This window comes from Lampetra planeri, chromosome 23 (assembly GCF_965212315.1).
Source record: "Lampetra planeri chromosome 23, kcLamPlan1.2.h2, whole genome shotgun sequence".
Classification (NCBI taxonomy): Eukaryota; Metazoa; Chordata; class Hyperoartia; order Petromyzontiformes; family Petromyzontidae; genus Lampetra; species Lampetra planeri.
Genome location: NC_136129.1, coordinates 6,693,554 through 6,816,164, shown reverse-complemented (window position 1 = coordinate 6,816,164; position 122,611 = coordinate 6,693,554). Strand labels below are relative to the sequence as shown.

The following is a 122,611-nucleotide window of genomic DNA, read 5'->3' as shown; positions in this document are numbered from 1 at the left end:
GTAGAACGTGTTGTATATATATATTTAAAGTTGCGCATTTTATGTGACGTCACATTTCTCAACCCCCCCCCCCCCTCGTCACACATCGTCACAAATGTCAGACCCCCCCCCCCCCCCAGGTGCGTGACGTCATTTATGGACGGCCCCTTGCACCTTAACCTATTTATACTGTGCATGCTCGTGACGGCATGTGCCATCTGCACACAATTATTGTCAGTGGGATTCTTGTAGACGTATATTTAACTTTATACACTTTTTACAATTTTTCGTATCTCATAATTTAATAATGTAATGCTATGTTTGCCATGTGAAGCGTTCTGCGACGATTTTCTTTGTGAAGGGTGCTAAATTAAATAGAGTTTGATTGATCGATTGTTTTTGGAGGCCCTTTCTAGAAAGAGGTCAAAGAACAATTTTCTTTCTGTAAGGAAGTGTAGCACTTCTGAGTTCCACAAAAAGGTTTACATAATAGAACAATATGATTCAAGTTTCCTGTTTACTGAGAAATGCTGCGCCGATTGCTGGCTATAGCTTGCGTAATACAATGAGATGGCTGCCTTGTGCATTACTAAACGATTCTCTGCACGACTATCCATTACAAAGTGGATGAAAATGTCGCCAGTAAGCGAAATGTAAAACAAGCTTCATACACTGTTGCAGCGTTAAACAATCACTTTAATTGTAACACGTAGATGTTATAAGGTGCCATGCACTCTTATCAGAGCCGGCCCAGCCACTAAGCGACCCTTGCAATTGCAAAGGGCCCCGTGGCCAGCAGAGGGCCCCCTAGAGTCACTGCTAGCGAGTGGGTGAAAAAAATCATACATCAAAGGGGCCTCCAACCAAATTTTGCTTAGGGCCCCCAAAGGTCTAGGGCCGGTTCTGACTCTTATGTATGAAGCCGGGCGATCTAAGTTTGATTCCAGGCCACGGCTAAAAGGTTTAGCGACGGTCTGAATCGGCCTTGGCGCCTCCTTCCTCCCCACCCTCCTTCACCAATTCGCACATACCAGAAGGGTGAAGTATGGCCAAAACATCCCCACGATCGACATTTCGCGTGTTTAATCCGGCGGGTGAAGGTACAAACAAAAATATACTTCACCACGCTGGTCAGTAAGGTCTGAGCAAGGCGATGGATTTTTTGCAGCACCGTCCTCTGCTGATGTATGGTGGTAGCCCATCTAAGCCACTATCCAGGCTAATACCTGCTTAGCTTCCGAGACCTGACAAGATCATCGGACGCATACATTTCAGGTGGTATGATACCACGCGGGTGGTGACAGCTGTCTGTTCGTTATTGTTGGGCTACCCGTATTGTTTAGAGCTGAGACGGATACATCATAATTAATTCTATTGACTAAAATTGTTGGAGATTACTTTTGCTGTGGTCGATTACTCGGGCCCTTTTGGAAACGACGACCGCCATTACAACCTGCCTCCTGAAGGTGGGAAACCCCCCCCCCCTACAAACCACGCCCAGCGTGACGCGGCTGGCGATGTAAATTCCGTCACAAAGCCTCCGTCCATCACCTCCCATTCGTGGGACCCGAAATTAGGATAACCCGAAGTGTAAACTTTTGGCTCAAATATTTACGTTTTGTCTGATTAGTTGAGTCATCAAACCGATAACCGGTAGGGCATGACATTGATTAAGCAATCGGATGTCTCAGCTGTAGTTCTGATTGTTGTATGCTTGGCAAATTCGTTTTTATCGCTGAAGTCACAACTTCACGCAAACTAGCTGTCATTAGTTCCGTATTCTGATTACAAGATGCTCCGTATTATAAGACGCACCCACCCCCCCAAATATTTTTAATAAACTTTATCTTTAAATTACCATGCAGGTGAAATAGTGTGTGGTGTAGTCGTGATAATACGGTAACACCCTATTCTTTGGCTCTCATTATCATCATGTGCACGGGAATCGTTATGTAAGCGAGCGAATGCACGTACACACGTACTCTTTGATGTGTAACCACGTGTCAATGCTGACAACCACGGGACGTGTCGCACCTCGTCTCCTGGCGTGGATAGGTGTAACATTTCAAAAACACAACATGCAGGCCGGGTGGCCAATACAAATCAAATTTCGTGTGAAGGTTTCAGCATTTAAAAACCCCGAGGGCAGGGCGTGGGTTTATCCAATTATAAGCCCTTGGTCTCCTCCAATCTTGGATTTAGTAAAAATAAATTTATATATTTCTCTGAGATACCTGCCAATGTTTGCGTGAGAGTAAAAACTGTCGTTAGTTCACGTAATACATCATCGCGAGCTGAAATGTAAGGTTGGTTGGATATAAAAAAATAAAACTATAAAACAATGCAGTCTATTTGGGGTAATACGTCACATGTAAGAAAATGAGCACTCATTTGCTTTGTCACATTCTGGCCCACAAAATCATATGAAGGAACATTCAGTTTAACGTACAAAACAAGGTCGCCAGTGGTCAGTTTGTTACATCATCACTTGAGAAAAAGAAGTGTGCATCTACTTTCAGTTCAAGCAAGTTAACTTACACTTTAAATCGTATAATACAAGGATGTTTCACATCAACATGCAACGTGAAGGTAGATTTTCACAACGTGAGCGAATTAAAGTTTTAGCCATTTTTTCGGGTAAATTTTTGAAATCCATACATTGCAGTTATTAAGACTTGAATCGGACTTTATGATGAACGGATCATGTTCATACAATGAGCTCCCTTCCGCTCCACTGCAGATTATTTCTACTTTCATTGTGCAAATTAGGATAATAATCTTTTCAACTTCAGATTAATTTACATCAAACTCATTGATTAACAGAATGTGTATCAGTATTGACATTGTGTGAGAGTTACGTTACATCTGCATAATATGCAAAATAAGAATGGGATTATCGTGGGAGTCACTCATAACTACAGAGGCCCTCATTCATAGGGACTTCAAATGTACTTGTGGTATTGATGAAAGTACAGAGGCCCTCATTCATAGGGACTTCAAATGTACTTGTGGTATTGATGAAAGTACAGAGGCCCTCATTCATAGGGACATCAAATGTACTTGTGGTATTGATGACAGTACAGAGGCCCTCATTCATTGGGACTTCAAATGTACTTGTGGTATTGATGAAAGTACAGAGGCCCTCATTCATAGGGACATCAAATGTACTTGTGGTATTGATGAAAGTACAGAGGCCCTCATTCATAGGGACTTCCAATGTACTTGTGGTATTGATGAAAGTTCCTCTACCACATCTCTTGGATCCCACATAACTTGTATTTACCATTGAATTATGAACAGAATGTAAACATTAAAAGCTTCTGAAATATAAAATAGTAAATTATGACATCATACATATGTAGCGGCATAGCGCTGGCTGCTGGCAGAAAAGGGTAACTGCGGTGCATGAGAGTGCCTACGTCTGCAGGCCACGATAGACACGAGTGGGGGACATCTTGGGGAAAGGTCACAGAGGAGGGCCCATCGGGAAGCCTCTGAAACCCGCTGGTAGGTTCCACAGAGGGGGCGTTGCCGGGGTGGAGCGAGGTCACGCTGGGAGTATAAGAGGGGCCCCTGTGGGGGACCTCGGGGCTGTCGCTGGGAGTGGGATCCCGGGTTTTGATGTTCAAGATCTTCGTCGTTACCATCTCGTCGTCGCCATCGTCGCTGTCGTCTCGCCGCTGCCGCCTTCACTCGATATTGTGCTGCGAGATAGTTGTTGGCCGTCTCCGTTCAGCGCCGTCAGTGTTGTGTATAGGCAAGCAACAGTAATGTTGTGTATCCACGTAGGGTGTGTATTATCCCGATGGTGCTCGTTAAATAAAAGAAGTGCCTCCAATTCTTATCGTCGTCTCCGAGTTAGTCACTAAACACATTAGAATGTTGTTATATCCTTAATTACGTAATAAGTGTGTTGACAATCGTGGGAGAAGTGTCGAGGATTTTAAATAAAATGTACCTCTGTCTATAATAATGTCTCCCTAAACTGTTTTTTTAATTTTAGCAGGTAAGGCCTACTGAGCCATAGAGATCTTTTTCAGAAGCGACCTGGTCGCACATGATTGTTCAACGACGTGGATGATCATATGGAAACGTATAGCAGTCAAACACTCAAAACTCATGTTTCTAAATATGGAGGGAAAACCGGAGGACCCGGAGAAAAATTCACACGACCACGGGGAGAATATGCAGACTCCAAATATACAGCAGGTGTCAGGATAGGGGTTCAACCCACTACCTCCTTCATGCCAGGCGGTGGCCGTATATCTGCAGTATGCAAAATTGTGGACCCTTTATGATGCCTACAGAAGATACAGAGGGGTTTGTGCAGCTCGATCGAAGGTGAATTCGTTTAACAAGATGATAACTAAATAGACCAGATCATAGTCTAATTTTCAAGAGAGACTTGGATGAGTTTAGGTCTTCATTGAAAGAGCTCTAAGTTAAACGTATCGAATGAGCAATGTCGCTTTGTTGTTATTTAACCGCATTGCTATATGTGAGAGCATGTTGGGTAAGAGATATATTTTCCACCGACTTTACACAGCTGAATGTACGCAAAGTTGACTCGCGCGATCTGGGAAAATGATTGATCTCGTGTAAACTTTGTATTGTACAACTCTGAAATCCTCGTCAGCACAGTCGTACAGCATTAATCGTTTGCAGGGTGGCGCCAATCCAAGTGTGCCGCCTGCCAAGAGATTAGTAATTTGCCACATGATTGAAATATTATGTAATTACCTACCCGCCCTTTGAACCTTCACTGAAGATGTTGGTAAATGTTTAATTCGAATTTAACCTCATTATTTCTGCTCAGTTGGAGGATCGTTATATTGGTACGCAACTGGCGTAGGCAGGTTCTATCCAGGTGAATTTGTTCTGCACTTCTCACATCGAAAATTGACAATCGAGAGCCCGATCTCGCTTGAATAATAAAATGTATTTACGTTTTGGGTTGCTAAGCACAGGTCCAATGGCCAACAACAACAAAAAACGCCAAGCGGACAGTTGCAAAGATAAGCAACCGATGTGTACGTTTCGATTTAAAGCTTTCGTGACTGCAGGGATTCATCTTCTTGGTTCTTTCGGTAAAGTCACGTAGAAGGGAAATAATAAAATAATAAAAATAAAACTGAACTTTTTTTTTCCCTTCTACGTGACTTTACCGAAAGAACCAAGAAGATGATGTGTACGTTATTTATCCATCCGAGGGCAGGGCCGTGAATAGGGAGGGGGGAGGGGGGGGCGAGATAGGGTGCGGGGCCCGGGGCAAACGCCCCGATTCGCCGTCTGTTACCCCCTCTGTTCAAGGGCGACAATTGAGCGCTCACGATTTGACGTTTGAGTGTCGCTGTTCACTGACCGGTGCCGATGGCCAGACGGCAGATCGGCTGTGATGCCCCATGCTTCACAGTCGCAGAGGGAATCTGTCTCTCGTATTAATAGTTCATCATGACAATTTAGTGCATTTGGTATCGGGACCATTGCCGGTTTTGTTAGACGACTGAAGAGAGGCGCTGTATTTCACAGACTTAAGTCTTTTTTTTTCTTTCTAGATTGGAAGTTTTCGTGACTGCAAGGACCCATACTCTTTGTTTTTTTCGGTAAAGTCACGTAGGTTAAAAAAGAAAACAAATAAATTAAAGCACGACGTTTCGGAGGCAACACAAGCTTCCGTCTGCAGTAGTTTCAGAGTATCTGGGGCGTGCGATGTCGATATGTGTAATAGCAATTGATCAAATCGATTTTTTTTTCGAAATACAGTAAATATTTTGCGGCACACAATCAATGAGCCACTCGTTTTGAATGACGTCAGGGGATGTTTGATGTCCACTATGAAGCCGATGGGATATGGCGCGTATTACTGTCCTCTATATTAGGAAGCCACTGGAGCTCTGCACTTTTAAATTGAAAAACAAATTTCTATACGACGGATTTTTGTGTTGAGCTTTGTCGTCCTTCCCCCGCACCTCCGATCACGTACGGTGCGAAAGAAGTGCAACATACATACGCATGTATATATGGTTAACAAGAGGGCGGCCTGCCCGATTCGAACCGCAAACAAGCTGGGCCATGGTGTCACCACCAGCTCGCGTAGGAGACGAACCCATCATCGGTCCTAGGGATGTCCGAATGCGATCCACCGCGGCCGATATGCACGTGCCGTACGAACGTGTGTGGGTGGGTAAGAATTCATGTAATAAAGTCAGCTTGCGTTTTCTTTTAGGGAGGTATACGGGGTAGAGAGAGAGAGGATGCAGATGAACCCAGGGGCGCCGCGGTTGTGAGACGTCATCTCCCTCGCCTAGGATACAGGAGGTCGTGGGTTCGATCCCGATCCTGACGCCTGCTGTATATTTGGAGTTTGGGGCCGTCCATAAATGACGTCACGCACCTAGGGGGGGGGGGGATCAGACATTTGTGACGATGTGTAACGAGGGGGGGGGGGGGGTTGAGAAATGTGACGTCACATCAAAATGCGCAACTTTAAATAAATATAGAATTGTTATAACAACACTAATTGTTATAACAACACTCCTACAATATCCGAGTGCAGCGCCACATTAAATACGCATTACAATGACAATAGTTTAAAGCGATTTGAAGCATGTTTTATTTTAAAAATAGAAATATGGTTTTGGGGGGGGGGGGGGAGCAGAGCTTTGCGACGTCATATTTGAGAGGGGTCTGACTTTTTGTGACGCCGTGTGACGAGGGGGGGGGGGGGTAAAAAATCGTCCAAAATCGCGTGACGTCATTTATGGACGGCCCCTTTGCGTGTCTCTCTCCCCCGGCGGTCGCGTGGATTGTTCTCCGGGTTCATTCGAGGTTTCCCCTCCACGTTTAGAATCAGCGCTGCGTTTCGAGTTTTTGTGTCTGCAATACAGTTCCACGCGATAAGCCAGCCACTTCGTTGAGCTATCGTTCGTGGCCAGAGATACTTTTACCTGCTGTAGATAAACCAGTTTTGTCTTAGTTAGTTTAAAGGGTCAGTGAGTCTGGGGCATCACAGCAGCATGTGGGCCACGATGACCACACGTGGTTGTTCGAGGCAGCTGGGCTTTGTTTCCGAGGACAGCTCAGCTTGGGCTTCAACCCCCCTCCCTCCACTCTTCTCTTCTCGTGACTTGGCAAATTCGTGAGCAGCGTGGCTCACACACACACATGGCGTGGTGGGGGTGGAGGGAGGCGGGGGAGGGGAGGGGCACGGGGGATGAGGAAATCACGTGCGCACTTGTTGTTGGGACTCTGCGAAAGGGAAGTGAGAGGGGGAGGGGGGCTGGTGGGGGGTCCGGTGGGGGTAGGGGCGGGGGAGGGTCCGTGGGGGCGGGGGGCTGTGGGGGAGGGGGAGGGCAGGAGGGTTCAGTGGAGGGAAGGGGGACTGGGCCAGGGTGGGTAACGCACAAAAGTTCGACTGGGAGTCTTTTTTTTTGAGCGCTTCTTTCAATAGTAATGGCACTCACCCGCACAATTGGGAGTATGAGTCGCGCGTGAACTGACCGCAGCACTGCTCTGCAGTATGTGTCGCTATCATGTCGGCAGATCTCGGAAGCTCAGCAGAGCCTGAGCCATAGAATTAGGCTGCCGTAACCTTGCAGTGCGGAGAAGCAGAGCAGCGATAGCATGCGTTGATGCACTTTACGTGTATTGTTCTACGCTCCAGCGTCTACGTTGTCCGTCTACAATCGTCCAAACTTGATAGCGCGACGATGAACAGGCTCTGTCATTATGGTGCTGTACATGTGCATGTATGTGCGTAGAACATCTTTCGCACCGTCCGTACGTAGCCAACCGTTCTAGTCGGAGTTGCGGGGTGAAGGACAACGAACTAAAACGCCAAAAGCAGTTCTCAAGAAATGAGTTTTCCATCGAGATGACTTAAAAGTGCATGTAGCTCCAGTAGCTTCCTAATCTCGACAAAGGAAGGAGCGTTCCAGACGGCCGCAGAAGCGCATCTGAAAGCGCCGCGCGATGCGGTGACGGCCGTCCGTCTTTGTTCGACGGCGAGCAGCCAAAAAGGGGCCGAGACATGTGGGGCGTCAGACCGCTCCACCCGGTCTGACATTTCCTGCTTAAATGAGCACAATACCGTGCTGCAGACCGTGTCAACCCATACGGTTTACCCCGTATTTGTATATATAAAGATGTGTCGTTAAAACCCGCCACCACCCGACACAGCCAACTAGTAAGAGTTGTCACGTGAACAGAACGTGGCCAATTCGTCACTAGCACAGCACCACCCGGTGCATTGGAGAGCCAAGCCACAACATTTACAATCTGAGTACGACCGAAAGAACCAATAATCTGCGTACGACGTTTCGCCAGTCATTACAACTAGCTTCATCGGGCGACAGCCAGATTCGTGGAGACGTCCACCGGTTCCGTATTCATGTACAGGGAAATTGAGTTTTCAGGTCCATACGACGTACAGCTGTTTCAATACAGGCAATACATTTTTAAATCCTTTATATTAAGTTCGCTTGCTTGCTTACGACTGTGCAAATATTTCGGTCGTTTTTTAACCCACTTCCCGTGATCCAATCGAGCTGATATTTTGCACACAGACTCGTTGTGCGTGATAATTTATTTTCGTGAATTTTTTTTTCCAAAATGTAACACTTTTTAGGATTTTTTAAAATATTTAATTACCAATTGCTTAATGGTGGCAGGCAATCATCTGACCCATAGGTGGCAGCCATCTCAAGCCAGAGGACGAGAGGACTCTAGCCGCCACGCATATAAAGGATTTATAGTGAACAACTTTGTTTTTACGGGTTATTTTTTTTTTGTCTATTTGTTTGTGTTTCTTCATTGCGATGGGACTTTGTAGGATGAACTTTGAGATTTATTATGGGTACGGGATGACCAATTAGCTCTGAATCGGTTTGTAACAAGGTAGGGCACTGATGAGGGGTGAACAGGTATGAATTATATTCTTAGGTTTTTTCGGTAAAGTCACGTAGGTAAAAAACATTAAAAAGTAAAATAAAATAAAAATCACGACGTTTCGGAGGCAACACAAGCTTCCGTCTTCAGGTGGTACCGTGACTTTACCGAAAAAACCTAAGAATATGAATCATTGCAGTCACGAAAGCTTCAAATCTAGAACGTATGAATTAGTATCCCACTTGGGTGCAGTGTGCGGTGACATCTGCATGGGTCCTGCACGTGCGCCACCGAGCCGATTGTGTGGCCATAACAACGCGCACGACGATTTGAGGTCGTGAATCCGAATGGTTAAAACAACCTCCGATTAGCACGGTGGGCTACGTACGGCGCGAAAGAAGTTCGACACAGCGCATACGTACGTGCACGAGAGCGCCGTGTTGCTCCGTATACGGAGTTGGCTTGGGGTTGTTGTGGGTGGCAGCGGCTGGGGTAGGAGTATGGGTGAAATGTAATCGCTTTGTTTGTGACCAAGCAGAACGGCTTCTGGGGGGGTGGTGGCGGTGGGGGGTGGTGGCGGTGGGGGGTGGGTGGGTGAGAACAAGAAAAACCACACAATGTGACTCGGCACAAGCACGGAGCGAACGCCGGCTAATCCCCGTCTCGGAAGCTACGCAGGGCCAGGCGTTTGAGCCGAGAACAGCGTTTGTGGACCGACTAACGCAGTGGCCAGATGGATGGTGAACAGCGACGGCCACAACGCAGCGCACGTACACACCGCCGCATCTGCGCCGTCGTTTAAAAGCCACGGCCGAGCGAAACCGGCGGCGTCTCGCATGTGCGCTGCGCAGGCTGAAGTCTGGTCAACACAAACCTCCGCCCAAAAAAGCGGGCGGTATTGGGGGGGGGGTGGGTGGGAAGGGGATCATCCAGCGGTGGATCGATGAAAGATCATGTGTGCGAATTATTGGCGGTCGAGGCTGGAATGATAAGGGGAGGGGGGGAGGAGGGAAGAATAGGTTTGGGTGGAATGTTTTCAACCTTGTTTGTGACACAGCAGAACGGGGGCAATGGGGGGTGGGGTGGGTCAGTGTGGGGGGTTGGGGGATGGGTGCCGAAACCAAGCAGACGTGACGAGGCACAGACGCGGAGCGAACGCTGAGTCACGATGGCTTCAAACCACGGGATCAACAAGGCGGAGGAAATCCGCGGAAGTTACCCACCACCACCACCACATTGTTGAACTGTCGCCTCCGTCTGATTAGTTTTGTTGTTGTTGCGAAAACACCCGTCGCTCCTTTCTACGATATTAATCCATTTATATTCATCATGTTCAGGAACCTTCGTCTGGACTGCTCGGTGTCGTACATCGTATATATAGGTCGATTGAAATATAAAACTGGCGGGGCGGCTTTCGCGGATTTCCTTTTGCGTTCAAGCGGAACGCGCTGTGAACTCGTGGACTTTCCGTGGCGCAGAGCGAGTCTGAGAATGTACACGATGTGAGAACGGCTCACGGCCCCGAGTCACATTTAAACGAGGCTGGTTAACGCGTGAGTCTCTGACGGTGTTTAATGATTCGCCACTTTTTAATCCGCAGGAACATTATGTGACTGCCGGTCTCGACATTTCGTGCGGCTTTACCGTGCGAGCTGAATCCGTTTCTAAGGAGGTGTTGTCACTGTCCAGGTTCCTACATGTATTTATTTCCGCGAATAATCTTCGGACACGATCAAGTCTACTGCTGGATGAAAGCCTCGCCAAGTCGTGGCCACCCCTCGCGATCCTGCGGTTTTAATAATCCACCCAGCACACGAGTTGGGCCCTCCCATTGCCTCGCCGTCACTTTTATTCTTTGCCATAACCCTAAACCTACACGTGTCACCCTCCGAACACACAATATAAACGAGCTTTGCCCAACGTATTTTTCACTATCCGCATAATAATCACAGTAATGTCACCTGCTGAAAAGGCAAACACATAGGACCATTAGAAACCAGTGGGGTGTCCATAAAGCCGAATCTATTCTATTTCGAAAGCAAAAATAAAAACGGTCTACATATTCCTCAATAACACCCCCTTAAAAAGGGTATATTTATAATAGGCTACGTTTTAGGCAATGGCGCTTCTTGAAAATACATGGAGAGGCCAAAGAGGTATAGTGGACATAAGTTCAATCTTGATTTGAAGCTTTCGTGACTGCGGGAATCCATACTCGTTGGTTCTTTCGGTATAATAATAGATCTATTATTTTTTCTACCCACGTGACTTTACCGAAATAACCAAAGAGTATATATGGATATAAGTTGGAGAGAGAACATTTCACCAGTGGTCCTTTGTAATAATGAAATACGGTACGTAATTATTTGACAACATCCCTGAATATCAGTTACCAAAATCGGTTATTAATCAAAATCAGTTTTACATCGGCAATTGCCCGAGACGTCAGACAATACAAATCACCTTCAACCCACCGCTGTAAGTAACAAACTTCAAGCCATCTCCCAATACACCCCCAGGGGAAGTGGCACCCAAGGAATGGAATGTGTCCGATCGAGAAGATATCCACCCCTTACGATGGAATCAGCTCGTGTGCAGTAGCTACTGCTGCTGATAGTGAACCTATTACACTCAAACATAAGCTATTTGATTTACCAGCTAAAGGCCATTGAGCGATTAGTTCCTTCTCAGAGGCAACCTGGCCCACACATGATGATAGCTTATCGAAGTGGCCGATATGATCACGTGTGCAAAAGTTCGAGTAAGTGGCCAAATCATCTTGAATAACCAGGCGAGGGAGACCATGACCTCACCACCGCGTACCACAGGATTGCGAGAGATGGCGACAGCGGCGAGTTAGGAGGAGGTTTTCATCCAGCAGTGGATTCACCATATTAAGCAGCTGCCTCTGATGATGATGAATCCGCAGATTGACGAATCTCGCAAACGCTACAAGCTTGTGTGTGTTGTTTACCACGCTCGCAGTAATTTCACACGTGCCACTCACTCCAGTCTGAGGTTACTCACCAAGTCTTTCTCGTGACAGACATTCACCATCATCGCGTCGGCGACGATGGCACGCGGCACCGACCGCAGTGCAGGCCACCGCGTTGTAGAAAGAGGGCCTCATCCTGCGCAAAGGTTATGCCGGCGTCCCCACAAGAGTTCCTCGGAAGGGCGCCGTTCGAACTCCACTCTTTACCTGGATGGATGATGGCGCAGGGAATGTCGTCCATGATATTCTTGCAAATGTGGCCAAACACAGCGAGACAGATGCGTCTCGAGCCGGAGGATGATGTCATCGTCGATGGCAACAAGTATATTTGTGCGCTCCCGTAATGCTGCGCATGGGGAAGGAATTTGTGATTCGTGCGGATTGCGACACGCCGTTTCAAAATGCGGTTGGGGGGAAAAGTAATGAATGCAGACATAATAAAAGGCTCTGCTTAAAATGTACAGATGTTGACGGTCTGTCTTTGTTCAATACATCATATACATATCAATCGACTCTAGATCCTGCTGGGCGGTCGGACAACGAACACAACAATGAATAATTTACACTCCTAAAACGCCTTTCATCCGGAGGTCACAAGGCGCTGTGTACAGATGCCACCATAAAAAAAAAATATATGAAGTGGCCGTTAACGAGATAGCAGTGTAAAAAGTGGCATCAACAACGTCGCGTATCTGTCATATAATCCGCCCTGGCCAACGACGACAGTGCCCACACGCAACCGAAGTTTACGTGTGCACGTTGTACACCGTAACTTTCTCTCGATGCTCACATATTCTTTGCTCGCATATGCTCACATCGCCGAACTTTTCACACATCCGCCTACAACGTCGGGGCCTGCCGAGTCGGCTATGTGGTCGTGAGTCCTCGATTTAAGACCGAAACCGGAGGACTTCTTCACAATGCCGGCTTATCGCCTGACGAAGCTGGTTGTAATCTTCTAGGTTCTTTCGGTAAAGTCGCGTTGTGGCCGAAACGTCGTGAGAATTGTATTTTAATGTGTAATTTTTATTATTTTATTATTTCCCTTCTACGTGACTTTACCGAAAGAACCAAGAAGATGAATCCCTGCAGTCACGAAAGCTTTAAATCGAAATGTAACTAGTTGTAATCACCAACGATACGTCGTAATACGCGAATTTGCAAATGTCGTGGGTTTACCCTCCAACACACCGGTGTGCTGAAGTAGTAACTAACAGGCACGTTTGGTTGACGTGACAAGCCACATTCATTGGCTATGCCGGGTGGTGGCGGGTTTAACGACACAATCACATTTACGCGATCTAACCCCCCCCCCCCCCACCGAAACAACCTTGTTTTATTATGAGATACGTTGGTCTTCAATTTTTTCAGACGCTGTCTCCCCGACAGACCTGGTCTTCACCTGAGGACGGCTGCTTGCGTTGTGGCCGAAACGTCGTGAGAATGATCTTATTATGTTTTATTTTATTATTTCCATTCTACGTGACTTTACCGAAAGAACCGAGAAGACGTTGGTCTTCGTTGTTGTTTCCCTCGTAGCAGAGAAAACGCGGCCACTGTGAATCGCGGTTCTTTGTTCAGCTGAGTCAGAGTGAGGGCGAGTGGGGGCGGGGGGGATGGGCTGCTGACTTGACTCAGCACGAATGTGCGAGGGGGGTGGTAGGGGAGGAATGGAGGGTGGGTTGGAGGTTGGGGGGGTGGTGGGGGTCATACAACAAACACGCCATTCCCTTTTTGTGCAGCGTCAGAGAACGACGTGACACAGCGTGGGGGATGGGGAGAGGAGGCGAATGGCCGTTAGTTAAAGAGGAGAAACGATGGAAGAAGAACGGGAGGGGAGGGGAGGCGCTGGTGAGTTCGACGTTCGTCACGTGCCGCTCACGAGACTCACTCGCTGCCCTCGTCCAAACCATGACTCGGCACAAACAAAACAAAAGAAACAACTAAAAAATCCCTTCCCCCATTTGTCGCCGTGCGTGTTGAGCGAACGCGCGGATGCGGTTCGGGCCGCCTCCCAACCGCGACTTGTGCTGTGGTGGTTGGGGTTTCGGGCTGGTTTTGCGTGGGTGCGTGTGCGTGCGTGCGCGTGTACGTGCGTACATGTGCGTGCGCGTGTACGTGTGCGTGTGTACGTGTGCGTGCGTGCGCGTGTACGTGCGTGCGTGCGCGTGTACGTGCGTGTGCGTGTGCGTGCGCGTGTACGTGCGCGTGTACGTGTACGTGCGCGTGCGTGCACGTGCGTGCGTGTATGTCGGAGATTCGATTGCATCTCTTCTTTGACCGGGGAGGGGGTGGGGGATTGAGCAGGAGAGATAGGGGAGGGAGCGGTAAGGGAGTGTCGGGATTTCAGGAAAGAAGTGTGAGAGTAATGGGAGTGAGTGAGTGGAGCGTAAGAGTAAAGGAGTGAGCGAGAGATGGGAACGAGTGAAGGGAGTGGATGGTCTTAGGGGAGGGAGTGCGAACGCGTAGGGAAGCGAGTAAGGGAGTGGAGCGAGGGAGAGTAGAGAGTGGAGGGAAAGTCAGTGGAGGGAGTGAAGGAGGGAGGGTGGAGCGAGGGAGGGAAGGAGCGAGAAGAGGGGAGGGAGTCGAGGGAGGGGGATGACGAAGGGGGGTGAGAGGGGAAGCAGGGAGGGGGGTGGATGAGGGGTGGGGGTAGAGAGAAAACCACTCTGTGGTGGTGGGGCGTGGACGGGAGGGATGGGGGGGGTGACGGGGTATATAAAGAATCGCGCATCGCCAAGGCTCCAGTGCTGTGGTGGAGGCTGAGTTTGGTGTAAGAGCAGCGCAGAGAGCAGCTCAGACCGCACGCTACAACTCTCACGCCGGCTCTCCGTGATCCCGCGACTACTACAACTACATCATCATCATCACCACTTACACAATCCAACAACAACAACATCACCAACAACATCGTCATCATGCCTGCCAACGACAGTCAAGACGTGTCCGTGCAGCATGCTGCCCAGCACGGGAAGACGCTCGGTCTCGGGTGAGGATCCTCTCCTCCCTCCCTCCCTCTCCTACCTTTTTTTTAATATTACGATCAGTGGAAACAAGAAGATGCTCGGTGTATTCGGCACTTTGCTTCGTTCATCATTTCGTAATTTTTTATTAACGTACATTTTTTTTACTTTGCTTCATGTAAACCCCCACCTCTCGCTCACTCTCCTCTCTCTCCCTCTCTCTTGTGCAAAAATAATTGATGACATTTTAATACCACGTCAGTTGGCAATCCTCAAACCAAAAAAATTAACCCGTAAAAACAAAGTTTTTCACTATAAATCCTTTATATGCGTGGCGGCTAGAGTCCTCTCGTCCTCTGGCTTGAGATGGCTGCCACCTATGGGTCAGATGATTGCCTGCCACCATTAAGCAATTGGTAATTATATATAAAAACAAATTCTAAAAGTGTAAAATTAAGGAAATTTTTTTCTCACGAAAATGAATTGTCACGCACAACGAGTCTGTGTGCAAAATGTCAGCTCGATTGGATCACGTGATGTGGGTGAAAAAACGACCGAAAGATTTGCACGGTCGTAAGCACGCAAGCAAGCAAGCAAGTGAACTTAATATAAAGGATTTTACAAAACCCCAAAGCGTTGACTTTTAAACGAACGTCCATGCTTTCCTCTCTCTCCCGCGTTAGCAGCGCGTGGGTGAGGAGCGGTGGCGGAATGGTGAGCGCACTGCTCCTCGTGACTCGGCCATCTGTCGGTCTCTTGCTGTGAATGAAAGAACGAAGGGCCGTTGCCCGAAACGTCGCGTTTTATGAGTTTGTGTTGCAGGGCAGTGCTGTTGAACAGTGTGTTGAGTTGTTTCCCCTCTGTTATTTGTGCCGGCGATCTGAGTATGATTTTCCGACCACGGCTAACGTCAGCGGCGAGTGATAACAGAAACATTTCAGACCTCCCCCCCTCTCCCTGCCCCCATGTGTTGCCCACGCACTGACCACACCAGCTTCTATGTATGTATGTATGTTGAACTTCTTTCGCACCGTACGTAGCCAACCGTACTGATCGAAGGTGCCCGGGGTAGGACAACAAACTAAACACACAAAGCAGTTCTAAAGAAATGTGTTTTAGTTTAGAGTTAAAAGTGCACGGCTCCAGCGGCTTCCTAATATCGGAAGGGAAAAAAACACTACGCTCGCTTGATGAAGAATGGTAAAAAGAAAAATATCCCTCGTATAGCCTTGACAGAATGTTGTGGCAAGTGTAACGCACAAAATAACCTGCATGGCCTGGGGGAAGGCCTTTATCCATTCGTGGATCGAGAATGGTTGGAACGTATTTGTTTAAATATCAGTAATGAAATACCGATTGCCGATAGTTTTTGTTGCATGCTGGACTGCAGTCATAACATAAGCTGTGATTGTACAACAATAAACGTTCATTTACATCTCGCATGTAACGTAACAGATGTCCCCGAATGCAGCTTTGGTGGGGGGAGGGGGGACCCTCGTGGGAGCTGTCCCTGTGCGGCGACACGAGGTGGAAGTTGGGCAGTTTTAAGTCTGACACTAGGGGGCGACGTTGCCATTCATTGTGTTTTTACAATGACCCCCCCACTCCCCATTGAGGGTAAACAAAAAAACACAGTGCGCAATTTCACAATTACCGTGAGCCAATGCTTCAAAAGATGTCTTGGGCAATGGCTCTCCCCCACATGGCCGGTAACGTAAACAAAAATTGACTTGATAAGCCACTTTTTTTTTGAGCTATCGTATGTGGCCAGGTTGCTTCTGCCAAAAGAAAAGAGCTGCAGTTTCTACGCACAGCGGGTCTCACCTGGTGAAATAAGAAATATAAAAAAACAATTGTAATGTCCGCAGTGAAGCAGACGACGGCGCCTAGTTTAATGGTTAATGATAAGCGAATGTTAATAAGGGTGTACACCGTGACACGCTGGACTGTGGAACAGCCGTTTCAGATGGTGCGTTTTGTAAGGTAGCTGAGACCGGATGAGGTTTGTGTGGAACGTTTATGTTGTTCGCTGCTAAAAATAGGCTGCTTAAATCAATATGCGACACGGTAAACAAAACACCTCTCTTGGCTTCTGCTTCGAAGGTAAATTGGCCAAACACGTCGCAGTTGTGTTTTATTATCTGTGTGCGTGCCCTTTAATGCCACCGTGGGTTATTGTCCGAACGCGTTCCGTTGAGTTTTCAGCTTCATTGTGTATGTTTTGTAGCTTAAGGAGGAAGCCAGGGAACCCGGAGGAAACTCAAATATATCAGAGGGGGGGGGGGGGGCAAACTCGACGGGGAAAGGCACTCGAGTTGGGAGTCGAACCCACACCCCTCTTGCTGCGAGGCCGCTGCACCACGACGCGAACATCTTGAGTAGTGAGCGATTCTTCCGTAGTGTCTTGAAGATGTCAACGGTAAATGTGTCATTAATTCGTATACGGTCATTTTGCGTTGTGGGTGTAAATTACATGTAGGTGTTGTTGAAATGCGGTCATCTATCAGTTTGATTTCACTGTGGAACAAACATTTATTTTGGGTAGTGTTATTTCCTAATTGCGTATGCCTCAAAAGTACAGAAAATGGCTATTATTGCCCACAAACTTTGCTTTTGTGACCAGGACAGTGATATTTTGAAATGTGCCTATTTTCAATGAGTAAACGTGGTGTGCATTTGTGTATTTCGTACACATAAAGTCCTGGTCACAAAAGCAAAGTTTGTTGGGAATAATATCCATTTTCTATACTTTTTAGGCATAAGCAATTAAAAAAATAACACTTAGTACCCAGGAACAAAAAAAATCTGTGACGTAGTGTTATTCGTAGTATGCACAAAATTTAAAAAGAAGAAAAAAACACTTTTGGCTTGTTAAACTAAAAAAGTATAAATGCCTTCACTGTGCCGATGGTCAGCGTGGGTTGGCGAAATGGGGTGATCTGGTGACCGGTTCGCATGTCACGGGCCAAGTGCGTTAGCCATGCCCATGAGTTAAATCGTGTTTGTTATTGACAAACGTTTTAAAATTTTTGTTGTCAAAGGCATTGCCTTGTCTCTCGGTTTCTGTTACACCGTGGGCTTGGCTGAACGTGGAAACGGATGCTTTTCATGTGAAGTATTGGAGAAAAACTTGATGACTTGGCGGTGTTCCGTGCAGCCCAAAGCGATACAAAACAAATAGTTACACTCCACACATCGGCAGCTGGACAGACAACCGTTTGTCTTGTTTAAAATAAAATGTAAAATCATTCCGCAAAGGGAAAACCTCACCGAGTCTAAAGACGATGCCCTTTCAGGAGAGTGCTGCGTTGGGATGCTTGTGGCCAGTTCCGTTAACGAGTGGGCTTCTTTGTGCTTGTCCTCATCTGCACCCTGGACACAAACCCCACCACGCACACACACACACGCGTGCACGAGGGGGGGGGGGGGCGAATAATTCAGCACTGCCATCTCCTGGTCACCTCGCACGCGCCCACTCCTACGACTCGTGGCAAGCCGTGGGCAAGTTACCCGCGCGCGAACTAAACCTGGCAAGCGGCCGACGGTCGGTCCCAGCATCATTTGGTGAATTCAAGGGTCACTTCTGGAGTCATCGGTTCAAGGTTCGAACCGAGGGTCCAGTTGCTCGATTGAAGGGGTCAGTTCGAGGGCTCGTCCCAGGTTCAGTCACTCAAGCTGGTACTATACCTGGCTGGTACTCAACCAGAACCCAAAAATCCTGCTCAGCTTCTGAGATCTGACGAAGATGGAGGGCATCGTTCGCGGTGCCGTTTCGTATGCGGTGCGTAATCATGTCTTGCTTCTGTTGTCTTGCAGCAATGAACTGTCTGACATGCTGAAGGTTGGGACCAAAGATTCCCACACATTGGCCGAGAACACCCACTTCGTCAAGGAGTTCTTGCAGGGCCGGATCCGCCGGGACCTCTTCGAGGTGAGTCGGTGGCGGGCAATTAGATGTGAGCTGCTTTTCAGGGCCATTGCAATCACTGTACAGGAATGACACCGTGATGCTAGCGCTAAATTCAGTGTTGTGAGGCTTTCAATTGAACACCCGAATGTTGGAAAGCGAATGCATTTGCTTTGATGTGAGGCCACGTGTGATGCGCGCCACGGTGGGGAGATGCGAACTAGCTCGCCTGGTATACAGGAGGTCGTGGGTTCGATGCAGAGGTCGCAACTGGGTACCCGATACCCGTACCCTACCCGATACCCGGCTACCCGTACCCGGCCAGGTACGGGTACGGGTACCCGTTTGCGACCCTGGTGCGGCCGTGTACGGGTAAGCCGTGAGTCACTGGCGAGTCACCGTTTGTCACTCATTTCCCAACTTCTTGTCTCTTCTCACAATTCAAGTTCCTAGAATCAACCCACCCGCACCTGCAACATGGCGTCATCCCAGAGGTCGCAATCAGGTACCCGATACCCGTACCCTACCCGTACCCGGCCGGGTACGGCCGGGTACGGGTTCGGGTACCCGTTTGCGACCCTGGTGCGGCCGGGTACGGGTATGGGTAAGTAAACAAAACCCGTTTGCGACCTCTGGTTCGATGACGACTCTTATGTCCGCATGTATGAAGCTTGTATGTTCTCCATGTGGTCGCGTGGGTTTTTCCCCGGGTCTTCCAGTTTTTCCCTCCACATTTAGAAACATGCGCTTAGAGTTTTCGCTTGCTATACATTTCCACATGATCAGCCACTTTGTTCAGCTATAATTTGTGGCCAGGCCGCTTCTGAACAGAGCTACAAAGCTCATTGGGCCTTACCTGCTCAAATAAAAAAAAACATTTAGTTTGACCTTTGCTCGACAACAGCATCTCGGAGCACAGTTGTGTTTGTTTAAATCCTAGGGGGGCGGGGTGCAGGATTGTGGGGGGGCGGGGGAGAAACCCCCTGATGATGACAGCTGTCCCTGCGCAATAAAACAAAATGGCTGGCTGTGTCTTTGCCTTCGCGCGGCCGTGTTGTCGCGCAGCACATGACGGTGGCGCTGTACCACGTGTACACGGCGCTGGAGGAGGAGATGGAGAGGAACAAGGGCCACGCCGCGTTCGCTCCGCTCCACTTCCCGCTCGAGCTCAGCCGCAAGGCCGCGCTCGAGAAGGACCTGCACTTCTTCTACGGCCCGCAGTGGCAGAAGAAGGCCGCCCGCTCCGACGCCGTCGACAGGTGCGTGCTCACCTTCGCCCCGGGGCCTCCCGCTTCTCGAAAACGCAACGGGCGCGCGCCTACGTGTCTTATTTCGCCTGCTTACACGGTCGCACGTACGTTTTATGGATGTACGTTGAACTTCTTTCGCACCGTACTTAGCCAACTGTGCTGATCGGAGCTGCGGCGGGGGGTGGGGGGGGCGTAAGGATAATCAACTAAACACAAAAAGCGGTGCTGGAGATGTTCGTTTTTAATCTAGATTTAAAAGTGCCATAGCTGCAGTGGCTTCCGAATAACCGTTCAAGTGACATTTTTATTTCAGTGTCAGCTGGAATAGTCACAGATGTTATATTCGAAGCGGCGCGAAAGAAGTTCAGCATACACACAGGCAGCAATGCTGCCTCGCCCGACGTCGCGCGTGAGTGACGCCTCTCGTCGGCCGGTCCCACCTGTCTGCAGGTACGTGGAGCGCATCCGGTGGATCGGGGAGCACGAGCCGGAGCTGCTGGTGGCCCACGCCTACACGCGCTACATGGGCGACCTCTCGGGCGGCCAGGTCCTCAAGAAGGTGGCACAGCGTGCCCTGCACCTGCCCGCCAGCGGCGAGGGCCTCGAGTTCTACACCTTCGACAACGTCACCAACGCCGGCAAGTTCAAGCAGCTGTACCGCTCGCGCATGAACAGCCTAGAGCTGGACGCCAAGACCATGGGGCGTGTTGTGGAGGAGGCCAACAATGCTTTCCGGATGAACATGGAGGTGAGCAGCATTGACTTTGTGGGCGAAATCGGTGACGGAAATGTATTAATTTTGATGTCGGCGATGAATGTGAGCGAATGGGAAAAAAATAAAATAATCGTCAGGCATGTGACGGTGATGACGACGATTCCCCCCCCCCACCAAAGACCAAAGCGTGACCGACTCTTGACGAGCGAACGAGTTTGAATGAAGGTGCAGACGAAGGTGAATAATGTGGAAATGTCATACGCGGGTGGCCGAAAATGTGATTTTATTTCGCTCGTAACCTTTGTGAAAGCAAAGATGACGAGCGAAATAGAGAGAAGAAAATAAATTCAGGCTCATATCCGCCCATTCTCAGCCTTTCGGGGTGTACAGAGAGGAAAGTGAGCTTTTTCGATTTTAAGCTTTCATGACTGCATGGATTCATATTCTTGGTTCTTTCGGTAAAGTCACGTAGAAGGGAAATAAGAAAATAAAAAAATAAAAACATAATAAGATAAAATTCTCACGACGTTTCGGCCACAACGCAAGCAGCCATCCTCAGCCCTGTTCTTCACCTGAGGACGGCTGCTTGCGTTGTGGCCGAAACGTCGTGAGAATTGTATTTTATTATGTTTTATTTTTATTATTTTATTATTTCCCTTCTATGTGACTTTACCGAAAGAACCAAGAATAGGAAAGTGAGCCCCTGGAACCCAGGCTCCATTATTTTTTTCATTATTTTGATGTAAATGTGATCATGATGGAGCATGGGGCACCACTTTGAATTGAACGATGATTTTTTTTTTTCAAATGAATCTTTGACATATATATCATGGAACCCCAAATGCTGTCTCTTCTTAAGGTGTTTAAAGAGCTCGATGCCATCAGAGAGCTGACGCCAGATGAGAAGAAGAGTGACTCCTCCAATGCAGCTCCACCACTTCTGAATGGTAAGTAACACGTGATGATCCAGTGACAATAAGCACAGCTTATACGGACGTATTGAGATATACAGTGATCCCTCGTTTATCGCGGTTAATGGGGACCGGAACCTCTTGCGATAGGTGAAAATCCGCGAAGTAGGATTGGCCCCCTAGGAATTTCCGTATATGTGTGTGTGGGTACCAGAATGCTTAAAATATGTATATTTATACTTTATATATATATTTTACTTGAATCTATTTAATTATAAAACCTTAATATTATACATTCACTCTCTCTCTCTCATACAATACGTATTATGGTGTTCTACACTCACCAATGACAGTAGTATCTTGAGACTTGACTCCAGTAATGACGACGACGACGATGACAATGACGATGACAATGACGACGATGACAGACCTGTGCAGTTCGATGAATGTGATGATGAATGATGATGATGATGGTGTTACTGCACAGGTATAATGAGGCCTTTAAATCAGTTCGAAAAATCCGCGATGCACTGAGGCCGCGAAACTTGAACCGCGAAGTGGCGAGGGATTACTGTATACTTACAAAGCTACTCTTGTCCACACCCATATGTTTAGAACAGAAGGTGAAGTTTCCCAACGGGATTTCACTTGGTTAACAAAGGCTGTTGTCACTTGATGAATTCACTTGAGTTTCATGGTGCCGAGTATGGTGCCTTGTGCGTTTGTGTATGTTTTGTGTTTGCGTGGGGAGCGGTGGCGCAGTGGTTAGCGCGCTGCGCTACGAAACCGGCGACCCAAGTTCGATTCCCGCGAACGCACCCACCAACATCAGTTACAATTATTTAAACTGGTCCTGGGTCTACCCTAGGTCGACTCGGCCTCAAACGGTGCGGCGTGTAAACTATCGGCACCGGGGAGGACCAATTCGGTGTGGTGCTGGCCACACCACCCCCTCGTGTGGCGTGCCGACTTTTTATGTTGACCTTGATTAAACCGCACGTAGCCAACCACGCTGAATCGGAGGTGACTTTAATGCGTGCGCGCCAACTTAAAAGTCGGTGCTCGTTAACGGAACTTGCCCCAGCAGAGAATATAATAGGGATCTTTGTTTTCGTTGTGCCGTCGATCCTGTGTGTGTCCAGGCATGTGCTCCTTCCACACGGAGGCCACCCAGGCCCCCGGCGGGTCACTGATGTCTCGCGGGAACGTGGTGGCTGCGATCGCGTGCGCTGTCGCGGTCGCCGTCGTGTGCATCCAGTTTCTGATGTGAGACCCGCACGACGCTCGCAATGAGGATGGCTGCCTGGTGGTACGGGGGGAGGGGCGGGGGGAGGGATGGGGACTGAATCGACGGCGCAGGGAAACACGGTCATGAAAATGGATAGCACGCAATTTGGAAGATCGTTTAAGGCCGCTTTGTCAGTACCACTGCCGGATAAAGGCTTTCCCGAGCTGTGTAGGCCATACTTCACCGCACTGATGAGTGTGGGTTGAGTGAGCGAAGAATTGCCGGGGAGGCGTGAGGTGAGGTGGGGAGGGGCGGCAAAAACGGTTCAGATATTACTTGCATCACTCACAAACGATGTAAGCAGTGGCCTGGAATCAAACTCAGGTACCGGGGGTTGATATCACTGATGAGAGTTATGGTTTCCCATCGTAAAACTTGAGAAATAAAATCAGCATGTTAACTTTTAAGTATTTACTATGTCACAAATAGCATTGTGCAATATTATGCCACATTTTGTAATGGCAATTAATCCGTACATTTCAGAAGAGGTGTGGAAAACACCTGTGGATTCTGTGTTTCTTCTTTAGACTCCGTGACGGAGACTTTTATAGGATTTTAAGCATCTTTGAAAAATAAGTACAAATTTTAAGGAATTTTTAAATGACATCACGTTACTGTATGTGCTAAATATTAAATATTGACCAACCTTTCTTAATACCTCAATCATCCTATTTTTGATCTCAGAATACAAGCAGTCGAATTTTTGGTGAAAATTGTGAAAATTGCCTATATATCCCGCTAACTTAAGACTTAAAAGTATCAATATTTACTCTAAAATGCATGCCATACTGAAAAACAAAAAGTGTTTTAAATTATTCGCAGTGACTGTCAACACTGTGTTTGCAGATTAATTATAAGCCATAGGTGTTTTATAATAGAGACAAATACTGTCTGGCATCTTACTTAACTATACGAGACCCGTCCAAACTGGACATCTGTGAAAAAGAGCTTCATAGATCATCGGATTCCTCCAGTCGAAATGCAAACCAACGTAGAGCAGTGAGGCCCCAACCTGTGACCTGTGAACCACTGCTCATGGCCGCGACGGTGCGGCAGTGGTTAGCGGAAACCGTTGCGGCTACGATGTTTTTCGATTTACCATGGAAAACATTATTTCCAGGGTTGATTCCTGTCTTTGGGTCTGGAAAACTTGGGAATGACTTGTCACAGAGAGAGATGCAAGTGTAAGTTACTGACAACTGCAATGTGACATTTGTGGTTATTCGAGTCTCTGTGAGTCGGCGGACGAGATGAACACTGTATGGCCCCTACCTGCACTAATGTTCACGCGACAGGAAATGGTCAATCGATTAATCGTGCCGAAATATTTCGTTCAAGCATCCCGAACACAGCGTATACACGGCAGTAGCCTTTGGCAAAAACTCTCATGGACTTCCTTCCACTTAGCAACAATCAAACACCATCGTTCAAGCAAACCACTACTTGTGCAAATTATTGTTAGCTGTTATATTACTGTACTATTTTACCAATAGGTGCAATGCGTCTGTGTTACAGACACTAAAGGCCGAATTCTTGTGTAGGCAGGAAGCATTCCAACAAATTTATTGTATGAAAATAGAGAGTATTTAGAAAATAACATTGCATTTAGTACCTCTGAATCGGGCACAGCTTTTGGAAATCCACTGCTGGATGAAAGCCTCCCAACACCACATCGTTTATGGGGTTTCTTTAGCTATATTTCGCCATGCTGGTCAGTGTGTGCTTGAGAATTGGGGTGGGGGGCTGGTGAAAATATTTCTGCCAACGCAATCGTAAAGCCCTTTTGTGTTAAATGTGTTGCTTTGTGTTTCATTTATAAAAATGTCTAACTGTGATGCCCTTTACGTCATTCTCATCGAAACAATAACTAATTTGCACAATTCAGGGTTGAATATTCGATTTGTTTTCATCAACATAAATATACAATCTTTCTTATTAGTGGGTAACACTTTGAACATTTGATGCTATTGCACAATTAAATTTGTTTAAACGTATTGACATATGCAAGTGGAATTGCCACACATGCTTGAGCTAGTTTGTTTATTTTGCATTGCATTTCACTGCTATTTAAGGTAACATTTAAATAGACTAGATTTAATAGGCATGATAGAAATTACATTTTGACCATAAGGTTGCATCATTAAAATGATCCGGTGTAACGTTTCGAATACGTGAATAATTTAAGCAATGGTGACCGCACGCGATGCCACAGAAGTGACGTCACGTCTGCTGTCATCACATTTTCGGATCGATACTGAATTATTTTTCCGGATCGTCCAAATGACACATTCCCAGTAGACCCTATGACGCGAAGCTACTCTGTTTATTTGTGTTGGTATGTGTTTGCAAATAAGTTTAACTGTGAAATTTGCATTAAACCTCAGGTGGGGACAGACGTAATTAATACCAAGTTTGTCACCTTTATGAAAGAAAAAATACGAAAAAACCCCCAGCTTATTAAACGCCACCTACTTTTACCTGCCACTTACATCAACAGTCCACATTGGGATGCTTTGGTGTTGTGTTCTGGGAATTGATTCCGTGGTGAAAATCCCAATAAATATTATATTTATTCTGGGAAGTTCCCCAATCCTCTCTTAAATTTCCATCCTGGTCTTGCCAGTCTTGCCAGCGAGTCCACTGAGCAAAGTGCTTTAGCCTTTCACACTCGGAGACAATGGTTTTGAGAACCGCCCGTGCCAGCCACACTTCGAATACCGCAGACTTCTGAAATCTATACAGAGGAAACCACCTGCGATGTTTTGTTGTATGTGTGTGTGTGTGTTATGCTTGCTCATGCTAAAGATCATCCTTTTTTTCTCTCGCCGCGTCTAACTCGAATGTGGGTTTCTTTCTCTCCGGGGCTTTATTGAGCATATCTTTATTCCAACTTTCACCATGCACTACTTGCGGGCACCAATTTAACTCTGAACCATGTAGATGCCCGCAGCAGCAGTAGTGCACGCTGAAAGCTTGCGAGAATACATTTTCGATACACAGCAGCTGAACCCGGATAAACACACTCGCATCGCCTTTAGATACTTGTAAATACCACGTGGATTAGATGAGGGTGAACTAGTGTTTCTTTTTTCACGGGTTATGTGAAATGTAGTTTTTTAATGATTTGTTTTATTAGTTACGTGTCTGTGCATCACTGTTTCTGTTATACATGCACCATAATATACACATACCGAAATATCCTATGAATGCAAAATAAGGTAATTCATTCACAAAATCAGGTATTTTCTTGTTTAATTGCACATTCGTATTTTTGATGTGGAAATGGTAGTCCTGCTTTAATTCGAGATGGTTCTTGTTGGTGAGATATCCCTCTGTAACTCCACTGATGGATGAATATCTCCCCACAACACGCTGGTAACTGGTAACTTGACAACATTTAACAACGCTTATGAGAGTTGGGTGCTCCAAACAAGTTCAGATATCACTCCATAGAGATGTTAGCCATGGCTGGAAATCAAACTCAGGTTGCTGTGTTCATAGATTAGGACGCTAACCACTGCGCCACTGCTACACTTTCTTTCGTCGAATATTAGTCACTGCAGTACGGTTTATGTTCTTTTGAGACCAGCAGATATTCCAAGATTTTTCAAGTCACAAATGGTGGCAATGAAGCTCAATAGTTGTCTTTTGTAACATACGTTATTATTTTTCTGCGTGAAATTGTTTTCATGTAAAAGCTCCAAGACGGTTATAAAAATTATACTGACAACGGAAATGTTTTTACGATTTTATCTGCTTTTCATGTTGGTATTTCAAATTAATTTCTGCCTTGCAAAATCCAGCCCATGTTTGTATTTTTGGTACATCTGGTAGCGAACTTGATCCCACCAAAGATCTAAGTGATAGGCTGGCAATTCTTAAACCCTTTTTTTTACCACAATGGTTTTCAAAGCAGGAATAGCGCCCGAAGAAAACTAAAATGAAAAAAACATTTATGGAGCGGCATGATTCTTTTGAAAATCAGTATGTGGTCAAGGGGTTTAAGACATCATCGGCCTACTACTGAAATCAGTAGGGTTGGCAAGCATGTGCTTGGACGTTGTATTTTTTTCTTGTCATTATATGCCCAGGACCGGCCGTTGCATAAAGGTAGATCGGGCTAGGTTTCAACATTTGTGTGGTATAGTCCGGGTCTGACTTTGAGCCATTTCTGATTCTACCTTCTGATACAGGTGCCATGATTATTAACTCGTGATGTTGATTCTTCAACAGTTGTGCACCGATTAAAACATTGCACACGTGTTTCGTATCGCTGTCTTTCAATACTGTTTAATAACATGCACCAATGTTTGACGTTTATTTTTGTTTGTAATAAAAAAAAAGTTTGATTAACAATGTACTTCAGTGCACTTATTGTTTCACCAGTTATGCCAACTGTGTCCTCAACATATATATTTGACAACAGAAGTGGCTCATTACCGTTAAGGCCCCCCCTTTTAGAGCCACTTGTCGTGAAACGCCTGTCATGGCCCATGGGCCTTACACTTGACACTCCTCTTACCGACGGACTTCTCATCTGTGGTGCCCTGTTACCCATCACTGCGGCTCTTCCCATTATCTACGGGAACGTGAATTAGGGGAAGAACAGCAATTGCATTGTAGTTTCAGCAGAACGGAAAACCCGTAAAGATGTGTAAACTCTCATGGAGATCAATGGCTACGACCATTTCATCCTGAATGCTTCGTCTGAGCTTGTGAAGGAAAGTGGTGTCGAGTCCTGGTTAGTACGTGGATGGGAGACTGCATGGGGATACCAGGTGTTGTTAGGATTTTGCCTTTTATGTCGGAAGGGGGAGCTATTTACCCTACGTTTCAGACGCATAGAATGGCACGTTCATATGTAAGTCTGTAGGGGGAGCACTGACAACTCGGGGTGAAGGTGACATTGGTGAATTCCAATTTTGAATCCCACCTCGTAAAGAGTTTGACCCTGAGACGCAGTGCCCCCTGAAGACATTGAAATGCCAGTTCGGCTTCGTGCGCGTGAAACGTGGAGTAAATAGCGCCCCCTTGAGACACGAAAAGGCAAAAACTGTGTAAAAGCCTACAACACCTGGTATTCCCAGGCAGTCTCCCATCCAAGTACTAACCAGGCTCGACCCTGCCCTAGCTTCCAAGATCGGACGTATTCAGGGTGATATGGTCGTAGGCGAGAGCTGAGAGGAGATTTAGTAAACTTATCTCCAACGTAGTTGTGACCCACCTTTGGAAAAAGTAACTTAACTTATTGTGTGAAGACACTGCCTGCAGTCATCCTCGCATTCACAGTGGAGTTCAACTCAAGACGTCTCTGTGCAAACCCAAGTGGTGGTCTCAGCTCTGGAGCAACATCTCAGTTCTGAGCAACATCTCAGTTCTGAGCAGCTATCTCAGAGTAAAAGTTGTCACCATATTTACGTACAGTATGTGTGTGTGTATTTAAACCAAAACGTACAGACTTTATTAATCCGTTGATGGATGAAGACCGCCACATGCCGTGTCTGTACGATCCCGGGGGTTGATTGAGCATACTTCACCACGCTGGTGGACGGTGCGGGTTGGTGGTGAAGTGGTGGGGGTGGAGAGAGGCTGACCTGGTTCGCATATCACTCGACACCACCGATGTCAGCCGTGCCCGGGATTCTAACTCAGCTCAGCAGCTTCACTGCACCGTGACGCTGAGAGCCACGGCGCCCTAAGGGCTGTGGTCTTGACAGTGGCAGAAGTGAGCTCTGGGGTCGCGATCTGCAACTGGTGGTGAACACGAGTTTTGTGGGTAACATTTACTCGCTGTGAAAATGCCCCGAGACGTCTTGAGTTGAACTCCACTGTGAATGCGAGGATGACTGCAGGCAGTGTCTTCACACAATAAGTTAAGTTACTTTTTCCAAAGGTGGGTCACAACTACGTTGGAGATAAGTTTACTAAATCTTCTGTCAGCTTTCGCCTACGACCATATCACCCTGAATACGCCCGATCTCGTCCGATCTCGTCCGATCTCGGAAGTTAAGCTGGGTCGAGCCTGGTTAGTACTTGGATGGGAGACCGCCTGGGAATACCAGGTGTTGTAGGCTTTTTGTTCTCGGATTTTGCCTCTGTCCGTCGGCAGGGGGAGCGCTGTCTACCCCGCGTGTCGCATTCCGTGTCGTGCATTGTAGAGTTTTGTGCTCCACTATGACCCAAAGCTAACAGAGGGGGCCCTTGCATATGAACGTCCCCGTAGTTCACCAGCGTTCACTCACTCTGTTGGTGAGACACTGATTGTCAAAACCAGCCCAGAGTTTGTTCCTGTGTTCAACCAATGCCAATGAAACGATTCACTCCCAGGTCACTTGGCTGATGGGATGTGTAAAGAAATACTTTTATTTTGTGGATTTCGCGATGCTCAATGCATTATCGCCGGTGCTGACAGGAAAGCATTCTCCTACAATACCATTGTGCCAAGAGAATGTCATCATTTTACTTTCAATATAAATTAGTATGATTTAGTAGCAGAGGTGGGACAAAGTCATTGTTATGCAAGTCCAAGTCGAGTCGCAAGTCATCAAATTCATGACTCGAGTCTGACTCGAGTCCAAGTCACATGACTCGAGTCCACATCTCATAGGTGGGACAAAGTCATTGTTATGCAAGTCCAAGTCGAGTCGCAAGTCATCAAATTCATGACTCGAGTCTGACTCGAGTCCAAGTCACATGACTCGAGTCCACACCTCTGTTTAGTAGCCATAATTTTGATCGATTAAAGGATGCAACTCAATCGCAAGTAATAGTTCAACTGTTCTAACGCCAACAAAAGAAAACTGGTCATCAAAATGCATAGTTTTTAACGTGTTGTTCTTATCAGGTCCAATGGTGTAAATAAGTGCAAGACGCCAACTCACATTCCCCACTATCCCCTCTCCAGTGGGCAGTGCACAACACCCGCTTGTCGCACCCCACTTCTATGTACAGAGATTCCCGCCCTCACGAACCCCCAGGGACCAGCGTGGACACGCGGTCAAATAAGCCCCAATTACCCACTCGGCATGTGGAGCCCTCATCCAGCAGTGGATTGACAGAGGGCTGTTGAAGTTCAATCCCGCAGCTCTAAATGATTTGTTATCCGTGCGCCAAAAATAAAAGTCAGGTCGTGAAACGTGGAGTAAATAGCGCCCCCTTGAAACACGAAAAGGCAAAAACTGTGTAAAAGCCTACAACACCTGGTATTCCCAGGCGGTCTCCCATCCAAGTACTAACCAGGCTCGACCCTGCTTAGCTTCCGAGATCGGACGAGATCGGGCGTATTCAGGGTGATATGGTCGTAGGCGAGAGCTCAGAGGAGATTTAGTAAACTTATCTCCAACGTAGTTGTGACCCACCTTTGGAAAAAGTAACTTAACTTATTGTGTGAAGACACTGCCTGCAGTCATCCTCGCATTCACAGTGGAGTTCAACTCAAGACGTCTCTGTGCAAACCCAAGTGGTGGTCTCAGCTCTGGAGCAACATCTCAGTTCTGAGCAACATCTCAGTTCTGAGCAGCTATCTCAGAGTAAAAGTTGTCACCATATTTACGTACAGTATGTGTGTGTGTATTTAAACCAAAACGTACAAACTTTATTAATCCGTTGATGGATGAAGACCGCCACATGCCGTGTCTGTACGATCCCGGGGGTTGATTGAGCATACTTCACCACGCTGGTGGACGGTGCGGGTTGGTGGTGAAGTGGTGGGGGTGGAGAGAGGCTGACCTGGTTCGCATATCACTCGACACCACCGATGTCAGCCGTGCCCGGGATTCTAACTCAGCTCAGCAGCTTCACTGCACCGTGACGCTGAGAGCCACGGCGCCCTAAGGGCTGTGGTCTTGACAGTGGCAGAAGTGAGCTCCGGGGTCGCGATCTGTAGCTGGTGGTGAACACAAGTTTTGTGGGTAACATTTACTCGCTGTGAAAATGCACCGAGACGTCTTGAGTTGAACTCCACTGTGAATGCGAGGATGACTGCAGGCAGTGTCTTCACACAATAAGTTAAGTTCCTTTTTCCAAAGGTGGGTCACAACTACGTTGGAGATAAGTTTACTAAATCTTCTGTCAGCTTTCGCCTACGACCATATCACCCTGAATACGCCCGATCTCGGAAGCTAAGCAGGGTCGAGCCTGGTTAGTACTTGGATGGGAGACCGCCTGCGAATACCAGGTGTTGTAGGCTTTTTGTTCTCGGCTTTTGCCTCTATCTGTCGGCAGGGGGAGCGCTGTCTACCCCGCGTAGGCTTTTTGTTCTCGGCTTTTGCCTCTGTCTGTCGGCAGGGGGAGCGCTGTCTACCCCGCGTGTCGCATTCCGTGTCGTACATTGTAGAGTTTTGTGCTCCACTATGACCCAAAGCTAACAGAGGGGGCCTTGCATATGAACGTCCCCGTAGTTCACCAGCGTTCACTCACTCTGTTGGTGAGACACTGATTGTCAAAACCAGCCCAGAGTTTGTTCCTGTGTTCAACCAATGCCAATGAAACGATTCACTCCCAGGTCACTTGGCTGATGGGATGTGTAAAGAAATACTTTTATTTTGTGGATTTCGCGCTGCTCAATGCATTATCGCCGGCGCTGACAGGAAAGCATTCTCCTACAATACCATTGTGCCAAGAGAATGTCATAATTTTACTTTCAATATAAATTAGTATGATTTAGTAGCCATAATTTTGATCGATTAAAGGATGCAACTCAATCGCAAGTAATAGTTCAACTGTTCTAACGCCAACAAAAAAAGAAACTGGTCATCAAAATGCATAGTTTTTAACGTGTTGTTCTTATCAGGTCCAATGGTGTAAATAAGTGCAAGACGCCAACTCACATTCCCCACTATCCCCTCTTCAGTGGGCAGTGCACAACACCCGCTTGTCGCACCCCACTTCTATGTACAGAGATTCCCGCCCTCACGAACCCCCAGGGACCAGCGTGGACACGCGGTCAAATAAGCCCCAATTACCCACTCGGCATGTGGAGCCCTCATCCAGCAGTGGATTGACAGAGGGCTGTTGAAGTTCAATCCCGCAGCTCTAAATGATTTGTTATCCGTGCGCCAAAAATAAAAGTCAGGTCGTGAAACGTGGAGTAAATAGCGCCCCCTTGAAACACGAAAAGGCAAAAACTGTGTAAAAGCCTACAACACCTGGTATTCCCAGGCGGTCTCCCATCCAAGTACTAACCAGGCTCGACCCTGCTTAGCTTCCGAGATCGGACGAGATCGGGCGTATTCAGGGTGATATGGTCGTAGGCGAGAGCTCAGAGGAGATTTAGTAAACTTATCTCCAACGTAGTTGTGACCCACCTTTGGAAAAAGTAACTTAACTTATTGTGTGAAGACACTGCCTGCAGTCATCCTCGCATTCACAGTGGAGTTCAACTCAAGACGTCTCTGTGCAAACCCAAGTGGTGGTCTCAGCTCTGGAGCAACATCTCAGTTCTGAGCAACATCTCAGTTCTGAGCAGCTATCTCAGAGTAAAAGTTGTCACCATATTTACGTACAGTATGTGTGTGTGTATTTAAACCAAAACGTACAGACTTTATTAATCCGTTGATGGATGAAGACCGCCACATGCCGTGTCTGTACGATCCCGGGGGTTGATTGAGCATACTTCACCACGCTGGTGGACGGTGCGGGTTGGTGGTGAAGTGGTGGGGGTGGAGAGAGGCTGACCTGGTTCGCATATCACTCGACACCACCGATGTCAGCCGTGCCCGGGATTCTAACTCAGCTCAGCAGCATCACTGCACCGTGACGCTGAGAGCCACGGCGCCCTAAGGGCTGTGGTCTTGACAGTGGCAGAAGTGAGCTCTGGGGTCGCGATCTGCAACTGGTGGTGAACACGAGTTTTGTGGGTAACATTTACTCGCTGTGAAAATGCCCCGAGACGTCTTGAGTTGAACTCCACTGTGAATGCGAGGATGACTGCAGGCAGTGTCTTCACACAATAAGTTAAGTTACTTTTTCCAAAGGTGGGTCACAACTACGTTGGAGATAAGTTTACTAAATCTTCTGTCAGCTTTCGCCTACGACCATATCACCCTGAATACGCCCGATCTCGTCCGATCTCGTCCGATCTCGGAAGTTAAGCTGGGTCGAGCCTGGTTAGTACTTGGATGGGAGACCGCCTGGGAATACCAGGTGTTGTAGGCTTTTTGTTCTCGGATTTTGCCTCTGTCCGTCGGCAGGGGGAGCGCTGTCTACCCCGCGTGTCGCATTCCGTGTCGTGCATTGTAGAGTTTTGTGCTCCACTATGACCCAAAGCTAACAGAGGGGGCCCTTGCATATGAACGTCCCCGTAGTTCACCAGCGTTCACTCACTCTGTTGGTGAGACACTGATTGTCAAAACCAGCCCAGAGTTTGTTCCTGTGTTCAACCAATGCCAATGAAACGATTCACTCCCAGGTCACTTGGCTGATGGGATGTGTAAAGAAATACTTTTATTTTGTGGATTTCGCGATGCTCAATGCATTATCGCCGGTGCTGACAGGAAAGCATTCTCCTACAATACCATTGTGCCAAGAGAATGTCATCATTTTACTTTCAATATAAATTAGTATGATTTAGTAGCAGAGGTGGGACAAAGTCATTGTTATGCAAGTCCAAGTCGAGTCGCAAGTCATCAAATTCATGACTCGAGTCTGACTCGAGTCCAAGTCACATGACTCGAGTCCACACCTCTGTTTAGTAGCCATAATTTTGATCGATTAAAGGATGCAACTCAATCGCAAGTAATAGTTCAACTGTTCTAACGCCAACAAAAGAAAACTGGTCATCAAAATGCATAGTTTTTAACGTGTTGTTCTTATCAGGTCCAATGGTGTAAATAAGTGCAAGACGCCAACTCACATTCCCCACTATCCCCTCTCCAGTGGGCAGTGCACAACACCCGCTTGTCGCACCCCACTTCTATGTACAGAGATTCCCGCCCTCACGAACCCCCAGGGACCAGCGTGGACACGCGGTCAAATAAGCCCCAATTACCCACTCGGCATGTGGAGCCCTCATCCAGCAGTGGATTGACAGAGGGCTGTTGAAGTTCAATCCCGCAGCTCTAAATGATTTGTTATCCGTGCGCCAAAAATAAAAGTCAGGTCGTGAAACGTGGAGTAAATAGCGCCCCCTTGAAACACGAAAAGGCAAAAACTGTGTAAAAGCCTACAACACCTGGTATTCCCAGGCGGTCTCCCATCCAAGTACTAACCAGGCTCGACCCTGCTTAGCTTCCGAGATCGGACGAGATCGGGCGTATTCAGGGTGATATGGTCGTAGGCGAGAGCTCAGAGGAGATTTAGTAAACTTATCTCCAACGTAGTTGTGACCCACCTTTGGAAAAAGTAACTTAACTTATTGTGTGAAGACACTGCCTGCAGTCATCCTCGCATTCACAGTGGAGTTCAACTCAAGACGTCTCTGTGCAAACCCAAGTGGTGGTCTCAGCTCTGGAGCAACATCTCAGTTCTGAGCAACATCTCAGTTCTGAGCAGCTATCTCAGAGTAAAAGTTGTCACCATATTTACGTACAGTATGTGTGTGTGTATTTAAACCAAAACGTACAAACTTTATTAATCCGTTGATGGATGAAGACCGCCACATGCCGTGTCTGTACGATCCCGGGGGTTGATTGAGCATACTTCACCACGCTGGTGGACGGTGCGGGTTGGTGGTGAAGTGGTGGGGGTGGAGAGAGGCTGACCTGGTTCGCATATCACTCGACACCACCGATGTCAGCCGTGCCCGGGATTCTAACTCAGCTCAGCAGCTTCACTGCACCGTGACGCTGAGAGCCACGGCGCCCTAAGGGCTGTGGTCTTGACAGTGGCAGAAGTGAGCTCCGGGGTCGCGATCTGTAGCTGGTGGTGAACACAAGTTTTGTGGGTAACATTTACTCGCTGTGAAAATGCACCGAGACGTCTTGAGTTGAACTCCACTGTGAATGCGAGGATGACTGCAGGCAGTGTCTTCACACAATAAGTTAAGTTCCTTTTTCCAAAGGTGGGTCACAACTACGTTGGAGATAAGTTTACTAAATCTTCTGTCAGCTTTCGCCTACGACCATATCACCCTGAATACGCCCGATCTCGGAAGCTAAGCAGGGTCGAGCCTGGTTAGTACTTGGATGGGAGACCGCCTGGGAATACCAGGTGTTGTAGGCTTTTTGTTCTCGGCTTTTGCCTCTATCTGTCGGCAGGGGGAGCGCTGTCTACCCCGCGTAGGCTTTTTGTTCTCGGCTTTTGCCTCTGTCTGTCGGCAGGGGGAGCGCTGTCTACCCCGCGTGTCGCATTCCGTGTCGTACATTGTAGAGTTTTGTGCTCCACTATGACCCAAAGCTAACAGAGGGGGCCTTGCATATGAACGTCCCCGTAGTTCACCAGCGTTCACTCACTCTGTTGGTGAGACACTGATTGTCAAAACCAGCCCAGAGTTTGTTCCTGTGTTCAACCAATGCCAATGAAACGATTCACTCCCAGGTCACTTGGCTGATGGGATGTGTAAAGAAATACTTTTATTTTGTGGATTTCGCGCTGCTCAATGCATTATCGCCGGCGCTGACAGGAAAGCATTCTCCTACAATACCATTGTGCCAAGAGAATGTCATAATTTTACTTTCAATATAAATTAGTATGATTTAGTAGCCATAATTTTGATCGATTAAAGGATGCAACTCAATCGCAAGTAATAGTTCAACTGTTCTAACGCCAACAAAAAAAGAAACTGGTCATCAAAATGCATAGTTTTTAACGTGTTGTTCTTATCAGGTCCAATGGTGTAAATAAGTGCAAGACGCCAACTCACATTCCCCACTATCCCCTCTTCAGTGGGCAGTGCACAACACCCGCTTGTCGCACCCCACTTCTATGTACAGAGATTCCCGCCCTCACGAACCCCCAGGGACCAGCGTGGACACGCGGTCAAATAAGCCCCAATTACCCACTCGGCATGTGGAGCCCTCATCCAGCAGTGGATTGACAGAGGGCTGTTGAAGTTCAATCCCGCAGCTCTAAATGATTTGTTATCCGTGCGCCAAAAATAAAAGTCAGGTCGTGAAACGTGGAGTAAATAGCGCCCCCTTGAAACACGAAAAGGCAAAAACTGTGTAAAAGCCTACAACACCTGGTATTCCCAGGCGGTCTCCCATCCAAGTACTAACCAGGCTCGACCCTGCTTAGCTTCCGAGATCGGACGAGATCGGGCGTATTCAGGGTGATATGGTCGTAGGCGAGAGCTCAGAGGAGATTTAGTAAACTTATCTCCAACGTAGTTGTGACCCACCTTTGGAAAAAGTAACTTAACTTATTGTGTGAAGACACTGCCTGCAGTCATCCTCGCATTCACAGTGGAGTTCAACTCAAGACGTCTCTGTGCAAACCCAAGTGGTGGTCTCAGCTCTGGAGCAACATCTCAGTTCTGAGCAACATCTCAGTTCTGAGCAGCTATCTCAGAGTAAAAGTTGTCACCATATTTACGTACAGTATGTGTGTGTGTATTTAAACCAAAACGTACAGACTTTATTAATCCGTTGATGGATGAAGACCGCCACATGCCGTGTCTGTACGATCCCGGGGGTTGATTGAGCATACTTCACCACGCTGGTGGACGGTGCGGGTTGGTGGTGAAGTGGTGGGGGTGGAGAGAGGCTGACCTGGTTCGCATATCACTCGACACCACCGATGTCAGCCGTGCCCGGGATTCTAACTCAGCTCAGCAGCATCACTGCACCGTGACGCTGAGAGCCACGGCGCCCTAAGGGCTGTGGTCTTGACAGTGGCAGAAGTGAGCTCTGGGGTCGCGATCTGCAACTGGTGGTGAACACGAGTTTTGTGGGTAACATTTACTCGCTGTGAAAATGCCCCGAGACGTCTTGAGTTGAACTCCACTGTGAATGCGAGGATGACTGCAGGCAGTGTCTTCACACAATAAGTTAAGTTACTTTTTCCAAAGGTGGGTCACAACTACGTTGGAGATAAGTTTACTAAATCTTCTGTCAGCTTTCGCCTACGACCATATCACCCTGAATACGCCCGATCTCGTCCGATCTCGTCCGATCTCGGAAGTTAAGCTGGGTCGAGCCTGGTTAGTACTTGGATGGGAGACCGCCTGGGAATACCAGGTGTTGTAGGCTTTTTGTTCTCGGATTTTGCCTCTGTCCGTCGGCAGGGGGAGCGCTGTCTACCCCGCGTGTCGCATTCCGTGTCGTGCATTGTAGAGTTTTGTGCTCCACTATGACCCAAAGCTAACAGAGGGGGCCCTTGCATATGAACGTCCCCGTAGTTCACCAGCGTTCACTCACTCTGTTGGTGAGACACTGATTGTCAAAACCAGCCCAGAGTTTGTTCCTGTGTTCAACCAATGCCAATGAAACGATTCACTCCCAGGTCACTTGGCTGATGGGATGTGTAAGGAAATACTTTTATTTTGTGGATTTCGCGATGCTCAATGCATTATCGCCGGTGCTGACAGGAAAGCATTCTCCTACAATACCATTGTGCCAAGAGAATGTCATCATTTTACTTTCAATATAAATTAGTATGATTTAGTAGCCATAATTTTGATCGATTAAAGGATGCAACTCAATCGCAAGTAATAGTTCAACTGTTCTAACGCCAACAAAAGAAAACTGGTCATCAAAATGCATAGTTTTTAACGTGTTGTTCTTATCAGGTCCAATGGTGTAAATAAGTGCAAGACGCCAACTCACATTCCCCACTATCCCCTCTTCAGTGGGCAGTGCACAACACCCGCTTGTCGCACCCCACTTCTATGTACAGAGATTCCCGCCCTCACGAACCCCCAGGGACCAGCGTGGACACGCGGTCAAATAAGCCCCAATTACCCACTCGGCATGTGGAGCCCTCATCCAGCAGTGGATTGACAGAGGGCTGTTGAAGTTCAATCCCGCAGCTCTAAATGATTTGTTATCCGTGCGCCAAAAATAAAAGTCAGGTCGTGAAACGTGGAGTAAATAGCGCCCCCTTGAAACACGAAAAGGCAAAAACTGTGTAAAAGCCTACAACAACTGGTATTCCCAGGCGGTCTCCCATCCAAGTACTAACCAGGCTCGACCCTGCTTAGCTTCCGAGATCGGACGAGATCGGGCGTATTCAGGGTGATATGGTCGTAGGCGAGAGCTCAAAGGAGATTTAGTAAACTTATCTCCAACGTAGTTGTGACCCACCTTTGGAAAAAGTAACTTAACTTATTGTGTGAGGACACTGCCTGCAGTCATCCTCGCATTCACAGTGGAGTTCAACTCAAGACGTCTCTGTGCAAACCCAAGTGGCGGTCTCAGCTCTGGAGCAACATCTCAGTTCTGAGCAACATCTCAGTTCTGAGCAGCTATCTCAGAGTAAAAGTTGTCACCATATTTACGTACAGTATGTGTGTGTGTATTTAAACCAAAACGTACAGACTTTATTAATCCGTTGATGGATGAAGACCGCCACATGCTGTGTCTGTACGATCCCGGGAGTTGATTGAGCATACTTCACCACGCTGGTGGACGGTGCGGGTTGGTGGTGAAGTGGTGGGGGTGGAGAGAGGCTGACCTGGTTCGCATATCACTCGACACCACCGATGTCAGCCGTGCCCGGGATTCTAACTCAGCTCAGCAGCTTCACTGCACCGTGACGCTGAGAGCCACGGCGCCCTAAGGGCTGTGGTCTTGACAGTGGCAGAAGTGAGCTCCGGGGTCGCGATCTGTAGCTGGTGGTGAACACAAGTTTTGTGGGTAACATTTACTCGCTGTGAAAATGCACCGAGACGTCTTGAGTTGAACTCCACTGTGAATGCGAGGATGACTGCAGGCAGTGTCTTCACACAATAAGTTAAGTTATTTTTTTCAAAGGTGGATCACAACTACGTTACAGATAAGTTTACTAAATCTTCTGTCAGCTTTCGCCTACGACCATATCACCCTGAATACGCCCGATCTCGTTCGATCTCGGAAGCTAAGCAGGGTCGAACCTGGTTAGTACTTGGATGGGAGACCGCCTGGGAATACCAGGTGTTGTAGGCTTTTTGTTCTCGGCTTTTGCCTCTGTCCGTCGGCAGGGGGAGCGCTGTCTACCCAGCGTGTCGCATTCCGTGTCGTGCATTGTAGAGTTTTGTGCTCCACTATGACCCAAAGCTAACAGAGGGGGCCTTGCATATGAACGTCCCCGTAGTTCACCAGCGTTCACTCACTCTGTTGGTGAGACACTGATTGTCAAAACCAGCCCAGAGTTTGTTCCTGTGTTCAACCAATGCCAATGAAACGATTCACTCCCAGCTCACTTGGCTGATGGGATGTGTAAAGAAATACTTTTATTTTGTGGATTTCGCGATGCTCAATGCATTATCGCCGGTGCTGACAGGAAAGCATTCTCCTACAATACCATTGTGCCAAGAGAATGTCATCATTTTACTTTCAATATAAATTAGTATGATTTAGTAGCCATAATTTTGATCGATTAAAGGATGCAACTCAATCGCAAGTAATAGTTCAACTGTTCTAACGCCAACAAAAGAAAACTGGTCATCAAAATGCATAGTTTTTAACGTGTTGTTCTTATCAGGTCCAATGGTGTAAATAAGTGCAAGACGCCAACTCACATTCCCCACTATCCCCTCTTCAGTGGGCAGTGCACAACACCCGCTTGTCGCACCCCACTACTATGTACAGAGATTCCCGCCCTCACGAACCCCCAGGGACCAGCGTGGACACGCGGTCAAATAAGCCCCAATTACCCACTCGGCATGTGGAGCCCTCATCCAGCAGTGGATTGACAGAGGGCTGTTGAAGTTCAATCCCGCAGCTCTAAATGATTTGTTATCCGTGCGCCAAAAATAAAAGTCAGGTCGTGAAACGTGGAGTAAATAGCGCCCCCTTGAAACACGAAAAGGCAAAAACTGTGTAAAAGCCTACAACACCTGGTATTCCCAGGCGGTCTCCCATCCAAGTACTAACCAGGCTCGACCCTGCTTAGCTTCCGAGATCGGACGAGATCGGGCGTATTCAGGGTGATATGGTCGTAGGCGAGAGCTCAGAGGAGATTTAGTAAACTTATCTCCAACGTAGTTGTGACCCACCTTTGGAAAAAGTAACTTAACTTATTGTGTGAAGACACTGCCTGCAGTCATCCTCGCATTCACAGTGGAGTTCAACTCAAGACGTCTCTGTGCAAACCCAAGTGGCGGTCTCAGCTCTGGAGCAACATCTCAGTTCTGAGCAACATCTCAGTTCTGAGCAGCTATCTCAGAGTAAAAGTTGTCACCATATTTACGTACAGTATGTGTGTGTGTATTTAAACCAAAACGTACAGACTTTATTAATCCGTTGATGGATGAAGACCGCCACATGCCGTGTCTGTACGATCCCGGGGGTTGATTGAGCATACTTCACCACGCTGGTGGACGGTGCGGGTTGGTGGTGAAGTGGTGCGGGTGGAGAGAGGCTGACCTGGTTCGCATATCACTCGACACCACCGATGTCAGCCGTGCCCGGGATTCTAACTCAGCTCAGCAGCTTCACTGCACCGTGACGCTGAGAGCCACGGCGCCCTAAGGGCTGTGGTCTTGACAGTGGCAGAAGTGAGCTCCGGGGTCGCGATCTGTAGCTGGTGGTGAACACAAGTTTTGTGGGTAACATTTACTCGCTGTGAAAATGCACCGAGACGTCTTGAGTTGAACTCCACTGTGAATGCGAGGATGACTGCAGGCAGTGTCTTCACACAATAAGTTAAGTTCCTTTTTCCAAAGGTGGGTCACAACTACGTTGGAGATAAGTTTACTAAATCTCCTCTCAGCTCTGGCCTACGACCATATCACCCTGAATACGCCCGATCTCGTCCGATCTCGGAAGCTAAGCAGGGTCGAGCCTGGTTAGTACTTGGATGGGAGACCGCCTGGGAATACCAGGTGTTGTAGGCTTTTACACAGTTTTTGCGTTTTCGTGTCTCAAGGGGGCGCTATTTTCTCCACGTTTCACAGCCACGAAGCCGAGCTGGCATTTCAATGTCTGTAGGGGGCACTGCCTATTCATGGTCAAACTCTTGACGACTTGGGATTCCGAATTGGAATTCATCAGGTTTTTGTTTGCTGAGAGTTTTATGTTAAATTGCATAACCACGATAAACATGACAGTGGCTTGTGAGGAGGCCTTCATCCGGCAAGTGCTGTTAAACAAATGTAACACGCTCACCCAGAGTTGGCGGTGTTCCCCACAAAACTTAAATATGCAAGTTCCACTCTGTGCGTGTCGCTCACGCAGAGCGGAGCTGGCGGGTTCTCGTCTCTAGGGGGCACCGCTACCTCGGCCTCAAGCTGACAACAGCTTCATTTTACCGCCTTTGTGCTTCCACTGCTGGATGAAAGTCTGCCAAAACCACGTCGGATCATCTTCTTAGGTTTTTTCGGTAAAGTCACGTAGAAAGTAAAATAAAATAAAAACAAAAATCACGACGTTTCGGAGGCAACACAAGTCTCCGTCATCAGGTGGGACCGTCACAGCCAGATTAGCTGTATCAAGTGATACAAGTGGTACCCTTGATACAGCTAATCTGGCTGTGACGGTCCCACCTGATGACGGAGACTTGTGTTGCCTCCGAAACGTCGTGATTTTTGTTTTTATTTTATTTTACTTTCTACGTGACTTTACCGAAAAAACCTAAGAAGATGATTCCTTGCAGTCACGAAAGCTTCAAATCTAGAACCACGTCGGATATAGTTTTTGTTGACCGTATATCGCCACGTTGGTTAGTTTTGGGGTTTACGACCTGACTTTTATTTCTGGCGCACGGATGTTGTAAATGGAGGCGTTGGAAAGCTGAAATTTAGCATAAAATTCACTTGAAAATATTCAACGTCTAACTAAAACTGCAGATGTTCAGAATATTATATTGAAATGCTCTTATAATTAAAAATTATTATAAGTAATTAAGACTATAAAAAATACTTTAAACTTTGTAGCAGAACGAAGCAAATTTGATACTACAATTATAACAATCACATATTCATTCCACAGAATGAAAATGTTTAATAACAATCATTCAAACATTTTACAAAATGTATGCTTCTCTATTCTCCTATGGATAGCAAAATGCTCCTTCATGGAATAAATAAAAGGTGACCTTAGTAAATTTAAATAATCAAATAGTTAATAATGAAAATTAATAAAAATGAGTGTTATACCAATTTTATTTATTACATATTTATTTAAAGTTGCGCATTTTGATGTGACGTCACATTTCTCAAACCCACCCTCCCCCCTTCTTCACACATCGTCACAAATGTCTGACCCCCTCCCCCCCCCCAGGTGCGTGACGTCATTTATGGACGGCCCCTTGGCCAATCCACTGCTTAAATATTACTATAGAAAATGAGAAATGTAACCAGAGACCACTGCGACAACTTTACAAAACAATGGCATTTAACCAGGACCAGCAGACTAGCCCGTACGGGAACAGTGCTGTTATCCAAGACCAGTGTTGATCAAAGTGTGGTCTCCGGACTACCACGTGGTGCGCGACGGTCCTCCAAGTTCTAGATTTGAGGTTTTCGTGACTGCAAGGGTCCATACTCTTTGTTTTTTTTGGTTAAATCACGTAGGTAAAAAAGGAAAATAAATTAAAATAAATTAAATCACGACGTTTCGGAGGCAACACAAGCCTCCGTCTTCAGGTGGAACCGTCACAGCAAAATTACTGTATCAAGTGGAACCGTCACAGCAAAATTACTGTATCAAATTACTGTATCAAGTGAACTTGATACAGTAATTTTGCTGTGACGGTTCCACCTGAAGACGGAGGCTTGTGTTGCCTCCGAAACGTCGTGATTTTTACCGAAAAAAACAAAGAGTATGGTCCTCCAAGTGTTTCGTGGGGCTAATGCAAATGCAGATTTGTCCGGAAATGATGACATTGTTTATACCTTTTGTTTCGGACATTAATTCATATTTTGCTTATGTTTAATGCAGAAATTAAGTTGGATAAATTACCTTGTTTGAACGACCATGAACGTAATATCTAAATGCCAACCCTAAAAAAACATAAGCTTATAGCTGTGGTAAACAAAAAGAAGGTTTAATGTTCCGGTAATGTTACTTTTTTCTGGCAACAAAACAGGTGTTAAGATATTATAACACCGAGCTGAAACCTTTTACGAGGAATCATGTCTGCATTAACCACAATACTTGTAGTCAGAATGCAAACAAAAAACATACTCTGATCATATATGCATTGTCTTTGAAATTGATTGGTCCACACCAGAGTCAGCTTTCTTTCGAGTCTCGTCTCAAACGGTGTGAGACCAGAGGACGCCAAAATGCGCCTTTTCAGGCAATTTACGTGAAAAACCTTACTAATTGGCTGTTTCGGGTGGTGGCGGGTTTAACGACACATTTATATTTACGTGATCTAACCCAAAAAAAACTTTTATGGATGATATTGGTCGCGAAAACCTACGTGTCAAACTGGACTGCAATTAGACCTTCCTTTGATGTTGGCAAAAAAATTGAAAAACAGTGGGGCAAGTTGACACGCGCACACACCCAGACAAACCCTACACACAGCATGCCTATTATTAATATGCAAACAATTAACTCGAAAACCTGAATGCCCACATGAAGCTAGAACATCAAGGGTTCATGAAACGCACAGTTCGGTTGGCAACGTACGGTGCCATAGAAGTTCAGTAGGAGCGGATTAGAAAGTGAATTTAGTTTTTAAAACTACTGTATACACCTCTTACATTTTTTAAAGTATTAATGTTAGATTCGTATTTTGGGATTGAATTGCATTTACTTTTTGTTGTTCTTCCCTAAGCCCTCTGAGGCAAAGGTCAAAGCCGGTGTCTTCGTCGGACCACAGATAAAGAAGATCCTGGAGTGAAATGAATTCCTCAAGAAGCTCACTAGTAAGGAGAAAGTGGCTTGGGACAGCTTTTTCGCAGTGGTTCGTGGCTTCCTGCGCAATCACGAGGTTGAAAACTATGTGGAACTGGTTGAGACTGGTGACGAACTACGGCACAATGGGCTGTAGGATGTCCCTCAAAGTCTATATCCTTGATGCTCATCTTGATAGATTCAAGGAGAACATGGGAGCGTACTCGAAGGAGCAAGGCGAGCGCTTCCACCAGGATATGCTGGACCGCTACCAAGGACAGTATAACGAGAACATGATGGGAGACTACATTTGGGGGCTGATTCGTGAAAGTGATTTACAGTATAATCGTAAATCTCGAAAACCTTCTCACTTCTAAATCATGTGTAGTAATTTTTGCATTACTTTAGTATAAATACATGTACATTTTTATTCATGTTGTTTTTTTCTGACTTTATGTGAACGAAAATACACAAATTCGCCAGTTTTCTCATTGAAAATAGGTAAAATTTTAAATATAACTATCCTGGTCACAAAAGCAAAGTTTGTGGGGAATAATTGCCATTTTCCTACTTGTTAGGCATAAGCAATTACCAAATAACACTTACTTCCCAGGAACAAAAATTGTGTTACGTAGTTTATTTAGAGATGAGTGAATGCGTTTCGTCATCAGGGTTGGAGGGGCCGGGTGCTCTGTGGAAATGTTTGCATCGGCTGAGTGTTCCGCGAGGCCAAACAAAAAAAGTTTCATCAACAATCTTCTGGATGAAGAAAAAAACAAGACACGGTCCCCCGTATGACAAACAAGCAACGTTTACAAAGAGCCACAAACACAACCAAGCACGTGGAGGAGTGGTGTGCGGGAAGCCGACTTGGGGAAATTGTTTTCGCTTCACACGTGTTTCGCTGAACGCGACTCTCTTCGGCAACGCGTCTACCGCGATAAAACGAGAACTTACTCGACTGCAATTCATAATACAGGTTTTTTTTTGTGGTAACATCGCGTGAATATAAATGTGTCGTTAAACCCGCCACCACTCGACACAGCCAACTAGTAAGGTTTGTCACGTAAACAGAACACGCCAAATCGTTGCGAGTACGGCACACCGGTGTGTTGGAGAGTAAATCCACAACATTTACAATCTGAGTACGACGTTCTGTTTACGTGAAACACCTTAATAATTGACTGTTTCGGGTGGTGGCGGGTTTAACGACGCATTTATATTTACACGATCTAACCCAAAAAAAAACCTGTGTTGTGGATGATATTGGTCGCGAAAGCCTACGTGTCAAACTGGACTGCAATTGGACTTTCCTTTGATGTTAGCAAAAACATGGCAAAACAGTGGGGCAAGTTGACACGCACACACACCCACACAAACATTCCACACAGCACGCCTATTATTAATATGCAAACAATTAACACGAAACCTGAATGCCCACATAAAGCTAGAACGTGAAGGGTTCATAAAATGCACAGTACGGTTGGCTATACGTACGGTGCGATAGAACTTCAGTCGGAGCGGATCAGAAAGTGAATTTAGTTTTGAAAACTATACACCTCTTACATTTTTTAAAAGTACTAAAGTTAGATTCGTATTTTGCGATGGAATTGCATTTACTTTTTGTTGCTTTGAAAGATCATTGGCGTTGGAGACCTCTTAGTCATCGGTCTTATCATGTGGATTGTAGCACGCCATGTACGTGTGTATCGTACTTGTAGACTAGGACACGGGTGTATGTTTGTACTGCATTGTAGACTATATTGTATGTACTTTATTGTAGATGTGTACACAGTGCGAGTATCATTTATTGTGGACTATCGTGTTCAATATTTGTTGCACACTCGAAATGAAAGACGTGTGCAGGTGCTCCAAAATCGAGGGCAAACACATTTAATGTGGTTAATCTGTAAAATGCAACAGCACGTGTGTCACACACAGCAATCTTCACCGAGTCGCCATTAACCACGTGACTGGTGTCCAAGTGCGGTTATTCAATCACAGTTTCTCTTAAACCCAATTCTACTACTGATAAGCCATCTTTGTCTTTGACAATAACCTTTGCACTTCACTATTCGCATATTACTTTAATCCTAAGCTGTATGTCTATCTACACCATCGACTTATATTGGTATCTTACACCCATTACCTGTACTGTATGTGTGCTATATACTTACTGTACGTGTCACCATTGTACCACTTACGACTATGCATGTGTTCTCTTCTGAATAGCATTGAAAGTAGTCATACTCTGGGTGCATGGGCATGGTTATAGTCTAAACAGTATTAGGGTTAGAGAATTAAAATTACAGTATGTAAATACAGTGCGTCATCCTTTACAACGCACAGCGCTAAAACCCCTCCAATTGAATATATCACAAACTAACAATTCAAAGCCAAGCTTGAAGTCTAAAACAAGTCTAGAACAAGTCTAGAACGATCAAAAACAACTTTTGAGTCCTTTACCTGTGAGATGCAACAGCACGTGTGTCACACACAGCAATTCTCCAACAGTCGTCAATAACCATGTGACTTGTGTACAAGTGCGGTGAATCAATAACCCTGCCAGCCCCCGGACAGGCCCAACTCCGTTATCGCATGCTGGTGTACACACGTACATTGATGTACTGCACAGCACATGAGGACTTTCACAGAACCACACTTTACTCCCTTGCTGCACAAGGACATAATTAAAAGAGTGATTCATTCCTAATGTGTCACGTATATATGTGTACTGTATTGTTAACTGTAGAGTAGACGTGTGCGTTGCGTCATAGACTTGTGTGTCATAGACTGGTGTGTGTGTACTTGTAGTCTGGAGTGTGTACTGTATTGTAGACTGTAGTGAGTAGTGTGTGCGTTATATGGAAGACTAGTGTGTGTGTACTGTATTGTAGACGGTAGTGTGTGTTTATGTACTTTACAGGCAACCCTCACCGCACGCTGGGGTTACGTTCCTGGAAAATGCCACTTTCGGCCAAACCGCGTTAGACAAACAATAGACCTCATGAGTAAAATAGGGTTGCGTTCCCGGGTCTGAGATTATCACCCCCTCGCTCTTTATTTAACAAATTCTACGTGATTTTCGTCCTTGTTATTGTACTAAAGGATGTCGAGGCGTTGTCATTTATTGCGCGTGCGTAGTACGCCGTCGTGCGCATTGACTTTGTTTCATTATAACGCGAAAAAAAAACACGCGCAAAAATGCACGTAAATGATACATCTTTCTCACACTCAGTTCATTCACATCTTCTGTGGGGGCTGCTGCCCCTCGACTCTTCACTCGTGGGAGGGCTGCTGGTCCCCGACTCCTCTCCCCCTTCCTCCCTCCGCGCTGCTGCCGCTCGAGTCTTCGGCCTCGCTGCCTCCGCGTCCTCCCTGTGAGGCATGACTCGTGGCTGGCTCTCGGCCACCTGGGGTTATTCACACACTCCCCGTGTACACTCACCCAAATGTTTGGGGAGAAGACTCCTTGCACGTGCATGCCCGTGCACGCTGCTGCCCACACTCGTGCACGCGCAGCCACCCACACCTATTGTCCGCCACGTGCACGCGCTAAACATAGCTGTATTAATATGCGCGGGCGCGGCGCAGCACCACCAGCACCACCAGCACCACAACCACCACCACCACAACCACCACCACCACAATAACCATCACCACAACAACCACCACCAATGATGAAGGAATGTCGACGGGATTTGCGCGCAACACCCGGGCACAATGGTCGATGAACGTCGGCAGGATTCGCGCGCAAAACCCGGGTAAAATGACGGAGGAACGTCGACGGGATTCTGGCATGGTCGGCAGGATTTGCGCGCAAAACCCGAGCACAATGGTCGCGCTGATGAAGTTATTCGCGCGCCAATTCCCCGCACTACGGCGAGCTATTACCGACGATACTCGTGCATCAATCTGTTGCGCAAGCGCGTGTGGTTAGCGTGGCCCAAACGCAACGACAATCGACTCGAGGTTACCTCGCGTATTTCACTCGTTATTCACACCTGCACCGAATGTCCACGATCGTTTATCAGTGAATACGTGCCGATCATCACACTTATACGCGTACTCACACCACCCCATGCAATCTTCACATTCACAGAAATCACACGGCGCTGTTATTTTATGGTAGAGGTTTATTCCCGACGCGACTGTAATTAAACACGACCTGTCTCGGAGCCAGAATCACCCAGCGAGCAGCGTCTCACCTATTTCTATTAAATCCCTCGGTAGGTCCCTGCGCTACCTGTCACCTCTCTCAAGTACTCACGGTTCTGCCCGGACGTGTGGGAAGTCGGGGAGAAACGAGGCTGCACGAAGTTACTGCTGGGAACGGGTCCTGGCTGCGCTGCGACGCGTCACTCGGACGCTCGAGTGGCCGGAAGGTTGACGGTCCCGATCGCTGACTGGAAGAGAACTGAACTGGTCATCCTCTTCCTGCTTTTTATCCTGTTCTACATCAAAGAGGTCCTCGGCCAAGCTGACGGGGCTTCCAAGCCAATCATCATGTCTCCCCTGCGTGCTCCATCCGTCCATTCGGATCCTAATCCACGCAGCCAAATAGACATTTACCCGTGGCCTAACCCCCCTCACTTCAAATGGATTCTTGGCCAAGCTGGGCCGCCCTCTCGGCCAATCCTGACGCTTCCCTGTGTGCTCGTTCCCCTGAGTAGCCTCAGCCCGCCCGGTACCCCCGCACCCATGATCTGGCTCCACGCCCCCACGGTGCCCTTAGTCCATTGTCCCCGCGCCCGTCCTTTAGCCCGCCCCTACAACCGGGTTCAAACCCCGCTCCTTGCTGGAAGTTCGGCTTCCTTCCCTTGTGCGGACTGTATTCTTACTGTGGTTGCCCGATGGGCTTCGCCGTGGCCATGCAATGTTAGGTCAGTCCACGGCGCCGCAGTGCGAATTTAACCTGGGGGCAATCTGCCAATTTCCTGGCCCCGGGAAACCGTGGAGCCCCCCACGAGGGGGTTCTCGGGTGAAAACCCAGAGGCCAGGTGACTTCCTCACGAGGTCCTACGTGCGGGTATGTATGTGTGTGTGTCCGTGTGAGGGGTTGGGAGGGGGGAGCAGCGCCGGCAGAGCTGCTCCGTTGCTGTGGCATCACACTTCCAACGGATGCAGGCACTCTCACAGCACTTTTGCGTGAACCGTGCCGAGTCGAAACACGCGTTCGATAAAGCCGCGTTGGGCAAGGTTTTCCTGTACACAGCTAAAGGCAACCTGCTGGAAATTATACTGCGCACACGAGGAGCACTCATGGTTGAAAACCCCCTGCACTATGGAAGCCCAGGCTTCAGATTTGTTCAGGTGGCGTCTGCGATAGGGTGAGTGAGTAGCGAGGTCATCAACCCCATTGCGCCGTGCAGTGCTTGAATGGTACTGAAGCCAATTAGCTTCAACCCAGCTCCACCCGGCTTGCCACAAAACTCTGGCACTGCCTCCACATTGTACAGGGTGGTCTAGGTGTCTTTTGACCCTCATTGAATTAAAACGTACTGTTTTAGTATACCAATAGGTGTGAAAACAGAATTGAATAAGCAAAGGAAAAAAAATGTTAGGGCAAAATTACTTGGAGGTCACAAGGCATCTGGACCTCTCTATATGTAGTGCTGAACTTTACGCGGACAACTTCTTCCTTTTTTGTTGTCACATTATTTTGTCCAACACAGCAAATTTCGCCACCATCCTCGAGCGCGTTCTCCGCTCCCTCGCTTCGTTCCTCCCTCTCTCTCTCCGTCTCTCCAGACTCCCTGACTCCCCTCTCTGCTTCTCTGTCCCACTCCAGCCGTCACTCTCTCTCAGCTACTCCGTCTCACTCCGACTGTCTCTCTCGTTCAGCTTCTCCATCTCTACTGCTACCCTATACTTCTGCTCCACTGCTACTCTACACTTCTTCTACTCGACTGCTACAGGACACTTCTTCTTCCGCTCCACTGCTACTCTACACTTCTTCTTCTACTCCACTGCTACTGTACACTTCTTCTACTCCATTGCTACTCTACACTTCTTCTACTCCACTGCTGCTCTACGCTTCTTCTTCTGCCCCGACCGACTCCGTCCAGCTCCCAGCACAACTCCCCATCTCACTCTCTCTCCCGTATTTATGCCCGTCACTATTAATTTCCAATTAATTAGTTGGCGTCCCCCCTAACGCCCCACACCCCCGGCCCCCGGCGCCACCTGTCCCCATTCCCAGACGTAGCGGCGCCACCCTGTCCCTGACAACAACAACCGGCCAATCACTGCCCTGCATCCATAATTGCCTAACGGGCCGTCTCTGTCTCCTCCGTTGTCCCCCAGCAATGCCAGCCTGTCCCGGTACGACCCCAATGTTCCCAGCCCACACGTGTTTACAATTACCCCCCTTGGTGTGCGTTAAACCACTACATATATACTGATTCATATAGAATGCTGGGACTGAGCATTTTGGAATTGCCAAATGCCAGCTAATTATAGATGTTTTTTAAATGTAAGAATATAGTTTAAAGTTAAAATGTTTTTTTTATTATCATAGTACGGTTTTCAAATCAAAAGACTTGCACAAATCATCTCAACAGCAACCATTTATTATGCTTCTCAATACTATAACGATAAATGCAAATACTGTACTGTGTCTCAACAGAAATCAACCACACCAGAGCACCATATGTGATACAGTAACAAAACCTTATGTCCCAATTTTCAATGATGGATCTTTAAACCTACAGTATATATCTATCCAGAGCAAGCCGTTTGTTTTGAATGCAGTAAAAACAAACACATATGTGAAACCAAGATAAACATGTTTCTATATGAAATCAATTTACACAAGTCAAAACGACAACTTTCATTTGGGATGCTGTTTGCATAAATTACACTGTCGAAGGTCAAACATAAATAACTGTGATTATTAGTTGCATTATTCTCTTGGCTTTCGCTGGTGGCACACGCTTAAGTGTTTATTGTTGCTCCGCGTGGTTAATTTTGTGTTTACCTCCATATCCTTGATCGTGTTCGTGTTATGTTTATGTTGTGTTCACCTCCATACCCGTGACAGTGTTTGTGTTGTCTCTGTGGTGTTCTCTCTGTTTCGTGTTGATTATGTTAGTTTGGTTTCTCTATGATTGTTTCCCATCTGCACTGTCGATCCGTGTCAGGCCAGCTGACAGCACCGCGCCGATGTCCAGTCGATCCCACGGCACTGGCAGTGACACGTGCTGTCGTTTGGGATGTCCCACGAACCACACGCGCTTCCACACGAACACGACACTGCTATGTGCCCTGCGGGGGGACAATGATAGATGTGATCACAGTGCACATTATGGGGTGAAGCCATCGGAGGTGACGTCATGAACATTGAATTGAAAACCCTCTTCAGAATAACCAGGATTTTGTGCATTGAGACTTTGTTTTTCTGAAAAAAGACATGCACATAACAGGAAGTATTTACAATGACAGTAAAATGTTTGGTTTGTTTCAAATGTAAGGATATTATTGTTAAAAACAATAATAACCAATCACGTAAAATTGTGGAAATGTATTATCATCGATAGTTCCTTATCTCACAAAACTATGGAACTGTGAGGATCACCTGGTACCATGAAGACAGAATTGACAGTACGTTTCACCTTACGAAGAGCCTTAAAACCCAACACATAATCCGTTAACATTTACATGTTTTTCCACGGAAGATAGCCTAAATAAATTCCCCAAATAAATTCCTGCTGATTCAATCAAACCATCGCCTGTGTGCAGAGTCGATGGGTCACGAGGTCACTTGCCGCGAGGATATTCAACCACGTGATGTTCCACAGAGCACCCCCCCACACACACAAACATCCCTCTCACCTGTGGGGCAACTCGTGGTGGCACCTCTGCTGGAGACGTTTCTGCAGGAGATGCGGTTCGTTGCAGCTGGAGTGCCAGGACTCCCAGGGAGTCCAGGAAGACCAGTGTTGCCTGGTTCCCCTCTCAGGCCGTCGTTACCAGGGGGACCAGCTGGTCCAGGAGGTCCAGAGCTCCCAGCTGGGCCAGCTGAGCCAGCTGGGCCCAGTGGTCCAGCAGGACCGACACTGCCCGGGTTGCCTGGCACACCTACAATCAGGACACACTTGCATTGTCTGGGTTGAAGTGACCGTAGTTTTAAAAGGCAACGGGCCATGATAAAAGTAAAAAATTAACCCGTAAAAACTAAGTTTTTCACTATAAATCATTTATATGCGTGGCATCGGTTTTATTTTATTATTCATTTCTGTTTTTTCTTGAGTAAGAGTTTCATTTTTATCACATTGGTATTTTAAAATAAACATGAAAACATTTTTTTCCTAAAAAGTGGAACATTTTGGAAAAATTTTTTCACGAAAATAAATTGTCACGCACAACGAGTCTGTGTGCAAAATGTCAGCTCGATTAGATCACGGGAAGTGGGTTAAAAAACGACCGAAAGATTTGCACGGTCGTAAGCGCGCAAGCAAGCAAGCAAGTGAACTTAATATAAAGGATTAAAAAAATAGCGGTCGGCGGTGCGCCCTTGGGAAAGATTTCCATCTTAATATCCACTTTGCAGTAGATAGCGCACAGTGGATAAAAAATATCCTTGCCGGTTGAAGAAATAAAGTCTTTGTGTTTGTACAAACTGGTCTACCGGCAGGCACTCGAACTGCAAGGATATGCTAGCAAATGGCAATTACAGATAATTTCACAGTTGCATTCCAATGAGCATATTTAGTTAAAAATAATAGCGTTTGTTGGCAAACGTGACGAGCAAGTGTTCTCACTAGAACCAATAACCCGCGATGAATTACCTTGTGGTCCGGCACACCCATCCTTTCCAGGAAGGCCTCGTGGGCCTCGAGTTCCAAAACAAATGCTGCAAGCGCACACAGGTGGAGAAGTGAGAGGGCAGTTACAGTATTCCCTTTGTCACTGTAATGGACACCATTAGTCTTCAACAAGGGGTGCCCACGGTGGTGAGATCTTAACTACCTCGCCTGGTATACAGGAGGTCGTGGGTTTGATCCCGATCCTGACACCTGCTTATATGTTTGGAGATTGCGTGTATCTCTCTGTGGTCGCGTGGGTGTTTTCTCCGAGGCCTCATTTAGAAAGATCCGTTTCGAGAATTCAGCTGCTATACATTTCTACGTGTTAAGCCATTTCATTGCGCCAGGTCACTTTTGAAAAAGAGCTAGATAGCTCAGTCGGCCTTACCTGATAAAATAAAAATAAAGGTTTTTTAGTGTATCTTAAAAATGCTGGATTAACCTTTTCCCCCCTCTCGGTATCTAATCATAATTGAGGACATTCACGATACATTTGAATATGTACAATAAAATAGGTGGGATTTTTTTTTAATTATTTTCAAGGATGTTTGCTGTGATTGAAAAAACAGTAGGAAACCTTAAAACTGCAGAATGTTTGCTATCAATGTACTCATGTGCTGTATTTAACATTGAACCTTGATATAAGTAACACGTTTTCCAGCCACAATGTGTAACATACGTTAAAAGTTACATTTTTTTTATATTGTACACAATAAAATGAAATACAGCAATGGCAGTTGTACAATTATTCTTCAACAAAATATGTTTCGTCTCTTGTAAGTGAGAGTTTTTACATTAACTTGATAAAAGCTCAATATAATTAATATTGAAAAGGTAATTACAGTTGAAACATAAGTTTCAACCCAAACTATAGTTTACATCTAAATTATCGTTCTGTCATTGAAAACATTAGCAGAGTTTACTTTAATCGAAAAGAGTGCTTCCATTACCTGCAGCTGTTGGGCAGGAGGTCTTCCAGTTCACTCTGTTCACAAAATAAAAACAAAACACACATTGTGAAGTTACGTGAAAAGTCAAGTAGTGTATTAATAGTTGATTTGATTCAGTGGAAACTGAAGCATTCATCCAAGCAATGTCTCACAAACCGAGTTCTTAATTATCAGTATATCAAGGTACAGCATACATCAGGTCAAAGTTAGTTATATATCAGGTCAAAGTTAGTTAAAATTCTAAACACCTTAAACGCCATCAGTGTCAGGCAATACACTTGAAATGTGGTTAACTACTGCATTGAATATTAAGTAATACGTCACTGTACATAATTATGCTCAACTCCTGAAAATGTGTTATTCGTTCCCATGTATTGGAAATGAATATTTTCATATGGAGTACATCATACGGCACAGCATTAATCGCGTAATATCTTCAAACAATGTGCATATTTAAAATATTCACCGCGGCCCCTTCGTTGTTGGAAACGTCGCTTTCCAAGGGACCGGCATGTGTCGGTCGAAAGATTAAGAGGCAGACTGCCAGAGTGCACAATGCCGTCTTCATGTTGGCAATGATTTGGGACAGAAACCCCACGATGAGTGTCACTCTTCAGTCTGGGTGCAGGTATTTAAAGGGACAGCGTTGGCAAACAAACAATCAATTGGAAAATCCCAATCGTTTGATTGCTCAACAGTATCTACAAATAATGTGCATGGCACTCCCTTAGAAGGAGGGGTTTTGGGGTTTGTCTCGAGGCCAAGGAAATTGAGTAACAAAATCTTACCACATCGCGGAGAAATACTGAGTGACGACAACACAGAAAATCTATTCAATGTTTCTACAAAATCTTTGAAGACATGCACACACCAGCATGTTCAGCTACGCGAGTAGAAAAGGGTCCATTGTCAGTTGAAACCAAGTCATTCTTGATAATTGTTTTTTTACCCTTTTCCTTCTAAGGAAAGCTGTCTAAGGTGTGGACCAATCAACTTCAAGGACAGTGCACATTATCAGAGTTATGTTTTTTGTTTGCATTATGACTGCAGGTATTGTGGTCTATGCAAACATTACTCCTCATAAAAAAGTGTCAGTTTTGTTGCCAGATAAAAGGGTAAAAAAACAATTATCATATTTTTACTGGCAAATGAGGTTCCAATGGTGCAAGTCATTCTTCTTGATTTTTTGTCGACGTGTGAGAGGGCGCATATAATGCAGCCTCAAATCCACACATTTGTATCTCGCCGTGTCTCTGCATCTTCCTGTTCGTCCGTCTCATTCCGTCTGTTTATGATTCGTATCCTTGTGTCAGTGTTCTTGTCACTCTCGATGTGCTTCCTTGTCCCAAATACAGGTCACCAAACCACGCTGCCCAGGGTACTGAAGAATGGTAAAACAGTCCCGATGACTGAGTTTCAGGAGGCATTCATCTAGTCGTGGATTGACAAAAGCACTGTGAAAAGTATTCTTGGTTCTTTCGGTAAAGTCACGTAGAAGAGAAATAAAATAATAAAATTATCGCGACGTTTCGATTGCAAAACAAGCAATCATCATCAGGTGTGAAAACCACAGCAACTGTTATTGCTCACGACGTTTCGATTGCAACACAAGCCAATCATCATCAGATGAGAAAGCCACAGCAAGAAAATTTGCTGTGGTTTTCACACCCGATCATGTGAGAATAAAATGTCGTATTTTTATTATTTTATTATTTCCCTTCTACGTGACTTTACCGAAAGAACCAAGAATATGAATCCCTGCAGTAACGAAAGCTTTAAATCGAAATTTCACTGTGAAATGGTTTACAGATTCACCCTGAATAGGCAGTGCCCCCTACAGACATTGAAATGCCAATTCGGCTTTGTGCGTGTGAAACGTGGACTAAATAGCGCCCCCTTGAGACACGAAAACGCAAAAACTTTCTAAAAGCCTACAACACCTGGTATTCCCAGGCGGTCTCCCATCCAAGTACTAACCAGGCTCGACCCTGCTTAGCTTCCGAGATCGGGCGTATTCAGGGTGATATGGTCGTAGGCAAGAGCTGAGAGAAGATTTAGTAAATTTATCTCCAACGTATTATTATCCATCTTTGGATAAAGTGACTTAACTTCTTGTGTGAAGACACTGCCTGCAGGCATCCTCGCATTCACAGTGGAATTCAACTCAAGACGTCTCGGTTCAAACCCAAGTGGTGGTCTCACCTCTGGAGCAACATCTCACCTCTGGAGCAACATCTCAGTTCTGAGCAGCTATCTCAGAGTAAAAGTTGTCACCATATTTACGTACAGTACGTGTGTGTGTGTGTTTAAACCAAAACGTGCAGACTTTGTTAATCCGCTGATGGATGACGACCTCCACAGACCGTGTCTGTCCTATGCTGGGGGTTGATTGACCATACTTCACCACGCTGGTGGACGGTGCGGGTTGGTGGGGAAGTGGTGGGGGTGGAGAGAGGCTGACCTGGTTCGCATATCACTCGACACCACCGATGTTAGCCGTGCCCGGGATTCTAACTCAGCTCAGCAGCTTCACTGCACCGTGACGCTGAGAGCCACGGCGCTCTAAGGGCTGTGGTCTTGACAGTGGCAGAAGTGAGCTCCGGGGTTGCGATCTGCAGCTGGTGGTGAACACGAGTTTTGTGGGTAACATTTACTCGCTGTGAAAATATCATCAGCCGTATCAGCCGGAATAATTGTCGTTGGATTTAAGTTTACTAAATCTGCTCTCAGATTTCGCCTACGACCATATCACCCTGAATACGCCCGATCTCGGAAGCTAAGCAGGGTCGAGCCTGGTTAGTACTTGGATGGGAGACCGCCTGGGAATACCAGGTGTTGTAGGCTTTTAGAAAGTTGTTGCGTTTTCGTGTCTCAAGGGGGCGCTATTTACACTTTCCACGCGCACAAAGCCGTGCTGGTCTTTCAATGTCTGTTAGGGGGCACTGCCTATTCAGGGTGAACCTGTAAACTTTTCACAGTGAAATTTCGATTTAAAGCTTTCGTGACTGCAGGGATTCATATTCTTGGTTATACTGGTAGGAACGAAGTGGACCAGACCACCAATAGATTAATGTGTCCGTCCGTCTGTCCGACAAGATGGCCGCCCGCTCCCCCTGCGATCTGTGAACTAAACAAGATGGCCGTCGCTTCCGGCGCCTCACGGCGAAACTTTAAACTTCGCTTCAAATTTACTTTACTGAAACGCAGCACGTTTTTTTTAACACAGAGACAAGATACATTTATTAACACAGAGATGAGATACATTTAATCGCCTTTTTGTGCACGAAAAGCACGGCGCGAGGCCTAGTGCGGCAGGCTTTTCGAGGCCTAGTGCGGTAGGCTTTGCGAGGCCTACTGCAGAAAAGGCATCGCGAGGCCTACTGCAGAGAAGGCTTCGCGAGGCCTACTGCAGGGAAGGCTTCGCGAGGCCTACTGCAGAGAAGGCTTCGCGAGGCCTAGTGCAGTAGGCTTCGCTAGGTCTACTGCAGAGAAGGCTTCGCGAGGCCTAGTGCAGCAGGCTTCGTGAGGCCTAGTGCGGCAGGCTTCGCGAGGCCTACTGCAGAGAAGGCATCGCGAGGCCTACTGCAGAAAAGGCTTCGCGAGGCCTACTGCAGAGAAGGCTTCACGAGGCCTAGTGCAGAAGGCTTCGCGAGGCCTACTGCAGGAGGCTTCGCGAGGCCTAGTGCAGGAGGCTTCGCGAGGCCTACTGCGACAGGCTTCGCGAGGCCGTCCGTCTGTCCAACAAGATGGCCGCCCGCTCCCCCTGCGATCCGTGAACTAAATTAACTAAACAAGATGGCCGTCGCATCCGGCGCAGCCAATGACATCGCCTGTTGCAATCCTTGCTCTGTGGGCGCGCGAGTCAGTGGGGAGGGGGGTGTGGACGTCATTGCTCTGTGGGCTCGCGGTTCAGTGGGGAGGGGGGTGTGGACGTCATTGCTCTGTGGGCGCGCGAGTTAGTGGGGAGGGGGGTGTTGACGTCATTGCTCTGTGGGCGCGCGGATCAGTGGGGAGGGGGGTGTTGACGTCATTGCTCTGTGGGCGCGCGAGTCAGTGGGGAGGGGCGTGTTGACGTCATTGCTCTGTGGGCGCGCGGGTCAGTGGGGAGGGGGGTGTGGACGTCATTGCTCTGTGGGCGCGCGGGTCATTGGGGAGGGGGGTGTGGACGTCATCGCTCTGTGGGCTCGCGGTTCAGTGGGGAGGGGGGTGTGGACGTCATTGCTCTGTGGGCGCGCGAGTCAGTGGGGAGGGGGGTGTTGACGTCATTTCTCTGTGGGCTCGCGGGTCAGTGGGGAGGGGGGTGTTGACGTCATTGCTCTGTGGGCGCGCGGGTCAGTGGGGAGGGGGGTGTGGACGTCATCGCTCACTCCCCATGCACAAATCATTTTCTTTTTAACTCCTCTATACCCGGTCGATATCCCTGTACCGGTATTAGTATTATTCCTTCCAGCCCACCCGCAGGGTCCTGTTTTCGGTAAAGTCACGTAGAAGGGAAATAATAAAATAATAAAAATACGAAATACAATTCTCACATCATCAGGTGTGAAAACCACAGCAAATTTTCTTGCTGTGGGTTTCACGCCTGATGATGATTGCTTGTGTTGCAATCGAAACGTCGTGAGCAAGAAAATTTGCTGTGGTTTTCACACCTGATGATTGCTTGTGTTGGAATCGAAACGTCGTGATAATTTTATTTTATTATTTCCCTTCTACGTGACTTTACCGAAAGAACCAAGAATACTTTTCACAGTGCTTTTGTCAATCCGCGTCTAGATGAATGCCTCCTGAAACTGTCAGTCATCGGGACTGTCTTACCATTCGTCAGTACCCTGGGCAGCGTGGTTTGGTGACCTGTATTTGGGACAAGGAAGCACCCCGAGAGTGACAAGAACACTAACACAAGGATACAAATCATAAACAGACGGAATGAGACGGACGAACAGAAAGATGCAGAGACACGGCGAGATACAAATGTGTGGATTTGAGGCTGCATTGTATGCGCCCTCTCGCACGTCGACAAAAATCACGAGCGATTAGTGCCGGGTGAGTGGTCACGGCGTCTTTTATATTCTTAGGTTTTTTCGGTATAGTCACGTAGGTAAAAAATTAAAATTAATAAAAGTAAAATATTCTTAGGTTTTTTCGGTAAAGTCACGTAGGTAAAACATTAAAATTAATAAAAGTAAAATAAAATAAAAATCACGACGTTTCGGAGGCAACACAAGCTTTTAATGTTTTACCTACGTGACTTTACCGAAAAAAACCTAAGAATATGAATCCTTGCAGTCACGAAAGCTTCAAATCTAGAAAAAAAACTAAAATAATTCATTAATAATTTTTCTTTTTTTACCTATGTTACTTTACCGAAAAAATATAAGAATATGAATCATTGCAGTCACGAAAGCTTCAAATCTAGAACGGCGTCTTTTCTCCATAATCCGTGAGAGCACAAAGATCGTCCACACTCGGTGCCATTATTTTTTGCCCCCAGTAGCAAAATGTAGGTTTTAATTGTCATACGAAAGAATGACTTGGTTTCACCTGACAATGGACCCTTTTCTACACGCGTGGCTGAACATGCTGGTGTGTGCATATCTTCAAAGATTTTGTGGAAATATTGAATAGATTTTTTGTGTTGTCGTCACTCAATTTTTCTCCGCGATGTGGTAAGATTTTGTTCTTCAAAATCCTTCGCCTCGAGATAAACCGCAAACCCCTCCTTCTAAGGGAGTGGCATGTACATTATTTGTAGATACTGTTGAGCAATCAAACGATTGGGATTTTCCCAATGTCTTCAAAGATTTTGTAGAAACATTGAATAGATTTTCTGTGTTGTATTCACTCAGTTTTTCTCCGCGATGTGGTAAGATTTTGTTACTCAAAATCTTTACTCTCGAGATAAACCGCAAACCCCTCCTTATAAGGGAGTGGCATGCAAATTATTTGTAAATGCTGTTGAGCAATCAAACAGTTGGGATTTTCCCAATGATTGTTTGGTTGTCAACGCTGTCCCTTTAAATACCTGCACCCAGACTGAAGAGTGACACTCATCGTGCGGTTTCTGTCCCAAATCATTGCCAACATGAAGACGGCATTGTGCACTCTGGCAGTCTGCATCTTAATCTTTCGACCGACACATGCCGGTCCCTTGCAAAGCGACGTTTCCAACAACGAAGGGGCCACGGTGAATATTTTAAATATGCACATCGTTTGAAGATATTACGCGATTAATGCTGTGCCGTATGATGTACTCCATATGAAAATATTCATTTCCAGTACATGTGAACGAATAACACATTTTCAGGAGTTGAGCATAATTATGTACAGTGACGTATTACTTAATATTCAATGCAGTAGTTAACCAAATTTCAAGTGTATTGCCTGACATTGACGGCGTTTAAGGTGTTTAGAATTTTAACTAACTTTGACCTGATGGAAACTAACTTTGACCTGATGTATGCTGTACTTTGATATACTGATTATTAAGAACTCGGTTTGTGAGACCTTGCTTGGATGAATGCTTCAGTTTCCACCGAATCAATCAACTATTAATACACTACTTGACTATTCAAGTAACTTCCCAATGTGTTTTTTTTTTGTGAACAGAGTGAACTGGAAGACCTCATGCCCAACAGCTGCAGGTAATGAGACTCCGAAAAGGGAAGCACTGTTTTCGATTCAATTCAACTCTGCTAATGTTTTCAATGACAGGACGATAACTTAGATGTAAACTAAAGTTTGGGTTGTAACTTATGGTTCAACTGTAATTACCTTTTCAATATTAATTGTATTGAGCTTTAATCAAGTTAATGTAAACAACTCTCACTTACAAGAGACGAAAAATATTTTGTTGAAGAATAATTGTACAACTGCCATTGCTGTATTTTATTTTATTGTGTACAATATAAAAAATGTAACTGTTAACGTATGTTACACATTGTAGACGGAAAACGTGTTACTTATATCAAGGTTCAATGTTAAATACAGCACAAGAGTACATTGATAGCAAACATTCTGCAGTTTTAACGTTTCCTACCGTTATTTCAATCACAGCAAACATCCCTAAAAATAAATAAAAATCTCACGAATTTTATTCTACAAAATTCAAATGTATCTGAATGTCCCCAATTATGATTACACACCGAGAAGGGAAAAAAGGGTTATTCAGCATTTTTAAGATACACTTAAAAAACCTTTATTTTTTTTCTCCAGATAAGGCCCACTGACCTATCTAGCTCTTTTTCAGAAGTGACCTGGTGCAATGAAATGGCTTATCACGTGGAAATGACTTATCACGTGGAAATGGCTTAACACGTGGACATGGCTTATCACGTGGACATGGCTTATCACGTGGACATGGCTTATCACGTGGACATGGCTTATCACGTGGAAATGGATTATCATGTGGAAATGACTTTTCACGTGGAGATGTATAGCAGCTGAATACTCGAAACGGATCTTTCTAAATGAGGACCCGGAGAAAAACCCACGCGACCACAGAGAGATACATGCAATCTCCAATCATATAAGCAGGTGTCAGGGTCGGGATCGGGATCAAACCCACGACCTCCTGTATACCAGGCGAGGTAGTTAAGATCTCACCACCGTGGGCACCCCTTGTTGAAGACTAATGGTGTCCATTACAGTGACAAAGGGAATACTGTAACTGCCCTCTCACTTCTCCACCTGTGTGTGCTTGCAGCATTTGTTTTGGAACTCGAGGCCCACGAGGCCTTCCTGGAAGGGATGGATGTGCCGGACCACAAGGTAATTCATCGCGGGTTATTGGTTCTCGTGAGAACACTTGCTCGTCACGTTTGCCAACAAACGCTATTATGTTTAACTGAATAGGTTCATTGGAACGCAACTCGGAAATTACCTTTAATTGCCATTTGCTAGCATATCCTTGCAGTTCGACTGCATGCCGGTGGACCGGTTTGTACAAACACAATGACTTTATTTCTTCAACCGGCAAGGATATTTTAAATCCAAGGTGCGCTATCTACAGCAAAGTGGACATTAAAATGGAAATGTTTCCCAAGGGCGCTCCGCCGACTGCCATTTTTATCATGGCCCGTTGCCTTTGAAAACTATGGTCACTTCAACCCAGACAATGCCGGTGTGTCCTGATTGTAGGTGTGCCAGGCAACCCGGGCAGTATCGGTCCTGCTGGACCACTGGGCCCAGCTGGCTCACCTGGCCCAGCTGGGAGCTCTGGACCTCCTGGACCAGCTGGTCCCCCTGGTAACAACGGCCTGAGAGGGGAACCAGGCAACACTGGTCCTCCTGGACCCCCTGGGAGTCCTGGAACTCCAGCTGCAACGAACCGTATCTCCTGCACAAACGTCTCCAGCAGAGGTGCCACCACGAGTTGCCCCACAGGTGAGAGGGATGTGTGTGTGTGGGGGGGGGGATTCTAGCACAGGATTATTTGTTTTGAGCCTTCGACACTTCACGTGGCCTCAAAGTGCACCTGGCCTAGCACAGTCACCATGGTGACGTCACTATCTCTTAGTGGCGAATAGCGGGTGTTGGTTTTGGTGGGGGGACATGGACCATTATGTGGATGAGTATCCTAGAGGATAGTGCCCCAGTCACTCATCGACTGCATTGATTCAATGGTTTGATTCGATCAGCAGGAAGTGATACAATGATAATGACTCTTCTTCGGCTATACTGTAATATACTCATTCCCATGAATGTGTTGACGTGTATCCATACCCCCCCCCCCACAGGGTACATCGCGTTGTCGTGCGCATGTGGAATGGCGTGTGGTTCGTGGGACATCCCAAACGACAGCACGTGTCACTGCCAGTGCGGTGGGATCGACTGGACATCGGCGCGGTGCTGTCAGCTGGCCTGAGACGGATCGGCGGTGCAGATGGGAGAACAATAATTGTTCTGTGAAGTAGAGACGATTTTTTTTAATTAAATCTAATTTGATAGGATAATTCAACTATCTTTTTTTCCTTGGGACAGAATGCAGCACATTGCAAATGCAGAGAGCATCTATTTTCACCAAGTATCGTGCAGAAATGTAATCTCACAAGACATTTTTGCTGCTTAGTTTCGTCTGCAAACCTCTGAAGTGATTTGTCGTTTATATGTCCCATGTGTTTATGAATAAAAAAAATATATAGCAAAGTGTTGAACTTGACTACACAGATTTGTCTGTTGGTGCATGATAACATGTCTTTCTATGGATATATTTTTTGATGAACCAATATAGAAAAAAAATCTGGATTTTATAAGATACCTGTCAACCCCTTATCAGTGCCTACCTTATTACAGAACAATTCAGACCTTATTGGTCACACCGTGCCCTTATAAATCTCACAGTTCATCCAACAAAGTCCCATCACAAGGGAGAAACACAAACAAATAGACAACACAAATGTCCGTATTGAAATGGATGCACGACGTATGGATCTGAAAACTCAATGTCTCTGTACAAGAATACGGGTACACCGTATGGGTTGACAGGTATGTTGTAAATACATATGCTGATTTTGGTGAAGCTCATTTCTATTGAGATAAATGACATTTGATTTTTCCTAATAAATGCTTGTTGATGTTACTTCGTGAATCTCTTTTTATTTAAAACCCTTGCCATGAGGCAAAAAAACAACAACCACGTGTGATTTGGTGGCTTTTTGAAACAATCCATTGGAGGAAAGATTGTCCAAATTCTGGGCAAAGCATTTTTCCCCCATGATGGGCACTTGCGAAGTGACTGACTCATAGACACTAACAGTTAACACTTGGTAACTACGGCTCCCAGTCAGGGCAGCTGGTAGACTGCCTGACTGGCCACGCCGAGATGATGAAGACGGAGACGATGGTGAAGACTCCAGCAGCAGCACGACGGGATCCCTCTCCACACGACAGCGCTGAGGTCCCCTACAGAGGCCCCTGGCTCCGCCCTGGCCACGCCCCCCTTCTGGAACCTACTAGCGGGTTCTCGATGGGCCCTTTCGTAAACTATCCCCTACATCCCTCACTGGTCTATCACGTGACCTGCTGTCAGTCAGGGCTGCTGTAAGCTGCAGATCCCCTTCCATGCCAGCAGCTAGCGCTATGCTGCTACGTGACCTATTCTATGTCACTACACCTGTACAATCACACTGCATGTAAAGTATATAATTGAGTGGTATCTAAAACACATTTGACGTAAAAATACGTTTCGCCAATACTGCCGATAAATATAATTTTCCAATGCACCATATGTGGGGCACCATGGTGGTGAGATGTTAACGACCTCGCCTGATATACAGGAGGTCATGGGTTCAATCCAGAACCTGACACGGGCTGTCTATTTTGAGTCTGCATGTTCTCCCCATTGTCGCGTGGATTTTCTCTGGGTCCTCTGGTTTTCCCTCCACATTTAGAATCAACATGCGATACGTTTCCACTATCATATATGGCGAAGTCGCTTTTGAATAACAGCTCAGTGACCGTTACCTGGTAAAATTAAAAAAAATAGCCATGTCACATTTCTATATTTCATTTGTAATGCCCGCCGAGTCACTGCAAACAGCGGTCCAGAATTCTCGTGACTCCCAATTAATCGACCCCTACAATTGTTTTTCTTTGCATATTCAATTTTCTTTTAAATAAACTTCACATAAGTTGTAGATACTTACATCTGGGGGTAACAGGACGTCTGGACCAGCCTGTGCAGTACTCTAGTAACGACTTGGCAAAGGCCTGCCAAGCTGCTAAGAGACGAACTGGGGGCGTACGTGACGGAGCTGGAATTGGCTTGAGCTTCTGTTGTTGTGCAGAAGTGGGGAAAGGTGCTGATTTGATGTTGGCTCAAAAAATCCCCCCCCCCAAATGTGGCTGCGGTGGAACGCGTTGTGAAGTCGTGCCATTCTCTGAAGCCAGCAGCTCCGGCTTGCAACTTGGACATTCGTTCATAATTGCTGCTCAATGTATCTCCATACGGAAGGAAAAGTGGAGCAGCTAGTGTGGCGTTGACATTTCCCGCAGCTCCGATAAGCACGGTTGGCTACGTACGGTGCGAAAGAAGTTCAATGTACATACCATAGTCGTAGCAGTTCAGGAACAAGGCACATATGTATTCTTGGTTCTTTCGGTAAAGTCACGTAGTTGGGAAATAATAAATAATAATAAAATGCACATATGATTTGGTAGAACCTTCTAGAAGTTTCGGTCAAAATCAAGGAGGCAGAACCAACACCTTTATATATATATATTTTTTAAGTATATACAGGGCACGTTTGAACTCGAAAACAACCTGTAGAGAAAGATAGATGCCGATTGCTGCCTTGATAGAGACTACAGTCCGTGGAAAGTTCGGTTTATTGTTCAGATGGTCAGACGTAGGTCTCCGCATAGACGGTTCTTGCATTGCGGTGTTCTTTGTGGTTAGAGATGTCCTGTCGTTCGATTCTTGCCCGTGGTGATATGTTCAGGAGCAGAATGGTAAATGTTGAGGCCTGCTCGGCACGGCAAGAAGGCCTCAGGAGAGTCTTGACTAGTTTTGCTATTTCTCACACGTGGAAGGAGTGCGGGCGACATTGTTTCACGATACGGCCCACAGTTTGGGTTGCATGGCCACGGTCGTTCTCTGGCTCGTCCTTTAATAGCTCACTGGTCAACACACTTTTTCTGGCATAAGGTATTCCAACGGTTTTAATGTAATTTGCTGATTCCAAATCTGGCATCAGTTTTTGTCTATCACATCAGGTTTTTGAGATATCAAATATTGCATTTTCAATAAAAACTGCAGAAGAAAAATATTAAATAAATGTGGATATCTACATAAAATGATATTATAAACACACTATCCTAAAAATACAGCACCACATTTTAACACTAAAGCAGTCACTGACTCGCAAACAACTTGCAATCATAAGTGACAGAGTTAATTTCGGGTAAAATCAATGAAAATTGGGTATGCCGATAGCATAAAAATGAGATGTGATAGAGCAAATCTGAGATCAGATTTGGAATCAGCACCCTGAAATTAGTCTAAAACAGCTGCAAAAGTCCAGGCCAGAAAAACATGTTTTTTGTTGTTGACCAGTGTAGTTCTTGTTAGAGCAGTGCAACTCTACACAACGTAATTTGTTTAAACTTTTAGTTTATTCTTAAGCCTTTTTATAGGCTGCATTTCTCCATTTCACAGTCCTTATTCTAGTTCCTGCCTCCGAAAGAAATCTAGACTCTGTTGTATGTAGGGTGTCTAGTTATACATGCCTACAAAATACATTTGGGGGGTGGGGGGGGGAAGTAAAAAATGTGTTTGCGTGGGTCGACAATTTTTGGAACACTGTTGGATCTACGACTTTTTACCCCCACATCTGGAGGGGGTGGGGGGATGTCGTCCACTTTTTATAACTTATAATTTCGTTGACGGGAAAAACGGAACACCGGGCTTGTATAACAGATTAGCTTAGGCTCATCTTCAGAGTGATTTTCCACGCTTGTGCAACCTTTGTGTCAAGTCATTACAAATCGTACAGTGTGTGGATAGCTTAACAAAGACGGTGAAGCAATGTTGTTTGACTGGATTTGCTAATGATAAGGAAACTCGCCAGCCAATGGATCTAATGTCATAAATTGACTTCCCCCCCCCAGTTGTAAACTTGAATGCCTTTGCAAATCCTAGGCTTGCAATAGACTGTAATTAATACATGCCTGTATCGCATTCCATGAACATCCATATCTAAATTTTGATTTAAAACTTTCGTGACTATAGGAATTCATATTCTTTGGTTATTTTGGTAAAGTCACGTTAATAAAAAAAGTGAATAAAAATATTTATATATTTATATTTTTATTCACTTTATTTGTATTATTTTTATCTACGTGACTTTACCGAAATAACCAAAGAATACCCATATCTGAACGTAGCCGAATATGCTGTTGGTCGTCCCTGCTTATAAGAAGCTGGTAGAATTTATGCGTTTACGACACTGTGTGTTCTAATCGCTCAGTTATTTCCAACAACAAAATTCCTGGCATGGCCCTGCCAAGTCACCGAAGTTATGGATCCTGCTGATGAGAAATGTTCTCGTAAACATCCTCCCCCTCACCCCTCACAATTGATAAACGATCAGGAATTCCCCAAGGTTCTCTGTTAAATATTCGCCTCCGTGCTAAAGAGGCACTACAATTGCGTTGCTATATTAGTTTTTCGTCTGTTGCTGAGCAGGGGAAAGATGAAGGTGCTGCACAGCCTGACACTGTGGTTGCTGCTAGCCTTTGCACAGGCGCATGCTGATCATTTAGCAACTGACGACCGCCAAGCGGAAAAGGTACGGATGGTAAAGATTCGTCGACCTGGTAAACGTGCGGCGTTGGGCCAGCGTTGGGCCCAACGCGAACGTGTTCCACGTTTTTACTCGGGATGCACATTGAACTCTCGTATATGTGTGGGGAGCGTTACATATGCGGTGAATACTGTACTATATTACCTGTATAAACACGCCGATATATTGTGCGATGAGAACATTGCAAGTGGTATAAGATAATTATGTATTGGGCAATATTAATATTTAAACTATAGTCCTGCATTCGGTTGGCAACTCGTTGAATAGTTTTGTAACTTCATTTGTCGTGAGCAGATAATCACAATCATAAATATAACCATGATCGGAAAAAGAAACGCCTCTTCGGATTTGTATTTGCCACTCGTTATGTAAAACCTTCACGTGTGAGAGCTTGGATGTCTACTTGTAGTTGTTATAAATTCGAAATGTGATTTTGTTTCTGAACAGAGGCAACTGGAAGAGCTCCTACCCAAAATATGCAGGTAATGAGACTGAGCATGGAAGCACCGATTTCGGTTCCATAGGACATGGCAAATGCATCATTTTCATTATTATCCTCGCACCTCCGATTAGTACGGGTTGACTAAGTACGGTGCGAAAGAAGTTCAATAAATGTATGACGTACATACTCCCGTTAACCCAGGAAAGCCTCACACTGAGGCTCAGTAGAATGTTTCAGGAGTGGCTTGTCAAGCATTCACAGTGGGGGGAGGGGGGCGATGTTGCTGCTGCTGTGTGTAATCAAAAGAGAGTTATTTGCAGACAGTGTTTTCAATTTCCCGAGTGTTTTCTTCTTCCACGCGTTTGTCCCACTCATGTGGGGTCCCCTGTCCTTGCCAACCTTCTCCGCACTGCCCTGTCCTGCGCCATCTCCCTTTCCGCTCCTCAGGCCACCATGCATGTCCGCACCACATCGCCCCACCTCTTCTTCTGCCTTCCTCTTCATATCTTTCCTTCCACTTGCATCACTCGCCACCTTCTGACCCACATCATTTCCCTGTTGTCTCTCCACGTGACCGAACCACACCGGCCTTTTCTCACTCATCTTCTCTGTGATGTCTACCACATTGTGAATCACAGTCACATTTACATTTTTTCACTATACTTCTAAACCTGTGTGTGCTTGCAGTATTTATTATGGATCATCCTCATGCCCACGAGGAATACCGGGAAAGGATGGAGAGACTGGACCAAGAGGTAATTTGTTGTGGGTCTTGCTTAAAGTAAGATCACTTGAATTTTGATTTAAAGCTTTCGTGACTGCAGGGATTCATATTCTTGGTTCTTTCGGTAAAGTCACGTAGAAGGGAAACAATAAAATAATAAAAATATAAAACAATAACATTCTCACACCTGATGACGATTGCTTGTGTTGCGGTCGAAACGTCGTGAGAATTGTATTATTTTATATTTTTATAATTTTATTGTTTCCCTTCGACGTTACTTTACCAAAAGAACCAAGAATAAGATCACTTGGTCATACTTTCGCCAACAAACGCTATTGTTCTTAACTGTCGCTCAATCGATCCCAGTTATGAAATTCCATATTGCAATTTTCTTGCATATCCTACCAGTTAAACTGCCTGGCAATCGAGCAGGTTTGCATAGACCCGATGAATAGATTTTTGGCAACTTAATGATTGCTAGCGAGTATTATAGTGTCGCCATCTATTGTAAAATCAAAGGAAACACCTTCAACGTGTTCCACAAGTGTATGCCATTGATTACTGTTATAATTGCCTACAGCTATTGAAAACTATGGTCACTTACACCCAGACCATGCCGGTGTGTCCTGATTGTAGGTGTGCCAGGTGACCCTGGCAGTAGAGGCGATCCAGGAAAACTGGGCCCAGCTGGCTCACCTGGCCCAGCTGGGAGCTCTGGACCTCCTGGACCAGCTGGTCCCCCTGGTAACAACGGCCTGAGAGGGCAACCAGGCAACACTGGTCCTCCTGGACCCCCTGGGAGTCCTGGAACTCCAGCTGCAACGAACCGCATCTCCTGCAGAAACGTCTCCAACGCAGGTGCCACCACGAGTTGCCCCACAGGTGAGAGGGATGTGTGATTGTGTGTGCGGGGGGGTCTCTGTGGTGCATCACGTGAATGAATATCCTAGCGGCGAGTGCCCTTGTGATGCATAGACTCTGCACGCAAGCGGTGATTTACTTCAATCAGCAGGAGGTCATTTTTGGGGGGAATTGCAAAAGGATATTGCCCGTGGAAACCCCCATGTGCGAAAGGATTGTGCGGTTGCAACCTTCTAAGATTCATCTTACTGTCGGTTGTATAGCAATCAGAATGTGTCTCTGCGAGCCCTAATCGATGAGGCAATGGACAATGATCAATCATATATTTCCATCCAAGTCATGTTATTGGTTGTTACTGCTTGTTAACTTGAGTAGAGGCAATATTTGACTCTTCTTTGCCCAAACCAAACATATTACCATCTTTGCCACTTGTGTGCATGTCTCCCTTTGCAGAGAGTTTCAATGTAAGATATCCTGATCTTTCTCATGGGGAGGGTGGGGAGGGGTTCAATTCAATGTTCATGACGTCACCTCCGATGGCATCACCCCATAATGTGCACTGTGATCACATATATCATTGTTCCCCCACAGGGCACATAGCAGTGTCGTGTTCGTGTGGAAGCGCGTGTGGTTCGTGGGACATCCCAAACGACAGCACGTGTCACTGCCAGTGCGGTGGGATCGACTGGACATCGGCACGGTGCTGTCAGCTGGCCTGACACTGATCGGCAGTGAAGATGGGAAACGATCGTAGAGAAACCAAACTAAAATGATCAACACGAAACAGAGAGAACACCACAAAGTTGATTGGCAGTCGTAGACGTGCTTTTGTTTTCTTAAACACATTTTTCTAATATATATTTTTTTAAATTTCCCATTAAACTAAATGCTGCACAACAATATAAATGCAGAAAGTATATGTCTTCACTAAATGGTGCAGAAATGTAACGTCAGAAATGAATCGATGTGATTTCACGAAGGTACGTTGCCCAAATTGTTTTGTGTGATATATCTTGCAAGGAAATGCACGTGAGGAATGTGAGTTTTTGTGATTTAATGATATTTGTTTTTGCTTTCCATTGGGACTACCCAGCTCTAAAGTGAATTGCAGATTCCATGTCCCATGTGTGTTTATGAATTTAAAATATATTTACCATGTGTTTACCAAAAACATTATTTATCCATAGCTCCATAAAAAATATCTGGATTTATGTAAAATTTAACGAACCAATTCAGAGTATAATTGGGATGATGTTTAGTTGCTGTGCAGTATTACACAGTCATTTTGGTGTGGTATTATGGTACACAAATGGTGTATACTTTTATCGATGTATAGCAGAACACAATAAATGGTTTGCTGAGTTAATTTGAATATTGTTGCATTTTTTTGTCCTGCTCCCACCCTTTCGCCAATGCACTTTGACCAGACTAGCGAAGTATGGTGAAACAAATCCCCTCCACCCAAGCATACAGACAGTATTATCAGATTGTATATGTATGTACTGTATGCTGAACTTCTTTCGCACCGTACGTAGGCAACCGTGCTAATCGGAGGTGAAAGGGAAGGACAACAAACTAAACACAAACATCAGTTCTAAAGAAATCAGTTTGTAAATCTAGATTATGCAAAAGTGCATAGCTTCAGTGGCTTCCTAATATCGGAAGGAAGAGCGTTCCAGACGGCCGCAGAGGAACAGGTTGTGTAGAACAAATTCGCAAAACAATTCGAGATATCTGATGGAAGGACACAACTTAAAAACACAGCAGAGTGTGTGGACCGGCATCAAAATGGTGATGTGAAGAGGTAGATGATGCCTGAAAAAGACACATCGGTGCATACTCCCTTCTCTGACATATGAACCAGAAACACGGTCATAAATAAAATAAAGTGTAGAACAAAAACCGCAAAAGTGCGCAAAGAAGCATGGGGAGATGCGTGCACATTTTTAGGTTGGGCACCGCCACAATGCCCCCACGTACAGACCCAGCCGCCGCTCTGCTCAACGTACAATTCAGCAATGCACAAGAACGATACAATTGTAGTGTAGCAGCGCCGACTGGCGACCAGGGGAAGCAATTGCGAGTGTACCCACCCAAAAGGAAGAGCTGGGGGCAAGGCTCATGGAAGGGATAATAAATGGACCAACAAGGGTCGTAGAAGGGATCCATCTTGTGGCTCCAAGAACCAGTTAGAAGGTTCCAGAACGGGGGCGTGGCCAGGGCAGGGCCAGGGCGTGCCCGGGCCCCGCTGGAAGTATAAAAGGGGGGCGAGAGAGGGAGCTCAGGGCTGTCCGTGGGAATCGGGCTCGTCTTGTCGTCGCTGCCGTCCTTGGTCATCGCTCGACGTCGCCACTGCTGGACAATTAGCCAGCTATCTAGTCAGTCAGCGCCGTCGTTGCCAGGCGGTCCGTTTTGCGTGATGTGCTAGCGAGTGTAACAGTGTGAGTTATGAGAAATAAATAATAAGGTGGCCCGGCAGTTATTGTCTCCGCAGTCGTACACTCCACAATCAACGTGATGACATCTCGGGCTTGGTGTGATAGAATCGAGGTGATGGATTCAATGGTCCATCCATCCCCTGCCCACGCCAGAGATGTCCCTGAGTGAGGAGAGTGTTTTTTGTGGGGTGTTTCCAGGGATGGTCACGTTTTTCTCTCTCGGCTCAAGGGCTACGAGGTTCACACCCAGGCCTGCGGTCATGGTCTACTCTTGAGTCTCCGTGCCGACGAGAGCTCCGCTCTATGAGTGGATAGCCGAAGGACATCCTCACTATTTTGTCTAGGGGGCCGTCCGTAAATGACGTCACGCGATTTTGGACGTTTTTTTACCCCCCCCCGTCGTCGTCACACGGCGTCACAAAAAGTCAGACCCCCCTCCTCAAATATGACGTCACAAAGCTCTGCCCCCCCCCCCAAAAAAAAAATAAAACATGCTTCAAATCGCTTTAAACTATTGTCATTGTAGTGCGTATTTAATGTGGCGCTGCACTCTGATGTAGGAGAAAACATTTAATAAAAAGTCTGTTTAATTAATTATAACGTGTTTATATTCATTTAAAGTTGCGCATTTTGATGTTACGTCACATTTCTCAAACCCCCCCTCCCCTTGTCACACATCGTCACAAATGTCTGACCCTCCCCCCCTTAGGTGCGTGACGTCATTTATGGACGGCCCCTAGCTTCTGTTTCGTATCGCCCCATCAAGAAACAACTTTCTCCTGTCGGTCAAGTGGCTTCAACGTTACTGGGCGAGCATTTATTTTTCAAAAACTTTATTTGGCAATACCGGCACCAGACGAGAGAGGGCGGCCGAGTTCCGTCGCGATCATGGATTGAAGGCTGCCCGTGTGATGTCAATGTGAGCGCACAGAACATTGCAATATTTAGAGGCAGGGTCGGATCCATAATTTTGAAAATCCCACCGAAAACTGCCTCACTGCTGTCGTCTGTCCAGATGAAAAAAACAACAACACGGAAGTTGTGGGATGTTAGAGACTCCCATAGGCTAGATTGTGGGTGTAAGCACTTCATTGTCATCTGCACTGATCTACTCCTGGATGGAGCTGTGGGTGTATTCGCTGCTGGACTATATGCTAGCAAAGATAACGGAACCAGTATTCAATGCGGGATTAATAGTACTAGTAGGGATTACTTTTCGACCAAGATTAATTATAATTTCATCCTGTGTTTTCATCTTGTATAATCCGTACGTGGTTTCACCCCCCCATCAAGTAGGGTGTTTTAGAGCTGCATATGTAAGCTGACCTATATATTAAAAAAACTCATACATTTTTACTTTTGCCTTAGAGCTCACGAAGTATATTTTTTAACCCTCAATTTAGTGCGGGATGAAAACTATCCCAACCCGCGTTGGTCATGGCAATCGTTTGACCGCACGTGACCATGCCGAACAGCGTTGTGTTGGTGGAGCGCCCCCAGGATGGGCGTCACGGTGGCGAGATGTTAACTACCTCGCCTGGTATACAGGAGATCATGGGCTCGATCCACAACTCTGACGCCTGGTGTATATTTGAAGTTTGCATGTCGCTTTCCGTGATTGCGTGCATTTTTCTCCGGGTCCCCTACTTTTCCCCTCCACGTTTAGAAAGACCATGCATTTAGAGTATTTGGTTGCGATACATTTCCACGTGAAAAGCCACTTGGCTGAGCTGTCATTTGTGGCCAGGTCGCTTGTGAAAAAGAGCTACATAGCTCAGTGGGTCTTAACTGGTAAAATAAAACATAGTTCGTTTATAGGTTAACACGTAGGCTTTCGCGACCAATATCCATAATACAGGGTTTTTTTGGGTTAGATCGCGTAAAAGTTAGTTTATAGTTAATAGTGTAGTTTAAAAACGTTAGCAGTGGCCAGGAACTAAAACTCGGGTCACCGGGTTCACATAGCAGGCCACTCACGGCCGCTGCAACAACCTCTCCACCCACCAAAAACAATATCCAACAATAAGTTATATTCGAATGTTTACAAAAAAAAACCCAAATGTTTAACTTTTACGCGCGTGAGTAATTGTGCCACGCCAAGGTACACAGCGTAACCACAAATTGTAAAATTCTGTTTAATCGTAAAACGTCGAGTAGCTCGATTTACTCTGTCAACGCAACTGACATTCCTTTAAGGCTCAACGCATTTGTGAATAACACCGTACTGCAGAGGCAAAAAAAAAATGTCTGCAGTAGGTGACGTTTCTGGAAATGCAATGAAGAAGGGGCATTGCCACCCAGTACAGTAAAGTTGTTGTCCTTTTTAGGGTGGTGTTTTTGACAAATCTGTGCTTGTGCACCACTGCCAAAACATTGTTTTCGTGACATTCCTCAAAAAAAGTACTTGGACAATATTAACAGTCGATCAAATGTACATTCTTGTCCTCGTCAACAAAACACGAACCACCCTTTAAACAAAACATAGCCGTGAGGCATTCCTCTTGCGGGTAGGTAGGTGGGTGCACCTGCGCACGCAGATCTCACACGATGCGTTCTGCACCGCAGAGCGTGGCACACCTGACCCTGGACTCATACCACGGTTCCATTTAAACCAACGGCTTCACGATAGAGGTCGCAAACGGGTTTTGATTCCTTAGCCGTACCCGTACCCGGCCGCACCAGGATCGCAAACGGGTACCCGTACCCGTACCCGGCCGGGTACGGGTAGCCGGGTATCGGGTAGGGTACGGGTATCGGGTACTCGGTTGCGACCTCGGCTTCACGACCCCCACCCCCGTCAGGTGCAGCCTCTAGACTGGTGGAACCGGAACGTGGTTTTTATGGCGGGAAACCTCCACACCTCCCCAACCACTCTGGAAACAGCAGTTGAAATGTGGGCGTCAAAATAAAGGGGAGTTATATAGAAAAAGTAAACAGAGGGGAGATACGGGGCACAGGAGATTCAAACATACCAGCGTTCACTATGCAACCTCGGCTCAATGAGAGGAGTATTGAATTGCACCGTAAACACACATATTTATATACGGTACAGCCTTTTACTAATCGACTGCTGGAGGAATTTGGAAAATTAATGGGAAGTACCCAGCGTTGCCCGGGTCTTAAAAATATTTAAAAACTACTCTTAAAAATATAACAGCAGTGCGTACTGACTGTGGTGGTATCTGCTATGATTACAGCAGTGCATACTGTGGTGGTAGCTGCTATGATTACAGCAGTGCATACTGTGGTGGTACCTGCTATGATTGCAGCAGTGCATACCGACTATGGTGGTACCTGCTATGATTGCAGCAGTGCATACCGACTGTGGTGGCAGCTGCTATGATTACAGCAGTGCATACTGTGGTGGTACCTGCTATGATTGCAGCAGTGCATACCGACTGTGGTGGCAGCTGCTATGATTACAGCAGTGCATACCGACTGTGGTGGTACCTGCTATCATTACAGTAGTATATGCTGACTCTATAGCAGTATTTATCGCCTCTATAGCACAAAGTACTCACCTGACAGAGTGGCGTGGTGAGGCCTAATCCCGTGCAGAGCCTCCGGCCTCGCCTAGATTGTCCAGCCGGCCAAGGTGGCACTTTGGGGCAGGCTGGGGCTGGGCTGCTACTCCTGACCCCCCCCCCCAGCCACGATCTCCCCGGCCGCTCTGCAGTCATATCTACGGCCTATAGTGGTAGCATCTCCCACCGAAGGCGTGCGACTTGGCATGGGCCGTTCCCCCCACCAAAGGCGCGTGAGTTGGTATGTGCGTCATAAATAAATAAATGGTAAGCGCACAAAAATCGCACAAAATCACTAATGAAACACATTTTAAGTTGACCGGTGTTGAAAATGGAATAGCACTTGCTCACCGCGGGGCTTATGGCTTGGTACCTGGATATTTTTTCTATCTAAACCCCATCGTTGGAGAGGCAAATTGTTCGCAAACGCGCGAACAGACACAAACCCACAAACAGACAATTTTTGCCTTTGATATAAAAAAAAGAAGATAGATATTAAAAAATGACCTCGATAAGTTGTTCAAAAAAACTGTCGTCCACTAACGCCAGTGTTTCAATATCTACCACGGGTGTGAATGGACATTTCATTAAGTTAAGCGACATTGCATTGCTGACGAGGCTAACAGTCTGCCCTGGATGAGAACCGTCGTCGGTTTGAAAATGTGCATGACGTTATTGTCAAATGCAAAAGCTGAACGTGTACTTGCCACGTAGCATGGGAAATACCCACAAAGACACGCACTCTCGCCAGTTCACGTTGGAATTGTATTTCTCCGACCCATTGTTCGATTGACGTGCGTTCGTATCAGGCCAACAGCTGTTGTATTTGCTCTCCTCTGCTCTACAATTGGTCAATGTAGCAACCGCGGCGCGTTACTCGTTGCAGTGTGTTCCACAGTGACCCTCAATTGCCCGCGCACCGTGTGCAGCAACGTTGTGCGTGCGGCCTGTTGGATCGGGGTGGATATTGTAAAAGCGAAGCCAATTATGTACTGAGAAACATGGGGCTGCGTCAAAAGCAAGTCAAAAGATCGAGACGCTTTTCATAATCAATTCTTGTGCGCGCGTGCGCGTGTGTGTGTGTTGGTTGTTGCATGCATGGGTGTTCTCATTTAGTCACGACCTGTGGACATTAAAACTGACGGTGACTGGCCGAGTGTACTTTCCCACACGTTACCTGCGACTTTGTTTACACAGGGTGCTATTGTCAAACTTTCACACGCTCCGCGCGCGACGAAGGATTCTCACTTTGAATGCATATTCCTCAGCGGGTGAGTTATTCCACGAAGAACAAAAACACAACCACCGACGTTATCTACATCTTTTTTCCCGTACTGTTTCCTTTCAGGTAAAGGGAATGCAACTCTCCAACTAAGAGCTAGGCGTGTGTAGGTGTACCTGCCGGATATGCCTTGGCCACTCTGGGTGTTTTGCGTGTATCACTTGTGGGAATGGAGGGGGGCGGAGAACACACGTCTTAAACGTTTTATTTGATACATAAACTAGGTATGCTGTTATCAGAAGGCCACATCAAGATGCGAATAAGGAGATGTATCCTGCACTTAAATTTCATCATTTGTCAAAACAGCCACTGAAAAAAACCGTTTCATTTTTGTCAAATAATAAAGAAGGTTAAGCTACAGCCCTGCACATGCTTACTCGTGGCACTGCTGACAAAGGGGCCTTAATTCGAGGGTGCTGCTGAGAGCCACTATAGAGGGCATTTGGCTTATTATTCCACGCTGACCAGACGTCTTGGAATAGGTGGGAGTATCCAGACTTGACCTCACCACACGCGATCCAAGCGGGCGGATTGAAAGAAAATCGCACCACTGTTTCAGCTGCCACACCAGAAGATTCAATCGTCGACCTCTGGATTGCAAGTTCGGTGCTCGCTAACCATGACACCGCTCTGGCAGCATCCCCCGTTGCATGTACGGCACTGAAACGTGTAAACCGTTGCACTAAAAAACACAAAGAAAGCTACGCATCCTCCTGATAGAAACTGAATCTCCTCCAATCTGTACGAAAAAAAACCCACTTTCATCACGAACATTCTAGCGTCGAGTTTTGGCTAAAAAGCCCTCTCTCACCCTTCCGTGCCTTTAACAGCTGCCTCGATGCCCTTGCCTGACTGATTCACAAACAAAAAGGTTATCGACACTGATGAAATCACGTCCCACACTCCGTGTAATTTAACAATCCCCACGGTATAAGGAGGATTTTTTTTGTCTCGTAATCACGTTTGGACTTTTATTTGATTTTTCGCAGCCCCGTGTTTTGGCAGCTGTTGTACAACGTTAGCCTTTGTATGCCCTTTCTTCAGATATTCTATTTTCATTTTTCCTGTAATCCATCCAGATTGTAGATCTAATCCACATTTAATTAAATCAAAGTCCAACCCAGACACTCTGCCCGGACTGGAGGGAGTAGCATTTTAAAAACATTCTGACAAATTGCTGTATTTCGGGAAACCTTAACTTTACCCTCCTTTGAAGTGCCATTAAAAAAAAGAGCTTTCAAGGGTCCCCGGCTTGATTTACTGATGGAATTGTGTTTCATCTGTGTGGAATAAAGACAATGGCATGTGTGGGAGAAGGAAACCCATCAGGCCTTGGCCACGCGGAGGGATAAGTGCGACTGGAACGGAGTCTGCTCGCTTATTCAGACCGCAGTCGTAACTTACGAAGAATTTTGACCCACACGCAAAGGTCGTAACTGGATTTAACCACTGCGTATGAATATTAAGCTGGAGCCCATATCATGGACGGACGGTTCTCGCATGTAGGATTAGCAAGTTCGCCAGCAAGTAAGCCTGCCTCTTGCTGATGAGACACTTTATTGAAGCCGGTCCAGAGTTTGCTTATATTTGAATCAAAATTCTGCTGAAATTATGACCTTCCAGAAGGCCGTGGAGCCGATGGGTTGTGTAAAGAAAACATTTATTATTTTTTACGCGGAGACACAGATGCGTGAAGGAGACATTTTCTGATTGTTTTGTTCGACTAAACAAGGAAGAAAAATCATGCACTGGCATGGATCCGCTCACGCTTTTCAACATGTGTTCATGGTCTCGTAAGTACGTAATTCGTGATAACAATGTTACCCTCAGGGCCGAGATGAGTTAACACGGCTGGCGACGTGTGAAGTCACTGGGTGACATCGCGCGCAATGACATCATTTCGCGATGTCACGCGAGACGATGTCATGGGCAGAGGAGGCGAGGCGCACACATGGCCTTGGCCGAAAGGGCTTATCTATGTCTTCATAATCATCACGATCCATGGGCGGATATTCCGTAAGCGTCCACTGCACATTTCGTCATTTGTGTTCCACTTCCCGATGTCTTGTGCCAATATGGTCAAGTAGTGGCCACAACTTTCTGGCACCAACTTCTTACGATGTCGTCGTCAAGTCGTTCTCTGTTAGATCTTCCTCTCAACACTCTTGTGATTTCCTGTTGTTTTCCATTTTACATATGTGTCCAAATGGTTTCCAGTTTCCTTCTCATCACTGGCTGCATCATCGGATCTTCTTTTCTTAATTCTACACTGGTCACTTTTTTGGTGGTCCAGTTTAGATGCGGTATCCTTCTGTAGCAATACTTTTACTGGTAGGAACCTCCTGGTTACACCAGCCCACAGGGGATTATTGTGTCCGTCGTGCAGGGAGGGGCTGGGTGGGGTGGGAGGGGCTGGGTGGGGAGGGTGGGGACTGGCTGGGTGGGGAAGGTGGGGCTGGGTGGGGAGGGGAGGGTGGGGAGGGGCTAGGTGGGGAGGGTGGGGAGGGGCTGGGTTGGGAGGGGCTGGGTGGGGAGGGTGGGGAGGGGCTGGTTGGGGAGGGTGGGGCTGGGTGGGGAGGGTCTGGGTGGGGAGGGGCTGGTCACCCCGTGGTGCCCTTATAAAACTCAACGTTTAACCTACTCACGCCGGCTTGTGCCCGCCCTCACAGTCTGGCATATTTGCGGAATACACCACGCCGCCGTTATTCGTCAGTCTTTTTTCAGTGTCCAAGTCTCACAGGCATACAAAGCTGTACTGAACACGCATGTGCCTAAGGTGTTCAGCTTTGTCTTGTATCAGATTTGCTTTGCTTCTCCAGATGTCATTGAATCTTGCCGTTACTCGTTTTGCCTCTGCGATCGTCGCTCGCATGTCTTTCCTGCAAGTTGTTGTCCCATGTCAGTACACTTCCCAAGTATACAACTTTTCTTATCTATTTAGCTCAGTTTTTTATCGTCAAGTTTCGAGTAACTTGTTTTTAATTCAACGTGCCTCTGTTTCAGTCGACGAGTGGAAGTCCCAAAAACCGACATAACGTCAAACTAAAATGCCTTGTGATGGACAGTTTTTTTTATCAGACTTTTCGTGACCCCCTGTATTACAGACCGACGACTCAACAGAGATAATGCACTGACGCATTCAAGTTTAGGTGGAAAACGCTGATAACACTGGTCAACACACTTTTTCTGGCATAAGGTATTCCAACGGTTTTAAGGTAATTTTGGGGTGCTGCTTCCAAATCGGTCTATTACATAAGGTTTTTGAGATATCAAATATTGCATTTTCAATGAAAACTGCAGAAGAAAAATATTAAATAAATGTAGATATCTACATAAAATGATATTATAAACACACTATCCTAAAAATACAGCACCATATTTTAACACTAAAGCAGTCACTGACTCGCAACAACTTGCAATGAAAATGGGGTATGCCGATTGCATAAAAAGGAGATGTGATAGAGCAAATCTGATATCAGATTTGGAATCAGCACCCTGAAATTAATCTAAAACAGCTGCAAAATTCCAGGCCAGAAAAAAACTGTTTTTGTTGTTGACCAGTGTAATAAACAGAACATCTCTCCAATGCTGAGTGGCGAACGGACGGCATCGCAGTAAGAAGCCTCATTCGTCAGCAGGGGGTGCTCTTTGGTTTTTATGAAAGACCTGCATTGTTCATTGCGACTTCCCTTCGTCGTTGCTTGCCGAGCTCGGAATTTACTTTTAAAAAATCTATAAGACATTTTTATGATCGTGACAGATTACCTTAATCTTTTGATATCCATTTAATGAAGAACTATCAGCACATTCTCATCGTACATTTTTTTACAGTTGTTTTTATCCAGATTTGATCAAAAGATATATTTTTCAGTTTTAATTTAGAACTGCCTCGATTCAACGTAACCTTGGCAGCAATTATGTGACCTTGGCAGTAGATTCCGCCCCCCACTCACTGCCAAAAAATGTGTGCAGTGTTTAATGTTTGCACATATCTGACTGATGTTCACATTTCATTAATATCCCGCCGCTGAGATTCATGCCAGCCTCATGAATCCAGTTTACAAAAGCCAAGTGAGGTTTTTTTTTTCTCCGTGGGCGGAAACAAAAACACATCGAGTGTGCATTTTTTAAAAAGTCCCATACCACATTAGCTTGACAAAACAAAATACAAAACCCACATTCGTTGTAGTAAAAAAACCATTACGATGAAAATACCTCAACACGAAAATACATTCGACATGGTGACTCACGGGGCTTAGCTATGCGTGAGTGTAAAAGGCGCAGTCCTGCAAGTAACTTGCTCACGTCACTGCTGGCGGAAGGGCCTCAACTAGAAGGGGGCCTCTAGCGAACTCCTATCGAGGGTTATTTGGCGTACTGGGATTACCCACACTTCACCGCGCCCGCATGCGACGTGCCGAACGATTAGTCTGTAGTGGTTACCCGGAACAGACCGTGGAACACATATAACGCCTGATGAAGACTGCTTGTGTTGCGATCGAAACGTCGTGCGTTTTTTGCTTTTATTGTTGAAAATGTATTATTTATGTTACTATTTTATTTTTTGTTATTTTAATTATTTGTATTTTTAGTTTTCTATCTACGTGACTTTACCGAAAGAACCGAGAATACACATATAACGACTCGATGGCCGACTCACAAACACGAATGTTGGATATTCATATTCTTAGGTTTTGTTCGATAAGGTCACGTAGGTAAAAAATTTAAATTAATAAAAGTAAAATAAAAATAATTGTATTTGATTTTATTTGATACAGCAATCGTGCTGTGACGGTTCCACCTGAAGACGGAAGCTTGTGTTGCCTCCGAAACGTCGTGATTTTTTTTATTTTTATTTTACTTTTATTAATTTTAATTTTTTTACCTACGTGACTTTACCGAAAAAAACCTAAGAACATGAATCCTTGCAGTCACGAAAGCTTCAAATCTAGAACGAATGTTGGAGGCAACATCACAGCGACGAGGCACCAATCCGCTACTCGTGACACAATTGAGTGGGCTCAACCACCGCTCTATACGTAAACGTTCGGCCGTACGAAGAACATCTTATAGAGTTGGGAATAAGCCCCATCACGACTCACGAGCAACCTGTACCCATTCGTACTACCGGGTGGGTAGAGGCACAGGAAGGGGGGTTAAACAAAAAGTTGCATCATTGTACCAACTGCCGCGCCGTGAGATTGAATCGGACGGGCAACACCCTGGCGCTTGCAACTCCAGTGTGCTGCTGACCATTGCACCATGTGAGTATATCGGGTCGGAAACTCTGCAAAGACGCCTTTGCGCTGGGTTAACACTGACGCGTGTTGGTGGCGTTGACAGGCAGGCCGACTTGCGCACATCCTGACACAAATAGCGACGCTCGGCCACGTGTGTGGGAATGGTGACTGGGCATAAATGACAAAGACCCCCCCCCCCCCACCGTATCGCCTTAACACACCTTTGTGGCAAGTGCTGTTAGCGAGCACCTTTAAAGGTCGGCACGCCGCATAAGAGGGTGGGGGGGGGGGGGGGTGAGTTGGCCAGCACCACGCTCGGCCGCCTTTGTCCCCCTCGTGGCGATTATTACACGTCGACCGGTTTCGATAATTATCGTCACTGGCGTTGTCCGTGTTGCGGGAATCGAACTCGGGTCACCGGGTTCGTAGCGCTGGGCTTGAACCGCTGCGCCACCGTCACCCTAATGTGCACTAACACGCGCACACGAACAAAGAAGACAAAGAACCCCCGTGTAGCCTTAACAGACTGTAGGGGCAAGTGCTGTTAGCGAGCACCTATGAAGGCCGGAACGGTACACGAGGGGGTGGGTGGCCAGCACCACGCCCGACCGCCTTTGTCTCCCCAGTGGCGATGTTTACACACCGCACCAGGTACTCATTTGAGGCTGAGGAGAGGCCCAGGACCGGTTCAGATAATCGTCACGTGGTGTTGCCCGTGAGCGGCAATCGAACCCGGGTCGCCGGGTTCATATCGCAGCACGCTAACCGCTACACCACCGCTCCCCACACTAACACACACACGAACACGCGCACTCACACACACGCACTCACACACGCACTAACACACGCATGACGCCTTTGCAAACGAGTGATGATCCGTGTCAAGGGATAATCCACGTAAAAAATTTGAGTAAAAATATAATTCATATCATTAAAGCGCGCACACCCGCAGAGGCACAGATGATCAGGAACACCAATGCTTGAGTTATGGACATTTTCCTTGACTAAAAAGCCCACCCTTAGGAGTTAAGCTTCTTAACACACGCGGTGAGATGCGCAGATCTACGCACGCATGGTGGTTCGAGATCTAAGATTGGAAAGATGCAATCACGGGCGGACAAAGAAGAATTGTAACCCATCGAGTATTAGACATTTATACAGCGTGCTTCAAAAAAATGTTACCACTTACATGAGACTATCGTTTTTAATGGTAAAATAACGGATAATATCCACTGTAACATGAGAACAAATGTAATGTTAATAGCTTCATAAAGTCACAGAGTCTCCACTTCTTCGCCATCGTTGTCAACGTGTGCCTGGAATCGTCTTCAGGTGGTCTCCAAAGCACGGAGGCGCATTTCTCGTGGCATTGTTGCAAAGTTCAAATGTTTTTGAAGCCTCCCGTACATCACTGGACTTTTGCGTGGCCAGCCCCACTACGCTGAACCGCTCCCCTCTCCTCTCTCTCTCCGTCTCGCCCGCTGTGAAAACTGCCGCCGCCGCTCCTCCGTGCAGCAGCAGCAGCGGCGGCGGCGGCGGAGGGCCCTCAAGAAGCCTCCTCTTACCTGTCAACCCCCTAATCAGTGCCCCCTATCTTATTACAGACCGATTCAGACATTACCGGTCACGCCGTGCCCCTTATAAATATCAAGGTTCATCCTACAAAAGTCCCATCACATGGGAGAAACACAAACAAATAGACGATCAGCACTAGTACACTCACCACTAGTACACTCACCACTAGTAAACTCACCACTGCATACCTGTCAACCCCTTATCATTGCCTATCTTATAACAGACCCATTCAGACCTTATTGGTCACCCCGTGCCCTTATAAACCGCATCGTTCATCCTACAAAGTCCCAACACAAGGGAGAAACACAAACAGACAAAGAATGTTGCCCGTATTGAAACGGCTGCACGCAGTATGGACCTGAAATACTCAATTTCCCTGGACAAGAATACGGGTGTACACCGCGTGTGTTGACACGGTGTTGCCTCTTCATCCCTCTCTGCCAGTCTCTCCTGACCCGTTGCTCCCCTTTATCCATGCCTTTGCCATCCTTCACTTCTGATTTCTTACCATGTTATCTTCCCTTGTTTTACGGTAAAGCCATGTAGGTAGAAAAATCGTGATAATTTTATTATTTTTCTATCTACGTGGCTTTACCGAAAAACCCAACAGAATATGAATTCCTGCAGCCACGAAAGCTTTAAGTCAAGATCATGCATCACACATCCTTCGACTCCCCGTGCCGTGGTGCGGTGCCGCGGGTACAAAGTTGCTCGTTGCCTGACGTCGCAATCGGTCGTGGTTTTCTCGTCTCTCGCGATTGAATGTGCGTCCGTGACAAAGCGAGCACGCCACTTCAAGTGGGCGTCGTTTACAAGTTCGCTACTTGTTTAATCGACGCGTTGCCGTTAAAGCAGCACCAGTAGTTCTCAACCTTTCTAGATTTGAAGCTTTCGTGACTGCAATGATTCATATTCTTAGGTTTTTTCCGGTAAAGTCACGTAGGTAAAAAATTAAAATTAATAAAAGTAAAAAGAAAATCACGACGTTTCGGAGGCAACACAAGCTTCCGTCTTCAGGTGGAACCGTCACAGCACGACTTTACCGGAAAAAACCTAAGAATATGTTCTCAACCTTGTTGGTACGGTGCAACCCCCCACCCCCCCCCAATCAAACCACTCGTTCCAGAGTCCCCCCCCCCCTGCTCCTCAGGGCCCCCTTTTCCCATGTTACTATGGCCATAGTACAGAGAGATCACGTGACCACGCCTCTAATCTTTGCAGCGTTAGAAGGGAATTTGTTTGAACGTTGCGAATCAGCAAAGTGGCATTGGCGTTGCACAACGTGGTGAAGTGCGGTCGAACAACCCCCTTCCCCACAACCCGCACGACACGGGGAGGCCCTAATCAAGCAGTGGATTGGCAAAAGGCTTTTGTACAGTCTATTCTCCTATAACGCGGTAGTGGTTAGCGTTCCTGAAGAACACCGCGTTGTGGAAACATCGCGTTATAATGAATGATATAAAATATTTAGGGTACAGCACAGTCCGCGATAACACGTGGGATGCGTGCGTAGGCTGAGCAAAGACTGAGGCGCGTGGGTTGCAGCATCGAGAAGCATCCAGCAGTATCCCAATGCCTTTGTGCGATGATGCAACGCCGAGGCAGCCGAACAACCGCTTGTTTTCTACTCGCGCGACGTAGTTCCGTTCGCTCGACCGCGTCACATCTAATCGGCATAAAAACACAACGTGTTCCCGAATACATTCACGGGGTTATATCAAATTCGCGTTATCAAAACTACACGTTACAGAGAGAACAAACTGTACTCGTACGCTATTCGATGGGGTTACGTTCCCTTCATTGCTGTTTATTTCTCAATCGTACTGCAGACACGTTCAGCTCGAGAAAAGGCAAAGGGATGGTGATCCGATTTCTTCGAACTATATCATTGAGGACAAAAAAAAGACCAAAATGCAGCACCGTGCAAGAGGGATATACCTTAACGATGTCGGTGGGGGGGGGGTGCGGAGGGGTGGAGGAGGAGGAGGAGGGAAAAACACATTCCGCTGACAGATGGGGAGGCGCATGCAACGCTGCCCACGTGCACGCCAAGCGCAGAACTCGAAAAAAAGAAGCGTGCTGGGTTTTCCATGGCTGAGTCACAGCGTGAGAGAGAACCAACATGTTTAATTAGCATTGGGTTTTGGAACAACTTATACGCGGGGTGCATTAGCAACTAAAATCCGATTTCGGCGTGAAACGTAATATTCATCCTTCGCGAACGTGCGGACGCCAAAGAACCGACGCGTTTCAGCATTTTCCAATTCTCTTAAAGTAACAAAGAAAAACAAGAAACTAAAGAAATAAATATTCTTACACACGACTGGCCGTGGTGTCTGCGTTGCGATGTTGTCATCCGATTCTTCCGCTCAGGGTCCGCGTGATCCATTGCGCTAGGTAGAATTCCAAGTGGCGGTGGGGGCCATTATGGGAGTCCATGGCAGTGTGGCTTCAAGACCTTCCCCAATTGTCTCGCTGTGATGTTCAAATTGAATCAAGAAACATAGCCAAGGTCAGGGTCGAATCCCTGCCCGTTCAGAGCCCATCAGTGCAGACTTTAGACCAAACGCTCTCTCGCCAGAAGAAAAAAACAAAAACATCCGTAGGCCCGGCAGAATTTGTTTAACGAGTCTGAATCTGCATTGGAACCTCATTTTCCAGTAGAAAAATATGAGAATTGTTTTTTTACCCTTTTATCTGGCAACAAAACTGACACCTTTTTTACGAGGAGTCATGTTTGCATAGACCACAATACCTGCAGTCATAATGCAAACAAATTGTTTGCATTATGACTGCAAACAAATTGTTTGCATTATGGCGTCATCTGGTCCAACACCATGTGAGACTAGGCTCTAAGGAAAGCTGTCTCGGGTGTGGACCAATCAACTTCAAGGACAGTGCATACCTTATCAGAGTTATGTTTTTTGTTTGCATTATGACTGCAGGTATTGTGGTCTATGCAAATATGACTCCTCGTAAAAAAGGTGTCAGTTTTGTTGCCAGAGTCTGAATCTGCCCACGGGATCGCGGAAGGTTCGAAACTCATACCAGAGTCAGCTTGCTTCCACATACTGTATGCTGCTTGATAATAGTGGTCTGGAAATACAAAACCATGTTTTTTATTGTTTCTTTAATTTTTGCTGATATTTGAATGTGCTCGTTTGATTAACATCTCATACCGATGCGGTATCTCGATGAAAGCTATGTGCCATCACACGCAAAAAAAAAACACCCACGGTTTGTGCGGGGGTCTGCGCTAGTTGCTCTTAGGTTCTGGTGTGGGTGCTTTAGGGGTTATGTGTGTGGGGTGTTGATGTAGAGGGTTTCCGTATTCTATGTTGGGGAGGAAGTTTGGGGGTTCTGTGTGGGGGATTTAGTGGTTCTGTGTGGGGGTTCTGTGTGGAGAGTTTGGGGGTTCTGTGTGGGGGATTTAGTGGTTCTGTGTGGGGGTTCTGTGTGGAGAGTTTGGGGTTTTGAATGAAGCCTAGCAGCTGTTGGTGAAAAAGAACCCAACGTGAAAAAAACAACTGCATAGCCCTTCTCGTCTACGAAGAAATTGACTCATTCCACTGCAATGTCGTGATTAAATAATTATTAACGCGCTAACTTTTGGTAGCGATTTCGCGTGGGGTGGAGACCCCGTCCCCCCACTCACCCCCGCAGTATGTTTTTACACAAACATTGCTAAATAACTGAACGGCCGGTTTTCATGTTTACATTTGGTCCGTTGCTAATGCGGTAGAGTACATGAAAGGTGAAGAATGCTTTCGTGGGGAAAATGCCGGCGCTGCATCGCAGCTTTCTGCTGCTGGCACGATGCACGTGGTGTGTCCTCCTTCCTCCCGGCGCGTGTGTGTGCGTGTGGTGTGCGGCGCACACAAACTCAGTCGGAGACGAGGTAGTTGCAGCGGGCACCATCTCTCTCTTTATTATCCCTTCACACCACCAACTCCGGCCTTCTCTCTCGCGACCACGCTGCCTTACGGCCCGGCCTAGACGCGACACTGCCCGCGTTGCACTGACGGCGTCTACCGAGAGTCAACTACTGTCAGGGCCGCGCAATGATCTGGCGAAGGCGGCAGCGATGAAGGCGGCAGCGACGAAGGCGGCGACGACGACAGCGACGACGAGACGAGTCCACTCCCAGAACCGGCAGCCCGGAGCTCTCCCTCTCCGCTGCTTTTATTTCCCTCGGCGCGGCTTGGCTCCGCCCTAGCCACGCCTCCCTTCTCGAACCCACCAGAGGGCTCCAAGCGGCCTCCCTATGAGGTCTACCGTAACCAGGGCCGGATTTAGATTTTGTAGGCCCCTGGGCAACAGGTACTGTGAGGCCCCCAGTAATATTTCCAAAAGGAAAACAAAATTTAAGAAAAATCAAATGTATTTTTATAAGGCTAACAACGAATAAAATTCAGCATTCACAAGTGAAATAGCTTTTCACTTAATCTCTGGAGGCCCTCCAGCTGGCGGAGGCCCCTGGGCTGCAGCCCCGAAAGCCCCCTGTGCCTTAATCCGGTCCTGACCGTGACCCTTGCCCCAGTTCCTCCGCCCTGCCGCCGCACCCGTGTTTGTGCTCGACGGCGTGTGCGCTAAGTGTTCACCGCAGTTGGCGCCGCTGGGCAACAGTCGGCGCTGTGTCACTACACATGCAAGGAGGCACATTCGTTGGCAGCGTTTTTCGCGCAGCTGTCTCGGTGGGTGGTGTTGCTCCTTCACATTTGTTGTCCTCACATATTTATTCAAATTGACGGTGTGTGCCAGGTGCTTACGTAAAAAAAATGTGCTTTTGCGCTGAATGAGCAAATGCGCACTGCCAATGTGAAGCCATTGCAAAATATATATAATAATCAGGAATGTACAGGGAGGCCCGAAAGTCAGGATGCATGTGGCTATTTCGTTTATTGTAACACTGGCATTGCAACAATTTAATTGTAAAAACAAGTTAATATTTAGTTATATATTTATACATTTCTGTGGGGTCACCTCAAATCCGTCGTTTGCAAAACTCGACCAAGAACCCGGAATTAATTGAGAGAAAACACAATTGATAAATGGTCAACGATTACACCTGTAAAGTTAATATTTTCCTTTCCTGATAAAAAAAAAGAATTCACGCGTCATGCATTGATGTTGAATGGAAGTCAGTTTGCACATGTGTTTCAAGTAAATCAAATTAAACCCACGTGATTTGTTCAAGTAAGTATAATAACGCGACGTGTCCCGACGTTTTGGCCACCCTGTATGTGGGTGTACCAGCAGCATGTGGCATCAAAACAGAGGCAAGGTTGGCTGCACCTTTCTTCCGCATGGCACGGAGACACGAGGACAGCTGTGAATGCCTTTTCTGATGCTTCCAGCTGATTATCTGAGAGAGCATTCGGTAGTTCATCGTCGGCCACGATCAATCCGCCGCTGGACGAATACCTCCACAAGTTGTCTCCGGCGATAAAAGTTATACGTATTTTTTTTTAATGTTGTGCACTTGACGCCAGACTATGGAAAATACGAAACGGCGTATGCATTCAATGTTTTTGAGTAACAAGAGTGATACGTATTCTTTGGTTCTTTCGGTAAAGTCACGTAGTAGGGAAATAAAAAAAATAAAAAAAATAAAAAAACAATAAAAAATTCTCACGACGTTTCGACTGCAACACAAGCAATCATCATCAGATGTGAAATCAACAGCAAATGTTCTTATTATTTTCCTTCTACGTGACTTTACCGAAAGAAACAAGAATATGAATCCCTGCAGTCACGAAAGCTTTCAATCAAAATTTAAGAGTGATACGCTTCGATAAATGGCTCCCCTGCCTATTTCCCCAAACCTAAAAAGTATGGTCAAACAGCCCACATAACCTACGTAAGGAGATTGACAAATGGCTGTAAATTAGGATCCATATTTATTTTTTGGGTATTGTTGAGAACCCTCCACCACCTGACAAACACGACTATTTACTCATAAACTATTTTTTTTATTTGACCAGGTAAGGTCCTCTGAGCTATACAGCTCTTTTTTCAGAAACGACCTGGCCACAAATGACAGCTCAACGAAGTGGCTTGTCACGTGGAAATTTATAGCAGCCAAATATTTCAAACGCATGTTTCTAAATATGGAGGGGAAAGCCGGAGGACCTGGAGAAACATCCACGCGGCCACGGGGACAACATGGAAACTCAAAATATACAGCAGGCGTCGGGGTCAGGAATCGAACCCACGCCCTCCTCCATACCAGGCAAGGAAGTTAACTTTTCACCACCGCGGCATCAAGATTGCCACCTTAAGTGGCTTAAGACTTTTCATGACTAGATTTATCTTCAACATATGACATGCCGCTCAAACTGCCTTCAGTTTTATCACGTCTCTATTATGTGGCTGTAAATAATTTACAATAGCATCATATTTAACTCAACAGAGCACAGTCGATGAAGCTGGCATGGATTATAATTGTCTCTGGATCACTTGGTACAACATTCGACGCATTTTTTTGCAGCAGTCCGGCCCGCTTGAGTGAATAAAACAAGCCAGCGGTGTAAGTTATCTGAAATAGGCACACAGCCCACATCATTGAAGAGAACATCGGTGTAGATCCTCTTAACTGCATGCAGGATCTGGCACATTGTCACACTTAGACGGCTGTGGTAAGTGACAGGTACCTTTAATCTTCAAAAAACACAAATTCTGCACCCATTTTTTCCCTTGCTGGAGTAACTGCGGGTTCATGCATGTTTGATAATAATCTACTGACACGTTCAAAAGGACGTGGTATTATATTTCAATGCATATAAAATATGATTGCAATAGCAGAAAGCTATGCCCCTAAAGTCTAAATCATCACAAAGCAGACCCAATTATACATTAAACCATTCGTATAATTCGAGTCCTGAGTTTACCATTTTTGGATAAATGATGGCAAGTTCCTTCTGCACATAGAGTCTAGAATTTAAAGCGGTAAGCAAAAATAAAGTTGGCTTTGGGCAGGACACGTCACTAGAAGGGATGGTCAAGAATAGTGGAGGAGTGGCAGGTCAGGAATGTATTGCGTCTATGGGAACGTCCAGAGGGGAGATGGAAACATTAAATCGGCTCGTGTGCAGGTTCTGCGTGGATGGTTAGCAATCAATCACGTTTATGAGTTTACGCGGAATAGCCCCGCATTAACCAGTTGCCCAGCTGGTTTGCAAGGGAAATCCGTGGGGCATCTGCAACGGAACAAGGACGATGTCTACATCGGAGCGATCCGTGCGGAGGAACAGGCAACAACGCAACAGGACGCGTTGGAGGTGCAGGTAACAAGAGTGCATAAGGGACTATCGCAGAAATGTAAGAGGTGGTGACGGCTTGGGGAGGCCTTCATCCAGCAGTGGATTGACAGTGCTCTCGTGACGGCAGACATATGCACAGCATGAGTACTCGGTGAATAGAACGGCATGCTCTCATATTCTTAGGTTTTTTCGGTAAAGTCACGTAGGTAAAACAGTTTAATTAATAAAAGTAAAATTTTTCGATTTAAAGCTTTCGTGATTGCAGGGATTCATCTTCTTGTTTTTTTCGGTAAAGTCACGTAGAAGGGAAGTAATAAAATAATAAAAATAAAACATAATAAAATGAAACGTGAGAATTGTTTCATTTTATTATGTTTTATTTTTATTATTTTATTACTTCCCTTCTACGTGACTTTACCGAAAAAAACAAGAAGATGAATCCCTGCAGTCACGAAAGCTTTAAATCGAAAAATTTAAAATAAAATAATAAAAATAAAACATAATAAAATGAAACGTGAGAATTGTTTCATTTTATTATGTTTTATTTTAATTATTTTATTACTTCCCTTCTACGTGACTTTAACGAAAAAACCAAGAAGATAATAAAAGTAAATATTATGTTATTTTATTTTTATTTTATTTTACTTTTATTAATTTTAATTAGATTTTTTTACCTACGTGACTTTACCGAAAAAACCTAAGAATATGAATCCTTGCCGTCACGAAAGCTTCAAATCTAGATGGCATGCTCTCAGGTCGAGAGATTGTGAACTCAAATTCGGCCCACAACGCCTCCAGGATGGTTCAAATAGGCACAACATTGTGAGTGCCACTGGGTGGGAAGTTGCTTGATGTGACCTTTGGGAAGGACGCGTTCCCGCATTCGGATGATCGACGCGTTTATTTGATCTTATTTCACCACCGGGTGAGAATTAAGAAGACCAGAATAGTCTCACGAGTGCCCTGGGTGAAATGTACACTCCTGTACATCAACGCCTCTACTTACGAACGCTCGGCTTACAAACTTTCAGAGATATGAGCAAACCTGTCCGGGTGTCCAGTTGCCTGTTCGAACCGAGGGTCGTAAGTTCAACCGCCGCGCAACAGATGGCGATGGTGGCATCTACATGCACAGAACACGAGGAACCAGTGGCATCTACATCTCCAGAACATGAAGAACCAGTGGCATCTACATCTCCAGAACATGAAGAACCAGTGGCATCTATATCTGCAGAACGTGAAGAACCAGTGGCATTTACATCTGCAGAACGTGAAGAACCAGTGGCATCTACATCTGCAGAACGTGAAGAACCAGTGGCATCTGCAGAACATGAAGAACCAGTGGCATCTACATCTGCATAACATGAAGAACCAATGGCATCTACATCTGCAGAACGCGAAGAACCAGTGGCATCTACATCTGCAGAACGTGAAGAACCAGTGGCATCTACATCTGCAGAACATGAAGAATCAGCGGTATCTACATCTGCAGAACATGAAGAACCAGTGGCATCTACATCTGCAGAACATAAAGAATCAGCGGTATCTACATCTGCAGAACGTGAAGAACCAGTGGCATTTACATCTGCAGAACATGAAGAACCAGTGGCATCTACAGGAGATTATACAACTTTTAAAGCCACTCCCCGTGTTTGGTGTACATGCCGCACAACATGTTTGGAATCGTAAAGTTGGACTTACGAACTAATCGACTTACGAACAGACCTCTGGAACCTAACTCGTCCGTAAGTAGAGAAGTCCCTGTATTAGCGAACAACTTCCTCGTTAGAGAGCAGTATTTTTTGTAAGTAAATCACACTTCTGAAAAAGCACTTGTAAAATAACCCTTCAGGGAAAAGTACCCAACCTTTTCGCGTTTGAGATGCTGGTGTCATTTTAAATGTCTTATCACGCGGGTGTATTTAAAGAAAAAATAATGAAATATCGACTCCGACTTTGTGAAATCTACGGCGCAAAAAAAAAAATTCAGTCGGACCGTGGGAGACGCCCCAGCAGTCGTGCCCGGACTTGCGTCGGCGATGCTTCGCGACTCCCCGGAAGAAATCTTTTACGCTCGGAGCACTGTTCTTGACGATATTTGGCGTCACGAATCACGACGTTGTCACCCGTTTCACGTGAAGTGGGTGGGAAGCCGTCCTCGCAGTGGGTTGCGCAATTGCGCGACGAACTACAGCGAGATGCAGTCAAACACTCCAAGTTTTGATTCGCGGCTGCGAATAACGTCGATTTGGCGAGGCGATATCTCAGCCGGTCCCATGGGTTTCCTGGACTGAGTGTTCTACTATTTTGTTGATAATTGTTTCAGGTAATAAGCGAAAAAAATTTAACTACACATTCTTATTTGACAGGCACTATTCTACTTTACCGAGTGTTAACATCCCCAGCGTTTAACAGCACTCTCCTTTTTTTGTATTTGGATGGCCACCAACACTGGGTAAAACAACATGTGCATTGTCTCGATTTAAAGCTTTCGTGACTGCAGGGATTCATCTTCTTGGTTCTTTCGGTAAAGTCACGTAGAAGGGAAATAATAAAATAATAAAAATAAAACATAACAAAATAATTCTCACGACGTTTCGGCCACAACGCAAGCAGCCGTCCTCAGGTGTATTACTTCCGTTCTACGTGACTTTACCGAAAGAACCAAGAAGATGTGCATTGTCGTTCTCTTCTAGCACCATGTGCACCTTTAGCATGTGACCTGTTGTTCTCTCTTAGCCCCGCCCCCCCCCAATACGTTCCATTCATTGGCTACCACACTCAGATAAGCTCCTCCCCCCCTCCTCCCCCCCCCCCCTTAACTTGTATTTAAGAACTTGTATCTTGGAATCTTTGCCTCACTTGATACAGTAAATCTAGCTGTGACGGTCCCACCTGATGACGGAGACTTGTGTTGCCTCCGAAACGTCGTGATTTAGAATTATTTTATTTTATTTCTATTATTACTTTTATAAATTTTATTTTTATTTTTTTACCAACGTGACTTTACCGAAAAAACCTAAGAGAGTATGAATCCTTGCAGTCACGAAAGCTTCAAATCTAGAATTAAGCGATGTGCTTTATTGACGGCGCGTCATTGCGTTCAGCGTCCATTCGTCGCCGCTGCATTCTCGTACTAAAAGTTGCGCGCCAGGAGCGTTGGTTACAAGTTACAATTACACCCCTCGGATGACTATGTTTCACGCTTGTTAAAGAGGATTAAGCTTGAACAAGGCTAACAGCTCAGGATATGAAGTCACCCGGTAGCGGGGATAAATTATATGCAACAGGCGAGCCTCGGATTAATTGCAGACACACACGTGGTCGTCTGCGACAAGCTTGTAATGTACTAATCATGTACTTACCCTGTGGGCTTGAACCACAGCGTTCCTTGTGTACGGGTGCCAGTCCAATTGGTGCTCACCGTGAAATGCAGCGAGTGATTTTAGTTGACGCGAGAACAATGATAGATTATGTCAATTATGAAACTATAAACTACTATACACATTTCGATTGAAAGCATTTCGTGACTGCAGGGATTCATCTTCTTGGTTCTTTCGGTAAAGTCACGTAGAAGGGAAGTAATAAAATAATAAATAATAAAACATAATAAAATAATTCTCACGACGTTTCGGCCACAACGCAAGCAGCCGTCCTCAGGTGAAGACCAGGTCTGTCGGGGAGACAGCGTCTGAATGAAACGCCACCACGCTTGGAGCGCATATTTAAGCTGGGTTGGAAGGGGGGAAGGGCGCCTTGACAAAATAATTTACACATTTTTTATTTTACCAGGTGAAGCCCACTCAGCCTTTAGATATTTATTTTCAGAAGCGACCTGGCACGAATCATAAAATGTGCAAATCTATAGCAAACACTCCAAACGCACGTTTCGAAATGTGGACGGAAAAGCCCGAGGACCCGAGAGAAAAATCCACGCTGCCACGGGGAGAACACGCAAATTCCAAATATACAGGCGTCAGGTTAGGGATTGAACCCACACGACCTCCTGTATACTAAGCGAGGTAGTTAACATCTCACCACAGTGGCACCATGTACTGCAGGGATGCTGCCACAGGCGTGATGGTAGAAGTCCACCCGAACGAGTTTCATTGCCCGGTTGCCACTCCACCACACGGAGTTGTTGGATCGTGCGAATGTTGCAAAGTTCCCATCCCGTTGGCGTTGAGGTGCTGAACCCCCCCTGTTCCCAGGGCAGCAGAGAGAGAGAGAATGAATGAAACACCACCACGCTCCAAGCGTGGTGGTGTTTCATGTGTGGTGGTGTTTCATTCAGACCCTGTCTCCCCGACAGACCTGGTCTTCACCTGAGGACGGCTGCTTGCGTTGTGGCCGAAACGTCGTGATAATTATTTTATTATGTTTTATTTTTATTATTTTATTACTTCCCTTCTACGTGACTTTACCGAAAGAACCAAGAAGATGAATCCCTGCAGTCACGAAAGCTTTAAATCGAAATTTAATGAGGTTCTCGTTGGGACGCCACTGTTTTCTCCACGCAAGCAACCACATGACCAACACTTCATTTCCCACTCGATATTGTCCAGAACGCCGCTTGGCCGGCTTGGAGTAGGTGATTTTTGTTTTTGGCGAGCCATCGAACAGAGACGGTCACTGCATCGCGCGCTTTCACGCGCGCTTCTGCGGCCGTCTGGAATGCTCTCCCTTGCGATGTTAGGAAGCCACCGGATTTATCCAATTTTAAATCGAGTTTGAAAACTCGTTTCTTAAGAATCGCTTTTTTGTGTCCAGTTCGTTGTCCTTCCCCAGCACCTCTTGATCAGCACGGTTGGCTCCGTACGGCGCGAAAGAAGTTCAACACGCATACGTACACCGGCGTAAGGGACGAGTACTACAGAACAGTTTTATATATTCGCCGTAGCCTACATTGCGCCGCGTCACGTGGACAAAATAAGGCGATGTGGAATGTGGCAAAATAATTCCCCGAACAGCGGCGTGGACTGTTTCCTCGCGGCGCGTGACCCAAGATTATTGACGAACAAAACATTCTGTGGAGGCTTTCAGCACCGTGACCAAATCTGCCCCAAATGCGCCCGATCTCGTCGGATCTCGGAAAGATTTGTCGGATTGAATGAGCTTTCTGGTCAAACACGTGGAATGGGCGAACACCGCCAAGTGTATGGTTCTTTCGGTAAAGTCACGTAAGTAGAAGAAAATATATATATATCACGACGTTTCGATCGCAACACAAGCGGTCGTCCTGAGGCGGAAAAAAGAATCCAGCAAATAATGCGATCGAAACGTCGTGATATTTTTTATTCATTTTTCTACCCACGTGACTTCACCGAAAGAACCAAAGAGTATGGATTCCTGCAGTCACGAAAGCTTCAAATCAATATTATATCGCCAAGTGCAATTTGGCCGTCGCATTGCAGACGCCAGGTGCTGTGGAAGGTTGGGGCAGAGCGCGTCGGCGCTGAGGGCCACATCCCCCTCGTGTGACGTGGGGTTGTTTCCGGCTTCTCAGGTTCCCATCCACATGGCAAGCGCTCAACAACCGTTGCACTTGACAGAATATCTAAGTGCGCGGCGTCCTCATGAAACAGAGCCTTGAGACTCGCAGAGGATTTCCTGGGCATGTAATTGGCATTTATGTATACGTGGTACAGATTTTTTTTTTGGGGGGGAGGGGGGAGGTTAGATGTCGTAAATATGAAAGTGTGGTGAATTTATTGATTAATTGAGGCGTTCATTTATTAATTCATTCGATAAAATCAGTAGAGCTGTCTTTCCTCTTTAGCAGGAGGTGCAACGTGTGTTTACACTTTGCACATCAGCAATTTGCTCGAATATTTCTATGAAAATGCAGCCTATGATTGCTACTCAACCTTGCCTCCCCGTCACAGGTATAAGCACACCCAACATCAATCACCTGGACAATACGGCATGATATTGAGCACGGAGTGTGCTCTCCGAAACACTCTGGGAGTTTCCCACCTTGTGTATATAATAGTAATTTTTAAAGAAAATTAGAGCTTTGGTTGTTTGGACATTTACAAAAAATGAATAAAATATATTTATCCTTCAAGTTGCGGTACATTCACACTCTGGTGAGATTTTACATTCCTCCCTCTCCGTCCGCGTAACTTTATCTCCGTGTAATTTACATTTTTTCTGTTGTTTTCATACGAGGGCTGAACTGCCTTTAGATTCATTCAGCTGTGGCCATGCGAGCTTAAGATCACAGTTCTATTTCCTTCACACAACCGCGCGCGCACACACGCACACCTGTGGACGAGATGAAAGCATGATTTGTATTTTATTTTACACGTGTACTCGATGGCTGGATTAAGAATGTGCATGTGTATGGCGCTTGTTGAAATGCCTCAGCAACTCAAAAGCGTCTCCTTATTAAATCCTTTATATTAAGTTCACTTGCTTGCTTGCTTGCGCGCTTACGACCGTGCAAATCTTTCGGTCGTTTTTTAACCCACTTCCCGTGATCCATCGAGCTGACATTTCGCACACAGACTCGTTGTGCGTGACAATTTATTTTCGTGAAACATTTTTTCCAAAATGTTCCACTTTTTAGGAATTATTTTTTCATATTTAATTTAAAATACCAATGTGATCAAAATGAAACTCTTACTCAAGAAAAACAGAAATGAATAATAAAATAAAACCTATGCCAGGTATATAAAGGATTTATAGTGAAAAACTTTGTTTTTACGGGTTAATTTTTAACATCACCATAACACAGTTTTTTTTGGGTTAGATCACGTAAATTAAAAATATTTCGTTAAACTCGCCACCATCCGACACAGCCAATTAGTAAGGTTTGTCACGTAAACAAAACGTGCCAATTCGTCACTAGTACAGCACACCGGTGTGTTGGAGAGCAAAGCTACAACATTTACAATCTGAGTACGACGTTTCGCCAGTAATTACAACTAGCTTCATCGGGCGGGTGGTGGCGGGTTTAACGACACATTTATATATATTTACGTGATCTAACCCAACAAAAAAAAAACCTGTGTCATGGATGATATTGGTCGCGAAATGCCTACTTGTTAAACTTACTTACATATCATCTTAACCATTCCAGCGATCTGCTGCAGTCGAGCAAAGGCGGACCCCCCAGACGCAGCTACCCCCTGTGAGGCACAAGGTTAAAGCATCGCCGGCCTGCAAACATTTTCTGCCAGTCGGAGGCGATGTTGCTGCGGTGGGGTTTTCCCCCCGAAACGTTTAATATTTTGGATCATGACGCGGGCACACGTCGCTTACGCTGATAACGCCACGGGGTTTTTGACGTCCACTTTGCAGCGGACGAACGCATAGATTTGACGTTAATGCTCTCGCGGCATTAACCAGGGCGGCTTCTGGGCTCCGACTGTGAACGTGTGCAACGAGGGGCGATTGCTCTACCGCGCAGCCATGTCACCGTGGACGTATTGTGTCGTGTGTACTTCACTGTAACCCGGCGACGTGAGTGCGATTCCTGGCCACGCGCATAAACGTCAGCGTCGAGTGACATCTAAACACATCCTGCTGTCCTTTTTCCATGACCAAGCCGCACTGACCTGCATGGTGCAGTATGGTCAAACCACTGTTGTCGCAGCCAAGAAATGGGGAGGCCATCAGGCGGCAGTGGATGACAGTGTAACGTTATCTCATGGGACCTTTTAGCCAGCCATCAAAAGTATGAAAATTAAGAATAAATTTTACCTTTTCTCGTAATAAAACAAGTGCTACAATTTCGATTTAAAGCTTTCGTGACTGCAGGGATTCATCTTCTTGGTTCTTTCGGTAAAGTCACGTAGAAGGGAAATAATAAAGTAATAAAAATAAAACATAATAAAATAATAGTAAAACATTTAATATAATAAAATAATATTATAATATTATATAATTTTATTATGTTTTATTTTTATTATTTTATTATTTCCCTTCTACGTGACTTTACCGAAAGAACCAAGAAGAAGTGCTACAATGTTCAAACACCAAATGAGTATCTTTTGCACGGAATGAAGTCTGCGTTAACCACACACGGTACTTGCGGTGAACATGCAAACAAACATGCTCCGATAAAATACGAATTGTCTACGAAACTGATTGGCTTACAGCAGAGACATCCTTCTTTATGATCTCGTCTCACCGGTGTCAGACCAGAGGACGCCAAAAGGCGAACGGTGCAGAGACAATGCCACACGTGTCAGAGCATTTATAGTTCGGTGTGAGCAGTTATATCATGGGACCTTTTTGCCAGTATCAAAGTATGAAAAATTGGAATAGGGGTTACTCTTTATGGCAATAAAACATGTGGTGTTAGGATGTTCAAACACCAAATAGCAGTATAAATAAATTATAATCTTTTTATTATACTAGGTAAGGTCCACTGAGCTATAGAGCTCTTTTTCAGAAGCGACCTGGCCACAAATGATACCTCAACGAAGTGGCTCATCATCACGTGGACATGTATAGCACCCCAATATTCCAAACGCGCGTTGATTCTAAATGTGGAAGGGAAAAAAACGGAGAACCCGGATCAAAATCCACGCGACCACGGGGAGAACATTCAAACTCCAAACACACGGGCGTCCAGGGTCGGGATCGAACCCACAATCTCTTGCATACCTGGCAAGGTCGTTAACATCTCGCCAGCGCAGCACCCCGTGCGGCAGGTGGCGTGTGATGGGATAAGTGTTGATGACATAAGCCACTTGGATTTTGCTATCATGTGTGTGGCCAGGTCACCTGTGAAAATTAGCCAATAGCTCAGTGGGCTTTACCTGGTAAAAAAACATCGTCGAGTTTACTTTCACTCATTTACAAAAAAAGGTCCTGGATTAAAAAATAAAACTATATTTCTCTTTCTTCGAGTAACATTACCATTTGAACGTGTTCATATTTACTCACCGTGTTAGTTTAAGCCTCTTCCTCTAGTCCAACACTGCACTCCAGAAAACTGATTGAAGGACACACAAAGGCTCAAGCAACAAACTGGAGACCAAATACAGGGGTCGTGCCCTGCAAACACCTCCCCCGCGAAATGTTTGTCTTCTTGCAGACAACACACCATCGTGCTCGATAGCATCCGGTAACAAAGTCGCATTTGTTTAAGGAGCCCGACTCCGCTGATGAGGCCCAGATGGTGAAAACCAGGCGAAGAAATTTCGATTTAAAGCTTTCGTGACTGCAGGGATTCATCTTCTTGGTTCTTTCGGTAAAGTTACGTAGGACGGCTGTTTGTGTTGTGGCCGAAACGTCGTGAGAATTTTTATTTTATTATGTTGTATTTTTATTATTTTATTATTTCCCTTCTACGTGACTTTACTGAAAGAACCAAGAAGACCAGGCGAAGAGTTTTAGTTTTTTTACTAAACGGATGCTGCTGGATAATATTGGTCTGGGAAGTCAATTGTAGTGTTCATACGCGGAGACATAAAGCGGAATTGTCCTCATATTATGCTATTTACCGATTATGTTGGAGACCGTTATCAAGAGGGTGTGTCTCAAAACTCCACGACAGATAACAACGCTGTCCATTTTAAGAGTTTTGTATCTATATTCTTGGTACTTTCGGTAAAGTCACGTAGAAGGGAAGTAATAAAATAATAAAAATAAAACAATAACATTCTCACGACGTTTCGATTGCAACACAAGCAATCATCATCATCAGGTGTGAAAACGGCAGCAAGAATATTTGAAGAAAGTGGTGGACTTTTTCCTTCTACGTGACTTTACCGAAAGAACCAAGAAAATATGAATCCGTGCAGTCACGAAAGCTTTCAATCGAAAAAGTTATGTATCTGTTTGATTTTTGCTCAAGTTCATGTTCATACAGTGGCGCAGCCATCGCGTGTGGAGGCGAAATGCGCCTTGCACCAGGGGAGCCCGGGCTATAGGCTACGAAGAGAAGGGAAATTGTGGACATCGAGGCCCCCAATTAATTCCTTGCACCATGCCGACCACGCTACGCCACTTTACGTTCCGCACACTCAGATTTGCATCTGCTTGTAAACACGCGGTTTTTATATTTGGAAAAAAAAATAGTGTCCCAGAAATAAAATATTTAATTGCCTGGGGTACCGCCATAAGGATCAATTGTATAATTATTGGTGGGCGTTTTTTTTTTCTTCTGACCATCGTAGGCACTACACACGGGAAAACAGGTTTTACCATTGGAGGTGGGAGGTCTTCTTGGAATTTATTGCAGATCTTAGCCCTGTCGGTTCATGAGTGACAAGGCATTAGCCCAAGGCGTCTGAAGCCACTCAGCCACCCCTTGTCACTTGCCTTTATTAATAGCGCGCGTGACGTTTGACTTTGTTTGCTCTCTAAGCCATGCATTTCTTCACTTGACATTTGAGTTATTCCAAGCTTTGTTTTTGTTCAAACACTATTTTTACTCCAAGAGTGAATTATTCCATCCAGAAACATACCACAAATTATGCCCTCCTTTCAGAGCTGAAGAACTGCAGATGCATATCTTGGCAAAGAACCCAGGGTGTTTTAGGTCCAGCACTGGCCATCGAATTGGCTCGCCATCGAACGTTTGGCTGGCCATCGAACAAAGACGGCCATCTGCATCGCGCGCTTTCAGATGCGCTTCTGCGGCCGTCTGGAACGCTCTTCCTTCCAATATTAGGAAGACACTGGAGCTATGCGCTTTTAAATCATCTAGATTGAAAAGTCATTTCTTGAGAACCGTTTTTTTGTGTTTAGTTTGTTGACCTTCCCCCGAATGTACTTTTAGCACGGTTGGCTATGCACAGTGTGAAATAAAATAAACGTACATTCAGAAGGTGCGCACAGCCTGATCTTAGGGGCTATAATAATCATACCAAGAATTCCGCCTGGATGATTTAATTACGCCTGCTGTGTTTAGATTTAATTAATCAGTGGCTGGCATCTGTACACTGCCTGCATTCACTGCTCAGTAGGTTGTTTAAAAAAAATGTAACCCAAAGCGACTACATTTTTATTGCTGCATACATAAGCATGCGGTTCGTTCCAGTTATTTTATACAACAACAATAATGTGAAAACAGGAAATGCTTTCAGTAAATGTGTTTTCATTGAACGAACTATATGAGTCTTTGTTTTGCGTTTTTTGTGTGTACACGTCGTAAGGTAAAGTGCTGCACTTTTTTTACAAGCAAATTGACGTCGTATCCAAACAATCCACTAGGGGGTAGGATGAGTCCTCACAACAACAACAACAACACATTCCTGCGGAGGGAGCTGGTAGGAACGTTGGGTTGCTCGGTCAATGGCCAGGGTCAACGGAGGCGTGGTGTATTCCGCAAACATGCCCGACTGTGAGGGCGGGAACAAGCCGGCGTGAGTAGGTTAAACATTGAGTCTTATAAGGGCACCACGGGGTGACCAGCCCCTCCCCACCCAGCCCCACCCCTCCCACCCCGCACCCATGCCCCACCCTCCCCACCCTCCCCTCTCCACCCAGCCCCACCCCTCCCATTTTTGGATCCACGACGGACGGACACAATAATCCCCTGTGGGCTGGTGTAACCAGGAGGTTCCTACCAGTAAGCCGAGCCGTGCCGCTGACGTCACTGTAACATTGTTTTTATAGCATTATTTGAGTGATTTCGAATTAGATTTAATTTAGCCATATTTGTTTGTTGTAGTATAGAGTTAGACATTATTTTTTATCTACATTGTATTAATATTGTTATTGTTTATCTAGCATCCAACTAGACCTCGCCTTCGTCCAAAAAAAATACATGCGCCATCGCGAATAAATCTGGATCATTCGCGGACAATGACAACAGTCTCCATCAAATGGCATTTAAATGATCATACAGTTGTGTTGTCACACGGGGGAGTATTTCCTCCGTAATTTAGCCGGAGGGTTTATGGAAAAAGTTTTTTTTTGGTTTAAACCAAATTACCATCATCAGAAACCACACCCCGGATTTTAACCAGGAGTTCAACTCGCAACCTCTCACATGAAGCGTTCCCTCTACTGCTGAGCCACCTTGGCTACTCCATTACGAATCACCATGAATAAACCCGGGGTTGTTGTTGTTGATCTTTACTCTTTGGTTCTTTCGGTGAAGTCATGTAGGTAGAAAAATAAAATACAATAAATCACGACGTTTCGGGCGCAACACAAGCGTCCGATGCAAACAGTCTGCATCGGCAGCAGGCCATGCTTTCCCACCTGATGACGGATGCTTGTGTTGCGCCCGAAACATCGTGATATATTGTATTTTTATACCTACGTGACTTTACCGACAGAACCAAAGAGTATGGATTCCTGCAGTAACGAAAGCTTCAAAACAAGATTGAACCACCTCTACGGGGAGGGATTTCACACTTGTTGATCTTGTACTTGTTGTTGATCTTGTAGTTGTTGTTGATCTTGTTGTTGTTGATCTTGTTGTTGTTGTTGATCTTGTTGTTGTTCTTGTTGTTGTTGATCTTGTTTTGTTGTTGATCTTGTTTTGTTGTTGATCTTGTTGTTGTTCTTGTTGTTGTTGATCTTGTTGTTGTTGTTGATCTTGTTGTTGTTGATCTTGTTTTGTTGTTGATCTTGTTGTTGTTGTTGATCTTGTTGTTATTGTTGTTGTTGATCTTGTTGTTGTTGATCTTGTTGTTGATCTTGTTGTTCTACCTCAAGAGCTTGGATCCCCCCCCCCTAACTACTGCGTTGAGAAGGTATTTCGAGATCTTCGGATCAAGCTGCGCCAACGTGTCTGGATGTGAGGACGACGACTTTGCGCACAACTCGGCGTCGGGGGTGTTGCAGCCAGAGAGTAACTTGCTACCCGAGTGCGCGTGGCCTGCGTGCCGTCTTTGACAATGTGGGATCAAAGCAAAGGGTTGCCTCTCTACACCACCCCCCCCCCCTAGTTTTAAATGCCGCAGGTCTCACCCGCAGACTCTGCACACATTTTTGTTGTTGTCACCAGTGAGGTTGTGGGGGCTGATTTTGTTGTTGTTGTTGCTTTTCAAGTCGACGATGGAATGAAGAGAGCAGCACTGGTGGTAGGGTGGGGTGCTGGCGCCGACGGGAGTAGGGCTGTATCACCACGCACCGCGCAGCGCAAATGTGCACGCGCGTGCCGAGTTTGGTCCAGGGACTTCACGGACAAGTCACTTACAAGCCACGTGGGATGATGAAGCGGCACGTGCCCACTCCGCTAGGGGACGACGGGTAAAGTGCAGGGACCTTCTCCAGCACACGCGGGGTTTGGACGGGTTCATGCGCCGTCCGGGGGACGGCATCGTTTTAACTGCGAAGAAAAGTGCAGTCAGTTGTGGTCGTGGTTGGTGGCCCATTTGGGGGGGGGGGGGGGGGGCTCGGAGCAGAGATTATTTAATTGGAGTCCCTCCTGTTCAATTTGTAAAATCTCAGTGGCTGACATTGATGTTTTAGGATTATTTAGGCTTCACTTTGGCACGGGTTTAACCCATTGGCACCTGTTTACAGCAGCAAAAAACACGGAGAAAATAACAATCCCAAAAAACAACTCTACATTCACCTGGTCAAATGTATGTATGTTGTATGTATGTTGAACTTATTGTCGCACCGTACGTAGCCAACGGTGCTCATTGGAGGGTGCGGCGGAAGGACAACAACAACAATAAAAGTTGTTTTTATTATTTAGTTTATTTATTAGGATATGATTTTAAAGTGATATTTGATGGACCCCCCCCCCGCATGGGTTTGTTATTTATGAATCCACAGCCACTGACCTGCTTTCTGGGTCCCAAACTTTGGCTTGGTTTGCTTATCCATAGCACCGCCGCTGCATACATTTCACGCGCCTCCGATTAGAATGGTTGGCTACGTACGGTGGGAAGGAAAGTTCAACATACATACAACATACATACAACATACATACAACATACAAACAACATACATACAACATACATACAACATACATACAACATACAAACAACATACATACAACATACATACAACATAAACACAACATATATACAACATACATACAACATACATACGCACGTACATTTGAAATCCCAACGGACGATCTGTTGCCTTGCTGTGTGCTCTAAATGCTGTTTATATGAGCTTGAAAAGACGCGGTGATGATGTCATTTAACGGATTTCGTTGCATATGAAGCATGCCTGATCACTATGCATTGCACACTTATTTGGATAATGACCAGTGATGTAATTTTCCCCTAAATAAATAAACCAACCCACGCATATGTGCATAACCACGTGTATTATTTTAGTTTTTTGTACCTTCCGTGTTGTGCATTGAGTTTTATTATGTTGTTCTCGGCAATATTTTCCATTCCACATTCCAACAAACGCGACCGTGTAAAAATATTTCTCATCCTTATTAGGGAAAATGTTCTTTGCGGGATAACATCCTTGAACAAATCAAGTCGCAGTGGCCGCAAGAGACTCGGATAATTTTACCCAAACAAAACATCACAACCGCTGCTTGCGCAAAAGCCCCCATACTTATTTCGGGATGTTTATACTGAACTCTTGACTGCGGTATTTTAAAATAATGCCACAGCTAATATGTTAAACCTTCGTCGCACATTAAAAAAAAAACTTTTATTTTTAGCTGCTCTCGCAAAGAGATATATTTCTATTTGTCCCAATCGTGCACAGTAGAAACGCATCTCTATCCCTGTATTCTTCATCCCAAAACAATCTACAACATAACCAAAACTGTACACGCTTTAGATGTTACGACACGCTCTCGTGAAGAAATGAAAATCGTTCACGTGCACTTTCCCCAGAATTCTTGATCCATTAAATCTCGCCTTGTGCTACGGCTAGCAAAGGAAAACAAACCACCCGCAACCCCATGGTTTCTGGAATAAAACTTCGCAAACGTGCATTTGTGCTCGGATTATTTATTGAAGCGGGCAATGACATTTACAGAACGTTCTAGATTTGAAGTTTTCGTGACTGCAATGATCCATACTCTTGGTTCTTTCAGTAAAGTCACGTGGTATAGAAAAAAAAGAAGAAAAAAAAAGATACAAAATAAATAAATTAAATCACGACGTTTCGATTGCAACACAAGCAATCATCATCAGGTGTGACAACCACAGCAAGACATTTTACTTCAGTAAATTTCACTTCAGTAAAATGTCTTGCTGTGGTTGTCGCACCTGATGATGATTGCTTGTGTTGCAATCGAAACGTCGTGATTAAATTTTCTTTTTATCTTTTATTATTTTTTTATTTTCTTTACCCACGTGACTTTACCGAAAAAACCTAAGATCTTTAAACGTCCCCCAAAGTCAGGGGATGATCTGTTCTGTTAATTACGTTCCAGTATTGAGTTTAGCAATGGATTGTAGATGTATATATGATTACGGGAATGCAACCTACGTTGGTTATGAAAAGCCGATGATGATACAAAATGTACACGTAAAAATCACGTGTAATAGTAATAAACACATTCCTGCGGAGGGAGCTGGTAGGAACGTTGGGTTGCTCGGTCAATGGCCAGGGTCAACGGCGGCGTGGTGTATTCCGCAAATATGCCCGACTGTGAGGGCGGGCACAAGCCGGCGTGAGTAGGTTAAACGTTGAGTTTTATAAGGGCACCACGGAGTAACCAGCCCCTCCCCACCCAGCCCCACCCCTCCCACCCAGCCCCACCCTCCCCACCCAGCCCCTCCCTGGACGACGGACGGACGGACACAATAATCCCCTGTGGGCTGATGGAACCAGTGGGTTCCTACCAGTATAACTCCGCACCTCTGATGACAACGCAAAAACACATACATTATCGCCGTACGGTGCGAAAGAAGTTCAACATACGTACATGCTCAACAACCGACGCTGTCGCGGCCGGGCATCGCAAACTAAAGTAACCTTGGTTCATAACGCAACGTGCTAACCACTGCACCACCGCCACCATCGCCTCGAGATCAGCAGCACTATGTGTGTACTGTAATCGCTTGAATTGGTGCATATTTGCATGTTGACGGAGTCCACATAATCTTGCATTGCGGCTACATGCCATTCCATCGTGCGGCAGAAATGAGTGTTTGTCATCTGGATGAGCAATTCCGACGATGTTACGGCTACGGGACACTTGAGTAATCCAGGCCTCTGCTTCCAGCGTGGGTATTTAATGTTTCCCAAGTGACCACATGTCCCTGCACATCAGCTTGGGTTAAACAGAAGTCTGTCCAAAGCAAACAATCCGGGGGAGGAGCGGGGGGGCATTGAATGACTGCAAGAGGCGCTAAGATTAGTATGGGAAACATTTTCAAGCTGTCGCGTAGCTCCAACTGCGTCATTTAAAAAACAAGGCAGCCGTCCAAGACGACTTGGAGCCGTTTCTCTGCGTCGTTCTAAAACAAGGCAGTCACCACGGGATGCCTTGAGCCGTTTCTCTGCGTCGTTCTGAAACAAGGCACTCACCACGGGATGCCTTGAGACGTCTCTCTGCGTCGTTCTGAAACAAGGCACTCATCACGGGATGGCTTGACAGGTTTCTCTGCGTCGTTCAGAAACAAGGCAGTCACCGAAAATGTATTTTAATTTTTTACCTACGTGACTTTACCGAAAAACATCTAAGAATATGAATCCTTGCAGTCACGAAAGCTCAAAATCTAGAGTTTAAAGATCTGTTGATAACCGTACATGGGGTTAGGTCGCAGTGTGTGCCAGACGTCTTGGCCAAAGTTTGTCGAACGCCCTGCAATTATGAAACAGCCTCTGTCGGGAGAATTTATCGAGCACAGACATCCGTACTGGGCTGCAAGATATGCAGGGGAAGGGGACCATTCCAGCGATGATGGAGATGACACAAACACACACAGCGTGCGCACACACACACACACAGGGCTTAATTTCTCACTCGATATTTTCCAGAACGTCGCCAGTCTGGCTTGCAGCCGGGATTATCGGCACAAGGCAAGTTGTACGAGAGTATAAGGAACCATATTCTTAGGTTTTTTCGGTGAAGTCACGTAGGTAAAAAATTAAAATGAATAAAAGTATATTTGTTTTAATCTACGTGACTTTACCGAAAAAAACTAAGAATATGAATCCTTGCAGTCACGACAGCTTCAAATCTAGAAGTATAAGGAACGTCTATCCACAACAGTCCTCAATTATACATTGTGGATGCGAGTACAAAAAGCACCTCGGCCTCTCGCCATGTATGACCGCTCACATTTTGCTCAAATGTATTGTTTTATGGTGACCAACAATGCATTGCTTCGGGAACTGCTGAGGGGTTTTGCACAAAGGCTGCTTTCCGTACACGTTTCTGTGCATCTTGCGGCTATCAGCCGTTGTCTCGTTATTTATTTATCTGCTGAAACGTCACATTTTTTAAATCTCTGCGAGCCCCATTACACCAAATTCAAAGCCAACCCGCAATGTTTGAAATTGTGGCTTGTTGTGTGTGCAGTTCCGCACGCCTGTGCGTGCATGCTTGCGTGGCGAGATGTTAACTCCCTCGCCTGGTATACAGGGGGTCGCGGGTTCGCGATCCAGACCCTGACGCCTGCTGTATATTTGGAGTTTGAATGTCTGTCTCCCCGTGGTCGCGTGGATTTTTTTCTCCGAGTCCTCCGGGTTTTCCCTCCCTATTTCAAAACGTGCGTTAAGAACATTTGGCTGCTATAAATTTCCACGCGATAAGCCACTTCGTTGAGCTATCGTTTGTGGCAAGGTCGCTTCCGAAAAAAACGCTACATAGCTCAGTGGGGCCTTATCTGGTAAAATAATAATTGTTTATCGTTTTTTTGTTTAATATAAATCTCTGCCAGCCGCAATACACCAAATTAATAGCAAAACCGCAATGTTTTAATTGTGGCTTTTCGTGTGTGTGCGCGTGTGAGCGTGTTCAGTCATCGGTGACGAAGCTGAGACCACCAGACTCGCTCCAACACTCGATAACTTATACTCTTAGTTTTTTCGGTAAAAGTCACGTAGGTAAAAAAATAAATTAAAATTAATAAAAATAAAATAATAAAAATCACGACGTTTCGTCATAGTGTTACCTCCGAAACGTTGTGATTTTTATTATTTTTTTAATTTTTTATTAATTTTAATTTCATTTTTTACCTACGTGACTTTACCGAAAAAACTAAGAGTATGAATCCTTGCAGTCACGAAAGCTTCAAATCTAGAACTCGAGAACTTGTTTTTTCTCAGGTCGACCACCAGGGGACTGCGACTCCGGCTCACCGCGGTGCTCGCTCAGTGCTCGGGTACGCAGCAGGGTGCAGGAGGAGGAGCAGCAGCAGCAGAGGTCGCAAACGGGTTTTGATTCCTTACCCGTACCCGTACCCGGCCGCACCAGGGTCGCAAATGGGTACCCGTACCCTACCCTAAATGAGTGACAAACGGTTACTCACCAGTGACTCACGGCCTACCTGTACCCGTACCCGGCCGCACCAGGGTCGAAAACGGCTACCCGTACCCGTACCCGGCAGGGTGCGGGTAGCCGGGTATCGGGTATGGTACGGGTATCGGGTACCCGGTTGCGACCTCTGAGCAGCAGCAGCAGCAGCAGCGACCTCCTCCTGGGACGCTCGGTCGCTCATCGCTGCCGGTTGCTCTGGATTGCCGCACCGAGATTGGGATGATGGCAGCTGCCACGGCGGAAGCTCTTGTCAGTCCAGCAGCGGATTAGGAGGGGGCACGGGGGACGGCTGCTCCTCCTCCTCCCCCGTGTCATTAAAACAGGATATACGATAATGCCCTCTTCGCAGTGCGGTCACATTAGGAGGGCATCGTGACGGGGGGTTTTTTTTCCTCCCCAGTTCTGATGAACACGGGACGCCTGGTTGAAATGGCGACAGCGGGGTGGAGTCTGTTTACTTTGTAATTTGTAGGCCACAATCCCTCGGATTTAAACGTCAAACCGAAGTCGGCCTAATGAGTCGTGCGGAAACACAGGAAAGCGCGCGGAAAAAAAACCCCAGGCGCCATTCGCAGTGCAGTGCGGTAATTCTCCTGGTGTCATTAAAGATTGGAATTAAGATTTTTTAACTAATGTTTTTTTTTACCTTAACTTGTATATAGTTGCAACATTCTTGAGCATGGTCAGAGTGGCTTCTTTGTATAAACACTACCCCAGACGAGGCCATGAGCCAAAGTTAAATATTTTCAGTTAATTACTTGGTGTGGATAAACCCACCTCTTTTTGTTGGAGGGGGGCCCCGTGGTGCGTGAACGGCAGAGGCTGGACCCTCCACATTGGAGCCAGGAGTTTGCAGACCAACACAACGACAGCGTGCTGTGTACCCTGGGACCCAGCTCAGTTGATAGAGCAGCAGCGCACCTAATCATAAGATCGTAGGTTCAAATGCAGGTCAAGGTCAACTCAACTCATTACCCCTCTAGGATAAGCACCATCTGCCCAGACAGCACTGCTGTGGAATTTTCATCACGAGTTGCAATGATGTTAACTACCTTGCCTTTGATACAGGAGGTCGTGGGTTCGATCCAGACCCTGACGCCTGCTGTATATTTGGAGTTTGCATGTTCTCTCCGTGGTCGCGTGGATTTATCTCCAGGGCCTCCGGTTTTCCCTCCACATTTAGAAACTTGCGTTAGGGGTATTTGGCTGCTATAAATTTCCACGTGATAAGCCACTTCGTTGAGCTATCATTTGTGGCCAGGTCGCTTCTAGTTTTAGTTTAGTTCAGGACCAACATCTGAGATGAGAAAACAAAAACCCAAGTGACCGCGTTACGATGATTATCTCGAAATCCGTGTACAATAACTTTGTAAATGTACAGTATTTCACAGTGTGATTGCATTGCGTTTGTGCTTTACTTTCAGTAAAATAAATATGACTTAAACGTTCTTCAACTGTAGTTACATTGACCGTATGCCTGCCATATAATATATAGAGAATGTCGTAATTGCAACTTCGTAAATGTGTTTAATGCTTACTACACGCATGCTGTCAGTTGCACAAGAAACACAGTTAAATCACTGCATCAACTGCGATAAAATGAGGAAATATAATCATGCAGCCTTCAATTACCCCCCAAAACATTTAGCAAAGCACTAATTACGTGCGTAATAGCTATTTATTTACAATACAATTATTGAGTTTGTGTTTTTTTTATAAATATTTTTTGGGGGAAATTAAATGTTTTAGAAACATTACATGAGCAACGATTATCACAATATTACTATATTTTTCAGACCGGACAAAGACGATTATCGTGGATTTGACGTCATACGATACGATCTGTTTACGTGGCAAACCTTACTAATTGGCCGTGTCGGGTGGTGGCGGGTTTAACGACACATTTACATTTTTACGCGATCTAACCAAAAACAACCTCTATTATGGATGATATTGGTCACGAAAGCCTAGGTGTTAAACAATACTATCTAGTTGTGCCATATTGCGGCAAACCCTCTTTGTAACAGATAAACATATGGCAGACCGACGTTTCTGGCAATGGACCTTCTTCACAGCAGGTTCAGAGATGTATATAGGAGCCTGGGGTGTCTGTAGAAGTGAGGTCATCTTCAAAAAAATCTTCGTAGTTGAGGTGGACAGAGGTCACAGTGCTGACCTTGCACCACTGAGATGTAGCATTTGAACCCAGCTTCTCAAGTGTAGCCAATTAATGATCTTGCACCAACAAAAACAAACCCTCCATAAATATGAAACTTGTGTTTTTTTACTTAATTTTAAAAATGTACCGTTCTGAGAATAAAAAAAACATTGGGTGGATTTCGATTTAAAGCTTTCGTGACTGCAGGTATTCATCTTCTTGGTTCTTTCGGTAAAGTCACGTAGAAGGGAAGTAATAAAATAAGAAAAATAAAACATAATAAAATAATTTTTATTATTTTATTACTTCCCTTCTACGTGACTTTACCGAACGAACCAAGAAGATTGGGTGGATTGTTATGCGGCAAACAATCTCATTGCAGAGCATGCCGGAATGCACTACCTCTTCCAGTGTAAAAAAAGGTGGCTTGCAGGGAGTCCTGTGCAAAGCATATTCTTGCAGCCATGCTCCTGACACACGGGGCTATGCACTGCTCTGCGATGTTTGCAAATTGATTTATCATCTCACGACACGGTGTCGATAATACACCTGGAATAAATTGGCGAAAAATTCAATGAGAAATAATTCTACAGTTCTCAACTTAGAGACTGCTGGTGTAAACGCAGATATGTACAAAGAGCTAAACAGACTTGGAGCAAGTGCTGTTAGCGAGCAGCACTTATAAAGGTCGGCAACGACACACGAGGGGTTGGATGGCCATTACCGCGCCCGGCCGCCTTTGTTTCCCCAGTGAGCGATATTTACACACACCGCACCAGGTACTCATTTGAGGCTGAGTCGACCTAGGGAACGCCCTGGACCGATTCAGATAATCACCAATGATGTTTGCCGTGAGCGGGAATCGAACCCGGGTCACCAGGTTCGTAGCGCAGCGCACCAACTGCTACGCTACCGCTGATACTGTTAGAAACCTCCTGGTTACACCAGCCCACAGGGGATTATTGTGTCCGTCCGTCGTGCATCCAAAAATGGGAGGGGTGGGGCTGGGTGGAGAGGGGAGGGTGGGTAGGGGTTGGGTGGGGAGGGTGAGGAGGGGCTGGGTGGGGAGGGGAGGGTGGGGAGGGGCTGGGTAGGGAGGGCGGGGCTGGGTGGGGCTGGGTGGGGAGGGGCTGGTCACCCCGTGGTGCCCTTATACAACTCAACGTTTAACCTACTCACGCCGGCTTGTGCCCACCCTCACAAGTCGGCCATATTTGCTGAATACACCACGCCGCCGTTTACCCTGGCCATTGACCGAGCAACCCAACGTTCCTACCAGCTCCCTCCGCAGGAATGTGTTAAATACACACACACGCACCCCTAAGCAGTGTTAATGACAAATAGCACGAGCTGTGTGCCCTTCAATTGTTTATTCATTCCAAAACCGTAAACCACCAAAGTTGCATTGCAGCATTCGTGAACAACTTTGACTTTGTTTGTTGAGCTCCGTCTCGCCTCTGTGCGATAGATCCGCTCGGCGTCGCTTCAACCGGATCGCGCTTTATCAAACGGAACCTCCCCGAGGTCGCGCGGGCTACGGATGAGGAAATTATGACCGCCGCAAACTCCGCGTTCTCCACGCGCGTTATCGGACACGTGCAGAGAAGCGTGATAACTGCGGAGGGCTCTGCAGAGGAGGAAGGGGGCGGTGGCACGGGGGGTGGGGGTTCGGATGCGTCCCAGCTGTGTGAGACCTTTACTTCGGAATCGGGGGGGGGTGCCGTGAGGTTCACGGAGCTCAACAAAAGGGATGTTTATTGGAATTTCCTGAGGGACGTGTTTATTTGGAAGCAGACCACCACCACCCCCTCCAACCCCCCAGCCCCCGGTGTGTGTTTTGCCAGCGCGGGTTTCTTCGGCCGCATTTCTCCTCGAGACCTTAGCCGAACGATGGCACGGGGCGGGGGGCTGGTGCTTGGTGGTGGTGGTGGTGTTGGGGGGAGCATCTTGCTTCGGGAGTAATTACGCACGGCCGCGCGTCTCTTGGTCTGCAGTCGCAATTTATGGGCGACGGTCACTTTGTGTTCGTGTGTGTGTCTCTCTCTCTCTTGGCAAAGAGAGATTGCTCCGTTTATTTATTTTGGTTTTGAACCGATATGCATATATTGCTTGAACAAGACCACTTCCGTTTCGATTTAAAGCTTTCGTGACTGCAGGGATTCTTCTTCTTGGTTCTTTCGGTAAAGTCACGTAGAATTGAAAAAAAAAATGGAAACTTATTTAATTATTTTATATTATTATATTATTTTATTATGTTTTTTTTCCATTATACGTGACTTTACCGAAAGAACCAAGAAGAAGACCACTTCCGGCCTTATGTGTGCACTACATTCGATCTAGGCATCTCCGAGACACCGGAGTTTATTGTTTAAAATATTATCATCGATGTTTCCACGCACGCATTGGCGGACTCGGGGGAGGTGGGGGGGGGAGATGATCGCCCCTCCTCCCCCCCCAAGCGTCATTGAGGAAAAAACAAGTATTTTATTGCTATGTTGATAAAAAAAAAGTTTAATGTGAGACCCTGTTTCAATATATTGATATGTTGCCTCATAAAATAAGACGCACGTATGGTTAACACCAAAGTCCACGCGGCTAAACAATTCGTGGGAAGCTACTGCAGTCAAATATAAAGTTGCGCAATGTTGGGGGAGGGATGGATGTCACTCTGAACCTGCCCACCTGAGTTCAATTCCCAACTACGGCTGCCGTCGGTTGCACGTGATATCGAGAATCAGAATAAGTATTCATACTGGAGGAATCCGGTGAGCTATGAAGCTTTTTTTTCCACAGATGTCCGAATGGGTCCTATCCCCATGGTGAATAATGGTCAAACAAGCCCCATGATCAATGTGGCATGGCGGAGGGGAGGCATTCGTACACCAGTGGATTGGCAGTGGTCCCTGAATGATAACATGGTCAATTGTTGTTCTTGGTTCTTTCGGTGAAGTCACGTAGAAGGTCTTCGCCTGAGGACGGCTGCTTGCGTTGTGGCCGAAACGTCGTGAGAATTATTTTATTATGTTTTATTTTTGTTATTTTATTACTTCCCTTCTACGTGACTTTACCGAAAGAACCAAGAAGATGAATCCCTGCAGTCACGAAAGCTTTAAATCGAAATGGTCAATTGTGTACATCTTTGTTTTTGTGCGATATAAATTCATGTTCATTTACGTCCTCGGCTGACGAATACGTACTCACGGATGGATGAGGATTCACAGATGCACGCGAAAAATATACAAGGAAGATAAAGATGTAAACCGCCATAAAGTCGGGGCGTCTAAACAAGATCAATCACAAGGCGACAGCAAAAGATGAGGTGCCTTCTCAGCCTGGACGTCAAAGTGGAGGGGGGAAAAAAACATCAGAAATCCATAAAACACAAACAACGAGTCGGAACGACTGCCACGTCGTGAAGGAGATAGATCAACGAGTGGCTGGGGGGAAGGGGGAGAGAAGTTTTGGTTTATGGGAATGCGAGGAGCAGGAAAGAGATTGTGTTTGCCATTATTTCAGAATGCCAAACAGGACCCTTGAGGGCAGTGATGCACCATATTCCTTAGGTTATTATCAGACGCATTGCAGAGTATAAATGACCCCACGCTTGTGTCCGGTGTCAATAAAGTTTTACAAAGATGCTCACCCACCGGATTATAAGACGCACGCCCAAATTTCGAATAAAATACAATGGGCGGTCTTATTATCGTATTATCCGGAGAATTCGGTAGGTATTGTAGTGGATGTGTGGGGAGCGGTGGTGTAGTGGTTAGCGCTACGCTGCGCTAGGAACCCGGCGACCCGAGTCCGATTCCCACTCACGGCCAACACCAGTGACGGTTATCTGAACCGGTCCTGGGCCTCCCCTTAGTTGACGCATCCTCAAATGAGTACCTGGTGCGGTGTGTAAACATCGCCACTGGGGAGACAAAGGCGGTCGGGCGTAGTGCTTGCCACCCCCACCCTCTCGTGTACCGTGCCGGCCTTCATAGGTGCTCGCCAACATTAATTTTAGATTTGAAGCTTTCGTGACTGCAAGGATTCATACTCTCACGTGACTTTACCGAAAAAAACCTAAGAGCATGCTCGTCAACAGTCCGTTAAGGCTACACGAGCAATCTTTGTCTTTGTGTGTGCGAATGTGGGATCTTGAGATCTCCTGCGCCGCAATGTGGCCAGTTTTATGAGCGACGAGTGGGAAGTATTAAGTGGCAGAACTCTGAAATGACGGGTGGCTGGAATCCATAAAAGAGAGACGGCGAGGGAGACGCTCTGATTATTGCCGCAAGTAAAGCGTGCACGAGTGGGTGGCTCGGCAGCATGGATGGAGAAGGGTTTGCAACATGTGGCTAATGGAAGCCAGAGCTGGGTAGGTGGATGGAGTTGCTTAATTTAAACTGGGTGACAAGCCATTAAGACCACAAGTATCTTTCTCAAGGGAAAACCCGGCTCTCAAAGGCAATAGAGTACTGCATGTGATAAAAATAAAAACCCAAAATCGTACAGGGTCGAAATACATAAAAACCCTGGAAGTTAGTAAGACATTAAGTGTGTGCGCGGCACATTTTGTTACTCCACTGCTGGATGAGGGTTTCGCCACACCGTGCCGGTCATCTGGGTTATTTGACCATACTTCACCACGCTGGTCAGCGTGGGTTGGTGAAGTCGGGGAGCATAGATGTGGGGCCACATAAGTACAGTACAATTGTAGTGGTGATACACGCTGGGTGTATATGTCGTGTGCCAGCGCGTATGTACGGGTGTGTGTGTGGTGACGCGCGCTGACGGGGAGGAGCAGGCGTCAGTGCGCGGGTGGGGGTAGTGCTGCTGATTGGCTGTGTGCCGGTGACGCGCCCAGAGGGAGTGATCGGGTAGCAGCGCGGTGTGATTGGTCGGGGAGTGGAAACACGCGCTGAGCGGAACCGGATCGTAGGGATACCGCGTGGGGATTGGGTAACTGAGGAGCGGTGCCGACGTTGAGGTCCGCATCCGCTCCGTCTCCCGGGAAGAAGGGGTATATAAGGTGATGCACAGAGGAGCAGGGGAGAAGTGGAACCATCTAAGAATGAAGACGAAGGTGCAGAGATAGAGCCCGGAGAGGAGAGTAATGGAGAGTAATGGAGAGTAGAGGAGAGTAAGGTATAAGTGTGTAGCCAGCGAGAGAGAACGGTCTACACGAGCTGAGTAATGTATAGTGTGTAGCCAGCGAGAGAGAACGGTCTACACGAGCTGAGTAATGTATAGTGTGTAGCCAGCGAGAGAGAACGGTCTACACGAGCTGAGTAATGTATAGTGTGTAGCCAGCGAGAGAGAACGGTCTACACGAGCTGAGTAATGTATAGTGTGTAGCCAGCGAGAGAGAACGGTCTACACGAGCCGAGTATGCATACGGTGTAGCCAGAGAGAGAGGAAGGTCTACACGAGCCGAGTATGCATACGGTGTAGCCAGAGAGAGAGATGCAAAGTCTACACGAGGCGAGTGGAGAGTGTAGCAGAGGCGCAGAGTCTACACGAGGCGAGAGAGGAGTGTAGCCGAGGCGCGGAGTCTACACGAGGCACAGAGAGCCGGCAGCACAGAATCCAGAGTCAAGAGAAGCGCATTGTGAAGAAGAGAGGCCACGCGTTGTATTGTTACAAGTCAAGATTTAATAAAAGAAGTGTGTTCCCGTCAAGGAGTTTCCTGCCGTCATTTTCAAATACTTCATCTGGCGTCAGAAGTGAAACGGGCTTCCAAGTATGGAGACGAGGAAGACCCGTAGGACCCACGGGATTGACCGCGAGGAAGACCTGGACGACTCGGGGCCGCTGGTGGCGGGGGGTGAGGAAGAGGACTTGCCCACGCTGCAGGGTCCGTCGACGGCGCCGGCCGAGCGACCGGGGACAGACGCCGGGCTTCGTGAGGCGCACTCCCGACTGGCGGAGCTGCTGCTCGCCGCCGCGTCCATCTTGGCGGAGATCAGCTCGTCGGGAGGAGCGGGGACGGTGGGGGACATTTTACAAGGTCGCCCCGCAGATTCCCGCCAAAACGAATGGGGGATTCCCGCCATTGCGCCTGGGCCTACTTTTGGCGGGAACGGCGAGCGCCACGTGGTGGTGGGTTCCCAAGCGCGCGCATCGACGTCATCAGCGCGCGAGGGGGTCCGCCATCTTACGTCTGCTGCTGGAGCCGCCATCTTAGACACCGACGGACAGGCGGAGAGGAACCACGAGGCGGATGACTTCATTTTTCAGCAGCGCCTGCCCACGTTGTCAGCCTTCAAGGCGGAAGGCGGAGACTGGGGCCAATTTCAGCGAAGGTTTTTGGCGCATCAAGAGATGTCAGCGTGGTCCGATGCTACGGCGCTGCGGGCATTGCCCGCCATGCTGGACGACGATGCGCTCGCGGCCTTCAGGGCTGCACGGAAGTCGGACCGCTCCACGCTGAAGGATGCGCTGGGTTTGTTGGCCAGGGTCTACGGGCCTCCCTCTACGTGCCGCCATCAGTTCTACGCAAGACGGAAAGCGGCCACGGAGACCGCGCTGGCCTATCGCACGGCGTTGCTGGCTCTTGCTGATGCTGCGTTCCCTCGGATGGACGAGGAGGGCCAAGACGCGATGGTTTTGGAGCAGCTGCTCAAGTTGGCGCAGGACCTGGGGGTCCCTATCAACACAGCTGACGAGATTGATATTTCTTCTTTGAGAGTCGCCACGAGTATTCAAGCGCACGAGGCCCTACAACGGAAGCAAGGCGTTGGTTGCAACGCTGCTGTCGTCGCAGCCCCGGGTTTGGTGGTCGCCGAACCCCAAGTCGTCAGCCCACGGGAGGAGGCGTTCGCCACGGGACGACCAGGGGACTGGAGGCCGGGGGCCCGGTCGCCTCTGCGATCGGGCCGAAAGTCGGAGCAACCAAGATCTACTCCGACCCTCGTCACGTGCTATAACTGCGGCCTCCGGGGCCACGTGGCGTCCGGGTGCCGCGCTCCGCGGCAGCGCGCCATGGGAGCTCGGCTGGACGACGACCGAGAGCCCAAGTCATCTCTACAATCCCCGGCAAGTCGCGGCACCTCACACGCTCGGCCTGTTTATTCGGCACACATGGGACGCCGCGTTGCGGCGGAGGAGGGCCGGTTAAGGTTCGGGGATTCGGTTCGGCGAGGGGGGTTCGGCCGGGACCAGGGAGACATTGAATGGGCGGAATTGGGGCATAGAATTGTGGCTGCTTCGGCGGGTTCGTCCGTTGTTACGGGATCTATTGATGGGGTTGAGATTAGGGTGTTAGTGGACACGGGGGCATCGGCAACTATTATATCGGACCTCATTTATAATATTCTTCCGGTCCAATGTCGTCCGCTGCTTCCAGTGGATGTGCCATTTTACGCCGCTAATGGGGGATCGTTGGGCATTATCGGTCAGGTTAGGGCGTCCATTTGCATTGGAGATATCAAATTGTCGGGACCCGTTTTCGTTTCGTCTTCTTTGGCAGTTCCGTGTCTTTTGGGCACTGACTTTTTGGCTAAAATGCCCATTAAAATTCTTATCGATCAACGATGCATTGAACTGCCATCGGGTCGCCGGATTTCATTTTTGACGGGCCCTACTGACATTCGGACGGCGTGCGCTACGATACAAGCGGTGGCGACGCAGACAGTGCAAGTGCCCCCGGGTTCACAGATGTTGATTCCCCTCCGGTTGCGGAAACCATGGGTGAGGGAGGCTTCGGGACAGAGTATGCTTTTGGGTCCTTCTAACAAGGCTGTCGGGGGTCTTGATTTATCGGTGGCTCACACTTTGGTGCGGGCTGACAGGGATCCGTTTGTGATGGTTTTGAACGCGGGGTCGCGACCAGCTGTCATTCCGCAGGGCACCGTGCTGGCTCACGCGGCGCAGGTCCCTGGGGATGATGGGTTGGTTGCGCAGGTGGGCTCGAGCCCCGCGCGGAACGTTGAGCCAAGGGAAGACCTTGAGTGGGTCCATTCGTTATGTGCCGCCTCGGACGATTTGTCGGCGGCGCAGTTGGGTGCGCTGCGCGAGTTGCTCATTGAATTCTCTGATGCATTCAGTAAACATAAGTATGACATTGGGTGCACGGATTTGTTGCACCATCACATTGAAACGGGCGATGCGGCGCCGGTCAGGCTAAATCCCTTCCGACTGAGTCCCGTGGAGAAGGAACATGTTCAGTCGGCTGTTAACGATATGCTAGAAGCCGATATTATTTCGCCCTCCTCTAGCCCGTGGGGAGCGCCTATTGTGCTGGTTAAGAAGCAGGACGGGTCCCTGCGATTCTGCGTTGATTTCCGTCGCCTGAATAAGATTTCTGTGGCTGACGCGTATCCGCTCCCCAGGATGGATGAGTCCCTCGATGCATTGTCTGGTGCGCGATATTTTTCGACTCTTGATTTGTTATCGGGGTTTTGGCAGTTGCCGCTCGACGAAGAGTCGAAACCTAAGACAGCATTTCGGACTCCAGGGGGGCTGTTCCAGTTTAACCGGTTACCCATGGGACTTCACTCCTCTCCAGCGACGTTTCAGCGACTTATGGAGCTGGTTTTGTCGGGCTTGCAGTGGGATACATGCTTGATTTATATGGACGATGTCATTGTTTTCAGTAAAACGTTTGAGGAACACCTCCGGCGATTGAGAGGGGTGTTCTTGCGAATGCGATCGGCTAAGTTGAAATTTAAACCGGCCAAATGTCACCTCCTTCGTAGGTCCGTTAGATACTTGGGTCACATTGTCGATTCTTCGGGGATCTCCACCGATCCCGCGAAGACGGATTGTGTCGGTTCGTGGCCGACACCTACGTCCGTTTCCGACGTGCGTAGTTTCATCGGGTTTGCTTCTTATTATCGGCGGTTCGTTGAGCACTTCGCCACTATTGCAAAACCCTTGCACGCTCTAACGGCGAAGGGAGTGAAGTTCAAATGGGGACCGGAGGAGGAGGCCGCGTTTCGCTCCCTCCGGGACGCCTTGGTGGGTGCCCCACCCTTGTGTTATCCCGATTTTGCCAGTCCCTTTTTGCTGGACACGGATGCTAGCAACACGGGCATTGGGGGGGTGCTATCCCAAGTCGTTGGGGGTGTCGAAAGAGTTGTCGCCTACGGTAGTAGGGTGTTGTCTCCGGCGGAGCAGCGATACTGTGTCACCCGTCGCGAGCTGCTTGCCATTGTTTTTTTTGTGCAGCAGTTTAGGCCATATCTTTATGGTCGTCACTTTACAGTCCGAACGGACCACGCGGTGCTACAGTATTCATTGAGGGTCGCCCAGCCCTCGGGCCAGTTGTCGCGTTGGTTGGACGTCCTCCAGGACTATCAGTTTACGACTACGTACCGTAAGGGGTTGCGACACACGAATGCCGATTGCTTGTCGCGGTTGTTGCCTTGTGATGAATGCGCGTGTTTGTCGGGATCGGCGCGCTGTAAACCGACGCTTGCGGGGGAGATGGGGGCACTGGCTGCGACAGCGGGCGCACCGATCGGGGATGATTCCACTGCCTCTCAGGGTCGGGACTCGCTGCTCTCGCTGTCGCTCAGCGAATGGGGCCGCCTCCAGATGGCGGACAGCTCGCTGCTAGCATTGCGCCGCAAGGTTGGGGGTCCCGAGGGGGACCAGGAGCGTACCGGCTCCTATGTACTTGAGCGGGGCGTGTTATTGAAATGGGACAGTTTGTCCCGGCGGAACGCACTCGTGGTGCCTTCCGCTGTGAGGGGGAGGGTTGTCTTGGCGGCACATGAACGCCTCTTGCACTTGGGAGTTAACAAGACGCTTGCCCTGCTTCAGCGTGACTATTACTGGCCGGGAATGGGAAGTGATGTGGTGCATATTCTGAAGGGGTGCGTTGAGTGCGCCAGGCGTAAACCACCGGCCGTGGCAGCTAATCCACCGCTGCAATCTATTCAGGTCTCGCGTACCAACGAGCTCGTTGCACTCGATATTTTGGGGCCCTTCCCAGTCACGCCGAGAGGGAATAAATATTTGTTAGTGGGGGTCGAATACTTTACCCGATGGCCTATGGCGTGGCCTCTCGCTAACCAGTCGGCAGCGGCTGTGACGGATGCCTTCGTCCAGGGCTATGTCCTGGACAAGGGGGCTCCCGAACGCCTGCTGACCGACCAAGGTAAAAATTTTTCGAGTAAATTGTTGCAAGAGGTGTGCGATCTGTTGGGTACCAAGAAGGTGCGTACCTCCCCGTACCACCCGCAGACTGACGGGATGGTGGAGAGACTCCACAAAACCTTGACTTCCATGCTGTGCCAGCAGGTGTGCGAGGCACATGTAGATTGGGACCTGCAGGTCCCGGGAGTCCTTGCCGCGTATAGAATGGCCCCCCATGCAGCTACGGGGTTTTCCCCATTCTATTTGATGTACGGTCGGGAAGCTGACCCACCAATAGAAACGCAACTTGGCCTGTCCGCTCCACGAACTAATTCTAATTTGGCAGAACATATTAAGTTTAATATTCACAAGCTGACAGAGGCGAGGGAGGCCGCGCGGCTTAATTCGCGGGCTCGCCAAATTGCTAATGAACGGTTGCGGGCACGGAAGGTGTACATGCACGAATGGAAACCAGGTGACAGGGCCTGGCTGCATTGCCCTCAGGCACCCTTGGCTACGTCGCCTAAATTGTTGAGACCGTGGAGGGGACCCGTGGAGGTCGTGCGCGTTGCACGGCCCCAGTGCGTTCAGATAAAGTGGGGAAAGCGCCGGTGGTACGTTCACCCCTCCAGACTGAAACCGTTCTCGCCTCCATATGGCCTCCCCTTGTGTCGTGATGGCCGGGCGTGTGACGTGACCGGCGACCCAGAGGGGGAAATGTCTCTGCCTGATCCACACGTATTTTCGCCTGATCTGCTCCCAGGTGTCTCGGAACTGACAGCTGCCGATCACCGGCGGCCGGATCTCCGCGGCGGGGCCGGCCCTTTCAGGCCCGTTCCGCGCCGTCTGGAGCAGCCGGAACCGCCGGACGGTCGTCAGTGTCCCGCCCCATACGATGGACCAGCCAGACGGACTCGCGCCAGGTCGTGCTACTTTGCATGACCTGCCTCGTGAGGAGTCGGGGCAGTTGGAGCGCCTCGTCACTGCGTGTAGTCGCAGGGACGTGGGGCGCGTTCGTTTCGAATTTGCTCGTATCGTGTTATTGTTGACTTTTCGGGTTCATTGTCAATCTGTACATAGTTATTCTTGTTGTTGTTGTTGTTGTGTTATGTTACGGGGCACACTCGGGGGGTTACGGGGTTTTTTTTTTGTTGGTTGTCGTTTTATCGTCGCGGTTGGTTGTTGTTAGCAGCCGGGCCGGCTGCGAGCTATGTGGGAGGGGGTGATGTAGTGGTGATACGCGCTGGGTGTATATGTCGTGTGCCAGCGCGTATGTACGGGTGTGTGTGTGGTGACGCGCGCTGACGGGGAGGAGCAGGCGTCAGTGCGCGGGTGGGGGTAGTGCTGCTGATTGGCTGTGTGCCGGTGACGCGCCCAGAGGGAGTGATCGGGTAGCAGCGCGGTGTGATTGGTCGGGGAGTGGAAACACGCGCTGAGCGGAACCGGATCGTAGGGATAGCGCGTGGGGATTGGGTAACTGAGGAGCGGTGCCGACGTTGAGGTCCGCATCCGCTCCGTCTCCCGGGAAGAAGGGGTATATAAGGTGATGCACAGAGGAGCAGGGGAGAAGTGGAACCATCTAAGAATGAAGACGAAGGTGCAGAGATAGAGCCCGGAGAGGAGAGTAATGGAGAGTAATGGAGAGTAGAGGAGAGTAAGGTATAAGTGTGTAGCCAGCGAGAGAGAACGGTCTACACGAGCTGAGTAATGTATAGTGTGTAGCCAGCGAGAGAGAACGGTCTACACGAGCTGAGTAATGTATAGTGTGTAGCCAGCGAGAGAGAACGGTCTACACGAGCTGAGTAATGTATAGTGTGTAGCCAGCGAGAGAGAACGGTCTACACGAGCTGAGTAATGTATAGTGTGTAGCCAGCGAGAGAGAAC

The 122,611-nt window shown here is 46.7% G+C and overlaps 4 protein-coding genes, 8 non-coding genes and 8 pseudogenes across 12 annotated transcripts; 11 read left to right on the top strand and 9 right to left on the bottom strand.

Moving 5' to 3' along the window:
- Nucleotides 1–14,606: 14,606 nt before the first annotated feature.
- Nucleotides 14,607–23,529, top strand: LOC144726357 (heme oxygenase 2-like). Its single transcript, XM_078604989.1, has 6 exons — nucleotides 14,607–14,849; nucleotides 18,640–18,754; nucleotides 19,796–19,989; nucleotides 20,431–20,728; nucleotides 21,555–21,642; nucleotides 22,749–23,529. The coding sequence occupies exons 1-6, from the start codon at nucleotides 14,779–14,781 to the stop codon at nucleotides 22,874–22,876; spliced, it is 894 nt and encodes a 297-aa protein (XP_078461115.1). The 5' UTR covers nucleotides 14,607–14,778; the 3' UTR covers nucleotides 22,877–23,529.
- Nucleotides 23,530–27,956: 4,427 nt separating this feature from the next.
- On the bottom strand, nucleotides 27,957–28,066 carry LOC144726597 (5S ribosomal RNA; annotated as a pseudogene).
- Nucleotides 28,067–28,839: 773 nt separating this feature from the next.
- On the top strand, nucleotides 28,840–28,968 carry LOC144726582 (5S ribosomal RNA; annotated as a pseudogene).
- A 1,113-nt stretch (nucleotides 28,969–30,081) lies between these two features.
- Nucleotides 30,082–30,200, bottom strand: LOC144726573 (5S ribosomal RNA). The gene has a single exon (XR_013587308.1). It is a non-coding gene; the product is annotated as a 5S ribosomal RNA (ribosomal RNA).
- Nucleotides 30,201–30,973: 773 nt separating this feature from the next.
- LOC144726596 (5S ribosomal RNA) lies at nucleotides 30,974–31,082 on the top strand (annotated as a pseudogene).
- Nucleotides 31,083–32,028: 946 nt separating this feature from the next.
- LOC144726571 (5S ribosomal RNA) lies at nucleotides 32,029–32,147 on the bottom strand. Its single transcript, XR_013587306.1, has one exon. It is a non-coding gene; the product is annotated as a 5S ribosomal RNA (ribosomal RNA).
- Nucleotides 32,148–32,920: 773 nt separating this feature from the next.
- LOC144726581 (5S ribosomal RNA) lies at nucleotides 32,921–33,049 on the top strand (annotated as a pseudogene).
- Nucleotides 33,050–34,052: 1,003 nt separating this feature from the next.
- Nucleotides 34,053–34,171, bottom strand: LOC144726570 (5S ribosomal RNA). The gene has a single exon (XR_013587305.1). It is a non-coding gene; the product is annotated as a 5S ribosomal RNA (ribosomal RNA).
- Nucleotides 34,172–34,944: 773 nt separating this feature from the next.
- On the top strand, nucleotides 34,945–35,053 carry LOC144726594 (5S ribosomal RNA; annotated as a pseudogene).
- A 946-nt stretch (nucleotides 35,054–35,999) lies between these two features.
- Nucleotides 36,000–36,118, bottom strand: LOC144726569 (5S ribosomal RNA). Its single transcript, XR_013587304.1, has one exon. It is a non-coding gene; the product is annotated as a 5S ribosomal RNA (ribosomal RNA).
- Nucleotides 36,119–36,891: 773 nt separating this feature from the next.
- LOC144726580 (5S ribosomal RNA) lies at nucleotides 36,892–37,020 on the top strand (annotated as a pseudogene).
- Nucleotides 37,021–37,902: 882 nt separating this feature from the next.
- On the bottom strand, nucleotides 37,903–38,021 carry LOC144726578 (5S ribosomal RNA). Its single transcript, XR_013587312.1, has one exon. It is a non-coding gene; the product is annotated as a 5S ribosomal RNA (ribosomal RNA).
- Nucleotides 38,022–38,794: 773 nt separating this feature from the next.
- LOC144726576 (5S ribosomal RNA) lies at nucleotides 38,795–38,913 on the top strand. The gene has a single exon (XR_013587310.1). It is a non-coding gene; the product is annotated as a 5S ribosomal RNA (ribosomal RNA).
- An 881-nt stretch (nucleotides 38,914–39,794) lies between these two features.
- Nucleotides 39,795–39,913, bottom strand: LOC144726568 (5S ribosomal RNA). The gene has a single exon (XR_013587303.1). It is a non-coding gene; the product is annotated as a 5S ribosomal RNA (ribosomal RNA).
- A 773-nt stretch (nucleotides 39,914–40,686) lies between these two features.
- LOC144726567 (5S ribosomal RNA) lies at nucleotides 40,687–40,805 on the top strand. The gene has a single exon (XR_013587302.1). It is a non-coding gene; the product is annotated as a 5S ribosomal RNA (ribosomal RNA).
- Nucleotides 40,806–50,311: 9,506 nt separating this feature from the next.
- LOC144726356 (uncharacterized) lies at nucleotides 50,312–54,137 on the bottom strand. Its single transcript, XM_078604988.1, has 5 exons — nucleotides 53,979–54,137; nucleotides 53,513–53,547; nucleotides 52,545–52,609; nucleotides 51,589–51,834; nucleotides 50,312–51,021 (listed from the first exon to the last, which is right to left on the bottom strand). The coding sequence occupies exons 1-5, from the start codon at nucleotides 54,078–54,080 to the stop codon at nucleotides 50,894–50,896; spliced, it is 576 nt and encodes a 191-aa protein (XP_078461114.1). The 5' UTR covers nucleotides 54,081–54,137; the 3' UTR covers nucleotides 50,312–50,893.
- Nucleotides 54,138–55,440: 1,303 nt separating this feature from the next.
- On the bottom strand, nucleotides 55,441–55,549 carry LOC144726593 (5S ribosomal RNA; annotated as a pseudogene).
- Nucleotides 55,550–56,247: 698 nt separating this feature from the next.
- Nucleotides 56,248–56,356, top strand: LOC144726592 (5S ribosomal RNA; annotated as a pseudogene).
- A 3,155-nt stretch (nucleotides 56,357–59,511) lies between these two features.
- LOC144726355 (uncharacterized) lies at nucleotides 59,512–63,089 on the top strand. Its single transcript, XM_078604987.1, has 5 exons — nucleotides 59,512–59,696; nucleotides 60,119–60,153; nucleotides 61,215–61,279; nucleotides 61,649–61,894; nucleotides 62,248–63,089. Exons 1-5 carry the CDS (start codon nucleotides 59,595–59,597, stop codon nucleotides 62,373–62,375), a joined length of 576 nt encoding a protein of 191 aa, XP_078461113.1. The 5' UTR covers nucleotides 59,512–59,594; the 3' UTR covers nucleotides 62,376–63,089.
- Nucleotides 63,090–66,616: 3,527 nt separating this feature from the next.
- LOC144726354 (uncharacterized) lies at nucleotides 66,617–70,206 on the top strand. The gene is made up of 5 exons (XM_078604985.1): nucleotides 66,617–66,798; nucleotides 67,261–67,295; nucleotides 67,943–68,010; nucleotides 68,616–68,861; nucleotides 69,432–70,206. The coding sequence occupies exons 1-5, from the start codon at nucleotides 66,703–66,705 to the stop codon at nucleotides 69,557–69,559; spliced, it is 573 nt and encodes a 190-aa protein (XP_078461111.1). The 5' UTR covers nucleotides 66,617–66,702; the 3' UTR covers nucleotides 69,560–70,206.
- The last annotated feature ends 52,405 nt before the right edge of the window (nucleotides 70,207–122,611 follow it).

Coding starts and splice junctions, on each gene's coding strand:
- LOC144726357 (XM_078604989.1), top strand. CDS start 14,779: ATGCCTGCCAACGACAGTCAAGACGTGTCCGTGCAGCATGCTGCCCAG. Junction 18,755..19,795: donor TCCGCCGGGACCTCTTCGAG/GTGAGTCGGTGG, acceptor GTTGTCGCGCAG/CACATGACGGTGGCGCTGTA. Junction 19,990..20,430: donor CGCTCCGACGCCGTCGACAG/GTGCGTGCTCAC, acceptor ACCTGTCTGCAG/GTACGTGGAGCGCATCCGGT.
- LOC144726356 (XM_078604988.1), bottom strand. CDS start 54,080: ATGAAGACGGCATTGTGCACTCTGGCAGTCTGCCTCTTAATCTTTCGA. Junction 53,548..53,978: donor CCAACAACGAAGGGGCCGCG/GTGAATATTTTA, acceptor TTTTGTGAACAG/AGTGAACTGGAAGACCTCCT. Junction 51,835..52,544: donor TGGGTGTGCCGGACCACAAG/GTAATTCATCGC, acceptor TCCTGATTGTAG/GTGTGCCAGGCAACCCGGGC.
- LOC144726354 (XM_078604985.1), top strand. CDS start 66,703: ATGAAGGTGCTGCACAGCCTGACACTGTGGTTGCTGCTAGCCTTTGCA. Junction 66,799..67,260: donor ACGACCGCCAAGCGGAAAAG/GTACGGATGGTA, acceptor GTTTCTGAACAG/AGGCAACTGGAAGAGCTCCT. Junction 68,011..68,615: donor TGGAGAGACTGGACCAAGAG/GTAATTTGTTGT, acceptor TCCTGATTGTAG/GTGTGCCAGGTGACCCTGGC.
- LOC144726355 (XM_078604987.1), top strand. CDS start 59,595: ATGAAGACGGCATTGTGCACTCTGGCAGTCTGCATCTTAATCTTTCGA. Junction 59,697..60,118: donor CCAACAACGAAGGGGCCACG/GTGAATATTTTA, acceptor TTTTGTGAACAG/AGTGAACTGGAAGACCTCAT. Junction 60,154..61,214: donor CTCATGCCCAACAGCTGCAG/GTAATGAGACTC, acceptor GTGTGCTTGCAG/CATTTGTTTTGGAACTCGAG.